Source organism: Leucoraja erinacea, chromosome 7 (assembly GCF_028641065.1).
Source record: "Leucoraja erinacea ecotype New England chromosome 7, Leri_hhj_1, whole genome shotgun sequence".
NCBI classification, from domain to species: domain Eukaryota; kingdom Metazoa; phylum Chordata; class Chondrichthyes; order Rajiformes; family Rajidae; genus Leucoraja; species Leucoraja erinaceus.
The window spans coordinates 20,839,175-20,960,751 of NC_073383.1; the positions used below are offsets into that span (position 1 = coordinate 20,839,175).

At 42.0% G+C, this 121,577-nt stretch overlaps 1 protein-coding gene across 1 annotated transcript; it reads right to left on the reverse strand.

The window, feature by feature from the left end:
- Positions 1 to 9,439: 9,439 nt before the first annotated feature.
- agps (alkylglycerone phosphate synthase) lies at positions 9,440 to 112,713 on the reverse strand. The gene is made up of 20 exons (XM_055637902.1): positions 112,448 to 112,713; positions 87,509 to 87,598; positions 80,168 to 80,258; positions 79,692 to 79,809; positions 79,537 to 79,611; positions 78,942 to 79,013; positions 63,455 to 63,534; positions 58,443 to 58,523; positions 54,805 to 54,930; positions 53,959 to 54,067; positions 49,416 to 49,543; positions 46,549 to 46,600; positions 43,422 to 43,498; positions 40,185 to 40,297; positions 38,254 to 38,323; positions 34,949 to 35,010; positions 32,684 to 32,773; positions 30,335 to 30,434; positions 26,045 to 26,102; positions 9,440 to 11,527 (listed from the first exon to the last, which is right to left on the reverse strand). The coding sequence occupies exons 1-20, from the start codon at positions 112,657 to 112,659 to the stop codon at positions 11,406 to 11,408; spliced, it is 1,926 nt and encodes a 641-aa protein (XP_055493877.1). The 5' UTR covers positions 112,660 to 112,713; the 3' UTR covers positions 9,440 to 11,405.
- Between the last annotated feature and the right edge of the window lie 8,864 nt (positions 112,714 to 121,577).

The window sequence follows — 121,577 nt, forward strand, 5'->3', positions numbered from 1 at the left end:
GCAGTTTCCCCACTACCGATGTTAGACTAACTGGTCTGTAACTCCCCGTTTTCTCTCTCCCTCCCTTTTTAAAAAGTGGGGTTACATTAGCTACCCTCCAGTCCTCAGGAACTACTCCAGTATCTAAAGAGTTTTGAAAAATTATCACTAATGCATCCACTATTTCTGGAGCTACTTCCTTAAGTACTCTGGGATGCAGCCTATCTGGCCCTGTGGATTTATCGGGCTTTAATCCATTCAATTTACCTAACACCACTTCCCGGCTAACCTGGATTTCACTCAGTTCCTCCATCTCCTTTGACCCACGGTCCCCTGCTATTTCCGGCAGATTATTTATGTCTTCCTTAGTGAAGACGGAACCAAAGTTGTTATTCAATTGGTCCGCCATGTCCTTGTTCCCCATGATCAATTCACCTGTTTCTGACTGCAAGGGACCTACATTTGTTTTAACTAATCTCTTTTTCTTCACATATCTATAAAAACATTTGCAGTCAGTTTTAATGTTCCCTGCCAGTTTTCTTTCATAATCTATTTTCCCTTTCCTAATTAAGCCCTTTGTCCTCCTCTGCTGGACTCTGAATTTCTCCCAGTCCTCTGGTTGGCTGCTTTTTCTGGCTAATTTGTACGCTTCATCTTTTGCTTTGATACTATCCCTGATTTCCCTTGTTATCCATGGATGCACTACCTTCCCTGATTTATTATTTTGCCAAACTGGGATGAACAATTGTTGTAGTTCATCCATGCAGTCTTTAAATGCCTTCCATTGCATATCCACCGTCAACCCTTTAAGAATTAATCGCCAGTCAATCTTGGCCAATTCACGTCTCATACCCTCAAAGTTACCTTTCTTTAAGTTCAGAACCATTGTTTCTGAATTAACCATGTCACTCTCCATCCTAATGAAGAACTCAACCATATTATGGTCACCCTTGCCCAAGGGGCCACGCACAACAAGACTGCTAACTAACCCTTCCTCATTATTCAATACCCAGTCTAGAATAACCTGCTCTCTCGTTGGTTCTTCTACATGTTGGTTTAGAAAACTATCCCGCATACATTCCAAGAAATCCTCTTCCTCAGCACCCCTGCCAATTTGATTCACCCAATCTATATGTAGATTTAAGTCACCCATTATAACTTTGTTGCCCGCATTTCTAATTTCCTGTTTGATGCCATCCCCAACTTCACTACTACTGTTAGGTGGCCTGTACACAAAACCCACTAGCGTTTTCTGCCCCTTAGAGTTTCGCAGCTCTACCCATATCAATTCCACATCCTCCAAGTTAATGTCCTTCCTTTCCATTGCATTAATCTCCTCTCTAACCAGCAACGCTACCCCACCTCCTTTCCATTTCTGTCTATCCCTCCTGAATATTGAAATCCCTGGATGTTCAGCTCCCAGCCTTGGTCACCCTGGAGCCATGTCTCCGTGATCCCAACTATATCATAATCATTAATAGCTATCTGCACGTTCAACTCATCTACCTTATTACGAATGCCCCTTGCATTGAGACACAAAGCCTTCAGGCTTGTTTTTACAACGCTCTTACCCCTTATACAATTATGTTGAAAAGTGGCCCTTTTTGATTTTTGCCCTGGATTTGTCTGCCTGCCACTTTTACTTTTCACCTTGCTACCTATTGCTTCCACCCCCATTTTACACCCCTCTGTCTCTCTGCTCACACATTTAAGAACCCCACCACCTCTTATTCTCTGTTTATTATTGTTTTCTTCTTTCCCCCCTACATGTTGGGTCTGAATGCTTTCCTTCTCTGCCTCCTGCCTCACACACTGTCTACTAGCTTTCTCTATTTGAGTCCCTCCCCCCAACCGTTCTAGTTTAAAGTCTCCGCAGTAGCCTTTGCAAATCTCCACACCAGGATATTGGTCCCCCTTGGGTTCAAGTGCAACCCATCCTTTTTGTACAGGTCCCACCTTCCCCAAAAGAAGTCCCAATGATCCAGAAACTTGAATCCCTGCCCTCTGCACCAGTCCTTCAGCCACGCATTTATCCTCCACCTCGTTCCATTCCTACTCTCACTGTCGCGTGGTACAGGCAGTAATCCCGAGATTGTTACCATTGCAGTCCTTCTTTTTAACTCTACTCCTAACTCCCTAAATTCTCCTTTCAGGACCTCTTCTCTTTTTCTACCTATGTCATTGGTACCTATATGTACCACGACCTTGGGCTCCTCTCCCTCCCATTTCAGGATATCTTGGACACGTTCAGACACATCCCAGATCCTGGCACCAGGGAGGCAAACTACCATCCAGGTTTCCCGACTGTCCACAGAATCGCCTGTCTGACCCCCTAACTATAGAGTTCCCTATTACTAATGCCCTCCTCTTCTTTTCCTTACCCTTCTGAGCATCAGGACCGGTCTCTGTACCGGAGGCCTGGCCACTGTCGCTACCCCCAGGTAGGCTGTCCCCCCCAACAGCACTCAAACAGGAATACTTATTGTCAAGGTGTACAGCCACCAGGTTGTGTTTTTGTGTTTATCTTTGGCATAATCCAGCCTCTGCAGTTCCTTCCTACACAGTAGTTTCCCAAATTGACGAGGAAGCCGAAGAGCCGAAACCCTGACTATTCCTCTTTCCCCATACGCTGCCTGACCTACTGAATTCACCCCGTATGTCCTATTTTGTAATATAATTATTAATACTTGTTTTACAATTCCACTAATACAGGAGGAAGGTCGTATGAAACAATGAGTTTGGGTCCGAAGTGGGAACTTATTTGAAACAAGGTTTTGTGCCTGCGACTGAAAAAAAGGATAGTGCCTAACTTCATGTAGCCCTTGCATCTCCTCTCTCTCTCTCTCTCCATCCCTCCCCCACCCAAGTTATACCAGCTTCAAAGTCGTCTTGTTGAGTCTCATTGTCTGTAACTCGTTCTCACCTAACACACAGCTACCAATGGCCTGTTTCCTTTATCATCGTTACTTTGTTGCATATCTTTCATTCATTTGTTCTATATCTCTCTATATCACCGTCTATATCTCGTTTCCCTTTCCCCTGACTCTCAGTCTGAAGAAGGGTCTCGACCCGAAATGTCACCTATTCCTTTTCTCCAGAGATGCTGCCTGATCCACTGAGTTACTCCAGCTTTTTGCATCTATCTTCCGTTTGAACCAGCACCTGATGTTCCTACGCAAAGGAAAGTCATCTTCGTTTGGGGATGAAAAATGGGAATCAACCAAGGTGTCAGGAAGCAAAGACAATGGATTTCATGACAAAGTACCCCTGGGCATTTCTACAACAAGCAATAACAACTGTGCCCCAATGCAACAATGGTTCAGAACTGATAATTAAACAACCGTTGTTTGAACCCATGACTTGATGAGAAATGAGTGGCAAAAACACCTGAAGGATTGTGAGATAATGATCATGGATGACTTTTAATGGAAAGTCCACACATACAGATAGACAGCCAAGAAGAACTTCATATCTACACTCAGATGGACTGGCAGATGGAGGAGATAGGAGTTGGGGAAAGAGAGGAAAAGCCCAAGAGAAATACAGGGAAAGGGATATTGGCCTGCTTGTTCCGTCATTCGAGTGTTTCTGGATCTCGCGCTTATGCTGAAGTTGTGCTTGAATTACTGATGGCTGAAGAACCTGTGGCTGTAGTAGTTGCTTGTGTACGGGCAGCGTGGTACGGGTTGGCCTTGACATGAGGCGTTGGGCAGGAGACCCTCGCACTGGGTCGCGGGCAATGGTTCTTAAGTTGAGCAAGTCCAGGTAAACATCAGATTTTGCCAAATGAGATCTTTCCATCACCTGTTTGGCACTCCGGACTGCCCGCTCGGCCAGCCCGTTCGATTGAGGGAATTTGGGACTGCTGGTAATGTGACAAAAGTCCCATCGTTGGGCAAAATTCTTGAAACACTGGCGTCCGTTGTCAGACAGGAGTTTCGCGGGCACCCCATGACTTGAAAAGTGTTGCGCTAGTTCTTGAACCACCATTGCTGAAGTGGGGCTGGGAAGCAGATTGATCTCAAACCATCCTGAATATGAGTCGACCAGAACCAGGTATTGTTTACCACGCTATTCGAAAATGTCTGTTGTCAGTGTGGCCCATGGTAAGGCAGAGACTGGGTGAGAGAGAAGCGGCTGCTTTGGTTGATGGGGTGCCAGGCTGTTGCAGATCGCGCAGTCTTCCACCTTCTCCCGTATAAGCTCGGTCATTCTGGGCTGGATAAACATGCTCTTGGCTCGAAGAATGGTTGCCTCGGTGCCGGGATGTCCCCCGTGGACTGAGTCGAAATATTTATCACGTAGAACAGTTGGAATAGACCGTTTGTGTCCCTTGACAATCGCGCCATCCTAGAGCGCCAGCTCATCGCGGACCGGGAAGTACGGGCGAATGGCAACAGGTACCTTGTGCTGTTTATCTGGCCAGCCATGCCGGATGATTGAGGACAGGGACTGTAGGGTGTCATCGGCTGCTGTCTGGGCAGCCAAGTCGTCAGGCACTCTGTGGGAAGGTAAGACACCATCATCACAATGTAGGTGTCATTGCCTGTCGGTTGTTGCTCGCAGGTCTTGCGTGGGGCTCTGGATAGACTGTCGGCTAAGTGCAAGTCTTTGCCTGGTTTGTAAACCAGGTTGATATCGTACCTTTGAAGCTGCATCATCATCCGCTGCAGCCGGGCAGGAGCAGCATGGATTGGCTTGTTCAAAATGCTGATCAGGTACTGGTGGTCTGTTTCAACAGTCACAGTCTTTCCAAAAATAAAGTCTTTGAATTTTGCGCAGGCAAAGACCACTGTCAGTAGTTCCTTCTCAATTGTCCATTGTCACCATCACTGGTGCTCTGAAGCCAGGCAGCACCCAATCCATACTGGGAGGCATCACAGGTTAGCGTTACAGGCAGCTTCACATCAAAGTAAGCCAGTCAGGGGCAGGATAACTGCTGTTTTAGGGTATCGAATGCTTTCTGCTGTTGTGCGTACCAGGATCAGGTCGCATCCTTGTGTGTTAGCTGCCGCAGTGGTGCTGACAGTTCGCTGAAGTTCGGAATGAATTTACCCAGGTAATTCACCATGCCCAGGAATCTTTGTAAACTGGTTACGTCTGTGGAAACCGGCAGTTTGTTGACGGCAATGGTCTTGGAAGGATCTGGTTTGTGTTCCTCACTAGTACAAACATGTCCCACACACTTCACTTCCCTGACACAAAATCCGCATTTTAGGGGGTTGAGCTTGAGGTTAATGTCCTTGGTGCGATTCAGTGCCTTCTTTAAATTGGCATTGTGTTCTGACATGTCATGGCCAGCAACGAGGATGTCATCGACAATAATGGCATAAGGGTATCCTGCGAACAGCTGTTCCATCCCACGCTGGAAAACTTCACTGGCGGAGTTGATGCCAAAGGGCGTTTGCAGAAACTTGTAGCGGCCAAAAGGCGTGCCAATATTAACAAACACAAAAGGCTGCAATGCTTGAATCTTAAGCAAAAAACAAAATGGCGGAAGAACTCAGCAGGCCAGGCAGCATCTGTGAGGGAAAAGGACAGACAACGTTAAGACCATGAGCGGAATGGATAGAGTGAATGCAGTTTTTACCTAGAGTAGAGGTATCAAGAACCCGAAGCCTGCTGAGTTTTGCTATCCCTTTCTTTGTTTTTTTTTTTTGCTTCATGAAGAAACATATGATAATTTACCTGTCCTTATCTGGAATACCATAACACATACTTTATGAATATGTATCTACATCATAAAATACAATGGGATTAAAAAATATATATTTTGACACACAAAGCAGTGGAAAAGTAAGATTAATCCAAAATCCCAAGTCCTGGAATACCATATTCCAAAATCGGACATAGACTTTATCAAGTAATGATTGATCAGTGACCATGAAGCCAGCCCGCGGGTCGGTTAAACATGCTTCCTGTAAAAATGATTCCTCTCTGCATGTATAAGTACTAAAACTGGCTCCCTGCAACCTACTTATGAGTATCGCAATCCGATTGCCATTCATTCTCATGATTCCCTTTGGTGCCTCAGGAAAACAGCCATCATGCTCCCATCAGGCATACGATACAGAAGCTTGAAAATGCGCACCACTAGACTCAGAAACAGAGGGTGGCACAGTGGCGGAGCAGTAGAATTGCTGCTTGACAGTGCCAGAGACCCTGGTTCGATCCTGACTATGACTGCTGTATGTAAGGAGTTTGTACGTTCACCATATGACCGTGTAGGTTTTCTCCGGGTGCTCCGGTTTCCTCCCACTCCAAAGATGTACAGGTTTGTAAGTTAATTGCCTTTGGTAAAAATTGTAAATTGCCCCTCAAGTGTAGGATTGTGCTAGTGTGTAGGACAGTAATAAACCTAAACATTCCAATCCCCTATGCCATCACTGATGTTCTTTTAAATTAAAATGTTTTAAACTGTTGTCAATTTAAGACCTGAATTAATTTATACATGTGAGGTGATGACTGATGTTATGAGGCTTAGCAGAAACTAAAGCCTGACGTTGCCAAAATGCAGATACCTTTGGGAAGTTAAGTACTATCAACTCTTCCACAACCTTGAAAGGCTCAAATCATCATGCCTTGATATAATACAGTATTTAATTCTATCACCAGTGGAATTTTGCAGTGCACCTTTCAGTCGGAGAGAACTAGGAGGAATAATGTCAAAATGTACTCAAAATGTCATGTAAAATGTAATATACCCAAGACAACTCTGAACAACTATTTTGCCTCACTATAATATATATATATATATATATATGTTGATTATTTTATACAATGATTAGGAAAATAAGTTAAGAATTGGAAATTACGATTAAGGAAATCTTGAAACAAAACATAACACAGAGGTGCCCTTAATGGAAAATTTCAAACATTTGAATGACTTTAATGGGTTAAGCAGTGAAAAGGTGTTTCTACTGATTGGCAAATCCGTAACAAATGGATAATAGACATAAAATGCTGGAGTAACTCAGCGGGATAGGCAGCAACTCTGGAGAGAAGTAACAGACTGAAGAAGGATCTTGACCCATTCCTTCTCTCCCGAGATGTTGCCTGCCCCACTAAGTTACTCCAGCTTCTGTGTCTTTCTAGGATGTAAACCAGCATCTGCAGTTCCTTCCTACACAGTAACAAATGCACATAGCTACAAGTTTATAACAGGTAAAGTGGAGGAAAGTGCAAGAGAATTTTTCAGAAGGATTATTAGAACGAGGCAAACTTAACTGCAGACCAAAGGCTATGTCATGATTTTAAAATGAATGAGATTAAGTATTTATAAAGAGACAATAACATATACCATGGACCAAAAAATCATATTGAAATAGCTACATTCAGTTGAATAGCTGCAAGCACTGGTGCAATGCAGCTAATGACTTCCTTGTTTTGATTATAATTTAAAACATGGAATACGTAGTTTACTGCAGTAAATCATGCAAGAAAGATAAATTGCCGATTTTTAGTTCTTTTGCTGTGTAAATAGAGGGGCATTTCACATACAGAGGTTGAAAGTGGTTCAATTTTACTTGCACGTTTAGGGTGGTTGTAAGAAGATTCTTCTTGGCATTTGGTATAAAGATTTCATTGATTTGTTTCCTAATCATTAATCAGTTCCTTTCAACTAGTAACAAGATTTTTTTCAGCAACTCACAGATATCCTTAATCTACTTTTACAGAGTATGTAACAAGAGTAATACCTCCAATTCCTTCTGTATGTTTGCTGCCCCAGAAATACCATGAAGATTAGGGAAACTTCCATGCAAAGAATCATACAGACCACCAAGGTGCGTTTAGCAAACATGCAGCATCCAAAACAAACTATATTCCTCACAGTGAGTAGATCATGCTAGAACTCTTTTAGATAAAAAATACAAATAGAGGCCTTTAGAAGCAAGGCAGCAGCTGATAAAATGTCACAATTGATGGGTTGGGGGGCCGTTGTTGCAGTTGTGTAGGACGCGGGTGAGGCTGTGTTCACCTTTGGCCACCATGTTATAGGAAAGATGGTGACAAGCTTGAAAGGGTGCAGAGAAGATTTACAAGGACACTGCATGAGTCAATGAATATGTTCACACTGCATTAGATGACAAGAGCTAGCTACAGAGTGATAGAAACAAGGATGTAGCCAGAACAAGTTAGAGATGAAATGAAATACAGTGGACTTTTATGCAGAGAGGTTTGAAAACAAGGTCTAGCATTATGAAATAAACTTCCTGAAGCAAAGGGAATGGGTGCAATTTGACGATGTGTATGAGAGTCTCTGCTTCAGAGCTTGGCGTCACTAACTTTATTCCTTGACTGAAAAGTGCAGAGCCCGTCAATATAACACACAAAATAATCGATTGAGGAAAATACACTGGGAATCAATCAGGACATCTGGGACCTGCAACCATAGCAGGAACTGCAGAAATTTAAAGACCAGGAACGGCCAACGGATTGATTTTGTTGATATATATATAATTAAAAGTCTCATCTTGACCACTTCCTGTCTGCGTTGTATATTGATTTTAGAAAAAACGCTTCAATAAATCGCTATATTTTTTGGCCATCTTACTCACAGTCCTTCTCCGCTGAGGCAGCCCCAAAGATTTTTCCGATCCATGAAAAATAAAAAGTTATGTATGTTTAAAAAACCTTGAGATTAGCTGATTGGTCCTCTCGCCTGTCAATCACCATGATGAAGGTAACGCCCCTTCCAGGGGGGCAGGAGTGTAAAGCCCAAATTGTGTGCAATTACATTTGGATTTGGTGGCCTGCACTCTGCTTGAAATTGTATGAAATTGTATTTGGATTTGGTGGCCTGCATCTGCTTGAAATGGTATGAAATTGGACTTGGTGGCCTGCACTCTACTTGAAATGGAATTTCAAGGAATAGCCGTGAGTGACTGCCATTCGGCCCACAATGACCATACTAGCCCTCAGGAAACCAGTCCCTTTGGCCCACAACACCCATACTAGCACTCCAGAAAGTCCCCCTGCCCCCACTGGCCACCAATATTGGAATTGGTGGGGAGATGGAATATTGAGTTGGGGGACCAGCCCTCAGAAGGGTTGTTGACTCCAACCATGTGAACATGGTACCCACTAATTTAGTTTAGTGATACAACATGGAAACAGGCCCTTCGGTCCACCGTGTCCATACTGACCATCAATCCCCTGTTCACACCAGTTCTATGTTATCCCATGTTCACATACACTCTCTTCACACAAGGAGCAATTAAACTACAAAACAGGACATATTTTGGATGTGGGAGGAAACTGGAGCACCCAGAGGAAACCCACGAGATAACAGAAAACATACAAACTCTGCAGAGAAAGCATCAAAGGTCAGGATTGAACCCGGGTATCTGGCGCTGTGAGGTTTTCACCTTTTTTCATATCTATCATGAAATCCAAGTTTAGGCATCCAATATTCAGTAAATTTGACACCTGGTTACAAATGAAATATCGAAGTCCAACAAGCAATTCCATACAAGTTTATTTAAAGTGAATTCCAAATTACATCATGTCAGTGCTTTGCCAACAGAAATGCAGGGGCCAAGAGAGTTAAAGAAATAGCTTGTTGAAAATATATGAAAACTTTGAAAACGAGGTTGACAAAACAGTGTTCAAGTACAGAATGTTTACAAATGATTCAAAAAGCTTCCAACATGCTTGTGTTTTATAAATCACCTCCAGAAAAACACATGGGAAATTGAAGATTCAAAAAGTACTTTTCATATAAAGTTTATTACAAATAAAGAGTGAAATTAACCAAAACACACAGAGCCAATTTTTAGCCAAGTATCCCGTATTTGTAACATCGTCTGCTTTACCTCTCTTGTTACACAATGGTAGCCCGAGTGCTGTGTAGACTACCAATCTCCAGGCTGCTTTATCATAGAGTTGTGGAAAGGCAACAGGAACTCTTCCATTCCCCCCCCCCCCCCCCCCTCTATTTTCCCCATTCCCAACAAATGGAAAATCACCCAAGCTCAGGTTCATCGGTATCAGTAACTCTCAACAGCTCAAACTGGCATCAATCTTGCTTCCTTTTCTCTGCTTTTGAGCGCACTGCTATCACTTTTCAAGTTACAGGTGGGATTGTTTCTTATACATATGAAAATCTGGGCAGGTGACTAGCTCACTGTATTTTATCTAAATAAATTCTATGCCTGAGAAATGTGCACATCTGCTTAGTTCAAGTGAAGGAAAAAAAGAACAATCGACATTACAACAAACATTACTTCTGGCAAAAGGCACACCATATCCACACCAATTTAGGGCACTAAAGAAAGAATCAATCACACATGATTATACATCATTGGTGACAGTCCCTAATTATTCTTGTTCTTTCACAAACAAAATGCCAGAAACTCATGTTAACAGCAACACATTTAGCAAAATGTGGATTGTTTCTGGAATTATAAACATATCTTTCAAATGTAGTACAGAACATTGTACAATGTTGATCAATGTTTTCATACACCAAACTTGATTTTCATCCAAGCAAAAATGCTGATGTCATGAGTAGCAAAATGAGTGAATTACACTACAATAATGTTATATATTAAATGTAACAAGTTCCAGTACACATACGAATAAAAAGTCTTACTGCTGTAATTTTAGATTTTCATTTACAGAAACTCAATGTAACCTGTTTAATGCTCAGCAAAGATAAAATAGCCTCATACAAAGACACTGAAAAAATATGCAATATTGAAAGAATCCAAAAGATAATTAGTAAGGATATAAGTAACATCCACATATCTCTATGCAAACATTAAGGTCCATTTAATTTCCAGTGCACACAAGGAAAACCATTTATTTCTGGAATAGTAAACAATTGCAGTGTTTTATTTAATCAGAAACCCATAATTCACAAAGGTGGTGTGTTACAGTGTGCACTCTGTACAATGATATATTTTCCCTCTCGGGAAAACAAAGGGAAAAAAAATCATATAATTAAAATGAACATTGTATAAAGTTTAACATATAGTAACATTTGCTTATAGAATTGAATTAACATGCAAAAATGTTACCAGTAAGAAGCAGGTATGGCTATGTAATTAGTGCAGAAGTTTTTGAAGGACTTAAATAGGCAGAAATTGCAGAGCTGACCAACCATGCCTTTAAAAACAAGATAATTGTAAGCAACCTCCATGTATTCTTTTTTTTTAATGTGACATTTGTATGTCATCTTTGCTGCTGCACACATTCATCAAAAACATTCTCAGCTTTAGTGGAACAGGGCACTGCACTCGACACAGATCTTTTCTGCTAGTATGTGCTTCAAATCCCAAATTAAAGAAATCAGCCAAATAATTCTATCTTAAATGCTTTCATTACAAATGTTAATTTTTTGATAGTCTGGAGATTTCAGGTTTAAGACAATGGGATTTCTTTCTTTTTCAAGAATCCAAGCTTTATTGCAGAGCACAATTGATTTATAGGAGGTTTCGGTTTCCAAATATGTTGTTGGGATCCACGTACTCCTTAACAGATTTCAGCATCCCCACTCCGACATCAGATATGCTTTCCTTTAACCATCGTTTTCGCAATTTTCCCACTGTGAAGACATAAAATGCTTTAATAGATACTATGTTGAGATAATATATATATTTTTTAAACGTCAAATACCATGTTAAATTATTTAAGAGAGGAAATCCAATGCTTCATGATTTATTGAACTAAAAATTCATAACGCCATTAAGCTCAAAGCTTTCCCAAAGGAGTTCCTCACAGTACAAACCCCGAGTTCACACTTGGATGCAGAAATAGCAACGTTACGAAGCCGAATGAAAAAAATAACCACACATATTACAGCAAGGTCTTCATTATCTTCAGCAATGTCCAATGTTAAGGTGTATCTTTTGGTCACAGGTATTTGAAATCTATCTATATTTTGGTGGACCATCTAATGATCATTGTAACTAGTACAACTAATTGAAAAAATGTTAAATCTTGATTTCCCTTGATCATCATCACCACTACCAGCACCACTCTTCCCCACCAAAGAAATCTGTACAATTGAGGAACGGTTATTTTGGAATAAATACTGAAAGAACCGACACTCACTTTGTTTTAGGTTCATTGACATCTGTAAAATTGCCTTAGTGTGTAGGGAGTGGATGAGAAAGTAAGATAACATAGAACTAGTGTGAATGGTGATCGATGGTCAGTGTGACATGGTGGGCCAAAGGGTCAGTTCCTATACAGCAGCTCTAAAATTAGTCAAACTATTTTATGTATATTAATTCATGCAGCAAAAATCAAAGGTCCAGCTCAGAAAGTCACCTTAAAGCTTCACAACATAAATCTGTCTACAAAGCAGGTCCAAACCGTGCTGAGAAAGGAAGAATCCAAAATAATTTTCAATAGCTTGTACGAATACCAAATATAAAATTTGTATTTACAAACATAAACATCTAGGAAAAAAATCTGATCAGTAGTTGACTGGATGGAACGTCGTTGATATTAGAGGGTGTTAAAAACTAACGTGTGTACTTGAGTGCGCACCTCCAGCATAACTAACCCCACATGGAATTGCACTGACGTTTGATCAGCTAGAAAAAAAACATCCCTGCATACGAAATGAAGCCATGCACATCTCTAAAAGCAGAAGGGACTTGGAGTGCATCATTAGCTTTGTCAAAACATTAATTTGCACATCCATCTTATCATATTTCCTCCGTTTATATTTTTATCACAGCAAATCAAATATTAATTTGACTAGTGAGCCGAGAACCTGTAGATCACATGGTTGCTATTTATGGTCTTGCTTAAAATTTGTTTAATACATCATCTTTGAAAGACAAAGCCATATTCAATTTTCATCACATTTAAAAAATAATAGAAACACGTTTTCAGCCTGCTAAAAAAATTAGTGGTAATAGAAGATATGCTAAGTGGTTGAATAATAGTAAAACTGATGGTTCCACAGTATGTAACAAGAATAAATTTCAACTTAACAGGCCTGGTTCGGCACAAATTTTATGAATACTACTCATTATTGTCGAGTCTACAGGAGCCAAAAGATAAGGTGAATAGTCACAGTGTTTTCCCCAGGGTAGAAGAGTCTACACTGGAGGCCAGATGTTTGTGAGACAGAAAAGATTTAAAAGGGACCCCAAAGGACAAGCTTTTCCACGGGTGATGGCGCAGATATGAAATAAGCTACATGGGGAAGTAGCAGGGGAAAGTACAATTACTCTATACAAATTGGACAGGGACGTATTTAGAAAATATTTGGACAGAGGGGAGCCAAGGATAAGCATGTAGGACTAGTTCAGTGGAGCAACTTGGCTAGCACGGACAAGTTGGGCCAAAGGGCTTGTTTTCATGCTGAATATCTCTACCTCTATGATTCGTCTTGACCGACAAACTACCATAAAAAACGATCAAGTTCAATAAATATCCTTCAGAGATGGAAATCTACCATCCTTGCCTAGCCTGGCCTACATTTGTCACCGATATGGCTGTTTACCTGCTTCTATTATACGACTGTGATTCTGATAGAACACCTACTGTATACAAAACATTCCACAATCTACTCCCAACTGAATTTAATTTTAAATAGTTCAATATGAATGCTGTTTAAATTAAATATTTACAGATCAATTCCAACCAACATTTAGCAATTAAAAATAATAGCCAATCTCAGTAAATGACAACAGATATCACCTCTGCTTTGGCACAATGTAAATTTACAAAAGACTAAGAAATCCAGCACTGCTGAAGATGCTATCAATGCAGTGACATAACATAAATCAAAACTCCACCTGCAAGTTCAAGGGTACATCAACGATCCTATAATGTTATTGAAAGGCAGAGAGTGCCAGCATTAATGAACAAATACACTCGTATCTTTGCAGTTTGGCAAAACAAGCTATGTACAAAATGGCTGCCATGTTTGTTGCCACACAGCAATTTCAGACCAATTCTGTGTATAAATTAATTTCGTCAAATTAATGGAAACAGGCCCTTTGGCCTAATTTGCCCATGCCGACCAAGATGCCCCATCTATACTAGTCCCACTTATCTGTGTTTGACAGATATATCCCTCTAAATCTTTCCTATCTATATACCTGTCCAAATTCCTTTGAGAAGATGATTGCATTACTTCAGCTTTCCTTCCAGCCACAAATCTCTATAACTCATGAGAATTAATGAAGTTCATACTACTTCCATGTTTCAAACCGTAACACATCAAGCCACTTTAGTTCATCAAAACAAAAACACTATTTATCGCAAAGAAACTGCAAGCCGACAAACTCGTCAGCCCCTTCCCAGCTAACTATTAATCACAATTAGGCTTGAAATCACAGAAGAGATGATCCATATTTTTCGATGACATTAAACTCTCTGTGGGAATAAGAGAGCAAGGCCTCAAGGTCAGTACACAAAACCAATCAATAAAATATCCAAACAGTGCATCTTCTAAACAAAAGCTCAGGGGGTCAACCATTGAATAATTAATACTTATCATACTACAGTCTCAGAACAATCCCTCAATTTTAGCAACTATTTTGTTTCATGAATACTCTATGGCATAGTCTAATTATCTATATATTTTTTAATGCAGAAGGAACAAAATGTTGGAAAATGCTGCACCACCATTCATTGTTTGAAAGCAATAATTAATTGTTTCTATACAATATAGGCTGGCAAGAAACTGGCAGCAGGTCAATATCGAAGTCTGAAAGATAAAAGTAGGATAGATGTAGACACACGGCTAATATAAATGCCAGCGGAGCTGGGACACGGGCACATGCCCCGAAGTGTCCAGGTCCTGAACTTGATGACCATTCCCATTGATGGACCTGCTCCTTACCTCGAGGTTAGACCTACAAACTTCAACTTACCACTTGCTCCAGTCCCTTGAGGACAGGCTGAACCTGTACATCCAGATTTGATAAAGCATTGTGTGCCTTCCACCACGGTATTTTAATTAATGTTCCAAAAACTATGTACTGTCAGCTCTGCCATATAATCCACCTCCTTACATATTTCAACCCTCCAGCAGTTAAATTTCATGGTCACCTCTGGACTTAGCCAGTATAACATCACTCTTTGAGGTCTTCCCACAGGGTGTTCTGGTCTCCACACCCAATATACACTTTGTCCTCAATCTCTGTTCTTGCTGGCCTACATAGCAGCCACACTACCTCAGTTCATTACTGATAATGAGCTCAGACTGCCCTGTTCATACACTCTACCTCAGAATTATATTCCTTTCAAACGGCTTGTTTCCCCAGGTTTGGCAATGTTGTTAAACTGCGTTATGTCTGGAAGTCCTTTTGGTAATTTAGGTCGTAATTTCTGCAGCACCACACACAATTTCCCTAATCACTCTCCAACTTTCAATTGCTTTTCATGACTGGATCCAAGAATGTTAATATTGTGAAGAAGGGTTCTGACCTGAAACTTCCCTCCACAGTCGCTGCTTGGCCCACTGAGTTCCTCCAGCCGTTTGTTTTTTGTCTAATACAATCACCAAACTGATTTAACTTGCTGATCATATTTAATAATTAAAGTACATTCCTTTCAATTCAACAGAATAAATAAACTTATCCTTAAATGTGCAAGTACTCAAATGTCTTAAGCTGCCAAGTCTTGCTGCTGAACATCATCACTCTAATAAGCAATCAACATTTTAGACATGGTATCAACATATCACTGATTGGTGCCGATTCCTGCAGGCTGTATACCCTAGGAACTAATTAGCTTCCCGTCTTGCACGGTTGGATTCAGTAGCCATCTGCCAATATCCCTAGACTGTTGTCATTTTTGAGAGTATTCAGCTATCGCGTTTAAACTCAAAAGACTTCCCAGTTCCAGAAAAACATTGATGGCCCTAATTAAATGTAAATTACCATTCATTAGCCCAACTTTGCAGTCAACCCATATCATTTAGTCTGCCCCATGACTCAAATACCATCTCCCCAAATTCAGTACCATCTGTAAGATAACAATTTCTTGCATCTGTTTCCAATCATCTGCAAGTAGCAAAACAGAGTTTCATCCCAAATATCAATGTTGAATTTTTCAGTCAACTGATTAAAATACATGAAAACAACATTCTTAAGGCACAACGGGAGAGGGAGAGGGGGGGGAAGAGAGAGGGGGAAGGGGGGGGGGAGAGAGAGGGGGAAGAGGGGGGGAGAGAGAGGGGGGAGAGGGGGGGGGGGGGGGGAGAGAGGGGGAGGAGGGGGGGAGCGGGGGAGAGGGGTGGGGGGTGGGGGGAGAGGGGGAAAGAAGAGGTGGAGAGGGTGGAGAGGGCAACAGAGAGGGGAGGGGGCGAGAGAGGAGGAGGGGGGAGCGAGAGAGGAGGGGGTGAGGGGAAGAGGGCGAAGGGAAGAGAGAGAGGGGGAAGAGAGAGAGGAGGGGGGAGAGAGGGAGGGGCGGGGGGCTTCTGGGGTTGTGGACAGGGCGCTAGGGACGAATGCACTCGGGGTCTCAGGTGAGCTACGTCATAATTCGGGTGATGTTCGGTTCAATCCAGTGGGCGGGGGGGAGGGGGAGAGAGAGGAAGGGGAGAGAGCAGGGAAGGGGGGGAGAGTGGCCCTCTCCATCCCCCCCCCCCCCTTCTCCTCCCCCCTCTCCGACAGGAGAACTGATGTATGCTTGCTGCATCACTACCATAAAGTGGGAGTTGGAGCAGCCGGTGCCCGACGCAGTGACAGCGGGCGGCGCGGACACTGACAGCAGCCGAGGCCGTGCTTCCAGCTGTGAGGCAGCAGCGGCGGCTGCCGCTTGCTCAGGAACCGGCCTGGCCCAGACCAAGACCACGGCCTCGCTCTAGTTTAATACCTGTAAAGTCATGTTTAATACCCGGGTTGTGGGGTGGGTTGTGGGCGGAGCTGGGCGCAACGGCCGCCATGTTGTTGAAGCACTGGACAACTTGATCACGTGCTTCAACACAGATGCGGGGGGGGGGGGGGGGGGGGGGCACGAGCAAAGGCATTGTGATATCAGCAGCAGTTTGATTTGAATAAATTGTCAGATTTGGTGATGAATTTTAATAAAATGGGGAAATAATTAACCAAATTTTCAAATGAGGAGTTTTTTTTCAATTCACGAGGAAAATCTACCGGAATATGTAAAAATTTCTCCATTACCGCGTCGGGTTCCGGAGGAGATATGACTGACAGGAAATGAATGCAAACAAACAAACAAACAAAGAGTTTTAATAGTTATAAGATAAGATATGATATGAAAAGAGCAAAAATATAAATTAAACCAAAAACCTAAAATACGACATGAAATAAAACTGGCACAGAAAGATAGAAGAGGACCAGAGACCCAAATTAGCATTATTTATATGGACATAATGACGATAAGGAACAATTAGAATTAATTTGCGTCAAATTTAATTTTGGTGGCAAAATGCCATCAACAAATGCTGTCTCCTTCCTCACCCACTGCGGAACCAGGAACCCGCCCGGAGATGGAAGCAACTGAGTCCGGCACCTTCTCTTCCATGAAGACCAGGAATCGGAGAGGAGAATGGAGGGTGACGGCGGCAAACACTGGACAAAAGACCCAGTAAGAAGAACCTCTGCGCCCCCAAGGACAGCTGAGGGAGACGCCTACCCACCACCAAGTCCGGATTTAGATGAAGAGAGGCCCTAAGCTATTTCACTTGTGATGGCCCCTGACAGTCCTGATTTGTGAAGCGTTTTAAGGCAGCAACTCTACCACGGCGCCACTGGAATCTCCACGTCCCATCCACTATCTCATCCCGTCCAGATCTTATCCTTGTGAATGCTGGTAATAGCATCTGTTAGTTTTTCTTCCACTATCGTATACCTCTCTGCGCCGCTCAAGTCATAGAGTCATGCAGCATGGAAATTGGCCCCTCAGTCCAACTCACCCATGCGACCAACATGTCCATGCCTAATCCCTGGGATATGAAGCAGAGGAGATTATACACCTATGATGGGGGAGTCCAGGGATTGGGGACTTGGTGGTGGGGAGATGGGATGGAAAATTCCAGATTTGGGACTGGGAGCAATTGCGAGGATCGGGGGCAGAAAGATATTCCCTGTTGATAGTCAACCATGAGTCAGCAGAGTGTAATTCAACGGGAAAACAGACTCAAAGTGCTAGAGTAACTCAGCGAGTCAGGCAGCATCTCTAGAGAAGCTGCTTACTTCCCATATGCCTCCATTCCATTAGTGCTAAGAACTATATTTAACTCTCTTGAACACATCCAGTGAATTGGCCTCCTCGGTGAGGCGGCGAGGTTCGACGGGTCCGGTGAGGCAGCGAGGTGAGTAGGCCCCCCCTAGATCTCGAGGCCCTAAGCTTAAACGTAAATCTGGCCCTGCCCACCCCACCACCCTCCTGCCAGGGAACAACGGCTGAAGGCGACTGAGCAAAGAGAGGGATGACAGTTCCCAGGACAACTGGAATGGAGGCAAAGGTTGCAATGGGCCTTTGTGGTCAGCTGCAACTGGAACTGTAAAATGATGCCAAAATGGTAACTCTTGCATATAGACTCAGGATGCTGTTCTGTACATTCTGTACAACTGGGGGATTGTGTTTATATATGGTGATAGTCTTGCTGATCTGAATGCAAAAAAAGGCATTTCACTCTACCTTGGTACACAAAATAAAGAAACCATTGAACCATTAGAAGAGGCATACTTTTGCTCGGAGGCCACGAGTCTTTGTAGCTTTCTTCTTAAAATGGGTGGTGGAAGCCTTGTCTGTGCATTTCGTGTAAGGTGGAGGTAAATACTAGATAACTAAGAGGTGAACGATTACTGAACGGGCAGCATGGTGGCAGATTGCTGCCTTGCATCACTTGCAATGCCGGAGACCCGGGTTCAATCCTGACTACGGGTGCTGTCCATACAGAGTTTGTATGCTCTCCCGGGACCATGTGGGTTTTCTCAGAGTTCCTTGGTTTCCTCCCATATTCCAAAGGCGTACAGGTTTGTAGGTTAATTGGCTTTGTATAAATGTCAATTGTCCCTAGTGTGTATAGGGTAGTGTTAATGTGTGGGGATTGCTGGTTGGTGTGGACACAGTGGGCCCAAGGGCCCGTTTCCATGCTGTATCTCTAAACTAACTACTGAGGATGGTACGAGTGCACAGCAGAGGTTACAATCGGGTCAGCTGCCATATTCTTGAATGGCGGAGCAGGCTCGACGGCCTGTTTCTCACAATGGACGAGAAATCCCTTCAGGAGAGATCCAAGCATTTTAAAAACAGTAGTTTCATAATATTGAAGATGTCTTAACCTTCCAAAGTTGGTGATTTAATAACGCCACCTTAAAATTGTAAAATCTACCCACGTTACACAGAAATGTGAGGGGCAGCAAACCAGGGAATTACACACTGGTTAGCCTAACATACAATGTCAGGAAATCTTTATGGAGTCTATAATTAAGGACGTTGTGACTGTGAAGTGAGTCACTGGAGACCTGAAGTCGGTGGATATAAAAGTCTTTATTCATCACAACAAGCAGGCATTTTCTTGGAAGCTCTCAGTAGAATCTCTCCAAACTGAAAATACATTGTTTTTATACACAAGCTTCCAGCAGATGATTCAATACAATCTCACCAGCTGCATTTACATCATTTACTTCAATATTTAATCTGACAAATGGCTCCAATGAATTACATATCCACAATGGCAGTGCATTGTAATGGACAAGATTGCTCTGAATGTTCAAACACTTACTGGAGCAATAATGCATATGGATGGGCTGAAAGCTTCTGATCAGAGAACTCAAGGTACCCAAAATTAGTTTAAGAAGGAACTGCACAGGGCTCGAAATTAGCGGTTGCCCGGGTGCCATTGACCACCCAAAGTGCCACCAGGCAACCTAAACACCGAGCCATTTTGCCCGGCTTGGCATTCAAATACTGGTTTATACCGATAGACACAAAAAAAACTGGAGCAACTCCGCAGGTCAGGCAGCATCTCTGGAGTATAGGAACGTGACGTTTCGTATAGGCGGTGGCTGTGCGGGGCAAAGATACTAGGTTCGTGGTGACGAAGGGTCGGAGAGAATGACGGGCCCCAAACAGCAGCAACAGCAGCTCCACCGCCTCCTCCCGCACCCCGCTCGGCGGAAGGACGCCTCCCTCTCCATCCCTCCTCCCGGCCTCGGCATGCGAGACGGGTTGTTTTGAAAGCGCCGTTGTAGTGATTTCCCCATTCATCTTTCACTGATCCCCTCATGCATCCTGTACTGATCCCCTCATGCATATCATACCGATTCCCCCATTCATCCTATACTGATCCCCTCGTTCATCCTGCACAGACCCTCCGATCCACAGTCCTGACCCTCACCCCACCCCATTCATCCTGTACTGATCCCCCCCCCCCATTCAAGAAGAATGGGGGGGAACAGTCTGAAGAAGGGTCTCGACCCGAAACGTTGCCTATTTCCTTCGCTCCATAGATGCTGCCTCACCTGCTGTGTTTCTCTAGCATCTTTCTCTACCCCATTCATCCTGTACTGACCATCCATTCATCCTGTACTGATCCCCCCCTCCCCATCCATCCCGTACTGAACACCACTGACATCCCCCATGCTCTCCCCTCACAATTTTACATACTCCAACCAACGCATACTAATTCACCTGCCTCAATCCATCCATTCCTCACCGATTGCCTTCTCAACCCACTCCCCCCAGCCCCCCTGCCTGACCCTATTGTGCTTCATGGTCTTCAGAGAAAACATTGACTATGTAAGATAACGGAATGCAATCAAATGTGTTTTAATTCCCAATGTTATTATTTGTTTATGTCACCTTTAAACATATTACCAAAAGAGCATTTGCTGCAGTTATGTACTTTGGCCATCTCTTGTCAGTTAGTGTAATGTTTAACCTGTCAGATGGGTATAGTCTGTTTTAACAGCTATTATCATAAAATACCTTTAGAAATTTCCTTGCAACCTGTATATTTTGTTGTGGATAAATTATGTGGGAAGCGAGAGTGTTTCTGTACCAATAGCAATAACGACCCATGCCAAGGCCATGACATGATAATTTTCGGTCTTTCACAGAGAACATGCTTGCATCAATCTGTAGTGTGCATGGTTAAGCATAGATGTTACCATGGTCCAGGATTTATTGACACAGGTTGATCATATACTGAATAATCCAACCACATTTTTGTTTGGAAGTGGAAAGAACTAATAGAAATTGCATTAATTGCAATGTGTTAAAAGAGTTGAGATATTGTATTATAATTTTGCTGTATGTCATTGTGGTATATATATCATGTCTTGATTGGTGAATATGTTTAGTTTGTGAGTTATTTGAAGCAGAAATAATATGTGAATGTAGACAACAGTGCTGGAGAAACTCAGCAGGTGTAGCAGCATCTATGGAGCGAAGGAAATAGGCAATGTTTCGGGCCAAAACCCTTCTTCAGACTGATGGGTTTCCGCCTGAAACGTTGCCCATTTCCTTCGCTCCATAGATGCTGCTGCACTGCACATCTCGTATGTGTATGTGACAAATAAACTTGACTTGACTCGCTGAGTTTCTCCAGCACTTTTGTCTACCTTCGATTTTCCAGCATCTGCAGTTCCTTCTTGAACATAATATGTGAATGCTTCATTGAGCATAATTCCGACTAGTAACTACGCACTTCGTCCGAGCACATTATCGCACACGTCATACAAGCCATCTTAAAATGACCACCTAAACTGTCATTTGGCAACCTAAAAAGCTGTCAAGGTTGCCCGGCTGGCAACAGAGAAAAAAGGTTAAGTGAGAGCCCTGCTGCAGATGCTGGAAAATCAAGGGTAGACAAAAATGCTGGAGAAACTCAGCGAGTGAGGCAGCATCTATGGAGCGAAGGAAATAGTCAATGTTTCGGGGCAAAACCCTTCTCAGACTGATGTGAGGGTGGGGGGGGGGGGGGGGGGGGGGAGAAGAGAAGCGGGAAGAGGAAAGGAAGAGGAGGGGTCAGTGGGCTGAGGGAGAGCTGAGAAGGGGAGGAGAAAGTAAGGACTACCTGAAAGTCAATGTTCATAACACTGGGGTGCAAACTGCCCAAACGAAATATGAGGTGCTGCTCCTCCAATTTACAGTGGTCCTCACTCTGGCCATGGAGGAGGCCGATGACAGAAAGGTCGGATTCGGAATAGGGAGTTGAAATGCTGAGCCACCGGGAGATCAGGTTGGTTATTGCGAACCGAGCGGAGGTGTTGGGCGATGTTATCGCCAAGCCTACGCTTGGTCTCACTGATGTAGAGCAGCTGACACCTAGAGCAGCGGATGCAATAGATGAGTTTGGAGGAGGTGCAGGTGAACCTCTGCGGCACTTGAAAGACTGCTTGGGTCCGTGAATGGAGTCTGATGTATGCCAATGACCAGGAGGGGCGCCGCATGATGGCAGCCTCTGCCTACAGTCTGTTTGTTTTTCTATCTTTTTTTTTTTTTTTTTTTAGTTTGTTAAAAGTATGTTCTGTAGGATGTTTTTTTAATATTTCTATATGGGGGAGGGGGGTAGGGTAAGGGGAGAATCCGTTTCCCAGTCACTTTCTGGCGAGGACGCGACTATTCTCCGAGTCGCGTCCTCGCCCCCCTCTCGCGGCCTACCAACTGGATTGGCGAGACCTTTCTGCCGGACACCGGACCAGAGCTACAGCGGGGGCGCAGCACTGGATTCATCACGGAGCAGGATCATGAATCACCGTTTGAAGCTCCGGAGCATTGGGCCTGCTGCTTCAACATCACGGAGCCATGGTTTACGGAGCTTCCAGCGCGGGCGGTGCTGACCAACATCACAGAGTCCTGGGATCCTCTGCCGGGGGTCGCCAGCGTTGAATCTCCGCCCAGCTCGGCCCGTGGACTTCGGGAGCTGTGGACTTCCATGTAAGAAGTGGCCGATTCGGAGGACCAAGCCGCTGAGGATGATCTCCCGTTCCGACGTTGGAGTTCCATCAGCCCGGCCAGCGAGCCTGAACATCGGGCCACCCGTAGCGGCGACTACGGAGGGCTCGGGTGGCCCCGACCACGGGTGAACAGACAAGAGGACAACAGAGGAGGAGGACTGAACTTTGGTGCCTTCCCTCACAGTGGGAAACTTTGATACCGCTGTGTGGGGATGTGTGTTAAAGACTATCGCGTTCTGTGTTCTTTATTTTATTCGTATGGCTGTTTGGTGACCACAAATTTTACTGTACCAATTGGTACATGTGACAATAAATGTCTCTTGGCTTGTCTCTTGTCAATTAGCCTATCCCCTTTCCCCTGACTCTCAGTCTGAAGAGTCTTGACCTGACATGTCACTTATTCCATTTCTTCAGAAATAATGCCTGACCTGCTGGGTAACTCCAGCTTTTGTGCCTATCTCATTGTCGTATGTTTAGCTGACAGACAGGAGAATGTCTCATGGTCATGTCAGTTTACAAACCTGCCTCGTGCTTTAGGCTGGTAGCCTGTGCTCTGCAGACAGTACTGTGTTTACATCGTTGTCCTTTTAATTTCAAACTGATTACTGCTTGCAATTTAAATGAGAATGGGTTTTCCTGTGTAGTTCTCATTTGAATTACAGGTGCACAACCTTTTATCCGAAGTTCCAAATAACGAAAAGCTCTGAATAGCGGACATTTTTTCGGTCCTTGAAGACGTTCACCGAGGGCGGCCCGCAGAGGTGACAGCGGTCCTCGAAGAAAGGGGAACTAAATCCCCATTCATAAAAGAGAAGGTGAGGGTATATTGCGCGGGAGGGTTAATAATTGACAATCTGCTGCTGCCTGTCCGCTGAGTTAAAAAAGTTCCCACGGTAGACTCACGATACACAGTGTATCGTGAGTCTTTCGGGGGAACTTTTTAACTCAGCGGGCAGGCAGCAGCAAATTGTCGCTCCCTTCAGTTTCACCCCACCTACACCCCTCTGCTTCCCTGCCATATGTGTGACCCCTTCCCTCCCCTCTCCAGCTCCCCGCCCATTGCACCGGCGCGGGGGCTTTGCACTGTCTTCACGTCGGAGCCAGTGCCAGTCACCGGAGACGTCAGGACCAACGGGACACCGGCCCCCAGGCCCACTGCAAGCATGGAGAACCCAGAGACCCACAGCCAGCAGCAGCCCAGCCCCGCTGCAACTACAGAGGAACACGCTCCCCGTAGGGACAGAAGCTGATGGTGTGCAAAGTACGTCTTGGTCTTGGGGTTGCGGATGAGGGGGCGCAGCTCGGGCTGTGACGTCTCCGGCCACCCCCCTGTGCAGGAGCTGAGACTGGGAACTGTGGGGTTGTTTGCAGTTGCAGAGGGAGGGGGCAAGGGCGGTACATTTCCCAGTCTCAGCTCCATTCCAGGGGTGTGACCGGAGACGTCAGGACCAACGGGACACTGACTGCAAGCACAGAGATCCCAGAGACTCACAGCCAGCAGCAACTCTAGCCCAGCCCCGCTCCAACTCCCGAGGAACCCGGGTTGCGGATGAGGGGGCGCAGCTCGGGCTGTGGGCGAACTGCCACTTGTCGCTGTAGCGGCCCATCGGGGAGCGGGTTCCTGTTGGTCCTGACGTCTCCAGCCACCCCCCTGGACAGGAGCTGACAGACGTCAGGACCACCAGAAGCCGCTCCCCGATGGGCCGCTACGGCGACAAGTGGCAGTTCGCCCACAGCCCGAGCTGCGCCCCCTCATCGGGTCACCGACCCCCAGGCCCACTGCAAGCACGGAGATCCCAGAGAATCACAGCCAGCAACAACTCTAGCCCAGCCCCGCTCCAACTCCAGAGGAACCCGGGTTGCGGATGAGGGGGCGCAGCTCGGGCTGTGGGCGAACTGCCACTTGTCGCCGTAGCGGCCCATCAGGCAGCGGATTCCTCTGGAGTTGGAGGGACAGGGAGACACAGCGGCTTTTGAGAATGGTGGGCAATCACTTCCAAAGTTCTGCCCACAGTCAGTACACCTCTCCTACACTTGTCTCCCACACTAAGATCATCTCGCAGAGAATGATCCCAGCCTAACCCTCCCTATTCTCTCCCATTCTGCAAGAAAAAAACTACATTGAAGACTCAAACTCGCGATTGAGTAACTGCCGGGATCGAGGCGCAAACTCGCGACCTTGCGGATATGAGCCGAACACTCTACCACTACGCTAAAAGTCTTCCATTCCGAAAGCCGAAAAATTCTGAATTACGAAAAGTGTCTGGTCCCAAGGCTTTCGGATAAAAGGTTGTGCACCTGTAATATCTGCAATATCCACATTATTTCATAACACCTGAATGATGTTCAGAAAATAATAGGATTTTATTTTACACCGTTTACAGAGTATTTGTGAAGGATAGCATGCCTAATCAGCCCGACTGATTTTTCTTTCTTGACCAGGGATGGATATTATTTATATACAGACAAAAAAGCATTTGATAAAATCCATCATTAATATCCATATCTCACCTTTTCATGTTCCTGCCATGCGAATTATTTGTTTGAGCAACACATTATTAAAGAAGCATTAATGTCTAAATATAGTTAGATCTACAAAAGCCTTGCTGAAACTTAAATACACTACATGCACTGTCAAACCATTCTGGCACTTCAAAGATCTACAAACTTGTTAGACAATAACTTTATTCATCTGCACAAACTCCCACGTCACATCTATTCAAGGAAAATCTTCCACCTATGCACTCAATCAAGTTTTATTCATCCTCTTAGGTTAGATTACAATATGCTTTGGATTCTGATTCCACTGCTCTACAAAGCATATTCTTCAGTATCTCAGATTCTAATAAATCCAAAAACCTACACATTCAGCCCAAAATTCTTGGATTGCTCCTGAGGTTGGGCTCACCATTCCAAGGATCAAAAACTGTGAAAGGGACGGATTTTGAAAAGCTTGTAATTGCTATAAATATCTGAGGGGGCGTTACACTATGTAATGCATCCAAGTATGAGCTCTGGATCTGATCACCTAAAGTAACTACAATTACCTTCAGTTTTGTGCAGAGGGTATCTCTGATTAATCTGCTGTGTGAAAAAGTAAATTCTAAGCGTTCACACATAGAACTGGAAGTTACAATAAAACCCCATTAAATGCAATTATAGCACACGTCTGAAAGGATTGATAAAACAGAAAATGGGCGAGATTAAACACTCACCTCCATGATGGTGAGAAAGACTTCCTCCATTCTCAAGTATTTCCTCTCTGGCTGAAGCCTGATTTAATATAAATAATTGCAGCCTTTAGTTAAACACATTCAACAACATAATCCACACTATTTCTTCCTCAATTATTCTACTACAGATGTTTCATTTTCAGCACACTTTGATTATGGCAAATAAAGTAGACCTGCTAATTTTCATTTGACAACAGAGTGAGCATTGCAAAATATTTTAATATCCAAAATAAATGTTGAACAGCATGTATCATTGGATTAGACAATATTTAAAACTTTCCAAGGATTGAAGTAGTAATTTGATAAGGAAAATATGTTAGAATTGATATGGAAAGGGTTCACTGAATTGCTCATGAAAAAAAAAAAAATCCAGCTGATCCTGCAATTACTCAATTTTAGGGCATAGCGATTTATACAGTGCCCTCCATAATGTTTGAAACAAAGACCCATCATTTATTTATTTGCCTCTGTACTTAAATGCACGTTGTCAGATTTCAATAAAGGCAATTTTTATACATTTTGGTTTCACCATGTAGAAATTACAGAAATGTTTATACATAGTCCCCCTCCCCATTTCAGGCACCATAATGTTTGGGACACAGCAGTGTCATGTGAATGAAAGTAGTCATGTTTAGTATTTTGTTGCATATCCTTTACATGCAATGACTGCTTGAAGTCTGCGATTCATGGACATCACCAGTTGCTGGGTGTTATCTCTGGTGATGCTCTGCCAGACCTATATTGCAGCCATCTTTAGCTTAAGATTCAAGAGAGTTTATTGTCATGTGTCCCTGATAGGACAATGAAATTCTTGCTTTGCTTCAGCACAACAGAACATAGTAGGCATGACTACAGAACAGATCAGTGTGTCCATATACCATTATGTAAATATATACACACATGAATAAATAAACTGATAAAGTGCAAATAACAGATAATGGGCTATTAATGTTCAGAGTTTTGTCCGAGCCAAGTTTAATAGCCTGATGGCTGTGGGGAAGTAGCTATTCCTGAACCTGGTCGTTGCAGTCTTCAGGCTCCTGTACCTTCTACCTGAAGGCAGCGGGGAGATGAGTGTGTGGCCAGGATGGTGTGGGTCCTTGATGATACTGCCAGCTTTTTGAGGCAGCGACTGCGATAAATCCCCTCGATGGAAGGGAGGTCAGAGCCGATGATGGACTGGGCAGTGTTTACTACTTTTTGTAGTCTTTTCCTCTCCAGGGTGCTCAAGTTGCCGAACCAAGCCACGATGCAACCGGTCAGCATGCTCTCTACTGTGCACCTTAGAAGTTAGAGAGAGTCCTCCTTGACAATCCGACTCTCCGTAATCTTCTCAGGAAGTAGAGGCGCTGATGTGCTTTCTTAATAATTGCATCAGAGTTCTCGGACCAGGAAAGATCTTCAGAGATGTGCACACCCAGGAATTTGAAGCTCTTGACCCTTTCCACCATTGACCCGTTGATATAAACGGGACTGTGGGTCCCCATCCTACTCCTTCCAAAGTCCACAATCAGTTCCTTGGTTTTGCTGGTGTTGAGGACCAGGTTATTGTGCTGGCACCATATGGACAATCATTAGATCCCTCTTCTATACTCCGACTCATCCCCATCAGTGATACATCCCACTACAGTGGTGTAATCAGCGAACTTAATGGAGTTCACACTATGACCAGCTACACAGTCATGAGTATAGAGCGAGTACAGCAAGGGGCTGAGCATGCAGCCTTGAAGTGCTCCCGTGCTGATTGTTATCGAGGCTGATGCATTTACACCAATACGAACAGACTGTGGTCTGTGAATGAGGAAATCGAGGATCCAATTGCAGAGGGATGCGCAGAGACCCAGTTCTGTGAGTTTGGTAACCAGCTTGGAGGGGATGATTGTATTAAATGCCGAGCTGTAATCAATGAATAACAGCCTGACATATGAGTTTTTGTTGCCCAAGTGGTCCAGAGCGGAGTGGAGGGCCAGCGAGATCGCATCCACTGTTGATCTGTATTGGCGGTAAGCGAACTGCAGTGGGTCCAGGCTTTTGTCGAGGTAGGTGTTGATTTGCGCCATGATTAACCTCTCAAAGCACTTCATCACAACAGGCGTTAGTGCCACTGGTCGATATTCATTGAGGCACGTCACCTTACTCTTCTTGGGCACTGGTATAATTGATGCCCTTTTAAAGCAGGCGGGAACCTCAGACCTCAGAAGTGAGAGGTTGAAAATGTCCGTAAAAGCTCCAGCCAGTTGGTCCGCACAGGTTTTTATAACATGACCGGGTATACCATCGGGTCCAGGCGCTTTGAGGGTTCACCCCTCTGAAGGATTTCCTGACGTCGGCCTCTGTGACTGAGACTGAAATACCATCACAGCGAATGGGGGCTCGGGAAGGCACATCAGTGTTCTCCCTATCAAAGCGTGCGTAAAACGCATTGAGCTCGTCAGGGAGTGATGTTTCGCCGACATTCGAGCTGCCTCCTGATTTTGCCTTTTAGGAGGTGATTGCATTCAGGCCCCACCACAGATGTCAAACATCTCTCATCCTCCAGTTTGGAGCAGAAGTCCCTTTTGGCCTTTTTGATGGCCTTACCAAGGTCGTATCTGGACTTCTTGTAGACCACTGTATCATCAGACATGAATGCCCGGTGTCTGGTCTTCAGAAGAATGCTTGTTTTGGGGGCTAGTCCCTTTCAGTTTTCTCTTCAGCATATAAAAGGAATGCTCAATTGGGTTCAGATAGGGTGATTGACTTGGCCACTCAAGAATTGACCATTTTTCAGCTTTGAAAAACTCCTTTGTTGCTTTAACAGTATGTTTGAGATCATTGACTTGCTGTAGAATGAACCACCAGTCAATGTTTTGAGGCATTTGTTTGAACTTGAGCAGATAGGATGTGTTTCTACACTTCAGAATTCATTATACTACTACGATCAAAAGTTGTATCATCAATGACGATAAGTGAGCCAGTACCTTCAGCAGCCATACATGCCAGGCCATAACACCCCCACCACCGTGTTTCACAGATTAGGTGGTATGCTTTGGATCTGGGGGCAAAATCTGCTTTGGCAAACACATTAGTCCCAAAATTGTTGATAACTCCGACGAGTTATCTTTGTTAATATGAAATCACGCAAGGGAGACTGAAGCTGCAGCAATTCCCCATGTTTAATGGTGGCAAATGCACCAGACTAACTAGATTAGCCTTGCCACAGGGAGCACTTTTCATTGACTTTTCGGTTTTGGGAAGCAGCTGAGAGTGGCAAAATCATACTTTATTTACACTAATGCAAGAAATTCCAAAAATACTAAGTGTGTGCAATATCTGTAGCTCCAAGAATATATTTAACAATTTGAATTGTTCAAGTTTTTTTAAATATTATCAACGCTGTTTTTGACATCTGTGACAGACAACGAAGCTGGGGCATATTTGCCAATTGATTCTTAAGTCAAGCATTTCTAAATGCAAATGAGGTGTAATGATGCACAAAAACCACCCTGATTTCCTTCATCGAGGTAAAGTTGGTGGTTGGCAACTCTTAACCGGATGCAGAATGTCGACCTGAAACATCAACAATTCCTTCCCCTCCCAACAGAGGCTGCTCAACAAGCTGAATTCCTCCAGCAAAGACAAAATGCTGGAGCAACTCAGCACACCAGGCAATATTGTGGGTCTGGTTCCTCTTTTTAGAGAGCGGAGGAGATATTCTTCAAAGTAGGCATACCTTGAGGAGATTTCACAGTGGAGCAGTCAAAATACAGAAAAAAACTGCAGATGCTGGTTTACACAAAAGGACACAGTGCTAGAGTAACACAGCTGGTCAGTCAGCATGCCTGGAGAATATGGATTGAATTGGGTCCCTTCGCTTTTCCTCTAGCAGTTTTTTAAAATAAATCTTACCCTCATTCTCTATTGCAAAGGGCCGTCACCAAGCCAAAAATGAACAGTGGTTCCTATGGAACAGCCAGTCAAGTCAGCACAATTCGGCCCATCTGATTAACAACAAAAATCAACTTTGCCGCTTGCTAAACCCAACATTGCCTCTCAGAGTCATGCAGGATAAAGATTTGTTTCAGCAAGAAGTTCAGGAAGAGATTGACGACTTAGATTGATTACATAAAATAAAGGTTGGTCACTATGACAGTTTTTGCACCACAAAGAAATTATTATTCAATTATCATGTGAATAGTGTGGAACATTGTAAAATTACTTAGACTGGAACCCAGATTGAGAAAGAACAGCTAGGGTGGGGATGGAGATGGAAAAGTACTTGGACAACATTACCTCAATTTGTTCAAACACAGATAAGGGGTCGCTTATGCCTCTGTAGTTAAAAGCAAAGTAGAAATAGACGCAAGCTCCAGCATCATAAGTTTGGGTGACTCTGCAAAATAAAACAAAATTAATATTAAGTTGGATAATTACACAAATAATTTGCTTGCCAATCTTTTATTTTACACCGTCCTTGCAATTAATATTTTTAGTGGCCATCAATTAAAATCCTGCATTTAGCCAACGGCACTGAAAATTTATTTTTCCATTTAATGAAAGGTGTGTAGCAATACAGTGAATGGATCTCTGTGGTGAGCAATGAAATGGAGGCTAAAGCACAAATAGCTGGAATGACTCAGAGGGTCAGGCAGCATCTCTGGAGGGCCTGGATAAGGCAATTTTTGGGTCTAGACCTTTCTTGAATGAGAAGTGTCTCGAATCAAAGCACTACCTATCCATTCCCTCCACAAATGCTGCGTGACCCACAAATCCAGCATTTTGTGTTTTGCTTAAGATTCCAGTATCTGCAACTCCTAGTGTCTACAATGAAATGGAAGGGCCATCTATTAAAATGTATAAACATTGGCCTTTTATACATATATTAGGAGTAAAAGGATGCCAGATAAAGAGAAGGTCCACTTAAGGACAAAGATGGGAATTTACACACAGAATCAGAGGAGTTGGGTGAGATTCTTAGAGTTCTTCACTTCAATATTCACCAAGAAGGACAAGGATGGTGAGATTGGGGAAGGGAATGCTGATACTGAGGAGGAGGTGTATGTTATGGAAAACATTCAGGTGGGCAAGTATCCAGGGGCTGATGGAATCTATCTCATGATAGTGAGAGAAGCAAACAAGATTGCTGAGCCTTGACAGAGGTATTTGTAACTTCTTTACCCAGGAGTAGGTTCCAGAAGGCTGGACAATAGCTAATGTTGTTCATTTGTTTGAGAAAGAAATGGGAACCAATAAATAATAAGCCAGTGAGCCATAAATCGTTGGTTGGGAAATTATTGATGATTCTTAGGGCAGGATTTACTTGTATTTGCAAAAGCATGGACTTATTAGGGATAGTGAACATGGATTTGTGCAGGGGATGTTGCATCTCACAAATTTGATGGAGTTGGTTATTGATAAAGTGACGAAGATGAGCATAAGTCAAAGGATGTTGACCACATGGACTTCAATAAACCATTCATCAATGTGCAAAATTGGCTTGGTCGTGGAAGATTAAGGGCAGAGGTAGAAGTGTTTTTCGGACTGGAAATGTGTGATCAGTGGAGTTCTACAAGTCTCAGCGCCAGGGTCTACATTGTATTTTCATCCAAGTTGTCCAAGAAAATGTTTGGAGATGACATGAAAATTCGTGGAGTTGTGGATAGCGAAGGAGCTTGTTCAACGGTACAACAAGAAATGGATCAATAACAAATTTGGGTGTAGCAATTGATAGAAGTACATAAAATTATGAGAGGCATAGATACGTTTTTTGTCCCAGTCAAAATGTCAAAGGTTTAAAATAGGGTGGAAATTTAAGGGAGCTTTGCAGAACAAGTTTTTTTGTTTTACAGTGGGAGGCACTTGGAATACACTGAGTATAATAGCAATAACAGATATAATCGCAATATCTAAGAGTTATTTAGATGTACACATGAACAGTTAGAAAAGAGTGGATACGGACCACGCGCAAGCATATGGGATTAATTTAGACTAGACATTGGTACACACACATGGTGGGTAAAAGGGCTTGTTCCTATGCTGTACCATTCTGCATTTTGTGTGTGATCCACACACAACGGCCAAATCAGGCTAAAACTGCAAGGGAGACAACCATAAACTTCCTCTCCTAACATGGATCCGAGGGGACTAGACAACATATGCAAGTAGATTCAGTTTATACTTTTTCCTTTCTCTTTGCAAACTCAAGACAAGAATCCTTTGGAGTGTGCCTTTTGTAATTGTGAATTAAACATAGTTTGAAATTTTAAGCCATAAAAAAAAAAAAGCTTATTCTAAAAACAAACTAATGCAAGGTGGAGACATAAGTATTTTTCTGTACAAATGTCCATTTAGAGGCAAGCCTCAAAAATAATTATTGTGATCAACAATTGTATGGACTTTATCTAATGGTCACCCATAACAATTTGGAAAATATTCCAAAATGATGCATTTCAATGTGTTTTGTTCAGCAAAGTCAAATGGGAAGTTGCAAGACCAGATGACTTTCCCCAAAATGATAGAATAACTGATGATGCATTCACTCACTGGGAGGGGGGAGGGAGAGAAACAATAGCAGTCCTGGATCCCAAGAAATGATGAATCAGAAGAACAGAACATTCTAGGAATCAGACTAAATGAACTTGCCTGCAAGTAGCAAGAGGGAGAAACTGAACACCCTTTTCTTTGCAATCTTTTACGAGTTTCTCCTTGACATTCCGGCAGAGGTCAAGCACCCTAAAATACACATTCAGAATAAAGTCTAGAAGTTAGTTACATGTTATATTATTGTGTGGTCAACACATGTTGGTAAAATGTCACTTAAAAAACATCTTTATGTACTAATTTTGTTTTACATTTATAAAAGTAAAGATATTGGTACATGATTTTTAAAATAAAAATTCAAATATTGTTCCACATTCATTTCTTTTGTAGTCATAATTTAGCATATGCCTCATCTGTTATCTACTATTTGACCCAATGTCTATCCTGCTGACAGGTAATTAAGATATTACGAAGATATACTAGTTCATACACCAAGGTTGGTATGGCAATGGTGTGGAAAGAAAAACTGTTAACTCGCAGAAAACAATACATTTTCAGGTAGGCAAGCTGTAACCACTGGGGTGCCTTAGCGATCAAAGCTGGTGTCGCAGCTATTCACAATCTATATTAATGACTTGGATGGTGAGACCAATTGTTCAGACAAATTTGCTGACAAAGAAAAGTGGGGAAGTAAGTTGTGAGGAGGAAGAAAAAAATTGCAAAGGAATAAAAGCATGTTAAGAGAGTTGGCAAGAGAACTCTGGCAGATGGTGTGTTATATGGGGAAATGTATCAACTTTGGTAGAAAGAAATGATAACATTGCTTAAATGGAGAGAGACAACAGAATAAAACATAGAAATATTTGGATATCCTCAAATACAAGACAAACTAGCTTGCAGGTAGAGCAACTAACAAGTATGCAAATGCAACATTGACCGTCATTGCAAAAGGATGTAGTTGGGAAGAATTGTTAGAATTTTACATTGTGCTGGCAATCCATTCCTAGAGTAGAGCATAACATTTTGGTTTCCTTAATTAAAATACTTGGATTGGAGGCAGTTGAGAGAAGGTAATTCCCAAGATAAATAAATGTCTAGGAAAGGTTGGGCTAAATTAAGAGGATGTTTTTTCTCACAAAGGAATCTAAAATTAAAGGGCATAGTTCCAGAATAATATTTCACCCATTTAGGGCAGTAGGGGAGTAATTTCTGACAGTCATTTATCTTTGAAATAGACAACTCTGTAACAAGTGTAGCACAATGACCAGCTTCTATTCTCCATGAGCCCACTGATGAAGATCAGCACACCACAATCTTTTGTCACCATCCTATCTACCAGCTTTATGTTCTAATTGGGAAGTCTATCAGGGGTTACAGTGAATGGACCGGGAAATGGAGTCAAAACCAAGATTAGACCATATCAGTAAAGCCATTAATTGAATGAATGATGAAGACATGGCATGCCATTGGCCCACTTCTGCTCTTTATAATAATCAAGATTAAGTGAAATGTTCTGGTATGTTAGGATGTAATTAAGTTTCAATTTTCAAGTGAGCAACTGACCCCGATTGAAATTTTGTAACATTTCTATAAAATCAGGTCTGAAAAAAAAAAAAAAATCTCCACTGCACAATAAAACTGCATCCTGGCAGCACCAGGTAAAACTGGAAAGTCGAAAGTGGGAGGGGTGATAAAACTGATACATAAAAGTTAGCTTCATTAACTCAGGATGTCATCGATCAACTGAACTTTGACAACATGCCTTCATTTTCCAGACATGTAAAATGTATTGAAAGGGTACATGGAAAAAACAGTACTATATTTGTATCATTCTGAAAAATCTCTTTTAAATTTTGATTGTTCTATTAAAAAAACGAGTTGAAGGGCCTATCTCCTCACTTATCTCCAAACTAAAAATAAAACTAATCAAACCTCATTTCTTCCCACTCAGTATGTTGGACCAAAAGATGGTCAAGTCGTGGTAAGGAAGAACCTACATGCAAAGGTTGTATGATGGGGATGGACACCAAGTACCTTAATTCCTCCCAACCTTATAATAAAATAATGCAACAAATACGTAGATTTATTTTCAATTTGAGCTACACATTGTTCTTCTCTACATAAATAGAATGCAAACTACCAAACTTTAAATGACTCTTAATTGATGCTTTATCAACTCTTGTCAGCCCCCCCTCTCCGCAAAACAGTAAGCATTAAAGAAAGATCCAGTGATACTGCAAATTTTAAAACCTGCTTTGTTCTTTAAATAAAATTGTGCAAATATTATAATGAATATTCCCTATATCTTCAAGCAATAGATATTACAGAAGAATAATTTTCTTTAAAAACGGTTGGAAAATAAATTACCGGTCCCAAGGTACAGAGGTTTCAAATGATTCTCCTATGATGTAATAGTCCATGCCCAAATCCTAAAGAAAGCACAAAACTATGTTAGTCATAAGAATAATTTTACTGTTTCAAAGCAATAACTTTAAAAATAGCGATCAATATTTCTAATCAGAATCAAAAATGTGAACATGTAATTATGGTTTTTAATTTCCCAGGTTTACCATTATTCCAGTGATGAGATAAGATTGATAGTATTCTAAGACTGTCATGGCAGAGCATGTTATAGCTCAGAGGTGGATAATGAATGTTGATAGAAACCAATGTGATCCATGGGGACAACATCTATAGTCACAGTCTGATGTTTAAGTAACCTCGACTTAGAACTGGAGTCAGATCACCATGATGCTCAAGAAGGGAAATAGTTAACTGTTTATAGTACAGGTGCACAACCTTTTATCCGAAATTCCGGAAACCGAAAAGCTCCGAAAACCGGACATTTTTTCCAGGATGTCGTCTGCACACCAAAGCTCGCGTTTGGCGCCAAACTTGACCCGAAACGACCCACGGTCAACCCAGGTCTGTACTACTGTAGCGGCTGCCTCCTCCCCGGAGACCGGGGAGACACTTAAACATCTGTAAATCATTGCTTAAATGTTAGTCAGTTAGTTTGGAGGGCTTTTATGTGAAGGGCAGGGGGGTGAAGGGGGAAACTTTAATTCTTAGTCCCCTAAAAAAAAAAAATGAAATGATTCAATTTATTGTCATTGTCAGTGTACAGTACAGAGACAACGAAATGCATTTTTAGCATCTCCCTTGAAAGGGAGACACAGGGCGTCGCGGTGTGCCCGCGCCTGCCGCCGTAATTACATTCCATTACAGGCAAAGGTGGGTGAAGTGTCTTGCCCAAGGACACAACGACAGTATGCACTCCAAGCGGGATTTGAACCGGCTACCTTCCGGTCGCCAGCGGAACTCTTAGCCCATTGTGCTATCTGTCTACCTGGTCGGAGAGGCGGGGAGCGGGCAATGCATTACCGGGTCGCCGTGCAGTAAGCTCCGGAGCGCTGTGGCTGCCGACTCCCAACATCTCGGAGCTGGGGCTGCGGGCGTCCGGCCGCGCTGGATTTGGAGCGCCGCGCAGCCAGGGGTAGAGTTAGCCGGGGTCGGAGCTCCAACCGCGCGCCGCCCGCCCGCAGCCCCAGCTCCGCGATGTTGGAAGTCGGCGGCCACAGCGCTCCAGAGCTTACTGCACGGCGACCCGGTAAGGCATTGCCCGCTCCCCGCCTCTCCGATCAGGTAGGGGACTAAGAATTAAAGTTTCCCCCTTCACCCCCCCCCCCCCACCACATAAAATCCCTCCAAACTAACTGACTAACATTTAAGCAATGATTTACAATGATTCCCCGGTCTCCGGGGAGGAGGCAGCCGCTCCAGACTTTTCAAGCCGCCCGCGCTACCTACCTAATCTACGCTAAAATTCTTCCATTCTGAAATCCGAAAAATTCCAAAATCAGAGAAGTGTCTGGTCCCAAGGCTTTCGGATAAAAGGTTGTGTACCTGTACCAGGAAAATGTTATACAATCCCTTTGATTAAATGGTGCAGAATGTCATTCAAGAAATATTGAACTAGCATAGATAGGTACTTGATGGTTGGCATATCAGCAGGTACAGGTACAAGCGTGTGAATGACTACAGAGACGGCAAATTAATCACCGCACTGTAGTATAGGAGGTCATTCAAGTTGGGAGAATGAGAAACAATGTAGTAATAATAGGGAACCATGTTGTCTGCAGCCATGTGCGAGTTTTTAATTTTCTGTTGTTTGCCCAGTGTCATGGTTAAGGAAATGGAGGATGCAGAAATCAATGTAGGTTATGTCAGTATTCTAGGGTATGTTGATAACAAAGAGAAACAAAGAACTGCAGCTGTTGGTTTACAAAAAACAGTGCTGGAGTAAACAGCATCTCTGGGGGACATGGTTCGTCAGATCAGTGGTCATTTGTACAGTAGAACTAAGAAATCCCTTAAAAATAATGCCCTACTCATCCCAATCAAAAACACGACTTTAAATTACAGGAAGAATTTGGTGGAATCTTTTGTTTTTATGTTTATAGCATTCTTCAACTAATGAATACATCATAAATTCTTTGATATAGTTAGCAAAGTAAAACATGCAGACAATTCACCATAACTTCACATCATCCCTTTACATTTTCAAACATTCCCTTCTTCAGAATCTGAAGGGTTTCAACCTAAAACAAAACCGATCTATGTTCTCCAGAGATGCTGCCTGTCAGAGTTACTCCAGGACTTGGAGATTGTCATGTTGAGTCTGTTAAAGCAAACCAAGAAACATAAGTCGCCAGGTGCTGATTTGATCTATCTCAGGCTAATGAGAGGCAAGAAGGGAGCTTGTTGAAGCCTCGGAGTTCTTTGTATCATTTCTTGCCACAGGCAAGGGCCCAGAGAAGTGAAAAGCCAAATGTGAAGTGTTGCATTTTGGGAGGTCAAAAAGTAGTGAGGGGGGAAAGTATACAGTAACTGACAGGACCTTTGGAAGGACTGCTATACAGAGGGTTCTTGGGGTGCATCCAGAATCATTTGACAGCACTTTAGTTTGATCTAATAAAGTTGTCCAAAACAAACCCTAGACCTGAGAATTGAAAATAAAATCAGTGCTCAACAAAAGAGATCAGGGCATTGATCATAAATGGGAAAATAGATAAATGAAAAACAAAATTCTAAGAGTTTGTACAGAAGTATAAAACATCCAAAGTTGATTTGGATCCCTTAAAGATTATACCAGAACAAATTATATTGGGGGATAAGGAAATAGAGTTAAACAAATGTTTTATATCTCGTTGGAAGATGGCAAATTTCCTGATAATGCTGGAAAATTACAGGTTTGCAGTAAATGACAAACTCACAGAAATTGGCAATACAAAGCTAGCATTGGGAAAAAAATAATTCAAGTTGAGAAACCACCAAGAATGGAGGACCTGTATATAGGGGGCTTTGAACGAGGTAGTTATGGAGGTTGTCATTTTCCAAAATTCAGATTAGAGAATGGTTCCAGAGATTGTTCTGAAATACCCCAGTATTTCCGACAGGAGGGGAAAAAATCATTTCTGACCAAATAATTGTTTTGCCAGTGATATCCTCACAAAGGAGTTAAACCCTGGAGTTCCAACTCCTCTGTGAGAATATCACTGAAGAAACATGTATTTTTAACCACCCGTGTGGACTCCAGGACATGCTGTCAGTTTTGCAGTTTCTACAAAATGAAAATCGCCACACTCCAAACTACAGCTACATCAACGTACCCGAATGTAAGCAATAACAAATGTTAGCATGTAGCCCCGTTGTCCATTATCTTCTCCAGCCGCCAGTCCTCTGAAATTCAAAAATAATTCATCTAAATTCAAACAAGGCAACGGTCTATAGAAATCATTGTTATTCACTGATAAATTTGTCAGCACTTTTCTTTGCAGCATATTCACAATTCTTTGTTATTTGAACAAAAGATAATTTAAACAGAATAATAACTGTTCCTCTCCATAAAATTATACGTAATGTAGAACAAAGCAAGGATTTGTTTTTCTCTTGTATTTAACACCCTACACACTATTTTTGGGATAAATTTAGCTCCACTCATCTGTCTGGTCCAGAAGCAGAGGAATAATCTTGCTGACTGACAGCAGCTATCCAGCAAGGCACTGCAAGGACAGTGTTGAATAGCCTCAGGTGACATTCTGCTGAGGTGCAATTGTCAGAACAGCCAAACAGTCTTTGACAGGAGGTAAAGCCAGGAGTGGAGTCTCTTGTGTGGGGTATGTGTGTGGGGGGTGTGGGTAACTTTAAAATCTTTCCCCTGCACGGAAGACCCGACCTTTTCTTGTCGGGTCTCCGTTGTCGTTGGGGCTGCAACATGGAGCGGCCTCCAACAGGAACGACCTGGGGCTCCAGTTGTGGAGCTGTGGTCCTACTCACCGTCGCGGAGCTGGCCGAGTCCGGAGCGGGTGAAACTGTGGTGGACCACTGCTGCGACCCGACCCCCGGAGATTCGGAGGCTACAACACCGGAAGCCCGCGGGTCCCTGGTGGGAGACCGCTTTTCGGGGCTTCCGCAGCAGCGACTTCTCCCGCCTGAGTTGCGGGGTTGAAGAGCACCTGGAGCGGGTACTTACCATCGCCCCGCGCGGCTTGGAATGGCCGCGGGACTTTGCGAGTGCCCGCTGGGGCTCTAACACCAAGACCCGGTGCGCGACCTTGCATCACCCGGCGTGGCTTTAATGGCCGCAGGACAATCACCATCGCCCGCCGGGGGCTTTGACTTTGGCTCTGACATCGGGGTGGGGAGTGCAGTGGAGATATACGTTTTTTTTTTGCCTTCCATCACAGCGATGTGATGGATGTATGTGTAAATTGTATTGTGTCTCGGGTCTTTTTCGTTTTGTAATGTATGGCTGCAGAAACGACATTTCGTTTGGACCTCAACGGGGTCCAAATGACAAATAAATTGTATTGTATTGTATTCTTCTGTCAGAGCTGCCATGGGTTTGTAAAATTGTGCTTTTTTTTTTTTACATCTCTCGTGACATTTGAAAACTTTAAATTGCTGTAAATCATTAAAGAAATTAAAAACTGTGAAAGATACTTGGAAGCATCTACCAGGTATTCAGAACATTGAGACGGGAGATGGAGCAGAATCAGATTAACCGACTTTTGAAGTTCAACATGTGGACTTTCAGCAGTCTGGGCATTGCTTACCTCAAATTATTGAATGCAGTAGAGTTCACAGTTCCAGCAAAAAGGTTTGAACCTATTAACTTAAGTATTCCGTGGAAATCATTTTAAACCACCTAGAATAAACTAACTGATTGGCAAACTGTCTTACCTATAGCATAGCAAATAATAAATTATTCAGGATTTAAAAAAGGAAATTGTACAATTTCCCAAAGTGGTTTAAAGGTACTTATTAATAGCCATGAACCCATTACTCTCCCTACAGTCCAACATGGTATGTTAAAAAAATGGTGTTACAGAACCCTTAAGTCCAATTACATTACATAAATCAATTCAGATGCATAGAGTCGTTTTCTTTTAAGATAGTGCTTGACTTTTCAACACATTTATGGGTCCTTACTATTTGGATGAAATTTATTAGCATCAGCCTGAAATCTAACTTCATTGTAAACGGAACAAATAAAATCAAGTTTGAAACAGCTCAGGCCAAGGTTTTTTTGGAGTCTTACCCAAATTTAGCAGCAATATCGTAAACATGTTTTTCTTGTTGAAGAACCTTTTCTCTGGTCCCTTCAAAAAGTAGGGTGGTCACACATAACTCATTGGGATCAAATCCCTTGAACTGTCGAGATGAAAAAAAGTAATCAATATCTTTAGCTAGAATTTGACAATGCGAGATTAATTATGAATCAAACAGATAAATATTTAAATGAATTTTAGAATAACACCAGGCAAATTAATTGCAAATTAATGCAAAAAATGTTTGAGAACATATCTGCAATGCACAAAGTACAGACAACAGAGACCAATAGAGGGTCAAAAGAGGACATGAAATGGAGCTACCTGGCAAAATAAAAGATAATCCTTAAAGAGATTCTACAGGTATATTCACACGGAAAGGGTAGCTAGGGAAAGAACAGGTCCCCTTAAATTCATTCATTCATTCATTCATCCACTCAGTCATGAAGTTGAGGGCCTAAACTATATGTATCCATAACACAAGGTAAATTAAACATTTTCACTAATGCCAGCTTGTTGTAGTCTAATAAGTCTTTATCATCTAATCTCGGAGTTGCCTGCGATAACCTACCGGGAAAAAGTGCTCCGATCGCGGAGCCTATGTACTAACATAGTGAAGCCGCGGTCTCAATTAAGAAGCGGCCGATTCGCGAACGCGGAGCCACGGATCATCTCCGCGCGGGCGGGGGGGGGGGAGGCTGTACATAGTGGCTGTCCATAGTGCCAACGGGTCCTTTTCAGAATGGCAGGCAGTGGCTAGTGGGGTACCGCAAAGCTCAGTTCTGGGACCCCAGCTATTTACGATATATATTAATGATTTGGACGAGGGAATTGAATGCAACATCTCCAAGTTTGCGGATGACACAAAGCTGGGGGGCAGTGTTAGCTGTGAGGAGGATGCTAGGAGGCTGCAAGGTGACTTGGATAGGTTGGGTGAGTGGGCAAATGCATGGCAGATGCAGTATAATGTGGATAAATGTGAGGTTATCCACTTTGGTGGCAAAAACAGGAAAGTAGATTATTATCTGAATGGTGGCCGATTAGGAAAGGGGGAGATGCAGTCATGGTACACCAGTCATTAAAAGTAGGCATGCAGGTGCAGCAGGCAGTGAAGAAGGCGAATGGTATGTTAGCATTCATAGCAAAAGGATTTGAGTATATGAGCAGGGAGGTTCTACTGCAGTTGTACAGGGTCTTGGTGAGACCACACCTAGAGTATTGCGTACAGTTTTGGTCTCCTAATCTGAGGAAAGACATTCTTGCCATAGAGGGAGTACAGAGAAGGTTCACCAGACTGATTCCTGGGATGTCAGGACTTTCATATGAAGAAAGACTGGATAGACTCGGTTTGTACTCGCTAGAATTTAGAAGATTAAGGGGGGGATCTTATAGAAACTTACAAAATTCTTAAGGGGTTGGACAGGCTAGATGCAGGAAGATTGTTCCCGATGTTGGGGAAGTCCAGAACAAGGGGTCATAGTTTAAGGATAAGGGGGAAATCTTTTAGGACCAAGATGAGGAAAACTTTTTTCGCACAGAGAGTGGTGAATCTCTGGAATTCTCTGCGGCAGAAGGTAGTTGAGGCCAGTTCATTGGCTATATTTAAGAGGGAGTTAGATGTGGCCCTTGTGGCTAAAGGGATCAGGGGGTATGGAGAGAAGGCAGGAACAGGATACTGAGTTGGATGATCAGCCAGAATTTTACAGAATAATGATGATGACGACTAGTTTCACCAATATCACTAATGGAAAACTCTGGTCAATCACACAGGTCGGTCACCAACTGTTTTCCACGAGGGAATGCAGTTCATGATCGACTGGAGTCCTGCTAGTTAATCCGATTGATGATATCAACCATTTTTCTCATATGAAGTTTGCACACGCTCTAGAAGCAACCAAATTTGATTTCGTGAGGAAATAGGGTCAGTCACACACCTGAGAAACAGGCACTTTGGTCCACCACAGCCACACTGACCATCACATGCTCATTCACACTAATCTAATCCCATTGTTCTTGCTGCATCTCTACCCCCCCTCTTTTATTCTCCAGCCACCCACCCTAACAAAAAAACTATTTTACAGTAGTCAATTTATCTACGTCAGCTGATCTTTGACCCATAGGAGGCAACCTGATCCTGAAGAAACACATTTGGTCACAGGAGAATGTGCAAACTCTACACAGGCAGTATAGAGATCAGAGTCAAATAGGGATTTGTGCTAATGTAAAACATCAGCATTATCCACTGCATCTCTCAATTTATATCACTGGAAATAAAATTCTAATGCTCAGCAGTACTAAAGAAGAGCGATGATTATTCAACTGGTAACCAGTACAACTTTGGGTAGCATTTGTAAAACCAATAATGTGCATTATAAAATCAATAATTTTTTAAGTTTCAGAAGATGAGAAAACAATTCTCCTTCGCAAGGTAATGGAATATTATTTTCACTGTAGAGTAACAACCAATAGCTTTATTCCTGCAAAGTAAGCATGCAGGTACAGCTGGCAGTGAAAAAAACTAATGGCATGTTGGCCTTCATAACAAGAAGAGTTGAGTGTAGGAGCAAAGAGGTCCTTCTGTAGTTATACAGGGCCCTAGTGAGACCACACCTGGAGTATTGTGTGCAGTTTTGGTCTCCAAATTTGAGGAAGGCCATTCTTGCTATTGAGGGAGTGCAGCGTAGGTTCACGAGGTTAATTCCCGGGATGGCGGGACTGTCATATGTTGAAAGAATGGAGCGACTGGGCTTGTATACACTGGAATTTAGAAGGATGAGAGGGGATCTTATTGAAACATAAGATTATTCAGGGATTGGACACACTAGAGGCAGGAAACGTGTTCATGATGTTGGAAGTGTGCAGAACCAGGGGCCACAGTTTAAGAATAAGGGGTAGGCCATTTAGAATGGAGATGAGGAAAAACTTGTTCATCCAGAGAGTTGTGAATCTGTTGAATTTTCTGCCTTAGAAAGCAGTGAAGGCCAATTCTCTGGATGCTTTCAAGAGAGTTAGCATATATTCAAAATGTTCAAACTTTCGCTTCAAAAGACGTACAAACTTGCTACCAATTACTATCCACTCACAAACAACAATCGCAACAATTGACAGAAGCATTTCAATTACTTAGTTACATACTTATGCTGAAATTTTAGCCTGCGTTACCAAGATACTCCTACCTTACATTATCATTCAACCCTTTATCGTTAAGAAAAATAAGTTAAATATACCTTTGTAATGTAGAATTTTTTCAGTCCATCCAAAAATGAAGTAAAAATGGAGGCCACTTGTGGTTTCAGTGCATGCCCTAGTTTGAAACAAAAATTGTAAAAACTCTTTTTTGATTTTTTTTTTTTAGTATTTTTTTGAATATTACATAAACCAAAGGAGGTTGATAATTTGATGGAATTAGTGTTTATACAAATTGTGACAATCACACCCGCCAGCATTAAATATAGTAAATGACACAAAATAAGAGCAAATGGAACAGTTACTAAAACTATCATTAAAGCAAGTATTACAAGCAACCTGCCTCGCAACTTTAAAGAACTATTCACAGAGATGCAGCTGGTCTCACAGTGCCAAAGATCTAGGTTCGATCCTAACCTCTGGTGCCATCTGTGTAGAGTTTGCATGATCTCCCTGCTTCCTCTGGGTGCTTCAGTCTGGGTTATAATTATAGATTCATTGGCATCTGAGAACTGCTCCTAGTGTGTGTGAGGGGTTGGATGCAAACATGGGATAATATAGAACTCTCGTGAACGAGTGATCCATGGTTGGCGTGGACCTTGTGGGTCAAAGGGCCAGTTTCCAATCTGCACCTTTCCATCAATTCAATTGATCAAATATTTCCAGATCCCTGTGCATTTTTAAGAATTATGATTGCTAATTTATATTTCCTCCTCCCATTCTTCCTCTCAAAATATAATTCTTTACATTTCTCATAAATAAATGTATTCACTACCTATCCATACAATCCACTACCCTGTAAATATAACCTCGACATTCTTAGAATTCTCACAGCTCTCTTCATCACCATGCTTGGTGTCACCTAAAAAAATTGGAAATGGTGGCCTGAATATTCAAGTTAATAAATTCCAAGAAAGCATTGGGTCTAGTCAACCCCAGGATATCCCACTACCTTCTTTCCATCAGAATGAAAAATCACCTTACACTGCCTCAGTTTCATGTTATTTAGTCTCTTTCCTGGCAATGTATACTGTTAGTTCATTTTATTCCAAGATCTTTAATCTTAATGACATCCATTATATTGCATCTCTGACATCTTTTGGAAGTCCATTTATATATCAACCCTGTTTCCCTCACTAATCCTTCCAAAATTAAAATAAATCAGATCAAAATGTGCCATACGAGAGACTTTTATCCAATGGATTTGTCCATTATCTATGTTCTAAACAAAGATTTGATTCTGTATTTCTAATGTGTCAAGATTGACGTACATAAAATAATTCTATCAATTATTTGTGATTGATCAGGGATGAGTTAACTGAACAAAAGACTACAGAATTCTTAGCACAAATTGTGCTTGGTAGATTTAAACTTCTGCAATCCTTTGGTGTAAGTTTAAAAGTATCATACTAGTCCATATGTGGCCAGAGATACTGGAGTTTTTGGAATTTTCACTGTCAGTCTCAGTTGAGGCTTCAAAAATTAAACTGAAACTAAGAATGTTAATCCTTTTAATTTCAAACCTTCTAAGGAGTTCACTATTGCATGCAAACCTACTAGAAAATACATTAATTTATTTTCAATAAATAAAAACAATTTTACACAGGTTACAAGAATACATAGACCAACAAGAATTTGAATCAGTTATATTAATTGTAACAATGCTATCTCTAATTTTAATTGTCTCATTCTGTTCCTAAAGGTTCGGATATACAACTTTCAAATTCTGACAATCATTTTCACTGCCCTGGGTAGAAACTGAATAAAGACATATCAGAAACATTGGACAAATTTGGTGCTCGTCAATTTAGTCAGTTTCCATTCTATATTGCCCATCTGTTATAGAAAAACAGGTCTCATTTAAAACCTCAAGTATCTCCTTCGTTGGGTGGGAAAATAAAACATAACATAACATTCCAGAAGTTACATTGGAGCAAAACATCCTGACTACGGGTGACTACGATCCTGATTGCCGGTGCTGTCTGTATGGAATTTGTACGTTCTCCATGTGACCACGTAGGATTTCTCCAGGTGCTCCTGTTTCCTCCCACTCCAAAGATGTACAGGTTTGTAGGTTAATTGGCTTCGGTAAAAATTGTAAATTGTCTCTAGTTTGTAGGATAGTGCTAGTGAACAGGTCGGCGTGGACTCGGCGGGAGCTGTATCACTAAACTAAAATCGAAGGCCATTTACATCTCAGTATTTCTCTCTTCTCCCCTTCCCCCGTCAGGCAGAAGATTGACCACACAGCCACCAGATTCAGGTAGTTTCTTCCCTACTCTTGCAGACTAATGAGCTAAGGATGTGGTCTTGATCACCCAACCTCACTCATTGGAGTCTTTGCATTTTTTTTTATCTGCATTTTCTTTGTATCTTCAATGCTCACTGGCCAGTAGTCCCAGGTTTGTACTTGTAGCCCTTAAATAAAGGTACAGCAATTTCTTCCCTTGCATGCCAACGCATTCTTGGATCTACCTAGACTTTACTGTGCCTCAAGATCGTCAGCACCTCCTTTTTTCATAATTATGCACATTAAAGAAAAATTACTGCAATGCACAAACTTTGCAAAAATCAAACATCTCACACTTTGAACTGAACCAGACAGAACCCTTGATTTTTAATACGATGAATTTGCTAAACTTTTTTGACGGCTGCTTTAAATTACAACATACATTTAAACAAACCCGAATTTCAGGAAAATATCCCAAGGATTATTTTGTATTTACATGAATGGAATTCAAGTAGCCCCCATGTGGATTCAAATGTAAATCGATATTACAGAAGTTGTGATAATCATTTGCCATTCAGCCCTCCAGACAAACCTCAATGCAAGATTGAAGCATCGTTCCGTACAAAGTCTTACATTTTGGGACAAAAAGCTCAAACGTTGGGAACAGATGAAAAGCTCCCTCTTGCAATTTTGTTAATATTGAAAGTTAGCAGACTCTTTATTAAATGACAATGTTGCCTCCAGGTTTGTGTTTAAAATGAGGCCACTGATATCACACTTGCATTGATAGATCTGAAAATATCATTAACTTGGTAGTCTATGGTTGATACTGTCTAAATGTCATTTAGCATAGCACTAGAACATCCACAAATAAACAATTAAAAATTAAGCACTTACTAATCCATTACTTAAAAAAACTATAATTGATATTTCCTTACCAAACTGGAACTGTGTATTGTCCATTAGACGAATTGACGCAGGAGCACATCGCTGCAAGAGAAAAACAAATGAATTTTATGATGCTGAAAACTAGAATTTGGATTTGCAAGAGAGAGGATATTTCAGCTGCCAAATTTGCAACAATTTGATGATAAATTTAATGTCACCCAAGTTTATGAAAGCTCAACTCAAAAGGTAGGATTTGGATTAATATAGCACCTGGCACCTCTATTACAGAACCTCTCCCAACACTCCTATGGATCCCCCTAGGTATTCAGTTTTCTCCCCACAGCCTGGGGACGTTTGGATTGCTGGCCCACAATGATTGCCCTCTGTGTGGATGAGAGCTGGAGTTTGGACGGAGAGTTGATGGGAATTTGAGGACCAAAAATAACAGGTCAATGTGCAATGGTTTATGATGGCCAGAGCAGATTCTGTCGGCTGATTATAAATAAGGATATGATATCGGGTCCATAGACCGAATAATTATGGATCACGACATCAGCTAAAAAAGGTTAATATTTGACCAAAATTGTCCAACATTAATATTTCATTTTCTCTTTAGCCCACGTCATTATTTGTTTCTAATGTGTATATACTTGTGCACTGGTCAGAAAAAAAGCGCGAGCTTCCAGAAATAAGCCGACAACACAATAAGCATTTCTTGCCCAGGGTAGGGTAATCGAGAACAAGAGGACATACGTTTGGGCATAGAACAGCATCTCCTCCATCGCAGTCTCTTTATGTTCTTTATTATTTAACTGCTTATCTAATTAATTAGAGCTCTACAGCAAGCAAACGGGCCGTTTGGCCCAACTCGTCAAAGCCGATTAAGTTGCCTATTTGAGCTAGTCCTAGTTACATGCACCTTGCCCATATCCTCCAAACCTTTCCCATGTATCTGCCCAAGTGTCTTTTAAATGCTGTTCCTTTTCTGCTTCTACCACCTTCTCTGGCAGCTTCTTCCATGTACACACTACCTTCTGTGTAACAAAAGCGGCCCTTAATTCCTTTTAAATCTGTTCCCTCTCACCTTAAACCAATGCTCTCTAGTTTTAGACTCTCTGACCCTGGGGAAAGATCATGGCTATTTCTAATCTATGGCCCTTATGATGTGGATACACCTTGATAATCCCTCAGCCTACTAGATTCCAGGGAATAAGACCCAGTTTATCAAGCCTTTCCTTACAACTCAAACCCTCCAGACCCAGTAACATCATCAAAACCTTCTTTTAACCAGCATAATAACATCATTTCTATAGCTGAACCACCAGATCTAAACACAGTAATCCAAAAGTTGGCTTACCTACGTCTTGTGCAGCCTTGACATGATATTCCAACTCCTACACTCAATACCCTGACCGATGAAGGCAAGCTCACCAAACGTCTTCACCATCCTGTCCAACTGTGTCACAACCTTCAAGGAACTATGTACCGGCATCCCTAGGTTTCTCTGCTGTACAACATTCTTCAGGACCCTACTATATGTAGATTATGTAATATTTTAGACAATAGGTGCAGGAGTAGGCCATATGGCCATTCAAACCAGCACCGCCATTCAATGTGATCATGGCTGATCATCCCCAATCAGTATCCCGTTCCTGCGATCTCCCCGTATCCCCCGACTTCTTCAAGAGCCCTTTCTAGCTCTCTCTTGAAAGTATCCAGAGAACCGGCCTCCACCGCCCTCCGAGGCAGAGAATTCCACAAACTCACAACTGTGTGAAAAAGTGTGTCCTCATCTCCATTCCAAATGGCTTATTCTTAAACTGTGGCCCCAGGTTCTGGACTCCCCCAACATCGGGAACATGTTTCCTGCCTCTAATGTGTCCAAACCCTTAATAATCTTATATGTTTCAATAAGATTCCCTCTCATCCTTCTAAATTCCAGAGTATACAAGCCCAGCCACCCCATTCTCTCAGCATATGACAGTCCCCCCATCCCAGGAATGAACCTTGTGACACCCGTTTTCACCCGTTAGATAATTAGGAGAACTAAATCACACCACTCGTCACCCCCACCAACTGCCCATAGCTCTTTTCACAAACTCTCCTGCTGACCCACATTAACTTTACACCTAGATTTAAATTAGTCATCTCATAACATTACTTTACTTGGGTCTAATTTAATAATGCCTTACAACTGAAGCACTCGCTTGAACCCATTCTTGTGGTTCTGATCTGAGTCAATTGAAAGTTTCAAAGAGGCTTTTGTTGACAGAGGATAGGTAAGTCATAGAGTCAGTCCTGATATATGGAATACTAATATATTTGTTGCAATCCAATTCAATATAGAACCAGGCTCAATTTGCTGAATGGCATTCTCAATTCCCCTTTCTAATACAAAATTATTTGTGGCTTTTTTTGCAGAAATGGCTATATAAAAGCCAGCTTTTATTCGAGCAAAACTATGTTATAAAAAATGTTCTTTAAACATTACGCCAAAAAAATTGATTAAAAAATCTCAAACAATCTCAAGGCAGATTTAGCTGCCATCCCATTTGGGAATTTTAATGTGGCCATCATTGCCAGATTCACAAGGAGACCATTCATCAGTGCATCCATTTGTACGGCTGTTATGATTGATAAATCATAACAAATTGTCACACAGTAAACTAAGAATGGATTCAACACATTGTCAACGTACAAGTGCTGTTACTGTAGAATGTCTGCTAAAGCTCTTAAGTTACTAATAATTACTGATATTTTAATGTGTTTACATGTCACGATATCCACTCGCAAACAAAATTTAAAATATTATTTCTGCATTCATTAGCATCAATTGTACTGTTCTACGTATAAACAGATATTTTATTGAGGGAATGTTTAAACGCTTAATAAGCATAAGTGAAGAGACTAGAATTACCTGCCGTGCTACCTCTCGCAAACAGGCCACACCACTTTCAAAGTCTGGAAACACAATGGAGCCGTATTTCTGATATTCAGGCAAAGATCTTATTTTTATTGTGACCTCTGTAACTACACCAAGCGTTCCTGAAAAGAGAGAAAATAATCTGATTTAGGTAACATGGTACAGAAACATAGAAACATAGAAATTAGGTGCAGGAGTAGGCCATTCGGCCCTTCGAGCCTGCACCGCCATTCAATATGATCATGGCTGATCATCCAACTCAGTATCCCGTACCTGCCTTCTCTCCATACCCCCTGATCCCCTTAGCCACAAGGGCCACATCTAACTCCCTCTTAAATATAGCCAATGAACTGGCCTCAACTACCCTCTGTGGCAGAGAGTTCCAGAGATTCACCACTCTCTGTGTGAAAAAAAGTTCTTCTCATCTCGGTTTTAAAGGATTTCCCCCTTATCCTTAAAATAAGGCCTAAAATCTGTGATCAGCAGCAGTGATGGCACTTCCCAATTATCTTAGCTTCCAAAAATTCTCCCTACTAATAATCTGTGAAGGCAAATTCCCTTTCAAAGTCCGATTGCTATCACTGCATGGGGGTTCTGGTGCACATCAACTACATAGCTTTAATTATGATGATTGAAACGTCACCAAAAATGGATGTAAAATGTTCATAATATTTTATGGTAGTATCTGAAATCCACACAGTTCAAGTTTCAGAGAAAGGACTGAGCACAACGGTCATGATTATTACAACAAAATCAGGACACTATGCACAGTACATTAATCAACTTCCAGATAGTATAAGAACACAGATGTACAAGTGATATATACGTTATATGCAGATATACAAGACTACCAACCGCTCGAATAAGAGGTCACCGAGCCAAAACTATCTACATAAATGCTGTCGGACTTGCCGAATATTCCTTGCACTATTTTTCATCTTTGCAATATAAATTTTGCTATTTTAACTACCAACACCAATGTGTAACTAAATAAAACCACTGCACATTGTGCAAAAAGCATCACCTCAATTGCCATTTACAAACAAAAACAGTGCCCTCCACAATGTTTGGGACAAAGACCTATCACTTATTTATTTGCCTCTGTACTCCACAATTTGAGATTTGTAATAGTAAAAAAAAATAATTAAAAAATAAATAAATAATTTAAAAAAAATTAAAGTTGCATGTGGTTAAAGTGCACATTGTCAGATTTTAATAAAGGCCATTTTTACACAATCACAGTAATACTTTATATTTCATTTGCCAAGTCAATCATACATATAAACAGCAACGGAACACACAAAATACATTTTGACATAAACACCCACCATAGTGACTCCTCCACATTCCTCACTGTGATGGAAGGCAAAAAAAAGTTCAAATCTCTTCCCTTCTGTAGGAGCCATCAAGCTTAAGTTAGTATTATAGCCATGTCTAACATTTTTAATATTTTAGTTTTAGCTATCTGCCTGTACTTTTGTAGGTGGGATTTGATACGTAGTAGGGGTATGTTCTTTTGTTAGAGGAGCCTTGCGCAGTCCCGCAGATTAGATGTTTTAGTTTTGTGTCAGCATGAGGGGAAATAGTTTTCTACTATGATCAGGACACACATATGTTACGAGACGATATACCTTTATAAGAAGCTTTTTGTGATTTATATGATATGAATGGAACAGCGATTAAGAACAGAAAGTTATGAGTCACCATTGTTTTGTATTATTTGTATTATTTCAATACACGACTAATTAATCAAGAAACGTCTGGAAGATTCAACTTTGCTGTCTTTTGTGTGTGTCGTGAGTGCATTAGGCTACACCTTCAAATCATCTCCGACAATTAATGGCTAGCGAAATTGGATTTTGAGAACGTTTAAAAAAAAAACTGCCATTACACCTTCTTTGCTCTCCCGTGGGCGGAGGCCTCGAGCCTTCCGTTGACAGGACGATCTTGACTCCCATAGCCAGCTGTCGGGCCCTCCGTATCGGGGGGGATGTAAGCTCCCCTGCGCCGCCATTCAGACCCTGCGTCGGGGCTGGTTGCGCCTCAGCGTCGTTGGAGCTCCAGACTAGCCTCGGAGACTGCAAGCCCTTGATGATACGTCAGCAGGCCATGGTTGGAGCGATCCCAGGCAAGGGATCGGCTCAGATGTTAAGTTCACGCCCCACGGTGGGCACAGAGTCAGTCCGAGGAGGCCTCTAGGTCCATCGATGGTAGGCCGCAGATGTGACCCGGAAAACAATCTCATCTCCGGCAAGGTAAGAAACTGAAAAAAAGTTTCCTCCTCGCCCCTCCCCGCATAAAACAAACCTGAGAACATTCACACAGACTTAATACAAACTGTGTGGTTTGGGATCATTGTCTTGCTGTAGAAAAAAACGCCGGCCAATGAGTTTTGAGGCATATGTTTGAACTTGAGCAGATAGGATGTGTCTATACAATTTAGAATTCATTATGCTACTGCCATCAGCAGTTGTATCATCAATGAAGACAAATTTAAAGACGAAAAATACAGACTGTTGGCGGGGCTGCCAATCGTGCAGCGCCCCTGGTGGTTATACATTTTGGTTTCACCATGTAGAAATTATAGCAGTATTTATACACAGTTCCCCCCATTTCAGGGCACCATAATGTTTGGGACACAGCAATGTCATGTAAATGAAAGTAGTCATGTTTTGTATTTTGTTGCATATCCTTTGCATGCAATGACTGCTTGAAGTCTGCAATTCATGGACATCGCCAGTTGCTGGGTGTCTTCTCTGGTGGTGCTCTGCCAGGCCTGTATTGCAGCCATCTTTAGCTTATGCCTGTTTTGGGGGCTTGTTCCCTTCAGATTTCTCTTCAGCATATAAAAGGCATGCGCAATTGGGTTCAGATCGGGTGATTGACTTGGCCACTCAAGTATTGACCATTTTTAAGCTTTGTAAAACTGCTTTGTTGCTTTAGCAACAATGTTTGGGATCATTGTCTTGCTGTAGAAAAAACCGCCGGCCAATGAGTTTTGAGGCATATGTTTGAACTTGAGCAGATAGGATATGTCTATACAATTCAGAATTCATTATGCTACTGCCATCAGCAGTTGTATCATCAATGAAGATAAGTGAGCCAGTACCTTCAGCAGCCATACATGCCCAGGCCATAACACCCCCACCACCATGTTTCACAGATGAGATGGTATGCTTTGGATCTTGGGCAGTTCCTTCTTTCCTCCATACTTTGCTCTTGCCATCACCCTGATATAAGTTAATCTTCGTCTCATCTACCCACAAGACCTTTTTCCAGAACTGTGGTTCCTCTCTTAAGTACTTCTGGGCAAACTGTAACCTGGCCATCCTATTTTTGGGGCTAACCAGTGGTTTGCATCTTGCAGTTTAGCCTCTGTATTTCTGTTCATTAAGTCTTCTGCGGACAGTGGTCATTGACAAATACACACCCAACTCCTGAAGAGTGCTTCTAATCTGTCGGACAGGTGTTTGGGGATTTTTCTTTATTATAGAGAGAATTCTTCTATGTATAAACACTGCTGTGATTACTACAAGGTGAAACCAAAATGCATAAAAATATTCTTTAATATAATCTCACAATGTGCACTTTAACCATATGTGACTTTATACAATTCTCAAATTGTGGAGTAAGACAAAAAAATAAATGATGGGTCTTTCTCCCAAACATTATGGAGGGCACTATCTTTAATGAACTAAGGCTGAGCTAGTGTTGATGTTCCATACAAACCCCCTGCTTCCTTATAGCATTTCTGCTTCTTGTCTGCTAATTCCTATAGGCCCTATCCCGCTTACGTGTCCTTGGAACGCAAATTACGCGACCTTGTCGTGGCGTTGAGACGCAGGGCATTGTGTGGGCACGTGGGGACGGTCCCACTGAGAAGCGCAGAGGGGTATGGAGTTGTACGCAGTATCGCGCGGCGCTCCGAAATTTTGTAACGAACAAAATCTTCACACGCCACCGGCCTGTCGGGTCACTGACGGCCAAAGTGGGACCCTGGCGCGACGCAACGTCTCACCTCCAACAGCAGCAGAAGCAGGCAAACGATCGTCGAACTCAGCCTGGGGCTCACGGCAGTTGTGGTCCGGATCCGCACCCACTCCTACTCCCAGAGCGAGGCCAAGAAAATTGTAGACACAAAATGCTGGAGTAACTCAGCGGGACCGACAGCATCTCTGGAGAGAAGGTATGGACGACATTTCGGGTCAAGACCCTTCTTTCAGACTGAAGAAGGTTCTCGACCGGAAACATCACCCATTGCTTCTCTCCAGAGATGCTGCCGGTCCTGCTGAGTTACTCCTGCATTTTGTGTCCATCTTCAAATGACGTCACTAGCTCCAGACAGCTGTGCGGACGCATGAAGTCGCGCCGGACCGTCGCACCACAACGCGACCACGAGGTCACGTAATTAGCGTGCCAAGGACACGTAAGTGGGACAGGGCCTTAACTCTCTCATGATTATATAGTTCGTTCTCATTGCATTACAACAGCAAACCTTGTCAAGACCTAAAAAATGAAATTAGTATTGAAGTATTACCTTCAGATCCCATTATGAAGTGGTAGATATCAGGGCCAGTTGACATTCTTGGGCCTTGACAGCTTTTCTCTACTACACCTCGTGGTGTGACCATTTTTATATGCACAACCTGTTAACATAGCATGTGTCAAATTATTTTCTTTGTTAAAACAATCCAAAATTAGCTATTGACTAGTTACGCAAAGAATGATTTTCAATTTATTGACACTATATTTTTTTTAAAGTTAGAAACATAGAAATTAGGTGCAGGAGTAAATTCAGCCCTTCGAGCCTGCACCGCCATTCAATATGACGCTGATCATCCAACTCAGTATCCCGATTTCTCAATTTATTAGCCACAACACTAATATTTTTATAGCCAAAACTGGCCTCAACTACCCTCTGTCAGGCAGAGAGTTCCAGGCCATTCACCACTCTGTCTGTGTGACAAAAAGTTCGTCTCATAGTGTTTGGCCTAGGATCGTAAGCTGTCAGGAACAACGGGAACAATCTTCCTGTTTGTGTTAGTGTTGGCCTAATCGTAGGTATTTCATGGTTCTTCAACCGACTTGAAATCCCAGCAGAATTATGGGAGTTTTAGATTTGTTTCAGCCAGTAGAGGCATGAATGACCTTTGCCATCAACTAACTTGAACATGTACCCCCATTCCATTCTCAAAATCTACTAATATTTTATCTAACCAACAATGAAGTATTACTACAGAATGTGTGTTATTTCAAACCAGCCACCCACAATAATCAATGGTAAAACAAATGCAGATTTCACATAACACATCAAAAGAAAATTAAAACTTTAAAGTTCCAATTAATAATACTAAACACAACAATGTATTTACAGAACACTCACCAAATCTTCAATGTTACCATAGATGTTCTTTTTCATCCCTGAAGCCCTTGTAGCTACCCAGCCTCCAAGGCTGCTAAACTCCATTGAATCTGGTTCATGTCCAGTACAGTAACCGTATTCACTAAGCTTCAAAAATAAAATGGGGAAAATAGTTACTCCAAAGACCTTGTTCTACACAACAACAAAAAGATGAAATGAACATTTAAATTCATTGATTGGTTGATGTGTTATACTACAAACTCCATAGTGAACACTATTCCTCTTAATTTTGTTTCATTATATAAAGGAATGAAAAGACCAGCAATAGAATAGTTGCTTAAAAATGGTCAACTTAAATGATTGTATATACATTTTCCCATTTGTTTTTTCAACTGAAATTCAGTTTTCAAACCAAAAAAAGTGTTTAAAATTGATGGTAGACAAAAATGCTGGAGAAATTCAGCGGGTGAGGCAGCATCTATGGAGCGAAGAAATAGGTGACGTTTCAGGTCGAGACCGTTCTTCAGACCAGATTCTTCAAAATTGATGAGTTTGAACAACGATTAAATGGCTACCCTTTCAAACTCAATAAAAACATGAACATTTCAACTTATTGATGCACTCAAAATAACCACTCAACTTCTGGTAACTCATTAACTAGTTTGAATACTAAAAATTAAAGCTCAAAAACAAAACAATTCCCACTGCACAGTCATCATGGACCAGATCTTGGTACACAAAGCAGCTCTCTACTTAATGCTCAGAGAATGAGGACTCAAGCAAAGGTGGAAGTCCCAAACAGCTGACCACTGCTCTTGGAAAAAACACATTCCTCATTGCACAACTGAGTCCAACTGGAGACTTGCAATTAAGCCGATTCATTTCAACTGGAAGGAATGGTTATGTACAATTCCTTCTGTTAAAAAGACGTGATGGTGTTGATTTAAATATAATTAAAGTCTATCTTCACCAACCATAGATTATTGCCATGGTACTTTCCCAAGCAACCAGAGATTAAGCAACACCTGTCCGTATACCGCTTCCCTTCCTGCAATACGGGAACTAAACACCAATTTTAGGCATTGCATGTATTCTCATAATGCAATATTCTTGACATTGGAGAAACAAAATAGAGAGGATGACTGATTTGCAGAACATGTTCTGTTAGCATGAGAGACCCCGAGCTTCCTATAATTTTAATTCTCTATCCCACACCCTCCCCCCCCTGACCCACCTTCACCCTACATTGTTCCAGCAATGCCCAAATATTTGTCATCCATTACAGTCATTGAATTTAATAATCTCAGGCAACCACTCTCCTTTCCTCAGATGATCGTGCATCTTTGCTCAGTTGATTTAATTTGCCTTTCCTATCTCTAACAACCAACTGCGATCTGCAGACATTCTCATTTCTCTCCCCCCCTTCTCTGCAACTTAAAAACATGCTTATTTTCTCACGTATTCAGTTCTGACAACCTGAAACATCAATTGTGCTTCCGTCCCCATGGATGCTGTGGAGTGGTTCCGGCATTTTCTATTTCTGTAGCTGTTTGTTTTCAAGAGTTTGCATCATAATTTGTTTTTATAAATAGTAAAATGTGAATGAAATCATTTTTAAATATCTGTGAACTATGGATATCAAAATATTCAATGTGACAGCTGCTAAATCTGGGAAAAGGACTAAAACAACTTGAGGCCCTGTCCGTTGAAGCTCCAGGTCCCGGGATTTATCCATCGATACAACCAGACAGTTAGAACTGTTTTGAATTGAAGATCAATAACAGAATTGAACCTAAATTGCAGGTCTGAAAAGTCTATTTTCATGCAATTTTGGTTCTACTTTGATTACGATACTCAATTATGATGCTCAACTTTGTCGGATTTGACTCCAGTTAAACCGTCACATGGAAAGCAACTGCTTGAAATAGGATCAAATAAAATGTCAAAGAATGGTTTACTAACATGATAGCAGCATCACCAGATTCAGCTTTAGCAGATTACTGATCAATTTGTGCTTGCTTTTTCAGCAGGTCTATACGATCAATCTTTAGTCATGTTTGTACATGTGTACAAACATTTTTTCCCCCAAAGTCCATGAATTTTTGCAAAAGCCAATGGAATATTTTCCAAGCAAATCTGAGTATATAATAAATAGACACTGAAGTTTTAAATAAATGATGCTTTGCTATTTTACTAGGGCAGCATGGTGGCGCAGCGGTAGAGTTGCTGCCTTACAGCGCTTGGAGACCCAGGTTCGACCCCGACTACGCGTGCTGTCTGAACGGAGTTTGTACGTCCTGCCCGTGACCGCGTGGGGTTTCTCAGAGATCTGAGGTTTCCTCCCACACTCCAAAGATGTACAGGGTATGTAGGTTAATTGGTTTGGTGTATGCGTAAAATTGGCCCTAGTGTGTGTAGCATAGTGTTAGCGTGCGGGGATCACCGCGCTGTATCTCTAAACTAAACTATTATAAATTAAAAGATGGGTAAATACCCTTTACTATGACAAGTTAGGAGTTAATTGAAAGACATCTTCAGTTGCAAGAATTAAGGCAATGGCAAAAAATATCCAAATGATCTTCAGTCCCACATGCTACCACAATCCTTAATTAGGATATTTAAACTAAACTTAAGTAACTTCATACTCTTAACAGGGGGAAATAATCCAAGATTCTAATTTTAAAACAATGTGGTGCATCAAAGAAATAAACAGTCCGACTTTGAAGTTTTGTTCTATTGAAAACAAAATCACGGATTTTATTTCTACAATTATAATTGAGGATATGTTATATTTGCTGTTTTGGTTTATTTCATTTAGTTTTAATTTGTGCTCTGTAAATTGCAAAGCGATTAAAAATACTCCTGCTTTAATTAACTCTGACAATTTTGTAAGTAGAGTTTAAGTTTTAGGATATGCCTGCAGTATTGAGAAATAGGCCTTTGGATTGTAGGGTAGGAAGGAAGCCATGCAGGACGGTTTTCATGCTGACATTGTAAATACATGAAAGACACTCGTTGCATGGCACAGGGTTGATCACTGGTGTAGTGTACCGTGTCCTCCCAGAGTTCACTATGCTCGACCGTTCAACTGTAGCCACAACTTGAACAAGTAGGTCGTTGGATTGAAAATCAATGTGTATTCTACTACAAAGACACTTGGTGGCAGTGTTCATCAGTCTATCAGAAAAGGTCAAAACACAAACAGAGACACAAGAGACTGTAGATGCTAGAATCTGGAGCAAACTAGCTTTCTGCTGGTGGAACTCAGTGGGTTGAGCAGCATCTGTGGGAGGAAAGGAATGGTTGACATTTCAGGTCGAAACTCTCCGCCATTCCAACCCGTTAAGTTCCACCAGCAGATCTTGCATCTGAAAGGTCCCGATTGAAAACATCACCTATCCATGTGCCTGACTCGATGAGTTACTCCAGCACTTTGTCCGTTTCTCCCTTCCAGCAGATTATTTGCTGAACAATAAGCAAATCTTTGTCCACAAGATTAAGCTAAACATCTAAATGGAATTATTTTACTAAAAATTGCTCTCCCACTTGCTGTACAAATAAAAACACAATACCTACCTGGTGTGAGCATGGCTACATTTGGTTAGTGTCATGAGGTCCAAACATACATAGATTTACCTGTATAGTAATAGTATTCTTACCTGTCTTTCAAGATCTTGCCCAGTAATGCCAGCCTCCACATGAGCTGTGAGGTTCTTATCATCAATCCACATTATTCGATTCTGTTATTTGGTGAAAAAAGTTAATTAAATCAATTTCAGCCTTTTGCAACTTATAAACTTTGCATTAATGTGACACACGTTTTTTTTTATTTCAACAATATGCAACAAAAATTCCCACTGACCTGCAGGGCAATGATTGCACAGCATATTGCCATATTCCAAAGTTAAAATTATTCATCAATAAGCCTCGGTCGGCCAGAAGGATTACCAAGATCATTGATCTTTGTGCAGGTGGGGAATAAAACAAGCTTTTTATTTTCCCCGATGGGGATCGACCCAAATCATCCCCATCCATATTCTCCTAAGATGTTGCCTGACCCTCTGAGTTACTCCAGTACTTTGTGTCTTTATTTTCCGCATCAGGCTTCTACTTCCACAAGGGGGCAGCAGTGAGATCAAAGAACAGCTTAATAATTTTGACAGGGAGGAGAGGCACGTAACCGATTGATATCTATGTCTAAAATCAGATATCTACCCGTACTAACATTTCAGAGCACAACACTTCCTTTCTGGCCAGGATTAAGGTGCTTTCAGATTTTTCCAGTGAAGGTACAACTGCAGACCTCAAAAAGTACCTTTAGTTCAAACATGATTACAAAAATTGTTGCGAGGAAAGGTAATAACAAGTGGATTCATGCCAAACAGCACTTAATATCTGAGCAGCAAAAATAGATTATCATTGGTAGATGTTCATTGTAACTCCAACAAGTACCACCAAAGTGATGTAATTAAATAAGTTTATTCAAGAAGTGGTATGACATTGTGCAGTATCTGCAGTGCCCTCCATAATGTTTGGGACAAAGTTCCATCATTCATTTATTTATTTGCCTCTGTACTACAAAATTTGAGATTTGTAATAGATTTAAAAAAATTTGTAATAATTTTTTTTTTTAAAATCGCGTGGTGAAAGTGCACATTGTCAGATTTTAATAAAGGCCATTTTTACACATTTTGAGTTCACCATATAGGAATTAAAGCAGTGTTTATCTGAAGAAGGGTTTCTGCCCGAAACGTTGCCGATTTCCTTCACTCTATAGATGCTGCCGCACCCGCTGAGTTTCTCCAGCAATTTTGTCTACGTTTGATTTTCCAGCATTTGCAGTTCCTTCTTGAACATTTATACATAGTCCCCCATTTCAGGGCACCATAATGTTTGGGACACAGCAATATCACATAAATGAAAGTAGCCATGTTCAGTATTTTATTGCATATCTTTTGCATGCAATGACTGCTTCAAGTCTGCGATTCATGGACATCACCAGTTGCTTGGTGTCTTCTCTGGTGGTGCTCTGCCAGGCCTGTATTGCAGCCATCTTTAGCTTATGTTCGTCTTGGGGGCTAATCCCCTTCAGTTTTTTCTTCGGCATATAAAAAGCATGCTCAATTGGGTTCTGATTGGGTGATTAAGAATTTACCATTTGTTAGCTTTGAAAAAACTCCTTTGTTGCTTTAGCAGTATGTTTGGGATCATTGTCTTGCTGTAGAATGAACAGCGGGCCAATGAGTTTTGAGGCATATGTTTGAACTTGAGCAGATAGGATGTGTCTATACACTTCAGAATTCATTATGCTGCTACCATCAGCAGTTGTATCATCAATGAAGATAAGTGAGCCAGTACCTTCAGCAGCCATACATGCCCAGGCCAAAACACCCCCACCACCGTGTTTCACAGATGAGGTGGTATGCTTTGGATCTTGGGCAGTTCCTTCTCTCCTCCATACTTTGCTCTTGCCATCACTCTGATACAAGTTAATCTTCGTCTCATCTGTCCACAAGACCATTTTCTAGAACTGGTTGCTCTTTTAAATACTTCTTGGCAAACTGTAACCTGGCCATCATATTTTTGCAGGTAACCAGTGGTTTGCATCTTGCAGTGTAGCCTCTGTATTTCTGTTCACAAAGTCTTCTGGTGACAGTGGTTATTGACAAATCCATACCCCACTCCTGAAGAGTGTTTCTTGTCTGTTGGACAGGTGTTTGGGGATTTTTCTTAATTATAGAGAGAATTCTTCTGTCATCAGCTGAGCAGGTCTTCCTTGGCCTGCCAGTCCCTTTGCGATTAGTAAGCTCACCAGTGCTCTCTTTCTCCTTAATGATGTTCCAAAGAGTTGACTTTAGTAAGCCTAGGTTTGGTTGATGTCTCCAACATTTTTATTCTTGTTTCTCAGTCTCATAATGGCTTCTTTGACTTTCATTGGCACAACTTTGGTCCTCATGTTGATAAACAGCAATAAAAGTTTCCAACGGTGATGGAAAGACTGGAGGAAAGACTAGGTGCTGAGAGCTCTCTTATACCTGCATTGAGGAGGTATTTAAACACACCTGAGCAATTACAAACACCTGTGAAGCTATTTGTCCCAAATATTATGGTGCCCTGAAACGGGGGGGGGGGGGGGGGGGGGGGGGGGGGGGGGGGGAACAACAATGTATAAACACTGCTGTAATTTCTACATGGTGAAACCAAAATGTATAAAAATGGCCTTTATTAAAATCTGGCAACGTGGACTTTAACCACATGTGATTTCTTCTATTACAAATCTCAAATTGTGGAGTACAGAGGCAATTAAATAAATGATGGGTCTTGGCCCCAAACATTATGGAGGGCACTGCATAAATCTACAATTTATTGCATTCTGGCCTTCTGGAAAAATGGCCACTCTTTTGTAGGATAATCACTCCATAACCATCAAAAATGACAAACTTGAATTATTGATTATTGTGTAATCAATAACTATTATTGTGTATTAATCAAAAGTATAAATTAACTATCTAAATTCCCCAATCGCGCACGTGGCTCCTGTATTTGTTGATGTTATGGGACAGAGCACACAAGGGAAAGAGGAGGTAGATGAAAAAGGATGAAATAATGAAGGATCATTCCACTACCTGTATTATATTTTGAAATATATAAAATTGAGACTGAAAGGGAACATTGCTCTGCTTAAACTTTTGCAATACTGAAAAGATTATTGGAAATTATGGAAAAACAGAAAAAGATATGATTACATAAACAAGATTAGGTTAAAAACATATCCTTCTGATAAGTACCTAGAGGTTTTATGAATGCTAAAACTTACACTGAACAGTCACAAGGAGTGGACGAGAGACTGCTGGACCTTAAAGTGCATGCCATTCTGTAAAGCATTCAATAATTGTGGCTGAGATACTCAGCAAATATAGAATTTCCCAAAATTGTTGAACAATTTGCACTATTGCATTCAGCTTTGCAAAAGTGAATGGAAGGGCTCTGGGGAGTGTTGAAGAGCAAAGTGATCTAAGCGCGCAGATACACAGTTCCTTGAAAATGGCATCACAGGTAAATAGGGTAGCTAAGGCGGCTTTCATCAGTCAAAGTTGGCCTTCATCAGTCAAGACAACTGATGTATAGGATTTACAGCTATACATTGGTGTGGCTATGTTTATACTCTGTTCAGTTTTGCTCACCCTGTTATAGGAAAGATGGTGTTAAGCTGGAACTCGTGCAGAGAAGATGTACAAAGATGTTGCTTGGACTCGAGGGCCTGATCTATAAGGAGAGGTTGAATGGGCTGGGACTTTATTTCTTGGAGCGCAACAGGAGGGATGATCCTACAGGGGTGCATAAGATCATGAGAGGAATAGAGGGTAAATCAGTATTTTACCTAGAGTATGGGAATCAAGAACCAGAGGACATAGTTTAAGGTGAGGGGGAAAAGTGGAGAGGGGGGCATATGGAATGAGCTGACAGAAGAGGTAGTTGAGGCAGGTACTATCACATTTAAAAAACATTTGGACTAGTACATGGATTGGATAGGGTTAGAAGAATATGGGCCAAACGCAGGCAGGTGGGACTAGTGTAGATGGGGCATGTTAGTTGGGCATGTTGGGCCGAAAGATCCATGCTGTGTGATTCTATGACTCTAAAATATCAATGGAAACTGCCTTGTCATTGAACGGACAAAAAGTCAGGAAATAAGCAAATATTAATCTACTCTAACTTTATATTGGAAAACAATTGAAGAACTTGTGGAGATTTTTTTTGGATTTTAATTTTAAATCTCACACGTTAGCTATTGTATGTGCACTTGCAGATATATTTTAAGTTGCTTAGTTAACTTTGGAACCTGTTCACCAAACCATATCACACTTCCTTGATTCTCCCCCCCCCCCCCCCCCCCCACCCCAGGACAAATTATTGGCTAGAATGCAAACGTGACAAGCACAGGGATGAATTTTGTACACGTCTCAAAGAATGTCAGAAAAACATGTTCAACCATCATAACCTATATAATCTCTCAATCTAGTCAAGGAGGTTTTATCATCATAGATGATGAAGAACAATAATCATTTGGGCTCTGCTTTTGAATTCTATACATAGTTGGTATTAATTTGGTACAAGAATAATGGTTGAGTAAACAGATAGTACGTCTTGTTTCATCGAATAAACTTCAGTGCTTACATTTTTTTCAGCATATAAATCAAATCTGTTCAAATACAATATGCTTGAATTTATGCGATGTATCCTATAAGCAAGGGACCGCACACAAATCAATTATTTGAACTATATGCACGTATAAGGACAATAAACATATTACAATCAATTTTGTGCTAACAAAAACTGATGATTTTATGAGTTGTATATTTTAAGAATAGTGTCATCCTTAAAGCAACTAAAACAACAAAACCAATAAATGAATCCCAGAAATACACTGAAGAAGCAACAACCTACAAAAGCTATTATGGAGGTCAAGGTTATTAATCCATCTGTAATACCTGCAATCACCAAATTGAACACAAGGTAGGATCTCAGCTGTATGTGGAAGGTACAAACATCCTAATGGATGCTTTATTTAAAATAAGCATGATGGAGTGTTGGAGTTGGAATTGTTTAAATTAAATTTCTTCACTTTTATTACCATCAGGAGTCTTTGCCCGAAAACTTTATTACATACCATCTGTGAAGTATCCAATGAAACTATAGTTCGTTTTTCATCTGTGGGACACACCAGAGCATCGGAAACGCTTGTCCCTCCTGCAAGTAAAGGAAATTAAATGACTTATTTTATAGTGGTTTTACTTTTTCTTTGCTTTACAAACACTTAACATTGATGGTCTCCAGACAACTGAGCGCAGATGTGCTCAGCAGGACACAGACTTCCATTTACACATTGATAATATTAGGGAAGTGTTGACAGAACTACAAGTTTGAATTACTCCTGATATACGCAGAGTATTGGTGCAATTCAACATTTAATAAAATACACTACTGAAAAAACAGATGTCCTGCAATGTATGCAGATAACACTATATTCAAGTGGCATCAAACCATCTGTAACACTTAATTCCCAGGCTAATATTTCAACTAAATATATTCAAACTACTTGACCACACAGAACTAGTTTCTCCATGACAATCCAGACCACATCACAGCAATAAGTATTATGAAAGCAAGAGGGTGCATCAGACACTTATCTGCTTTCCCAGAGGCAAAATTGGCCTGAAGTGACAGAAGGCATCAAGCAAAATGGAATTCAACTCATTTTAAAGAGGAATTATTTTCGATCTTCTCCATAGAAATGTACAAGCTACTGATCAACATACAAAACATCCATTTACCACTCTGAAAAGCTGGTTATTGCTATGCCCTATTAAAACGTATAATTCTGGCTCTATCCTTAAATAGCAGGTTTCTTTCCACAGCTTTGGGAATGCTTAAGCCACCTGGAACTTAACTTTGCATTGTATACATAAACAGTGTGCAGATTCCAAGGCAGGTGAAGTGAAAGTGTATGATATGTTCATTTGCATTTCAAGCATAATAATATCCTCAGCAGCACACATTTAAGTCAGCTCCAGTAGCACAAAAACATAGTTTGAAGATAGGTCCCAATTAAAAATGTCACCTAACCATGTTCTCCAGAGATACTGCCTGACCCGCTGAGTTACACCAGCACTTGGTGTCATTTTGTTTTACAAGACAGTATAGTGCATGCTCAAATTTTTTGTTCACATTTTAATTACACCTGCTTTATTGTGTTTTGGCTTGGGGGGGGGGAAAAGTTAAAAATTGCTGAAATATCTATAAATTATCTTAAGAACATCTTATTTCTTTGTATGCATTTAATTTTGGGCTTTTGTCCAGTAATTAACTAGAGTCCTTACAGCAAGCAATTTATGTTTTTGGTCAGTGTGTTATTTACTTCCAGATGAAGAATATAACAATATGATAAATCTCTACATGACAAAAACATCAGAAAAATGGTACTGGAGTACAAAGTTTGATGTTGGTTGTTCCAAAACTCCATCTTTGCTGTGGAATTAAGTATTTAGCCACCTCTACTGTCAAGCTACCCAAGCAAATGATCATCTTCTGTAAATTTATACTTTTAAAAAAGTTTAATTAAACAGGAACAATACCAATCAGAAAAAGGTTGTATGTGCCTCAGAAAAATTCTTATAAGATGTTAGCATTGGAGTTTTCATATCAAATAAGTTGAAAATGGAGAAAAATTAAAGCAAATCTTCACTGGAACCAATTTTCAAAACCAGTTGGTGATTCATGGGCATGAAACATACTTGTACACGGTTAGGCCAACAATAACCATTTGCAAACTACAAAAATCAACAATGTACACAGACAAACTTTGAACAGTTAATTAAAAACAGATTGCAGAGAGCACACAGGAAGCAGACTGGTTAGTTCAGTATCCAGCAGAGAGACAAGAAACAGACAAGTGTCAGGTCTGAATACATTTGAAGTTAGCATTTTTTTTTGTGCCTTTAATAAAAAGAGTAAATCATGGATGTAAGTTTGCTCCTTTCAGCTCCAAGAGGTTCAATTTCCTCATTAGGAGACAACTCTAAGCATTTTTGCTTAAAAACCATTTTACAGCTCGATGACGTGGCAGCCTATAATCTATATTAGCTCTTGGCAATTCAATCGAGCCAATAACACAGTAAAACTCAATATTGTCCCATCTTGTCTCTGCAATAGTGCAATCCATGTTTGTGTCTGGAATTTAAAAAAATGGTTAGTTTAATCTTGTCTAACACCATTCTAGTTGGTCTAGTTGGATAATTGTACATAGATCAGAGACTGAACACAAGAGTTTTTCTGCGTGCCAGCTTTCATCAGCGGTGGTACCCTGGTCTTGGAGTCAAAGATTGTTGGGTCGAAAATAAATGCTGCAGTGCACAAAATAAATCAGACTTTCAATAATCATGACTGCGAAGCTCACTTGTTGTTGCTTTCACATTATCAACAATGCAAAACTCCCATTACTTGGACTTGTTATCGGAGCAGGAATGACAGACATGGTCATAAATTCCACCATATCTGACCATCCAACTTAAGCAATAAGGTGGCCAAAACTTTTGGGAAGTAGCATATTCAAACAATTAAGTAGATCTTTTAAATTAAAATCTAGATTCACTAATTTATAAATACGTACAAAACATTTACTGTTACAATCTAAAGTTGAGAAATTCATATTATCATTAATTTATTAATCTAACATAGTCTAATAGAAAACATTTGCAGTCATCTCATGCAGTTTGCAACACAATACAAACCAACAGATCTTTGGTATACTGCAACTGAAATATTATCAAATTTATTGAGCATCAAATTGAAATAAATTTTCCCAGACAGCACAGCAAGTAGCACAGGACACATCTTTACCAAACTTTTGCAACATTTTAAAGTACAAAAACTGAAAATTATAAATACAATTGATATAACCAAAATAAAAAGTAAAATTGATTTTACTTCAAAACTTTTATCTGAAATTAAAATCATATTTAGACCAGATTCATAACTGGTTGGCATACAACAAAAGCTTTTTACTGTATGTGACAATAAACTAAATTAATGAATGTTCATTTTTGCACTTATTTTTGTAGCTATGCTAGTCTGTAAAAGCCTCTTCAAATGCATCTCATTCCTACTATAATCCTCAATGCTTTCTTTTAAGTTTACATTAATTTAGAAATAGGTAAGCAATGTACACCAATAACACTAAATAAATAGACAAATCTGATTTTTATTAATGCCAAATTTAAAGCAACCAGAAACCAAATAACTGAATGCATAATATTGAATGGGAATGCAAGGACTGGTGATGTAAAATAACTGCAGATGGTGGGGATCTGAGAAATGCTGAACAAATTTTCCCATCTGAGGAACTTTGGCTCAGGCTATTGAAGTGGAGTCAGCACTTTAGGCATGATAACCATCAGGAAAGGAGAGCATGATCTAAATTGTTTAAATCTGGAGACATTTATATTTTGGTTAGAAGAGAAAAAAAAGCTAGATAAACGCAGCAAGACAAACAGCATTGTGGAATAAGAAACCATCAAGGTTTGGGGTTTTTCTCTTTCAACAAAGGCTGCTCAACACTGAGTTTATCCCACATATTTTGTTTTCTTTTCATTTTTGCAGAGTTTTTTAAAATCATATATTTAGATTAGCCTGGATATAGAAAGTGGCCTGGAAAAGATAGATATGACTGCAGGTCAGGCAGGTACTTTGGTGGATCAGTAAAACAAGGGGATGGATGCTTTAGTTCAGAGATACAGCGTGGAAATAGGCCCTTTGGCCCACCAAATCCGCGCCGACCAGCGATCCCCACATTAACACTATCCTACATACACACACACACACACTAGGGACAATGTTTACAATTACCAAGCATATTAACCAACATACCTGTACGTCTTTGGAGTGTGGGAGGAAACCGAAGATCTCGGGAAAAACCCATGCATGTCATGGGGAGAACGTACAAACTCCATACAGATAGCACCCGTAGTCGGGATCAAACCCGGATCTCTGGCGCTGCAAGGCAACAACTCTACCACTTGGGCACCGTGCCGCCCAACTTGTTAATCTTAACACTGGTAGACAATATAAAATTTATGATTCATATCTGAGCCTGCATGGATTAGTGTCCATCCACCTTATTATACTGATCTCAACAATGGATGGACACTAATCCATGCAGGCTCAGATATGAATCATAAACTTTATATTGCCTACCAGTGTTACGATTAAAGATATAATTTCTGCAATGGAATAAAATGAGAGTAGCAAAATCCAATTGACATGGTGCACTTAGAATCAACAACATATGAAGAAGCAAAAAAAAAAAATTAAAAGAAAATTGAGGTTCTGTTAAGAAGGATCAGAGTTTAACTTGATAAACAGAACCACCAAAAATAACAACCTCAAATAATTACCCAAGCCACACACAGTGACAGGGTCAAACGGATCTGAGACTCTGTGCATGCCTGAAAGAGCAGCATGAGGAAAGCTACTGCAATTCAGTAAGTTTAGTCGCAAATGTTGGGCAACTGTTCTACAGAGATAGTAACATTTGAAATGGCCAAGAACAATGGCCTGATAAATCAAATTGCTGTGGCTGTGAGCAAGGATTCAAATTAAATAGTGGGAGTTTCTGAAGAGATCATGAGTTAAGTTTGATGCTTACGAAACAGTACAGAAGAGGAAATTTAAAAGATAGATCAATCAATCAATCAGTTTTATTCATCACATACACAATAAAGTGCAGTGAAATGAACATTCCGGCAGCGGTACAATCAAAAAAGAACATGCAATACACAATAAAATTCAACACAAACATCCACCGCAGCATTCTTCACTCTGGTGGAAGACACAAAGTACAGTCAGTCCTCCTCCATTGTTCCCCTGTGGTCGAGGCCATAAACCTCCGCAGTCGCCGCTGCGGGCGGCCGGATGTACAAGTCCACGCCGCGCCCGTGGCTAGAAGCTCCGTAGACCATGGCCGGCGATCAGAGCTCTTCTCTGGCGGGCTAACAAGGGCTCCCAGGCTCCGGACGCTGCGCAACGGCTAGAAGCTCCGCAGACCACGGCTTAAGGGTGTTATAAGCCGCAGGCCAACGATCGGAGCACTCTCCTCTGGTGACCCCGACAAAGGTTCACCCGCTTCGCGATAAGTCCACGCTGAAGGAGGCAACCAAAAGCAGTTCACCCTTTACACCTCCCCCCCACACACAAGACACACCAAGAGACATTAAAACACACATTTGGACACAAAAAAAAGCAACAAAAAGAGTAGAAATGACAAACACGCTGCTGGCAGGGCAGCAGACTCGCAGTGCCCCCCACCAACCTTGATTGACAAGATGTGGTAATTTAGGCAATAACGGAGGCAGCAAGGGAATCATTTCAAAGATGTCCTTAAAAATGCAACATTCTGATCAGGAATTTCTTGACCTAGGACGGCTCAAACTTACAACTCACCCACCAGTCTTGTGGAGAAGGAAGTATACCGATCTCATATTAGCCTCAGCATACACCTCAGAATTGTATTGAAAGTGTTTCTCACCACAAAGAATGCCTTGCAGATAAGCAGAAAATAATTGCAAAAAATGGTCAATAGTGGGAAATTGACAGAATACCCAAGGGTAAATGAAACTATGGTAACTAAATGAACAATTCTCCTCAGACTGATGAATCAGGAGGCAGAAGTAGAGGCAAATAGGTTAAAACACAGGGTAGAGACATGGATGTCTGGCAACAAAACCTAGAATCAGTATTTCAAGGTACAATGTTTCAGGCAGGGAGAATGGAAAGAGAAGGATTTGTGGGAGCGGGGGGGGGGGGGGGGGGGGTTCTCTGCAAAAGAATGACATCAGAAAATAAGTGAGAACAAATCTGAGCCATTAGCAGAAGTAAAAATCAGTTTGTGCAGTAATGGGAAAATATGGGGCAGAAAAGATCGATGGGTGCAGTCTATATGCCATATAATGAATCAACACAGTTAGATGATATATTAGTTTAAAATAATGGGGCTTGTGATAAAGATAATGCAATAATTGTTTGCCTGGGCACATCCACAAATGAAGGAAATCTTCAGTAAAGATTAATTAGTAATCACATAGTAAAGGATCCTCTTGAGAGCAGTGATCAGAACACAAAATAATTTTACGTTAGTTTGACGGTGACAAACCTCAAGTCTAAAACAAGTCTTCAACTAAAAGGCAATTATATACGTATGAAGGGCAAATTGGCTAAAGTTGTTTTGGAACTTAAATTAATTAGATGGTAAATTAGTAAATGCATGCATTTCATGTATTCTCAGGGAGTGCGTTCAATGAGAATTAAGTCCATGGGAAGATAATTCATATGAGTAACCAAATAGTTAAGGATATAATACAAAACCAAAATACTGCAAATGCTGGAAATCCAAATTAGACAGAACATAAAAAAAATACACTGGGAATTTACAGGAGGCCAAACAGTTTCGTAGGGAACAAACAGAATTAACATTTCAGACCAATGATTTTCGTCATGTTCTGAGTAGATCAAAGGATCAGGAGATTTTTTTCCCCCTTAATATTTTGGTTAAAAATAAAAAAGAGTAAAATGAAAAAAATGTCCATTTATACGGTTGATCAAATAACTTTGTCGCATGATGGATAATAGCAACCAGCTTTAATCGTACTGTTTACCACATTCTTGGCATATTAATAATTACCACACCCGTGCTTTTTAAACAATGTTAGCTGCACATGTTGCAAACGTTTAATAAGTAAATGTATAATACTAATTGTCAACTGATTACAAAGTTCTTGCCGTCCTCCGCATCATACTACACGCCGTATTGGGTCCAAGTTGATCTAAAATTAAAATAAGTGGGAAATAAAATTGAGAACACCTACAAAGAAATGTAGGGTCAAGGCAAAATGAGGCCAGGTGGAGTATGATGTGTGGAAAAGTGAAGTTATCCACTTTGAAGGAAAAATACTTACATTTTCTATGATTTAGACATCTCACAACATTCATAACAAAGAAAACTAGTAGGTCCATCGCGTCTGTGGCAGCCTAAACCTATTTTCTAGCATAAGGTCTGTCACTCTGCAGGTCACTACTCACATGATACTTAGACAATTTGAAATGTGGAGCTTCTGCCTCCACCACTCTATCAAGCAGCTGAGTCACAAACCTTACCACCTTGTCTGAGAATAATAACCTTTACTTATTTCCCCACTATTCTTCTCTTAACTCAATTTTGACAAATCAATGGATAACAATACCTTTTATTTACTCTGCATAGACCTCACTGCAATCATGCCATACAATTAGAGTCAAAGTCATACAGCACGGAAACACACCCTTCAGTCCAACTTAGCCACTCTGACCAAGATGCCTCATCTACTAGTCCCACCAGCCTGCCTTTGGCCCAGATCTTTCCTACCCAGGTACCTCTGGGGCTCAGCAACTATTGTGGGGTGTTGTGCAAGTAACATGGTTGCATGAAGATGGCAACCTTCATGGTTGAAGGTTGTATGTGAAGATGGTGTTAGGCACACTTGCCTTCATCAGTCAGGATATTGAGTGCACAAGTTTGAATGTCATGTTGTAGATGTACTAGATGTTGGTAAGGTCGCATTGAGCATGTGTACAGTTCTGGTTGCCCTGCTATTAGAAATAGTCAAGTATTTAATTGCCATATGTACAGACAACAGAATAATTAAATTCTTTCTTGATGCTGTTTAACAGGCTCTTTAATGCAATAACACGCACATAAATATATAATAGTCAATAATACAAATTTATAACCACAGTACTATGCTCCTGTATCTTCATCCTAATGGTGGCAACAAAATAAGAGCATGGCTAGGGTGGTGTGGATATTTGATGATACTGGCTGCCTTTGACGCAGCGCCTCCCATAGATCCCTTCCATGGTGGGGAGATCAGTACCTGTGGTGGACCGGGCAACATCAAACACTCTTGTATTCTCCTTCATTTTTGTGCATTCAAATTGTCGATCCAATCTATGATGCAGCCAGTTAGTATGCTTTCTACAGTACATCCATAGAAGTTTGATGAAAGATTTGGCGACATTCCAAATCTCCTCAATCTCATGACGAAATGAAACATGAGCTTTCTTTGCCGAGGAAGATCTTCAGACAGTCTTAATCTCCAGAAACTTGATTTTTATTAAATCGTTCCATCACTATCCCGCCAATGACCGTTTTATGGATTGCCGGCTTTCCCCTCCTGAAATCAGCTCCTTGGTTACTAACATTGAGAACAAGATGGTCATTCGGACCCCATTAAATCTGATTATTAATCTCCCTCCTGTACTCTGACTCATCGTTACTCGTTAATCACCCAATAACTGCTGCTGTCGGCAAATTTAAAGATGGCATTGGAACTGTATCTGGCTATACTTTCATATAGAGATTATAGAGCAGGAGAATGAGCACACAGCCTTGGTTATCAAGGAAGTGTTGGTGCCGTTATGTACTCATGGTGATCTGCTGATGAGGAAGTCGAGCATCTAATTACATCGGGACGAGCAGAGACCCAGATCAGAGTTTGATGGTAAGTTTGGAGAGAATTATGGTATTTCCAGCTAAGCCGTAGTTGATGAATAACAGCCTGTCACAGGTGTCCTTATTGTCCAAATGGTCAGGCAGAGTTAAGAGGCAGTAAGATCACATCCCTTTTCATCTGTTGTCCACACGGGTATTAAGAACGTAGCTAGGTGCACCGAGATTTTACACGCACGAATAATCTTCTAATATCAGCCACAGTGATCGAGATGCACATGTCATCGGGGGTAAAATGGGGACCAAGAAGGTACGTGGAAGTTCTCTTTAAGTGCAGAAAGCACTGAGCTCGTCCAGGAATGATGCCTCGCTGTCACTTGAGCTACTACTTGGTTTTGCATGTAGTAACAACTGCAGAGGTCTCTCAATGAGATTAGGTTTAATAAATGCATATGTTTTAGGTTTCCTTGTCACAGAGGGTTGCTAGATGTATTCCTGAGATGAGAGGGCTGTCCTACGAGGACGAATTAGGAAGAAAGTGCCAGCACAATCTGGCGTTTCTCTAAACGTGATCTAATTGAAACATAAAAGATTAAAGGAGCTTTGTGAGATTAAAGCCGGAAAGATAACTTCCAAGATAGATTATGTCCAGAAACAGACTCAAAATAAGGGTCAGACATACAAAATAGAAATGAGGAAATTCTACATCCAAAGGGGGTGCTAATCTTTTAAAAATACATAAGATGTTGAGCAGTTAAATAGTCAAGACTGATAATATGGTTTTTATACACTATACACAAATAATGGTCAAAAATCAAACCAGCCAATGAGCAAGGCTGTCTCAAGGGGCAATATGGCTTGCTCCTGCTTCTGTTTATGTTCACACACAAAACTCCAAAAGTTACTGTCGGTTTCGAGCTGTGGTTACAGGGAGCACTTATTTGCATGATAATTATAAATGTTAATCCTTTGTAATTAGTGCTTGATCTTGAATTCTTCAATCGTAAGCAACACTATATGAAGAAAACTTGTGTTCTACATGATGCCATCACTAAACAACCATACAGAAAATTGCACTACAGATTCAAAATGCACATACAGACCACCAACCAGCTCCAGCTAGTCAGTGATGATAAAGTGATGAAGAGCAAAAATGTGGACAAAAACAGGTCTGCTGCTGAGTCTGAAAGATTTTGCGGCAGGATACATGTTGCCCAGCAGAAATTTTCTTAACTGTCTCCACTAGTCAACCCAACAGCTAGCAGCTGTGGCAAAAGAAAACAAACAAGACATTGTGATTGATGGGAGCACTTTCAGTGCTAAATCAATTTTCTGGCAGGTTGAAATGTGGGCTCACTTCTGTGAATATATGAATATAGCTCCTGCATGAAAAATATACTGTCTCCTCAGTAGCAGAGTCTTGATCACTTTAGTTAACCAGTGGAAAGGGTTTCAGAATTAATGGATTCACCTTGCTGAATCATGTGTTGCATCTTGCACAGCAAATGTTTATTTTAAACAAACAAAATCAAATGTAATTCACCAAAAAATTGAAACACCAGATCAAACCCACAAAAATGGTCAAGACCTAATTATAATTTATATTCTGTATGAAGAATGGGAAAGTGGATTTGGATTTATACATTCAGAAAATACACATGAAAAAATCTTTGGACTTTGATTAACCAGGACCCGAGAAGTTCAATAAACTTCCAGATAAATTTTGTTTACCAGCTAAGACTATAACCACGAACTAACATGAACTGTTGGGAATATTTGGGATGAAACAGCATTGACAATGGTAATAGAGCAAAAAAAATGCAGGGATTTTGATCCAATTGCAAAATAATTCCATAATGTGTTTGGATCATTTGGAACAAAACTCAAGTGATGCTATTTCTAAGATATTGTTATCAATAATGATCATATAGCCTTCTGTAGCTTAAGCTTCAATACTGACCATATGTAAAATACCTTTGCAAAAATGTCATGATGCATCTGTCTGATGGATAGAAAAGGCCATTCCTTTAAAATTTAAGAAATTAGTCATAATCAAGGGGTGGTGGCATGGGGGTACAGCATTAGAGTTGCTGCCTTCCAGCACCAGAGTCCTGGGTTTGATCCTGACTACAGGTGCTGTCTGGACAGTTTGTACGTTCTCCTCGTGACAGTGTGGGTTTTACTCCTGGTGCTCTAGTTCCCTCCTACACTGCAAAGACTTACAGGTTTGTAGGTTAATTGGTTTCGGTAAAGACTGTGCAAGCATCACTGGTTGGCATGGACTCGGTGGGCCAAAGAGCCTGCTTCTGCGCTGTATCTTTAAACTAAACACCACTGCCTCCAAATTCTCTTCTAGATCATATAACATCTCGATTCAGATGTCTTCTGCCACCCCGTCTCCTCATGATCAAAACACATCTGTTGCTAACTCAATGCTGTGATCAGCAGCAATACAAGCGATAGGAATCAAACGTGGCTTTGCTACTGTTTCTTAAATGTACAGGAAAGTGTCAACATAAAATACAGTGCCGTCCATAATGTTTGGGACAAAGACCCATCATTTATATATTTGCCTCTGTACTCCACAATTTGAGATTTGTAACGGGAAAAAAAAAAAATCACATGCAGTTAAAGTGTCAGATTTTATTAAAGGGTATTTTTATACATTTTGGTTTCACCATGTAGAAATCACAGCTGTGTTTATACATAGTACTCCCAATTCAGGGCACCATAATGTTTGGGACACATGGCTTCACAGGCGTGTTTAATTGCCTCCTTAATGCAGACATAAGAGCTCTCAGCACCTAGTCTTTCCTCCAGTCTTTCCATCACCTTCGGAAACTTTTATAGCTGCTTATCAACATGAGGACCAAAATTGTGCCAATGAAAATCAAAGAAGCCATTCTGAGACAGAGAAACAAGAATAAAACTGTTAGACCTCAGCCAAACCTTAGGCTTACCAAAATCAACTGTTAGGAACATCATAAGAAGAAAGAGAACACTGCTGAGCTTACTAATTGCAAAGGGACTGGCAGTCCAAGGGAGACCTCCACAGCAGATGACAGAATAATTATCTCTATACTAAAGAAAAATCCTCAAACACCTGTCCGACAGATCAGAAACACTCTTCAAGAGTCAGGTGTGGATTTGTTAATGACCACTGTCCGCTGAAGAAGCCATGAACAGAAAAACAGAGGCTACACTGCAAGATGCAAATCACTGGTTACCCGCAAAAATAGGATGGCCAGGTTACATTTTTCCAAGAAGTACAGGTGCACAACCTTTTATCCGAAAGCCTTGGGACCAGACACTTTTCGTAATTCAGAATTTTTCGGCTTTCGGAATGGAAGATTTTTAGCGTAGATTTTAACGGCTGGCTCAGTGGTAGAGTGCTCGGCTCATATCCGCAAGGTCGCGAGTTTGCGCCTAGATCCCGGCAGTTACTCGATCGCGAGTTTGAGTCTTCAATGTAGTTTTTTCTTGCAGAATAGGAGAGAATAGGGAGGGTTAGGCTGGGATCATTCTCTGCGAGATGATCTTAGTGCGGGAGACAAGTGTAGGAGAGGTGTACTGACTGTGTGGGCAGAACTTTGGAAGTGATTGACCACCATTCTCAAAAGCCGCTGTGTCTCCCTGTCCCTCCAACTCCAGAGGAATCCGCTCCCCGATGGGCCGCTACGGCGACAAGTGGCAGTTCGCCCACAGCCCGAGCTGCGCCACCCCAAGAACAAGACGTACCTTGCACACCATCAGCTTCTGCGTGTTCCTCTGGAGTTGGAGCGGGGCTGGGCTGGAGTTGCTGATCTGGGATCTCCGTACTTGCAGTGGGCCTGGGGGTCGGTGTCCCGATGAGGGGGCGCAGTTCGGGCTGTGGGCGAACTGCCAAGTCGCCGTAGTGGCCCATCGGGGAGCGGCTTCTGGTGGTCCTGACGTCTCTCAGCTCCTGTCCAGGGGGGTGGCCGGAGACGTCAGGACCAACAGGAACCCGCTCCCCGATGCGCCGCTACAGCGACAAGTGGCAGTTCGCCCACAGCCCGAGCTGCGCCCCCTCAACCACAACCCGGGTTCCTCTGGAGTTGGAGCGGGGCTAGGCTAGAGTTGCTGCTGGCTGTGAGTGTCTGGGATCTCCGTGCTTGCAGTCGGTGTCCCGTTGGTCCTGACGTCTCCAGTCACCCCCCTGGACTGGAGCTGAGACTGGGAACTGTACCGCCCTTGCCCCCTCCCTCTGCAACTGCAAACAACCCCACAGTTCCCAGTCTCAGCTCCTGTACAGGGGGGTGGCCGGATACGTCACAGCCCGAGCTGCGCTGCCTCATCCGCAACCCCAAGGCCAAGACGTACCTTGCACACCATCAGCTTTGTGTTCCTCTGGAGTTGGAACGGGGCTGAGCTGCCGCTGGCTGTGGGTCTCTGGGATCTCCGTGCTTGCAGTGGGCCTGGGGGTCGGTGTCCCGTTGGTCCTGACGTCTCCGGTGACTGGCACTGACCTGCTGGCATCGCCAACGTGAAGACAGTGCAAAGCCCCCGCGCCGGTGCAATGGGCGGGGAGCTGGAGAGGGGAGGGAAGGGGTCACACACATGGCCGGGAAGCAGAGGGGTGTAGGTGGGGTGAAACTGAAGGGAGCGACAATCTGCTGCTGCCTGCCCGCTGAGTTTAAAAAGTTCCCACGCAAGACTCACGATACACTGTGTATCGTGAGTCTACCGTGGGAACTTTTTAACTCAGCGGGCAGGCAGCAGCAGATTGTCAATTATTAACCCTCCCGCGCAATATACCCTCACCTTCTCTTTTATGAATGGGGATTTAGTTCCCCTTTCTTCGAGGACCGACCGGAGGTTCCGCTGTCACCTCTGTCGGGCCGCCCTCGGTGAACGTCTTCAAGGACCTTTCTTCAAGGACCGAAAAAATGTCCGCTATTCGGAGCTTTTCGTTATTTGGAACTTCGGATAAAAGGTTGTGCACCTGTACTATAAAGAGCAACCAGAGTTCTGGAAAAAGGTTTTGCGGACAGATGAGACGAAGATTAACTTATCAGAGTTATGGCAAGAGCAAAGTATGGAGGAAAGAAGGAACTTCCCAAGATCCAAAGCATACCACCTCATCTGTGAAACACGGTGGTGGGGGTGTTACGGCCTGGGCATGTATGGCTGCTGAAGGTACTGGCTCACTTATCGTCATTGATGATACAACTGCTAATGGTAGTAGCATAATTAATTCAGAAGTGTATAGACACATCCTATCTGCTCAACTTCAAATAAATGGCTCAAAACCCATTGGCCGGCGGTTCATTCTACAGCAAGGCAATGATCCCAAACATACTGCTAAAGCAACAAAGGAGTTTTTCAAAGCTAAAAAATTATCAATTCTTGAGTGGCCAAGTCAATCATCCGATCTGAACCCACTGAGCATGCCTTTTATATGCTGAAGAGAAAGCTGAAGGGGACTAGCCCCCAAAACAAGCATAAGCCAAAGATGGCTGCAATACAGGCCTAGCAGAGCATCACCAGAGAAGACACCCAGCAACTGGTGAATTCCCTGAATCGCAGACTTCAAGCAGTCATTGCATGCAAAGGATATGCAACAAAATACTAAACATGACTACTTTCATTTACATGACATTGCTAAGTCCCAAACATTATGGTGCCCTGAAATGGGAGACTATGTATAAACACCATGTAATTACCATGTAACAAAATGTACCCTTTAATAAAATCTGACACTTTAACCAAATGTGATTTTTTTCTATTACAAATCTCAAATTGTGGAGTACAGAGGCAAATAAATAAATGATGGGTCTTGGTCTCAAACATTATGGAGGCACTGTATTTCTGCTTTCCCTTGTCCAAATTTCTCCATATCTTCCACGTGGGTTTTCTCCGGGTGTACTGGCTTTCGTCCACATTCTAAAGACATGCAGGTTTGTAGGTTAATTGGATTCTGTAAAATTGTGCCTAGTGTGTACAATAGAACTAGAGTGCAAGTAATCTCAAGTCAGCGCGGACTCAGTGGGGTGAAGGGCCTGCTTCCTCACTGTATCGCTGAACTAAACCACCTGTTGGGTCTCCTTTCACTCCTAGTTTTGCTTTTCTATCTGATTTACATCTTCCTGTAGACCTCCCGTGTTTCAACCATCTCCTTTTTGCTCCCCATATGAACAGAGATTGTCTTGATGTGCCCCCACAATACAGAACTGTAATAGATTCAGGGTCAATAGCATAACACTGACATCCTTTAACATTCAATTAAAAAAAACTGGCTTATTGCACAAGGTTGCATAAAAAAAACATGCCTAATAAACATTTTGCAGATAAATTTATGATTTTAGGAATTTATGATTCAAGTATTTGTTTTCCTCAATGTCCAGTATCAAAAGTACTTATCCAAGTCATGATTTACATCCTTTCAATTTGCCTCAAATCAAATTATATCGCACAATTGCGATGTAATTTGATTTTCAATTTAGAAAAGCAACACTAAACCACTGTACCATTAAAGAGATGCAATGTGAATGTAAACAATGGAATAAAAAAGGTTTAGAACATTTAAAAGTTCATTTCCACACAAACTTCAAACAGCTTAAGTAATGAACACAAGATATTTTCTGAAGCACAAGAAAATACAGCAAATCTCATGAAGGGCAAGGTGGAAATAAACTAGCAATCATGAAGTAATTAAAGTTCAAGATTATCTTGTGTATATATTCCTATGTAATTAGACAAGTAGGAAATTCCATCTCGGCTACAAAACAGTTAAATTGTGCAAATTACAAGAATTTTGCAGATAACGTGGAATTTACTCGGGCAAAATGAGTAATCAAGCAAAATAAGTATACATTTGCTTTACATATACAATTATTTTATTATACAAGGAGTGTTGTGTTAACGTGTTAACTAACAGCCCAAGATGATATTTAGACCATATTTTGTATTATAAATCATTAAGTTTTAAATAATAAATATGTTTTTTTTTACTAAACCTATATAAAAAGGTGAATATTTTGCAAAGTTGATCTGCATCAAGAACCTTATACAGATCAATTAGGTTGAACTGATTATAATTTAATTCTAAAATGGAATACTCATTTCCAACCTAAACTTCAAGTAGTTCAAATAAACTCACCACCAAATGGAATGATGCAAACATTGTGCTTGGATGCCAGCTGTACTATCTTGACCACATCAGAATGACAGCCTGGAAAACAAAGTTTTTCTTAAATGTCAATCTTGCACCCCTATCCCCAACTGCTCTTTGTGCATCTGTAAAGTTGGTTCTTGAACTAAAACAGCAGCTAAAGGAAATAGCTAATTTTAGAAAAGCACTATAATCCTCCACTTCCAAAATGAAGAAAATCACTAAACTCAAACACACCATTCGCACAACACTGAGAAAACTATTAAACCCATAGACATGTAGAGATCTTTGTGAATTTAAAATTAATTGGCCCATTTGGTGCCAGTGGAAGTGGAGAAAGAAAAGATTGCACTCATACATTTCTGGCTCTGAAACCACATGCACGGCAGAACCTTAGTGCTAAAGGCTGCCTGAAAATGTTGCCAGCACTACGAAACAAAGGAGCATATTGGCAACAGATAAAGGTGAGTTGAATGGGGATGCTTGGCATATTTTCAATTATTTACATTTTATAAATGTTTTACATTCACTCTTCATTTTTCTAGGCATATGGTGCTTTAATAAACAAATCCATCACACTTACTTGGCCAGATTACAACATCTGGAACTCGTTCAACTTTGCCTTCACGGAGAGCAAAAATCTCATGTAAACAGTGTCCTGTGTTTAAAATAAAGTATATTAGTTGATTACAAAATAGTATATCATCTACATTGGAAAAAAAGTTATATATTTCTTACCATGAGATCTTATTAATCTATCCTCTGGATCTTGCGAGAATGGAATATTAAGGTCTTTTAAGTCCTTAAGACATTCCTCATTTAGAATGGATAATGGAAGATCTAAATTTGGTGTAGTCTTCAAAGTTAAAAAATAAAAATGTTATTAAATTCATCTGCAAAAAAGCATACTCAACATCTCCGGTAAAACAAGTATATTTCGGAACAAGATTGTAATTTTAAAAAGCTAATATTCGCCATCATAATAGTTTTTAATGTTACCATTTCAACTATTTAAGAAGTACTGCCATAAATAGGATTGTTAAAAATCAAGTATTTAGGTTGTTAAACAAGTACCAACATTTACTTCTGGAAAACATCTAGAACACCAGCTGAATGATTCCTATGTTATAAAGTTCAATAAATCATGAAAAAAATGTTCCACGAAGTGTACTGAACAATAATATTGGATAAATGTCAACCTATAACATTCTTACCCTTGGCGTTGTTTTATGCTCCAAACTTGCTCCAAAGGACTTTTCCATCCATTCCTTCAAAGCTGGAAGGATCATGCCACTAAGTCGATACCTGAGCATTAAATTTTCACTTAGTTACCATAAATGTTATTGTTCATGATATATTCAAACTTATGTTCAGTCAATAAATCCAGACTTTACAGATTAAACACACAATTGAACTGGAGCGGCACAGTTAGGGTATGGTAGAGTTACTGCCTTACATCCCGAGTACGGGCTTGATCCTGACTATGGGTGCTGTCTGTAAGGAGTTTGTACATTCTCACTGTGACTGCATGGATTTTTCCCGGGTGCTCCGGTTTCCTCCCACACTCCAAAGATGTACATGTTTGAAGGCTAACTGGCTTTGGTAAAATTGTAAATGGTCCCTAGTGTGTTGGATCGTGGTAACATACGTGGTGGTCACTGGTCGGCACAGACTCAGTGGGCCGAAGGGCCTGTTTCCGCGCTGCATTTCTAAAGTCTAATTCATTGTCACCCTGAAAATCAGATTATTCTACACAAAGACTTGCTTGTTATTCATGACCACATCTAATGGCATACGTTTTGAAGTGTTGTTACTGTTGTAATGCGAGAAATATGGTAATCAATTTGTACACTGCAAATTGCAGTATAAAAGGTTGTGAGAATGGTCACATGCGCTTTGGTAACATTTTAATAAACAGATATTAGCCAGGCCCCTGGAAATATTTCATTGGGAAAGAAAAATCAACACCTGCAGATGCTATAAATCTAAAATAAAGCAGGTCAGTCTAGATCTGTGAGAAGCTATGCGATGCAAATGCTTCAGGTTAAATGCTGTCAGAACTGGAAAAATTCCTTTGCTACAAAATAGTGCACTGGGATTTTTAATGTCCAATTGAGCCCTCAGTTTAACATCTTTTCTAAAGGTTAGCACAGTCAACATTGTAGCAGTCCCTCCAATGCAATAGGAATGTAAACTTACATTTCTAAACTCAAACCTATGGGAAAAAGTTGAAAGCATAACCCAACTTGGAGATCAGAAGGCCGCCAACTGAGCTTGAACCAGCATATTTACATACTCAACGGGTAGATTATGTTTTTATTACATTTTTGATAGAATAATGATAATTAGGTGAATTTGGTGGTGGATATTAGACCTTATTTAAAACTCAAAATTTCAGTAATTTTAATAACCATTTGCTCAAATAATTATATCAAGCATTTTATTTGTGCAGTTTTGTACACAGCAGGTTATGTCTTAGAAATGATCTACTTTATTTAGTTTATCAAAATTATTAGCAAATCATTTACTCGTCAAGTCAAGTCTATTCGTCACATACACATATGAGATGTGCAGTGAAATGAAAAGTGACAATGCTCGCGGATTTTGTGCAAAAAGACAAACAAATAAACAACCAAACAAACTACAAACGGAATGGAACAGAATCACATATTATTTTACATATTAAATATTGTGGGCGGAAGGAAAAAGGGAAAAAAACAGCACTTTTTAGAAAAGCACAGTAGAGTGGTACAGTAAAAGTTAGTCCCTGATGAGATAGGAGTTTACAGTCCTAATGGCCTCTGGGAAGAAACTTCTTCTCAACCTCTCCGTTCTCACCGCATGGCAACGGAGGCGTTTGCCTGACCGTAGCAGCTGGAACAGTCCGTTGCAGGGGTGGAAGGGGTCTCCCATGATTTTATTAGCTCTGGAGTTGCACCTCCTGATGTATAGTTCCTGCAGGGGGGCGAGTGAAGTTCCCATAGTGCGTTTGGCCGAACTCACTACTCTCTGCAGAGCCTTCTTGTCCTGGGCAGAGCAATTCCCAAACCAGATGGTAATATTTCCGGACAAGATGCTTTCCACAGCCGCTGAGTAGAAGCACTGGAGGATCCTCGGAGACACTCTGAATTTCCTCAATTGCTTGAGGTGGTAAAGGCGCTGCCTTGCCTTACTCACAAGTGCTGTGGCGTGTGATGTCCATGTCATATCCTCAGAGATGTGGACTCCCAGATATTTAAAACAGCTCACCCTATCCACAGTATCTCACCACATTCTATAAGTAAGCTCAGACACCAAAGCTTGGGTGTCACTATGAACATGGTGTGGCGGGAGGAGTGGGGGAAGGATTTAAATTTAAATAAGTGCATTTAGTGAAATGGGTCGTAGGCTTAAAATCAAGAAAAGTTAAATTAAATCTCAATAAGTATGACATCCACTTCTTGTGATCCGTAATGAACTCATAGCCTATCTTTGAATCTGGCATAATTGGACAATGTGACATTGTGGTAGGAAAGTGGCTTTTATTAATCTAGTTATGTGGAAGGTGTGGAGTAATAATGCAAAGAATACACACTCAAATCATTGTTCTCCTCGAACTGCCCAGCAGAACATTTACTTGTTAGGGTCGTCAATAAATATTGACCTGGCCAATGATATGCTCATCTCGAGAAGACATTTTAACAAAGATTGTAAAGTTGCATGTTGACTTAAAATGGTAACAACTTGCTGCTATTTAATAGGTAATTCTGGCAACTTTTTCTCAATGATTCATTTAACTTATGCAGCAAGTAAAATCCTATTTGATTCGTGACCAAAAATCAGTCCGAAGGGTCTCAACCCGAAACCTCACCAACCAATCTTCTCCAGAGATGCTACCTGACCCATCAAATTAAATATCATTGGCCATGGCAGCTGTTCATTTAAATTGAGCTGAATCATATCCTGCCTTGGTGTCAGTTGTCCCATGTTACATATTCATTAACATATACTCTATTTTATATTTTCGATTAATATCCAGTTGCCCTTTTACCGCAACAATCCAACTGTTGAAACCTCTTCATTTGTTTGAAACTGTCCCACCTCTCCAGACAACCAAAGAAACAGCAAGGACCAACATCTGGAAAGATGAATGGAACCAGCTCAACACACGAGCCCACGACTGGATGGAGAGAGGAATCACTCCGACTGAATGCCTCGCCAGCGGGCACGACCTCCCATGGCCAACCTGGAAGACCCTCAACAGACTACGAGTGGAGCAGGGGAGGTGCAAAGCACTTATGAAAGCATGGAACTACCAGGCAGAAGACACATGCAGCTGTGGAGCAGTACAGACAATGTCCCACCTACTGGAGTGTGACGACGCCCCCCAGTGCAGCCCCCAGGACCTGGCTGAACCGACCCGACCAGCTGTGACCTGCGCCAGATACTGGCAGAACGACATCTGAGATTGCAACGGACTCGAAGAAGAAGACCTCTTCATCGGTCTTCATCAGTTTATAATTGTCATAAATAATGACAAGCTATTGTTTTCGCACTATCCAGTCAAATCAAATTGGTCTATATACACAAATTTTAATATAGTTTTGTATATTGTTACGTGTGCCGAGTTACAGTGAAAGGTTTTGTTGCGTTCTAACCACCCTTCTTCATAAGATTGGGTGGTGCATGAAAGGGTATCCAAATATTGGGATTTGGAGACACAGGAAACTAAAGATGCTAGAATCCAGAGTAAAAAATACAAAATGCTGCAGAAACTAGGCAGGTCAAGCACCATCTGTTGAGTGAAGTGAGCAGACGAGGTTTCCAGTCAGCACCCATTTTCAGATTGGAATTTGGGCTTTTGGGCAGTTTATAGTGGAAGCTAAACAGCTAAAACAACTTTTTGAACTGGAGAAATTTCCGATTCATTCACAGCATCAGAGAAAAGTCAAAATAGCACAACATTATGGAGTTGGAGATGGTGACAAAATTAACTGGGAAATAAGTGATTTTGAATCCACATGTTTAAATGCCATCCATCATAGCACGTATACCGTGGTAAAGAAATACAGCAGACATTCACACTGATTAAATAAAAATAAGTTGCAAATATGTCAGCCATATTCGGACTGTATAACTGCACCCAAGTTGAAATGTTGTTATTTGGCTCAATTATAAAGGACACACAATCGCTATAATACTAACAGTCTTCCTATTGTTTGTGCCGACGATGTGCCAATCTGCTTTTCCTATCTTCTTCCAAACGCTAGGCCACAGCCTTCAAACTTTCACATATCCTACTCACATTTTTCCCATTGGGGCGATAAACATCTTCCCGTCGCATTCTCCCCTATAATTCCGAAGTTATTAATCCTTTAAATTTTAAAAACAGCCCCAAAAATTCACCCATTTTTCGGTTAAAAAAACCGCGAGTGACGTCACAACGCACTCACAATACAGGACAGGACACTCTGGGAGGGAGGGGCACTCCAGCACTCGCGGTGAATGAGGAGTGGCGGTGGCTGCCAGAGTCCAACACCCGGTGGGGAGGATGGTGCCTCGGGTCCTGGCTGGAGCTGAGCCTGATGCTGGAGCGAGGGCCGAGCCCGGGGCAAGCCGGGGCCGTGGCCGGGGCCGAGAAAGAAGCCGCTGCTGGAACCAAGGACGAGCCTGGAGATGAAGATGGGGCCTACATTGGAGCACAGGCGGCGGCCAAGCTGACGGCTGGGATCTGCAGCCAGGGCCGGGGCGAGTACGAGAACAAGGCCGAGTTCCAGGCCCTGCCACTGCTCTACGACCTGGTCCTGGGGCAGGGAATGGGAGTGAGGGGAGGAAGATGAGGGCAATGATGAGGAAGGAAATGGGGTGGGGAGTGGGGAGGAGAGGGGAAAGATCCTGGGGAGGTGAGGAGGGAGAGTGGGGGGGGATTGAGGGAGGGTGGGGTTATTGAGGGAGAGTGGGGGGGATTGAGGGAGAGTGGGGGGCTAGGGAGGATAGTTGCCACGTCTGCACTCACTCTCTCGCCTCTACCCCTCCCTATCTACCCTGTCCCCCCACTCCCCCCCCCTCCTCCTCTCTGCCCCCCCTCTCCTCTCTGCCCCACCCCTCCTCCTCTCCTCCCTCTTGCCCCCCCCCTCCTCTCTTCCCTCCACTCTTGAGGGAGAGTGAGGGGTCTCTGTCCCCCCCACTCCCCCCCCCCCCCCCCCGCTCTGCCCCCCCCTCCTCTCTGCTCCCCCCCCCCTCTGCCCTCCCTCTGCTCCCCCCCTCCCCTCTCTGCCTTTACGCCCCCCCCTCCTCCTCCTCTGCTTCCCCCCTCCTCCTCTCTGCCTCCCCCCCCACCCCCCCCTCCTCTCCTCCCCCCCCCCCTCCTCCTCTCTGCGTCCCCCACCCCCTCCTCCTCTCTCTCCCCTCCCCCCCATCCTCCTCTCTGCCTCCCCCCCCCCCCCTCCTCTCTGCGTCCCCCCCCCCCCTCCTCCTCTCTCTCCCCCCCCCCCCCCTCCTCCTCCTCTGCCTCCCCCCCCCTCCTCCTCTCTGCCCCCTCCTCTCTATTTTAGGCAATGATGAAGGCAATGGACTAATGTCTTCAATTTCTAACAGCGTAATCAGACTTTTTCATGGCTTGCAAATTGTTCGCTCTACAAAATATCCAAAAGCTATGGTTCATGAATGCTGACTATTTACCAGTAGAAAAATATTAAAAAAAGCAAAGAATTAAAATTTCTCCCCAAGTCTCTAGTCTCTGGAATTTCAAGAGCGCTTTCTATCAAAATAATTAAGATATCCTCAGAGCTGCTAGCTTAAGAGTTTTATTTAAACTATTCATCCAAAATTTAAAGCTTAAATGCCAGGATTTTAAGCAAATTATATCTAATCACTGTCAGATATTTGCTTTGCTCGTATAACTCAAGAAAAACAGATTTATTTCAATTTAGTTGTGGAGAATATTTTGTCTTTGGAATGTCTCAAGTGCTCTCAAACTTCATTGTTTATTTGGTAAACAGATGCATACACTTAGCTCTGGAAAAACTCTGGCCTACAATTAAAGATGTGCAAATGTATCCAAAGTCTTTTACTTTTCTTACTGTCATTTATTACCAAGTTGAAACTGAGCAGTTCCGAGCTAACAGGCTATAGTCTACAACAGAAGTTAAAGGAAATAATTCTGCTCCATTCTTATAAAAACAATGTAAAGATCAGGGTTTAGATAGAAAAAAATGGATTACTCTCTTGTGCGTATCTGGAGTTTCATTTGTGTATGCTGCATGACATATTTCTAAATACTAATTAATCATCAAAACTACAGCTAAATTATGCTGCAGCAGGCATTGCCACAGCTCAAAGGCTGGTGACCATCATTCCATTTTGTTTTCTTTTTGAAAACACATTTGTTCTACTAAATTCAATGTCTTTGGGCCAACTTATAAATGCATTACTGGACGACTTAAATATCTGCTCCCCATTGAGAAATATAAATTATCAAACATAATTTGCTACCGGAACGCAGCAGCCTGAAATCAGAGGTAAACATCTGCAAAATTTCCAACTTTAAGTAATGCATATATGTGAAAAACTGTTTCACAACAACACAAATAATTCTAATAACGTGGTTTTCTATTCATAATACCCTAAAGGTATGCAAGTTTGAAGATCACCATTTCAAGTGTTGAAGTGACAATTTCAAGTGTCAAGTCAGGATAAAAGTCTGATTATCAATGGATTGACTTCCAGATTTCATCCAGGCTATTTGTGAGAAGGAGAGAAATTAAAAGCTACGTTAATACCACTCAATGCAGTGCATTGATCATGTAATTGTAATTAAAAAATATTCGGTGGGTACGTTTGAGTGTGAATGGTGAATACTGTGAATGGGCGATTCATTGTTGGTGTGGACTCAGTGGGCCGAAGGGCCTGTTTCCATGCTGTATCTCAAGACAAAACACGAGGTATTAAACTTTTGTTATCGGAACTTTCAAATAATTAGTCTTTGTTACAAGCAACACTACTGTACCATGAATGGTGCACCGGCTGCATATATTGAGAAATGCATTTATTCCAAGAAATATTTATGAAATAAATAACTGGATAATGTCAAGAACAACATGAGGCTTTATAAAAAAATAATCCCAAAGGATTTATTTTAAACTGGCTTAATGAAAATGTAACTTAAAGGAATTTTACAAAATATTTCAATACTGGAACACAAGGATATGTCAAGGTCAAAACATGGAGTATTATAGTATACAGTAAACTGTTTAAGAAAAAACAATAATATGACTGACAATATCCATATGTCTGAAACAATGTTCAGAGACATTAGATGAACTCGCCTTCAAAATTAACACTCTGAACATTGCAGATAAGTTTACACATTCCCAGACTAACAACTTCATTAAGCAGCAACATGAACATACTAGTCTAGATGCAATCTATGTGAATCTATAATGAAACCATGCTCACCTTCATGAGTTTGATGCATCATGGGATTAAAAAAAACAGCTTTTCAAAACATTTCTTCCAATTCCAAAGAAACAGTAACTGAAAGAATTACTTATGAAAATTGTTAAGTAAAGTCTTACCGTTTGCCTGTAAATTCACCTTGCCCCTTTTTATTAAATGTAAATTTGGAGTCTCTGTAGCCCCATCCATTCCATTTCAGGATCTCCTGCCTTAAAATAAAGGAATTATTTCAATGTGATATAAAAATGAATGTTCAAGATTAAAACACTTTTTTTAAATTTTTATTAATAGTCAAACAATTTAGAATCTATGTCATACAGTTATTCAGTACAAAAACTGGCTCAACCCAACAGCCCCATTGTGACCATCAGACCCATTTTAGACTTTAAAGATACAGTGCAGAAATAGACCCTTGGGCCAACCGAGTCCGCGTCGACCAATGTTCATCCCGTACACTAACTCTAACCTACACGCAAGGGAGAATTTACAATTTTACCGAAGCCAATTAACCTACAAACCTGTACGTCTTTGGTGTGGGAGTAAAACAAAGCACCTAGAAAAAACCAACACGGTCACAGGGGGAACTCTGTACAGACAGCAGCCATGGTCAGGATCGAACCCGGGTCTCTGGCATGTGAGACAGCAACTCTACCGCTGTGTCACTGTGCTGTCCCCGATTTAATTCTCCCCACATTCCTGTTAACTCCCCAAAGATTCTACTTTTCACTTATGACTGGGAGCAATTAACCGACAGCGTTTATCCCCATGATAACCATCAAGCAGTGTATGGACTGCAGGGGGCAGCAAACATGCAAAATGCACACAGTAAAATTCCATTAAACTTCAATACCCCCTGCTTTGGTGGCATTGGATAAACTGATTTTCAGGTCTATCCCATATTATTTCATGAATACTGCACAGTCAGTTCACTTTAAAGGTGTGCACAGCAGCATACCAGTGAACCTGGCTCACTCGTTTGTTGCCCCAGCGAGTGAAGAGAAAGGCAACAAATATTACCCCATGAAAGCGAGGATGAACTATTGTGATTTCTGAAATGTCAGATCGCATATTATCGGAGTTTTACTGTGGCACCTAAAATTAGTTCAATTCCAGATAAGCACATCTCGGTTCAGAAGATCAAACTGCATACAGCATTACAGTTACGATGCTCACATTTCCATGGTAAATCTGCACAAAAAGATTGTGTCAGCTATGGATCAATTTGTAGCCCTTGCTCTAAATCAGAGGATATAACTTCAAGTCACATGCCAGAAATTTGAGCACAAGCATCTGGGCTGACAAATGACACCTCCACTGTAATACTGCGGAAGAACAACATTGACTAAAATATCTTGACCAATATTTATTGTAAATATCACCAAGAACAGATTAGTTGGTCATGTCATGTACAAAGATTGCCATTTTGCTTATATCACAACTACATTATTATATTACATTACAACTATATCACAACTACATTACTAAAAAAAACCATAACATGCTGAAATCTCTGTATCAAATTAACTTTTATTTCTGCAGGCTGTATCTGGTCTGTTTAGCATTTCCAATATTTTCTATTTCAATTTCAGAATTGCAGTATATGCAGCTTTGTGATTTGCATTGTACTTCACTGGCTGCCAAGTACTTTGGGATGTCTGCATTTCATGAAAGATACCATAAAAATACCATATTTAAAAAAGTGGAAAACAAACAGGATGAGGAAAGCCAGGTTAAAATTTTGATTTCATTAATTACACATTAGTAAACTACAATACAAAACTATTACAATAGAATGAGCATTTTATTTCAAAAATAACATTTAAAAACTATTAATTACATCTAAAAGCATTCCATACTCTGCAAAATGGCACTAATATGCCAAACATGACAAATCAAAGTGTCAAATTTATACACCTTGACAAATGGATACTAAAATACGACATGCAGACTCAGCAAGACCGAGTCAAAAATGGCTCAAAATAAGTCACACAACAAATCAATCCCTACTAAAAGAACTTTACTGAAGTTTGAAATTAACTTTAAGGGTTCTCAAATTTGTCAAATTACATAGTAAATTTACATCAATTTCATTAAGGAGAAACTAGCGGATGCTGTTGTCTCTCGCTGGGTAGAGAAAGCAATAGAATTCAATAAGGGAGAAAAACTGCTCCAGAAGACAGTTACACCTCTTAGATTAAACACATGGCTGGGGGGGGGGGGGGGGGGGGGGGGGGGGGGGGGGGAAAGAAAGAAAGGAAAAGGTAGAGGGGTTATGATCTAGCTGTAAATTAAATGGGTATGGGGATCCAAAAAGCAATGCTACCACAGCCTCAATCGCTGAAATTGACCAATAGATTTGCATTTCTTGGAGCAAGTGAAGGAACTGCAAGGAGGAAGAGTGATAGTCTTGCAATAGCACAGAAAATTTGCCAAATATGGGTGAGGGCACACCCCCTTCCCTTCCCGAAGGGATCCGGTAGGCCCTGGCAGACCGAGCACGAGTATTCAAGCGTAGTCTCTGCGACCATTTTGCCGAACAAGTGTAGACTCGGCAACCATTTTGCCAAACTTTTCCCCCACACCCCCCGCCCCTCCTCCTTCCCTGTGCCCCACCTAGACTCACCTTTCTCCCCACCCTCCTCCACTTACATTCCTTTCTCTCGCTTCACAATTCACAACTTTTCAATCCTTTTATCGCATGCCTTTTTCCATCTGTCCTTTGTCCCACCATCTGCTTATCAAAACAACCCCCCCCCCCCCCCCCCCCCCATCTGTGTTCAGACCTGCCCCATCTCTTCTAGTTTTCTCCCCACGCCCTCTCCGCTACGGACGGCCAGATGTACAGGCCCTCTCGCTGGTATGATCGAAATTCCGACGTCGGTACGCTTGGATGTTACAGGCTGCGGCCACTTTCCAAATCGACCACTTTCCTAACGGAGAATAAACTTTTAATAAACGAACAAAAAAATATCTACATACTTAAAATTTAAAAATTCATATAACATCCCTAAATGATGGGTGAAAATGACTAAATAATGTGGGTGAATGAGGGACTGTACCTGCACGCCAGGAAACACAGACATGACTGATGGAGACCGTGCATGCATCTGTACTCTAGTGAGTCACTTGATGATAGACAAATCCGTCACGTACACCTCCTGTCCACTGACCACTAAAGGTAGTTTCACACTGGCGCCGACATTGCTAAATATTACGTCACTAAATATGTTAAATAGACGGCGCTAAATGTGCCGTATGTGTATAATAAAATTACAAATATGAAATTGAACACAAAAGAAACTCAAAAATGCATTTACATACGATTAGCCTATTTATCACTATTTCTCTCGGAACCCCAAGCAACCTCTCGCGGAACCCTAATGTTCCGGGGAACCATGGTTGAGAAACGCTGCTCGAGAGTAATTGGTAATTTATGGAATAGACTGCCATCTAGTGGGAACTAGTCAGCAGAAAATTTCTTGAGGTTACATTGACACTACAAGCTCAGAGTAATGGTGAAGCTGTAGAATAAAATCTCATTCTTCAATGTTAAATTAATCTGATCTGAAAGCCACATGATTAGTAATGATAGTAAACTGGAAAGCACACAAAAGTTTCTCACTGTACCTCAGTGAGAATAAACTAAACTGACAGAAAGTTGGTGCTAATGTGAAATGTTGGAGCTTTCGAGATTACATGTGCCTCATTCATATTATAGGTGCTCTAATTTTTTGATCCAAACTAAAGGTACATTCGTGTTGGAAACAAAATTTCTTGCCTCTAAATGGAATAGCACTGAGCATATTTGTTCCTCACTCCATTGATTATAGGTTGAATGGAGAATCAATACTTCAATTTTTTATTCTGAAAGTTTCTTTCAACATAATGATGGAAGAATTGGAAAAAAAAATAGAATGTATACATTAAGTGACCAGCTCATACACCTGGATTAACTGTGTAGAAGGAACTGCATATTCTGGTTTATATTAATGAACATTAATTAAACCAGACATAAAATGATGGAGCAACTCAGCAGGTCAGGCAACATCTCTGGAGAAAGGTGACATTTTGGGTCAGAACATCTGAAGTCAGATCTGAAGAGTTATTTTCGGAAACATCACCTACTCCTTTTCTCCAGAGATGCTGCCTGGTCCGCTGAGGTATTTCAGCATTGTGTATAACCCAAATTCAACTATTGTTAGAAAATAATGCCCACTCTTTTGGATCATTATTTATTTCAATACATCTTAAAAATAGCCACATAATCACATTCTTGACAATTCTTGACAACTGAATATTCAATTACCAATGAATATTTAGTTTTCCAATTTCCAATGCATTATATTCCATTCCCACTGACTGGGTCACATAGGTTCACTTATTCCATCCCCCCCCCCCACCCCCCCTCCTTTCATCTGGTTTCACCTACCCCGCTCCTCAAAAGGTAATATTTCATCCCACCTACCCCTCACTTCCCCCGCAGACTTGATACAGGATCTTGACATCACTCACACACCTATCCACCTGGGCTTCCTCTTTGGCCTGCACTCCCTAGCGCCACTTCCATCTGCCCTTTAATTTTTGTTTTATTTGGTTGTATTTTTTCTTATCCAATTCTTCATCTCACCAAAGGTCCCATCTATCACCAATTAGCACATATCATTATACAGACCATCTCCTCGCCACTCTGTCCCGATGCAGACATGACCCAAAGAGTCAAAAGTCTCAAAGATGCTGCATAACCCACTGAGTTCCTCCAACCGCTTATTTTTTTTGTGCAAAATTCTTGAATGTGGCTACCTTTAGGAACAGTGTGCCAGTTACAATACTGAGACCAGTCGGATAAAGTATCTGAGTTTAGTCCGAATAGTGTAACAAATGTAGGTGTTGGGAGTACATTTTAACAAAAGACAATCTTAAAAGGATCTAGGTCAGCTATATGCATGACACATACCACTTCAAAACCACGTCTCCTCCATTGCCAGAGTGAGCAACACCGTAAATTGGAGGAACAGCACCTCATATTCCGCCTGGGCAGCTTGCATCCTGATGGCATGAATGTTAAATTCTCACAATTTTGCTAGCCCTTGCTGTCTCCTCCCCTTCCTTAACCCTCGAGCCGTCTCCTCCCATCCCCCCGCCCACGGGCTCCCCTCCTCCCCCTTTTTCCTCCTCCTCCTCCCCTCCCACCCCCCATCAGTCTGAAGAAGGGTTTCGGCCCGAAACGTCGCCTATTTTCTTCGCTCCATAGATGCTGCTGCACCCGCTGAGTTTCTCCAGCAATTTTGTGTACCCACTTCAAAACGTGTACAGTTTCCCCAAATGTTAGAATCTGTTCGGTAATGTTATTATTTGAACACGCAGCAGCAAGAAACAACACTTTCTGCATGCAGTACTTTCAATTATGCCAACTGGGCAAACAATACAAAAGTAGATGGGAGAAAATGAGTGATATCATAACTCATTAACTTACTATGCCCAGTTTCTATGTGGAACGAAGGGGAAAGAGAGAATGTGGAAATGTACTTTCTAATTATTGTTGATTACCTAATTTTGCTTTTAAATTTAATAGCCAAGGAACAAACCGCTAAATACATTTGCAACGTAACATGTTGTGCAGCAAGATAGAAAATGGTCTCAAGAGGATTACTAAAATAAAATGCAATGCTGTTGGTAAGTTATTTATTTAAATCATTTAAATAATAAAATGAGACTTAATTCTCTAAATCTACACCAAAAGAACACTGTCAATCCAACTTGAAAATTATTTTCCCTCTGCCCGATATCAGGCTGTGTGTGATCTTCAGCTTAATTCACACAACCATGTCAAATTATAGTACTGTGACATGAGATACATGGTTACTAAAGTATTTATTTAGCAATTGAAACGACAATTTATATTTGTCTGAAGAAGGGTCTCGACCCAGAACGTCGCCCATTCCTTATCTCCAGAGATGCTGCCTGTCCTGCTGAGTTACTCCAGCTTTATGTCCATCTTCAGTTTAAACCAGCATCTGCAGTTAGCTGACCTCCCGGTGGCTCAGCACTTCAACTCCCCCTCCCACTCCGTCTCCGACCTCTCTGTCCTGGGTCTCCTCCATGGCCACAGCGAGCAGCACCGGAAATTGGAGGAACAGCACCTCATATTCCGTTTGGGGAGTCTGCATCCCGGGGGCATGAACATCGACTTCTCCCAATTCTGTTAGTCCTTGCTGTCTCCTCCCCTTCCTCAGCTCCCCTGCTGTCTCCTCCCACCCTCCAGCCTTCCGGCTACTCCTCCTTTTCCCTTTCTTGTCCCCACCCACCCCCACCCCTGATCAGTCTGAAGAAGGGTTTCGGCCCGAAACGTTGCCTATTTCCTTCGCTCCATAGATGCTGCTGCACCCGCTGAGTTTCTCCAGCTTTTCTGTGTAATCTGCAGTTCCTTCTTGCACAACATTTATCTTTAACCTGGGGGTGGCAGCATTGTACTGTTCAATCTTCCTCAGTAAATTTTATCAAAACACTTTTTGGTGTAAACGCAGCAATGTTGAATAAAACCATTTGCATGGTCTTAAAAATGTTGGAAACTGATAATTAAATATATAAAACCTATTTTACAAAGCATTTCCAATTTTAAATTGTTTGAATTTTCAAATATTTGTCCATTAAAATATCAGCTTGTACTTAAGAAAATGTGGTTGAGAATATTTGAAAATAGTGGTTTCATTAATAGCTCAATGTATACTGGTACCTTGCCTTAGCACTCAGGATGCAATCCCAGGAATGGGTGTGCTCATGAAATCATTGCTAAGAAAGCTTATTGTAGGCTCAGTTATTTATGGTAACAAGCTCAATGGCCAGTAACCACCATCAATCTTGCCACTCACTCCAGCTGTCACCAGCAGCCATTGCTCACTGTCATAGTTTACTCTCCATCGCCCAACACTCCCTTTCTTATGACACTTTCCCATACAAATGCAGAAGCTAAAAACTTTTACCCAGCCCCTTTATGCCATCCAGGAATCCAAATAGTACTTCTACGTAGAGCAGCAATTGACTTCCAGTTCTTCCAATTTAGCGTCTGCATTCAGTGCCCACAATGTGCTTTCTCCCACACTGGAGAAACCAAACACAAACTATTGACCACCTTGCAGAATACTTTCATTCAGACTGCAAGGATCACTAAGCTTCCAATCTCCTGTAACTGAAATTCTCCACCTTACCCCTATTCTGACATCCCACATTGTTCCAAAGCCCAATTTCAGCTTGGAGAATATCTTTCATCCAAGTATTTGGTACTCAATTAATTCAATCATTTCAGATAACCAGCATTACCTGTTTGTACAAGAACAGGCTATTAACTCACTTCTTCCCTTTCTTTACATGCCACCTGATACTCTGAATTATTTCAGATCAGTTCAAATTTCCATCTGCTATCTTCTGCATTGCATATTTACAAAATGATGTTACAGCTTGTTTTCTTTACAACTTGCCTCACCCATTTCCTTTATTTATACTCTTCCAGAGGGATCAGATCTGATTAACTAGGCACAGAAAGCAATTATGTATCTGCAAAACTGTCGTTACCACCCCACGGCAAACATGCATTATTTTTCTTTATCCCTTTGCAACTTTTTCCACTTGTTCAGCTCAGATATGGGGCTATTGGACTGAAAAGTTAATTATTTCCATCTCCACAGATATTGCAAATCCTATTGAGTACCTACTATTCTATTTCACCGAATAATGAACAGTTATCCAAATTCACGATTAAGTTTTTGTCTGAAGTGCATTCCATCTAATTTCATTGAGAGGTCAATCTGAATACAACAAAATTCTGGCATGTAAGCAGCAGTACTGATTGGGAGAGTCAATGCTGAACAGGGTCATATATAGAGATAAAAAATGTACACAGCACACCATGTGTTTCCCTTCCCAAATCCCATTACAGCAATGCTCATTTTTATACTCCAGAGGCAATCTTACAACATAAAAACAGACCCTTTGGCCCAACCTGTCCATGCTCATCCCCCAAGATGTCCAACCACACACAGCTAATTTTCCTGTATTTAACCCATATCCCTCTATTCTATTCCTTTGTACCTGCCCAAATGCTTTTTGAAAGAAAAGTACTGTTATTGCACTGGCCTCTGACACCTCTTCTGGCTGCTAGTTCACTCTATGTGGTTAAACATCTCCCTCAGATCTCCTTTAAGTATTTCCCCTCTCATCTTAAACCTATGCCCATTATTTTAGATTTCCTTATTCCTGGGAAAAGAGTATCAACCTTCTCTATGCCTCTCACTGTCTTATAAACTTCTAAGGTTAGCCATCAGCTTCCTGCTTTTTGATAAGAACAATCACAGTCTATCCGATCGCTATGTAACTAAAGCCCTCCATTAAATCTTGATACTACTTTTGCCTTCTATTGCTTGCTGTATCTGCATTTTAACATGCTTCATAGAGAAACCTTGATCCTCTAAACATTGACCAGTTACTCAACAATTTTTAAATATTTTCCTACCAAACATATAACCTCATATTTACAATACAAACATTATACGCCATCTGCCACTTTAATGCTCACCCATTTAATCAAAAACAAGGGGGGGAAAACAACTGACTGGAAATCTTAAAATTACATGAAAATATACTAGAAATACTCTGCAGTTTAGTATACCCGTGTTTCATCAGAGCAGAAATAAGCATATTTTAAATTATAGAGGGTTGGAGGAATGTGAGAACCTGAAATAGGATGCAAATAGTATTGACACCAGTGGAGAGGACGAAGGCTTGTGAAATATAGGAATTGTGTCCACTGGTAATGTAAATCAAGAAGAAATGGGAAAAGAGAATGGGGAGGTAAATAGTTCAGTAATTGTAACAGGGACGTGCGGTCGGGGAGACAGAGCCTCTCGTGTCATACTCCCAATGAAAATAGCTGTTAAGAAAAGTAAAGAAAAATAATAATAAAATAAATAAATATTTTTCCACTGATTTATTATAAATGTCATTTCTATACAAATCAATTTTATAGTCAAAATCACCAAATTTGCACAGCACAGGGAGAGATGAGAGATGAGGCAGCGACGAGCTGAGCCTCCCCTCCGATTGCGCAACCCCTTAGAAACTGCATGTAGTGCGGGGAATAAGCGTGTGCCTGTTACTATCTCTATGCATGTCACTAATGTAATGTGTGTAAACCCCTTCATTACATGCCTCACCTTCCATAGTCCAGGTAACTTATTTCACGCATATATTAAATTTGTGCTCGCTGGTCTCATCATAAAACTGCAATGAAAAAGCTCCAGGGGAGGCAGTGATCACGTCTGCCTCACAAGGGGGCATGCCTTGAGCCCAGTGGAGGAAGAGCGAGCGTCAATCACGTAGGCTCAGCCCACGTAATTGACGCTGCCTCGCTCTCCCTCCACTTTAGCTAGCTTCAACAGTCAGGTAACGCGGCGGCCCGGGGCTGCTCGTAGTGTTGTTACCGGTTAGATCCCACGAATTGTCAGAGCGGAGACATCACTAGGCCGCCGTGAAGAAGAGTGCAATGGTGCAGTCGGAGGTTCGGCGGCAGTCAGAATGGGACAGCTGCGGGTTATAACGTGCCATCGTTCCTCTCCTTTCTCTCTCTCCCCCTTCTCTCCTCCCCCCCCCCCTTTTCTCTCCCCATTCTCTCTCTCTCCCTGCCCTCTCTCCCAGCCATGGCACCACCCCTCTCTCTCCTCGGGGAGACGTGGTGCTCAATACAGGGAGGGCCAGGCCACTGTGACTAGCCAGTGTCTCCCCAGCCATTGACCTCACCGCACGTCACTGAATTGTAATGATACAGAAAAAGTTAATTTTGCAGATCAATGATCTTTCATCAGAACTGGTCAGTCTGACACGGAAAGGAAGGCTGATCGTCTGAAATTTATTCAACTTTGAATCTTTAGGGCTGCAAATTACCTGGTCCAGTGACAAGATGCTTCTCTTCATACTTATCTCAAGCTTCAGTGCAAGAAGCCAAAGACTGGTCAAGCAAGATTGAGATGAAGAATTAAAGTATCCAATTAGAAGCTCAGTCACCCTTGATTACTGAAGAGAGGCGTTCTACAAAGCCACGACCCAACCTGGGTTTCCCCACTAACAGATGTGGCCACATTGAGAGCAAGTAATGCAAAGGATAATCATCATATCATATCACTTATAAAACACTAATCTTGTGTGTCTGTGTGTTTTTTCATATGAAAAGACACACAGACACCTCCTCAAAAACCCGACGTGGCAATGGAGCCATTTTTACATATTCTGGTAGAGATTTACCTCATGGTTTCAAAAATCCCCTAATCTGAAAATTTGATTCATTGTTTCCCAAGTTTTTAACTTACATGGCTGCCTTCCCCCCCCCCCCCCCCCCCCCCCCCCCCCTCTGGACACCCTGTACAGAGGGGGGAGGGAGGGCCGGGAGGGATTGGGAGGTGGGGGATCTCCCTATCCATCCTCTCCTGGGCCCAGACAAGATGGCCACCCGCGGGTCCAGGCAGCGAGCAGCCGCATCAGGGTCGCCCGCCCGCGCCTCCTCTGGGCTCAAGCCCGCGCGTCCCAAGAGAGGGAACAGTGTCCATGGGGACCCCAGAGGCCCTCTGCAAACGCTGGTCGTCGCAGGAGGTAGAGTGCTCCGTTGATAAAGTTGGCTTACTTCACGATGATCGCCTGCCTAGAAAACTGTCAACATAGGCAGTCCCTGATTGTGTCAATACTCGCACTCGGCCGCCCCTCCCCCTCCCTGTCCCCCACTCCCCCCTCCTCCCACTCCACATCCACCTCCCTTTCCCTCTCCCCCCCTCCCCCCGCCTCCCCCTCCCCCCCTGTGCATCCATTCCCCCCCCCCCCCCCTGCCCCTCCCCCCCCCCCCCTCTCCTCCCTCCCCCCCCCCCCCCCCCCCCTCCCCCCCCCCCCCCCCGTGTGCGGGGTGGTGTGTGTGTGTGTGTGTGTGTGTGTGTGTGTGTGTGTGTGTGTGTGTGTGTGTGTGTGTGTGTGTGTGTGTGTGTGTGTGTGTGTGCCGCCCCCCCGCCCCCCCCCCCCCCCCCCCCCCCCCGGCAACCTAATGGGTCCCCCTTGGTCTAGTTAACAATTCACGGAGACTAAAGTTTTCATACAGAGCATTACCTATTCTCATCACATTGTCAGATAAAGAAAAACAATGAAAGGATATTAACAGATCTTCTATTGATCTCTAGAAGAACTAAGCTCCAGCACCTTCATTTAATCACAGGATCATAGTCAGTGTGGAAACAGGCCCTTCTGCCCAACTTGCCCACTCCGGTCAACATGCCTCATCCACATTCATCCCACCTGCCTGCATATGGCCCATATCCTTCAAAACCTATCCTACCCATTTACCTATCCAAATAGCGGAAGTGGCGGCGCTGCCCAAGCAGCAGCAACTCATCTGCAGTCCATCTGTCTTTCTTCTTTTTGTTCAACGGGGATGGAACCTTTTCCTTCTCGTTTCTCCGTCTGCGCTGAGGTCTAATATCATGGAGCTTGCGGCCTCAAACTGGAATCGACCTTGAGGGCTGTGGTTGCAGAGCCTGTGAACTCACAATCGCGGAGCTGGCTGACTTCGGAGACTGTGGTGGTGCTGTGGCTGCAGTCCGACTTCGGAGCTTCGGCCGCAAGCCCTGTGAACGGCAACATTGGGAGCTCGCAGGTCCCTGGTTGGTGACCGATTTTCGGGAGCTCTCGCAACAGCAGCTTCGTCTGGCCCGAATCGCGGAGTTTGAATCTGCCCATTAGCGGAGCTTAAAATCTGCCGCGGGATTTACCATCACCCGGCGGGGGCTTCAACATCGAGAGCCTCGATCGCCTCAAAGCAAGAGTTTGACTGCCTGACCGAGGGAGAATGAGCAGGGAGGAAATAAGACTTTTTGCCTTCCATCACAGTGAGGAGGTGCCTGGAGATTCACTGTAATGGATGTTTGTTTTAAATTTTGTTCATGGTGTGTTTTGTCGCCTTTTACTGTCATGACTACATGGTACGAAGTTTTGTTCAAACTTGTTTGAATGACAAAAAAGGAAATTCAAATTCAAATGTTTTTTTAGACATTCTCTCAGTACCTCACGGGCAACTGGTTTATAGCCAAAAATGTGTGATTCAGCAAATCCACCTTTCCACAAGAGATATATAAAAATGAATCCATGCACTGTGCAACAATCTAGTTATTTCATTATTTACTTTGTTATTTTGGGCACTTCCAATATTTGTTGAGTTTCTCAATAAAATGCTTGATGTTTTTTCCAATAATTGGCTTTTTGTGTGGTACTATTCCAGGTAATGCAAGGCAGATATGAAACATGCTAAGTTTCACTTGCATCACTTGTAAAATGTTGGCTGAAAAGTGTTGTTCACAAAGAAAAGTGATTCTAGTGTCAGAGGAAATCAGCTGTAGGAAACTAGAAATAGATTCTTCTGAATCTTCTGAATTTTGTAGTCGGCAGGGCAGTACTCTGCAAATCGGCAATTTGGACAATCTTACATTGTTATCAAGCCAATTAACCTACAAACCTATAAGTCTTTGGAGTGTGGGAGGAATCCGAAGATCTCGGAGAAAACCCACGCAGATCACGGGGAGAACGTACAAACTCCATACAGACAGCACCCGTAGTCGGGATCGAAACGGGTCTCTGGCGCTGCATTTTGCTGTAAGGCAGCAACTCTACCACTGTGCCACCGATTCTGATGATCTTTGTTGCAAGTAACCCATGAGAAAGTAGCATTGTAGCTCTTATTATTTTTAAAGCTGACTTTACAGTCCTCGCCCTGAATTACAACATAATAAAAATAAAAACAGATAACGCGGTGCTGTATACAAACAAAACACCCAAATCAATAAGTGGTTAAAAAATGGAGCCACACTTTGAATAGTATTTTACAAGGCTTTTCTAACCAAGAGAAAACAAATTTAAGTTCAGCTCAGCAGTTTACATTATAAATTTAAGAGAACAAACATGTAATTACTTTGCTTTTTTCATTAGCTCAACAAAATAATTGTAGGTTAAGAACTCTAACCAGGTAATATAAAAAAAACAAAACGATTTCCAATCAGCTTCGTAAAACACCTATTTTTGAGTTATCACAGGCAGGATCCTGTAGCTCAATTTGTGGAGTGCTTTAAGGCATTAAATTGTAAACGGCTTACCACATTGAGCTTGTCACCAATATGCAACTCCAGCTTTAAACACAGGAAAGTCAGATTTATTCACAAATCGAACATGCAACATTAGAACTACGAATCAAACATGGTTAAAGTGAAAATGCAAAAAGAAGGAAAAGCACAAGAACCATTGTATAAATTCAAAGTGACAATCAATTGGTATCACTACCAGATATTTCCAGCAAAATCTCTGGTTGTTGGTGGAAATTCAATCATATTTTCATATCATTGATCAAGTGAAATTTAAAATGCCTACACGAGCCATGATGTGATTTGCTTAGAAAAATTAAGAAGCCTTTAACGTTGACAAAGAACATTTGCTGCAATCTGCCCATTAAGACACAGATGATAAGGACCATTGAGGTACATAGTTTTAATCTTGACCTCAATGACAATTTATGGTTGTGTCCCAAATACTGGATTTCAGAAAAACAATTGTAGAATGTGGAATGCAAAATCTGGCAGCTAATTAGGGCAAAAGAAAGGAAGATACACACAATCTCAATCAGGGGCCAGGAAAGTTGAAGGGATAATCGAGTCCAGGGATGACAAATGTTCAGACAAGCTTATCTGCAACAAATGGCATTTGGGTAGACAGACACGTCGTAGAGATGATCAGAGAAAGTCATACAGCACGGAAATAGGCCCTTCAGCGCAACTTGCTCACATCAACCAACATGCCCCATCCACACTAATTCCACGTCTGCATTTGGCCCATATCCCTCTATACCTATCCTATTCATGTACCTGTCTAAATGTTTCTTAAATGTTGCAATAGTACCTGCCTCAACTACCTCCTCCAGCAGCTCATGTCATTGGTGTGTTTTTAACCCTTTGTGTGTGTTAAAAAAAGTAATCCCTCGGGTACCTATTAAATCTTTTCCCCCCTCACCTTAAACCTATGTCCTTTGGTTCTTGGTTTCCCAACTCTGGGCAAAACACTGTTTTTACCCCATCTATTCCTTTTATAATTGTATAAACCTCCAAGATCAACCCTCATCCTACTGCACACCAAGGTATAAATTCCTAGCCTGGTCAACATTTCCCTATAGCACAGGCCCTAGAGTCCAAGCAACAACCATGTAAATTTTCACTGCACCCATTCCAGCTTGACAGCATCTTTCCTATAACATGGTGACCAAAACTAAACACAATACTTTAAATGTGGCCTTAAATGTGTCTTGTACAACTGCTAACAAGACCTCCCAACTTCTATACTCAATACTTTGATGAGGGCCAAAGGGCCGAAAGCCTTTTTGGCCACCCTATCTGCCTGGGATGCCTCATTCAAGGAACTCTGTACCTGCACTCCTAGATCCCTCTGCTCCACAACGCTCCCCAGAACCCTACCATTCAGTGTAGTTCTGCCCATGTTAAACTTGCCAAAATGCAACACCTTGCATTTCTCTGTATTAAATTCCAATATGGGTTGAAAACTTAGGGTGAATATGTCAGCATATTGATGAGTTATAGCTATGCTATAATCATACAAAACCTAGTTTAACTACAAGTGCAGTTGTGTGTTAAATGCCAGACATCAAAGCTAAGGAAGAGTGTATTGGTCTTGGTTAATTCAACAAAGATTTGCCAGAATGATAACTGGACTGCAAGGTTAGGTTTACAAGGAAAATTTAAACAAACAAGATTGTATTCACTGGAATGCAGCAGATGAAATGGAAATTTAAACCAAGCAGTCCTTTCTGGAATGACAGAGGTTCACGTGCACCTCCTCTAACCTCATCTACTGCTTCCGATGTAGCATCCTGTATATTGGCAAGAACAAGCAAAAACTCTGCGACCATTTCACTGAACACTTGCTCTTGGCCCATGTTGAGTAAATCACAGTCACAGATCTGGTATAACAATATTTATTGAGTAAAGTATACAACACACTACAGCATGTTACTCCTACCATGCAGCAGCACTGACTGACAGCACATGTCAGGTTGCGATAATATGAATGGTGTGGTAGTAGGCAGAGCTTTTTTGTTTTTAATTTATTTATTAGAAGTACAATATGGCACCTTTTTTCAGGTGCAAATAAATATTGGCATGTTACATTTTATGTACAGCTTCCTTTTTTTAAATGAAAGAGAGAAAGAGAGGCTAAATAGAGAATAGAAAAAACATGTGATGTATAGTGTGTGAAAAAGAAAAAGGAAGAAAGAGAGAAAGTGAGGAAAAGAAGTAGAGGGAAAAAAAGAGAAAAAGAGAAAGAGTAGAAAATAGGAGATAGGAGATGAGTATTTATATTTTTGACCATCTTTCACCCAGTCTTAAAACAGTTGGTTTTTACGATTTTGTTGCGCCATATGCTTCCAAGAAGTCAATAAATGGAGACCAACTCGTTAAGAATTGGTCTGGTTTATCTGTTAGGAGGAATCACATTTCTTCAAGATGTGCTGTGTCCAACATATTTATAATCCACATTTTAAGAGTTGGTATGGGTGTATTTTTTCAAAATTTAAGTATACGTTTTTTTTGCTATTATTAACCCATAATTAACAAACGAATTTTGAAATGTGTTCAATTTACTCCCGTCTCCCGTTACTCCAAGTATAATCATTTCAGTGTTAGGCTCCATTTTTATCTTGAATAATTTTGTAAATATATCAAAAATATCACACCAGAATTTATGAAGTTTTATGCAGTAAACAAAGTAGGCAGAGCTTATAATAATAAACCATTACATTGGTTAGTAAGTAAAGTAACCAACCTACATCTTTCCTTGTAAGAATAAAAAGTGAAACACATCTACAATAAAGTGATATGTATAAGCACGTTACTAGGTGCTGACTGATTAATAATGGAACCAAAACGCTAATAGCGCAGGGAAGTTCAGATGGTTTAAACAAAGTCCCCGTATCTAAGGGGCGGCCTACAAACCCATCCCCTGCAATTATGGTACAAATCCGCTTTTCCTCCCTTCACCGCCGGCGAGAAGCGCCAGGGTTCCATGCGGCGGGGCAGGCGAGCGGGGCACCGAGCGTGGTGGTGAGGGAGCTGGAGACACAACCAGGCTGGGTCTACAGCTGCAGGTCGTGAGAGAAGAAAAAGTCTGTCAGTAGATGGGTAGAGCGGACGCGTCGCATCAGGATACGAAACAGCAGGAGGTGGTTCCTTCACAGCAAGGAGATGTTGACGGTTGCGGCTGTAGATCCCACCATCTGCACTCACCAGGTATGAGCACGGCTCTTTTGCGGAAATGTTGTAGTTGTAGTTGTTCAGTTGTAGTTGTTTCTGGACGGCAAGTGGTGGACGCAGTGTGGTTGCAGTAGTTGTTGGGGCACTGGCAGTGCAGTATGCGTCTGTCGGGACATCAGGCGTCGGGCGATGTTTCTCAGGTTGAGCAGGTTAGCTGATTTAATTACATTGTCAGGATTGTTGTAAATTGAGTGGAGGGTCGTGTGTTCAGAGTGTTCTGCTCAAGATTCCAAAATATGCAGTTCCTTGTATCTACGAGATTCACGTGTTGCAACTTCTGAAATTCAGATGGTTGCATAAGTTTCGTTCCATCATCACAGCAATCAATTGCTTTCAATTCATTGAACTGCTCATTGCTACATTGATCCTCTAGAATTCCTAGAGAACACATACCAAATGTCATGTCTTCAATTATTTTCTGAAACAATCAACTTGCAACAAATTCTCAGTCACGATAGGGGATTTAAATGACAAAAAGGCATTATGGAGCCAGATGAATAAGTGTGATAAGGATATTACCAAATGACCACCCTCTTTCACCTGGTTCTATTCATAGGCAGTAGGAAGGGAGAACTGATCAATATTTAAACAGATGCTACCACAAATTTATGGGGAAATTATCAATAGAAATGAGTTATAATAATAATAAATTTTATTTATGGGCGCCTTTCAAGAGTCTCAAGGACACCTTACAAAAATTTAGCAAGTAGAGGAAAAACATGCAAGCGGAATGAAATAAATAGTAGAGACATGACTAGTGCACAAATTAAAGACAGAATTCAATTCAAAACACAATACGAGGCAATTCAAGCACAGATGAAAAGGGAGGGGGACGTGGGGCTAAGGATAGGCAGATGTGAAGAGATGGGTCTCGAGGCGGGACTGGAAGATGGTGAGGGACACGGAATTGCAGATCAGTTGGGGGAGGGAGTTCCAGAGCCTGGGAGCTGCCCTGGAGAAGGCTCTGTCCCCAAAACTGCAGAGGTTGGACTTGTGGATGGAGAGGAGACCGGCTGATGTGCATCTGAGGGACCGTGAGGGTTGATAGGGGAGAGGAGGTCAGTGAGATATGGGGGGGGGGGCAGATGGTGGAGGGCTTTGTAGGTGAGGACCAGGATTTTGTAGGTGATCCGGTGGGAGATGGGAAGCCAGTGAAGTTGTTTGAGGACTGGAGTGATGTGATGCCAGGATTTGGTGTGGGTGATGAGTCGGGCGGCTGCGTTCTGGACCAGTTGGAGTCGGTTGATGTAGGTGGAGCTGATGCCAAGGAGAAGCGAGTTGCAGTAGTCCAGTCGGGAGGAGATGAAGCCATGGATGAGTCTTTCAGCAGCGGGAGGTGTGAGAGAGGGTCTGATTTTGGCGATGTTGCGGAGGTGAAAGAAGGAGGTTTTAATGACATGGCGGATGTGAGGCTCAAGGGAGAGGGTGGAATCAAAGATCACGCCAAGGTTGCGGGCCTGGGGAGATGGGGAGAGAGTGGTGCCGTCGATGGTGAGAGTGGGGGTATTGATTTTGCTGAGTGTGGATTTGGAGCCTATGAGGAGGAATTCTGTTTTATCGCTGTTGAGTTTGAGGAAGTTATGTTGCATCCAGGTTTTTATAGCTGACAAACAGGAGTTGATATGGGAGAGGGTTGTGGGGGGATTTGGTGCTGAGGTAGATCTGGGTGTCATCGGTGTAACAGTGGAAGTCCAGGTTGAAGTGGCGGCGTATCTGACCAAGGGGGAGGATGTAGATGATGAAGAGGAGGTGGCCGAGTACGGAGCCTTGGGGAACGCCTTGAGTGACTGTGGCTGTAGCAGAGGTGTGGTTATTGGAGAGAGATGAAGTGGGATCTGTTGGAAAGGCAGGAACGGAGCCAGCTGAGTGCAGAACCTTCAATGCCGAGGTCTTTGAGTCTGGTGAGCAGGATGTTATGGTTCACAGTATCGAAGGCTGCGCTCAGGTCGAGGAGGATGAGGATGTTGAGGGAACCAGTGTCAGCAGAGGTGAGGAGGTCGTTGAGGACTTTGAGGAGAGCAGTTTGAGTGCTATGGAGGGGGCGAAAGCCAGATTGGAGGGGTTCAAATAGGTTATACGCAAGGAGGTGGGAATGAAGTTGTGACGCAAAGGGTTATCAAGTTGTTATAAAGACAAAATAACTTGCAATGGGATATAAAAGTGGGAAAGTTGATAGATGGACTACATGGTCAGAAAATGATAGATTATCCCCTTTGGAAGGGAATAAAAAACAAATTTAAATAGAATAAAAGTATTGCATACAAAGATCTGGGGGTCCTAGTACCTAAAATGAAAATCAGTAGCATGTAGGTACAGCAGGTAATTAAGAAGGCAAATGGAAAGTTGGCTTTTATTGCGAGTTGAATGTGCTACAAAGATAAGGCAATTCTGATGCAAATTGAAGGGAGCTGGAGCACCAAGTACAGATATGGTCACCATATTGAAGGAATCATATGTTTGTACCTAAAATAGTCCAGACACAGTTCAATAGGTTAATTCCTGGGACAAGACTGATACATGAAGAAAGAGGAATTAGGTTAAGCCTGTACTCAGTGGACTACACTTGCACCTCAGTAGAAGATAAATCCCCAGGAACAAGCAGGTGTGTGGAATCAGCACATTAAAGCAATATATACCAAAATGTTGCTATGCTGGGAACCCAGCACAACCCCCTACCTTACCTATGCTGCCAAGAGCTGTGCCAGGAACATAGTTGGGCTCATCCCTCCATTGGTAATCTTGCAGCAATGAAATGGTTCAATTATCCCATCGCTGCAGATGCTGGTTCACAAAAGAGGACACAAAGTGCTGGAGTAACTCATTCGATCAGGTAACATCTCTGGAGAATGCAAATAGGTAATATTTCAGGTCGGGACTCTTCTTCAGGCTGATTGTGGTGGCAGGGGGAGGAAAACACTGGAAGTGAGGAGAGGCAGCCCAATTGAACACACCATATTGAATTAAAAGATTATCAACTTTGTTAAAATTGCCGTCTCCTGTCACTTTCACAACTGACTCTTCTGCCTCAATCTCAGGGGATATATTAGTAACCGACATTCATTATAGTTATGGAGATCTCTAGTTATGGAGATCTCTTCAGTGTCCACCCATCCACCCCGCTTCCTGCAAGTTCTCATTACCTTTCTAAGATTGTCATATCTACTTTAATAATGACACATGGAGATGACATTTCTGTGAATTGTGTGTTTTAAATCATGAAATTAAATTCACCACTGGGTTCAAAACTGTGTCTATTCCCCTTCCCACTCTTCTGCATTCACCTCCTCTTCCCCCCACCAACCTGTCCCCACCTTCTGCCACAGCAGCCTCCAAAATCATTGGATCACCATCTGTAATTTCTATCAATGTCTTTCCTTCTGCTTTCAGGATTCTTAACCTACCCTGGTTAATTCTTCCATCTCCACCAATAACCACTCTCCTTTGAGTTGCATTGTACCATTCAACCACAAAAATTGCCATGTCATTTTCTTCACTTCCCAAACGCCAGCAACGCAACCACACTAACCAGGTGAAACAATCTACCTGCACTTTGTCCAATGCCCATCGCTGTGGTGCAAATGGAGCTATTCAAATAACAACCAAACCATGTTGCATGCATGATGTAGAAACTGCAGATACTGGTTTAAACCAAAGATACACGAAGTGCTGGAATAACTTAGTGGGTCAGGCAGCATCGCTGGAGAATCACCAGTCCTTTTCTTTCAGAAATGCTGCTTGACTCGCTCAGTTACTCCAGCACTGTGTGTCTATCATGTTGCATGCATACTTATGACTATCGTAAAATGAATGAGAATAGTACTGAACATGTTCATTCAGCCTAACCTGATGAATGAAATATTCATACACTCGGCCTAATCTACTTGCACCTAGTATGTCCTGTCCAAAGAAAAAGGTACAGATTACAATCCAGCCTAGATTGTCATTGAGGAAGTAGCTGAAAGACATTTCCTCTTCAGCCACATTAACTTCCGTTTAATCAGGTTGGCTTCTTATCACATCCAGTCACCAGTTGTCTTTAAACCAAGGGCAATAGTTTTTATGTGTAAGAAAGAACTGCAGATGCTGGTTTAAATCGAAGGTAGACACAAAATGCTGGAGTAACTCAGGCAGCATCTCTGGAGAGAAGGAATGGGTGACGCTTTGAGTCTTAGAAGGGTCACCCATTCCTTCTCTCCAGAGATGCTGCCTGTCTTGCTGTGTTACTCCAGCATTTTGTGGCAATACTTTTTACTTCTGAAATTCGTCTCATGTCCATGTTTGTACCACCCTGTACCAAATTCTGGTTGGACGTTTATGGACAGAAATTATACACAACAATTTAGTGTGATTTGCGATAATAATTTGTGCAATCATCTTGCTGGTGATTGCAAGTAGCATCTAGGCTGGATTGAATTTGTACCTTTTTCTCTGGACAGAAAATATTGAAGTTCAGCTAGAACAGCATCTCATATTTGCGGAAATATATAATGTGCCAATTAAAGACACAAAATTCTAGAGTAACTCAGCAGGCCAGGCAACATCTCTGGTGAATGAATGGGATGTTTCGGGTCGAGACCAGACAGAATCAACGGAGAGGTAGACTAGAGATATGGAAGGGTGAGGTGTGAAACTGACAATTCAAAGCAGACGCTGGTCAAGGAAATGTTGAATGGTTCATTGGTAGCTGAGGGAAAGATGACAATGAGGCATACAATCAGTAGAATTAATCACTGGGACAATGAAACTAGTTGGAGAACTAGGGTGGGAGAGGGGCGGAGAGAGATGGAAAGCAAGGGATACTTGAAGTTAGAGATATCAATATTCATACCACTGCTTTTTCACCAAGCTGTGCCAATTAACTAGCTAAATGTTTTATACTGCACAACAAACCATATTTAAAAAATAACTTTTCAATTATTAATTCTGATACATAAACATTCATAGACAACATAATACTTCTGCTTCAAATTGGTCCCGATTTTATACAAAATATAAACAATGCTAATTTCGGAAGTAAATAGTGCTCATTTCCGCAGCTTTGTAATGTGTGCTGCTTTTTGCAAACGACCGGAGTATTATTTCATTAACTACCAGTTATTATGTTACAAGCCTTTATTCTTCTCAGTTACAGAGTAGCATTGACACAACATCCACTACGATAGCAGCTACTGGCAAAAGCTGAATTAATTCTATAGCTCGATTTAACTTGTGTTACAACAATGAAAGATAACCTACATGCATAAATAACAAGCCCTGCCAACAAATCTAAATTTTAGAAATTAATTTGTCAATTATCTACTTCAAGTTAACTGAAAACCTATAGATGGAAACAATGCCACATGTTCTATTTTGGGGAAATAAAGTGCTTCATCATTTAACATGTTACTTAACTGCCTACTTCTATTTTGTACTCCAGTGGATAACTAGGGTCAGTTGCTTTAGAAGAGTGGTGGGGTGGGGGGGTGATCTTATATATGAAATATATGAGGGGGATATGATCAATGCACTTTTAGCCGGAGTAGGAGAATCAAGAAAACCTCAATGAGAGGAGAAAAACTTAATAGGAACCTGGAAGGTAACTTTTTCCACGCAGAGAGTGGTGGATATATGGAACGAGCTGCCAGAGGCTAGTTGAGGATGGTACAATAACAACATTTTGAAGACATTTGGACTGATATATGGATAGGATAGGTATAGGAAGGAACTGCAGGTGTTGCTTTAAGCCGAAGATAGACGCAAAAAGCTGGAGTAACTTAGCAGGTCAGACAGCATCTCTGGAGAAAAGGAATAGGTGATGTTTCAGGTCCAGACCCTTCTTCAGACATGAGGTTTGAGGTTAATGAGCCAAACATGGGAAGATGGGACAAGTGTAAATAGGGCATCTTTGTTGACATGGCCAAGTTGGGCCAAAGGACCTGTTTCCGTGCAGTGTGTCTACGTAGTAGGCACAAGCAGCAATTTAAATTCACTGGAAACAAACTGCTGATGCTGGAATTCTCACCAAAGGACAAGGTGCTGGAGAAACTCAGCAACACATGAAGAGAGAATTGAACAAATGACATTTCGGGTCAAGATCCCTCGTCAGACTGGAGAGACGCCTGAGGAAGAGTCCCAATCCAAAATGTTGGCTGTTCATTTCCCTCCACTGATGCCACCTGACCCACTGAGTTTCTCCAGCAATGTTTTGTTTTGCTTTTAAGCTCCCATCGAGCACAGCTCGAATCTATTAAATTAAATTAAGTAATTTTCAGGATTAACAAACTTCCATAAACAAAATTGTAAATTTGATGAAAAAAAAATTCAAGAGATAATAAAGCTCCAAGATGCAGAGAGATCTTGGTGACCTAGTGTATAATTCAAAGACGGGGAATATGTAGGCACAGCAAGTATTTAGAAAAGCCCACAGAATGTTACATTTATTGCAAGGAGAACTGCATACAAAAATGGTGAGGTTATACTGCAGTTATGCAGCACGTTGGCAAGATGATATCCATACTTTTGAATAGAGGACTGCTCTTTAATCAAGGATAGTAACACATTGAAAACAGTTCAGACCAGACAATAACAGGAATGGGCAATTTGTCATAATTTAAAAGACACATTCTTAGTCATGTGTGTGACCAAAAAGTTGAAAAATTGTGGAATACATCTCTTCTAATTCTGAAAGCAATACAGGCATATTGTTTTGTACTGTATATATGGTTCATATTTTTTTCAATTTATCAAGTGAAATGTTTATATGTTATGCTGACAAAGTTTTTTTAGTGTCAGGTCAGATATACAGAAGCATTATGCAAACTCTGAATTTTAAAAAGCTAGAATGTTCATATCTTTAGCAGACATGCATTATAGTTCTGTAGTTAGAAAAATAGCAATGAATAAGATTAATCTCTTACAAGAATTTTTTAATGTATTACTTTATGTGATAACATCTGGTCACATGTGTGATGTGTTGGTTCGTTTTCCAAAGAATGGGCCAAAAGAGTAATTGATGATCAACCGAAACATACAAATCCTGAAAGGATTGATGAAGAGAATATAGTTCCTTGTGGGAGAATCTGGAACGAAGGGGCTCTTTCAAAATACAGGAACGTTCATTTCAAATCACAGTGAAATAGTCTCTCTCAGAGGACCAAGTCTTTAGAATTTCATAGTTCAAAAGAAAGAGATTCTTTGATTTTATTTTTTAAGGCAAAGGCAGATAGTTCCTTGATAAACAATAAGGATGAATGGCTGCCACAGTAAATGGGAATACAGCGTTTAGATTTCCATAAGACAAGCCGCAGCTTTATTCAGTTTAATATGTTCAAATTTCTTCCTATACTTTAGGCTAGGACTCATTTGTTCTATTAAAATCCCCGCAATAGTGAAATTGGAGATTAATTATGCATAGCGTGGCACAGTGGCAGAGCTGTAGAGTTGCCCCATTGCAGCACCAGTGACCCGGGTTCAATCCTGACTACGGTTGCTGTCTGTATGGAGTTTGTACATTCTCCGTGACTGCATGGGTTTCCTCCCAAACGCAAAGATCGACAGGTTTGTAGATTAATTGGTGTCTGTAAAAGTGTAAATCACCCTTAGTAAGTAGGATAGTCTGTGTACGGGATGATCAATGATGAGTTGCGAAAGGCCTGTTTCTGCGCTGTAGCTCTAAAATCTAAAGTAAACTTGAGGCACAGAATCACAGGCACTGTTCCACCAATAAAGTTTTGATTGGTGGAACAGCATCGAGAGGCCACATGGTATAAAACTGTATTTGTCTAATGTAACCAATTCAATTGCAAGTTATTAGTGACCAGGCACTAAAATCACTGTCCCAACCCGAAACGTCCACCTGTCCTTTTTCTTCAGAGATGCTGCCTGACCTGCCGAGTTACTTCAGCACTTTGTATCCATCTATTATAAAGCAGCATATTCAGTGCCTTCCTCTTACTAAAATCGCCTTGTTAATTTGCCAAAATGAGTTCTTTCATATGGCACTAATATTCAATAGATTCTTCAAATTAACACATTTACTAGTTAGTTCAAGAAATAGCTCTTTGTCAAATCTTTGACATTTAATTATACATTTCAGAAAATTCCAGTGACATCTTCCAGTTGGGGAGAGTGGCTAACTGGAATAGCAAACTGCACTAAGCCAACATGAAGAACCCTACTGTTTCAAAGGAAACAAAGTGCCCAAAGAGAATGTGCCACTAGATGTCACGGCGTGATGTCGAAAAAAAAGTTACGTAGGCTTGGGAAACATCAGACCACCGATCACCCCACCCTATCACTACGAGACAACACTCTGCCATGAAAGTGTCAAATTCTCCTTTATGCAATGCAAAATAGAGTCTTAAACACTTCGGCACGTTGATGTTAAAGCGTCTACGGAAGGTTAAGCTTTGCAACAAATTAATCGAGTAATTGGGCAATGCTCCGATCGGTCCAGGTATTCCTACTACCTCAAGTACTTACAAAGCCTCTGCCGACAACAGCAGTAGCAGGCGCGCACACCAGGCTGCATATTTATTATTTAGATGTGTCACTGAAACCGAGCCACTCTTGCAGGGCCCGAGTGCAAACTCTGAACGCATCCCAGCATCGTCCCTTCAACACTGGGCCGGACACCGACCGGGCACCTCGGCTACCCGCCGCGCCCATTCAAACGGCAGACTCGACACCCACCTCCGCCTGGGGATGCTGCCCGTCGCCTTGGGTGCGCCGTCGGCAGCCGCTGGTTGCAGGGCCGGGCACTGGCTGAGTGCGGGCTGGGCTGTGGTAGTGCATGTTGTTGTAGCGGGCTCAGTGCCAGTGCCGGGCCCGGGCCTCCGCAGGTGCCCCGCCATCACCCGCAGCCGTTGGCGAGCGCGCGGTTGCTCGCGCTCCTCCGACGCCATCCTTCCGTGTTGTGGCTGCGAGCGAGGCGGGGTCAAGGGTGAGCAGTCGGCGCTCCCGGCAGCCTTCACGGCCGCAGCGAGGGAGGGTGCGGGGCCGTGCCCTGGGAGCGGAGGCGAGAGGGAGGAGCCTCACGCACAGCCGTCAATCAGCGCCGTGGCGGGGAGGGGGAGCGGCTGCGTGGGGCGGGGCCTCCCGTCCAACTGTCAATCAGCGCCGTGGCGGGGGAGGGGCCAGTCCTGGGGGCGGGGCCATTCCGCCCGCGCTGTCAATCAGCGGAGCACCAGCCGACAATCATTGCCTCAGCTGACAAAACACTGACACAAAATGCTGAAGTAACGCAGCGGGACAGGCATCATCTCTGGAGAGAAGGAAATGGTAGGAAGGATCTGCAGATGCTGGCTTACACCCAAGATACACACAAAATGCTGAAGTAACGCAGCGGGACAGGCATCATCTCTGGAGAGAAGGAATAGGTAATGTTTAGGGTCCAGACCCTTCTTCAGACTGAGAGTCAGGGGAGAGAGAGACATAAAGATATGTAGAAGTAAAATGAAAAGGAAAGATCAAAGCAGACGATGTTCAAGGAAAATGTAGGATGCCCCATCGTTGGCTGAGGGGACCGTGACAAGGAGGCACACAATCAGTAAAATTAATCGGTACGTCAGAAAACTAGGGTGTGGGAGGGATGTAAAGAGATGGAAAACAAGGGTTACTTGAAGTTAGAGAAATCAATATTCAACTTTAATAACTCAATCACCGCCACATCCGTCAATCACTTTCACAACTGTTAATCACTTTGACAGCTGTCGATCACAGCCACCGTCATAGATCACTACCATGCCTTGTATTCGCTGCAATTCGTTCCCCGTCCTCAAGCATTTCGCTTAAAACCCCGGTCAAGTAGATGTTTCCTTCCCATTGCTACGTCAGCCAGTGGTGGTCCACACATGGGAACTTCTCAGTCAACAGAAACATAAGATTTAGCTTGAGAAATACTAGCAGGAGTGCAGGGACGAGCGGTCAGGGGAGGCAGAGCCTCACCTGTCATACTCTCAATGAAAATAGCTGTTAAGAAAAGTAAAGAAAAATAATAATAAAATAAAATAAGTATAACGGTTTTTCCACTGATCTGTGTTAGAAATGTAATTTCTATATGAATCTAATTATTTTTTATAGTCAAAATGTATTTATTTATTGCCAGTGCTAGTGTCGCGTTATTGGCTTAAAACACTATTATTCTGAAATGGAGAGCAATGAAATACACCGTTTTGTTTTCTCGTTTATAACATTTTTTACAGAGTACTATGTTTAGATATTCTGTTGTGCAGCTGCAAGTAAGGATTGTTGGGACATGAGAGAATAAAACACTCTTGACTCTTGACTTACTCCGCTAATGTGTGGGATAGAACTAGTGAACGGTTGATCGGTGGTCGGCATGGACTCGGTGGGCCGAAGGGCCTGTTTCCACGCTGTATCTTTAAATTAAACTAAAAACACTAAAACCAGAAGGAGTCTAAAGAAGGGTGTCTACCCGAAACGTCACACAATTTCTTCTATCTAGAGTTGCTGGCTGATCCATGGAGTTCCCTCTCACAATTAAAGCATGGAATAGTCTTCATCCTACCATAGTTACCCAGACACAACTAAATTTAAGGTACCTTTTTTTTCTCCAAGAACCCTTTTTTGCTTACGTCCAAGTCAAGAGTCAAGAGAGTTTTACTGTCATGTGTCCCAGATAGGACAATGACATTCTTGCTTGCTGCAGCACAACAGAATATGTAAACATATTGCATAACAGGATATAAAAGTTCAGTGTGTTTATATACCATAGACCATATATATATACACAATAAATAAACAGATAAAATGCAATAGGCTGTTATTGTTCAGCCCTCCACCACCTCCAGTTTAAATTCAATTTAGAATATTTATGGAGGACCAGGAAACCAGAAGCAAGAGTTACTCCACGGAGTTACTCCAGATCCAGGATCAGGGAGTGATTCTGCGTTGGTTTTCAGCGGTCGCGGCGAGGCGGCGACCGGACAGCAATGGTGGCCAGATCTCCCACAATTCAAAGCGAGGGAGAAAGTGCCCAGCGCCGACCAGTTGCTGTGGCAGTGCGCATGCGCATGGCTGCCGATGATGTGCTGCCCGTGGTTGTGCGCATGTGCAGGAGGAGGATGTGCCGGCGGATGAGGAGCGAGCGGAGAGCAGATACGGATGGCGGACGGAGACGGAGATTGACAGAGAGAGGGAGATAGAGAGGGGGGGCCCGCCCAGAGTTGAACGGCAGGAGTCCTGCCTTGGCCGGAGGCCGTCTAGATTTCGAGACCCTAGGCTTCAGCCCTCCAGCCTATGAAGCCTAGTGGTAAATCCGGCTCTGTGAGGCCCCCCTAGATCTCGAGACCCTAATCTTAAGCTTGTCAAGCTCAAACGTAAATCCGGCCCTGGCCCATTGGCCCCACTTCCATTCTTTTTTCCCCTCACGTCCCCATCAAATCTTCCTAAACCCCCCCCCCCCCCCTACCTCCAGCCATCAACTATTCTCCCACCATCCACTTAGAGACTCAACATGTGTTAGTTCAATGGAAGTGGATAATCCCACATTTCCTTTTACATTATACTCAACGTCATGTCGTCAACCATATCCTCTTGAAGCTTCATTGCATTATGAGGCTGCGTTCCCACTCGGCTTCAAGTCATCGTCAAATATAAATATTACCTTTGATCCATTCAGCCAAACAATTTATATAGATTGTGCATGGTTGGGGCTGAAGGTCCCATTTTTTACAAATCACTGTTAAACAGTTCTTAATACCATCGCAATTTCACGTACTCAAACCTTTTTTTTACTAATTTCCTGTTTGGGACCTTATTGAAAGCATTCTGTATATATTAATACAGCCAGTCCATTGTTTCCCTCCCGTCTAGGATTATTATGCACAAGCACTTAAAACGGGGAGCCGAAGGGCTTGTTTCCATGTTGTGGGACTCTATAGTTAGGCTTAATCACCTCTTATTTGATATTGTCATTTTATGAGTGTCTATGGTTGACAAAACATCCTGTCCATAGAGGCACTGCCCCTCACATTTGCCAGAATAGATTGCAACATCAGCTACACTTTATTAGCTTTTGTGACAAACAGCAAGCACAAATTACTTAAATTGAAAAGAAATTGCCTCCTGTTCCCTTGGAAGTCTCTTGATCTCTGGGAAACATTTGCTGCATGTTTCATTTAAAGCTCAAACAATTTCCAAAGACTTCAGTCATGATTCAAGAGAGTCAAAATTTTAGTTTCACATTAAGAGCAATTTTACAGAGCACACTAAATTATAAAGCCACACATCTTTTGGGATGCGGACATCTTCAACCTCTTATTACTGAGGTCTAACGTTCCTACCTGCCTTAAAAGGACATCAATGATATCAGTGCCCAAGAAGAGTAAGGTGATGTGCCTCAATTACTACCAACTGATAATGTCCATGGTGATGAAGTGCTTTGAGGGGTTGGTTATGGTGCATAAATTCCGAGTTACATAGACTTGGCGACATCGTTTTTGTCTTTGCAGTATTATTGTTTGTTTTTGCGTATTTTTACTATATATGTAATATATATTGAACTTTATTCGTTGTTTATTAGTGTTGACAGAGTAGTATGTTTACTTATCGGTTGTGCCGCTGCAAGTAAGAATTTCATTGTTCCGTTTTGGGACATATGACAATAAAACACTCTTGACTCTTAATTGAGGGCTCCAATGAAATAATGCTTCTGGTGAACCACCATTTTTAATATATCAGCAACGTTGGCTTCTGACCAAATCAGGCCACCCTCTGGAGCTCTAAGAGCCAACTATGCCCCCAAGCAGTTTCCTATGCCATTGGAGTGACCATCAGCAGCTGGACATTAGGGACTGGTCAAGACACAGCATCATCTCGTCCAATCCATACCTGTAGCGTGTACAACAGACATAACGTTTAGATTAAAAAAGAATGCGCTGGAGTAACCCAGCGGGTCAAGCAGCCTTTCTGGAGGAAAAGAACAGGTGATGTTTCAGGTGGATCCTTCTTCAGACGTCAGTCAGACACTTTATTTATTTTTTTATTAACCAACATCTGTAGTTCCTTGATTCTATTTAGGTTTAGATGATGGGCAATCATTCTGTTCTTCCTATGTAGCAAATGCACTCGCTTATGAAACCTCACAGCCAGAAGTTCTAGGCTAAAATAACATATGTATTGTATTGTATTGTATTGTATTCAAATTTATTGTCATTGTCCCAATTTGGGACAACGAAATGAATTTCCCTTACAGGCAGTATCATAAAAAAATCACAAAGAAATAATAAAAATAAATAATAAATAAATAAAAAAACATATTAAAAATAAAATTGAAATTGAATTAAAATGTAAAAAAAGCACAAATACAGAAGTCCACGACACAACATAACATAAATGGCACCCAGGTGAGGATGGCACCATAGTCCAGCCAGCCTCCCCTCCGTGTTCATCCGTGGACGGGGCCTTCCGAGCACCCGCAGTCGCCGATATGTGAAGGTGGCAGATCAAATAAACATGAGACGAACAATAGGGGCTATCCAGTAGCTGACTGTAAGGTCGGCCCCATTTCCTCCCATTAATAAATAATGAATGATCACCCATGCATGCACCGTAAGAAAATTTCTTGACAATAAGTTGTATTCATTTTGGACTTGTCCCTCACCACGTTTATTGTTTAAAGCAGGATTCAAGTTTGATCACATGCTTTGAAACAGTCAAAATGTGGGAATTCACTGCATTCATTTTGAAGAGGAGTAGACGTGGGCAATAAATGGCAAATAATGGATTGATATTCATGAGAGAAAGCTGATCTGCAAATGCTTCAGTAGTGACAGAGCACATCAAACTAAACTGAATTTATTTGCAATGGGTCTGGGGCCAATCAATATTTTCAATTACTGGCAACTACTGGCGGCAATGGGGAAAGCACGGTTATTTTATTGTTTTGCTGTAATGGTTTTAATTATTTCTAAGTTTTCGGAAAATCAGATTTCCTCCTCTTCTCTCCTGAACTCATTGACTGCTGCTATCATATAATAAATCCACAGAGCTATAGAGGTTGTTACTCTTTGCTGGAGCGATGTTTAGCTCATCCAAACCTGAATTTCTTTTTTGAACTACTGAAGTTCTTCTAGTGAAGATACTCTCATTGTCTGAAGAAGGGTCCCAACCTGAAACATCACCTATCCTTTTTCTCCAGAAATGCTGCCGGACCTGCCTGAGTTACTCCAACATTTTGTGTCTATTGTGTATAAATCAGCTTCTGCAGTTCATTTTTATTACTCTCATTGTGCTGTGGCATAGGAGGTTGCAGAATTTAGAACCAGTAATGATGAAGAAATGGCAGCCATTTTCAAATTGGGATCATGTGTGACTTGGAATGGAAACTACAGTGGATGGCATTGCCTCACCTTCCATCTTTGACCTTCTTGTGTACAAGCAAACGACTGGAGAGCATTTTCTGGATGGCTGGACTACAACAAAAACACATTCTGGTGAAGGACCGGTCGTTGGGTTGCCAATCCAGCTTGGACTTTGTCTCGAATGTTCAAGAGCCTCTCGGATCTGCTCTCAGCCAGGCTAGTGCAGGATGTTTCACCATGCTCTTCATATGCGCATTTTCAAAAACATTTGCAGCATCAGCAGGTGAGTCACTTACTGGAGGATACAATGCCTCTGACTTTTGCTTGTGGCCACAGCATAAATGTGGCCGTTCCAAAAGCCAAGTGCTGTGGGCCCATTTTGTGGAAGGAGCACACCACTCACAAACTAACTACTTGTGCATCCCATCTGATAACTCCTGCTCTATCTGGAGGAATATCCATAATGGCAGATTTCCTTCCATGAAACAGCATTGGTGAGCCAACTGGGTTTTTACTACAATGTCAGAGTTAAACAGCATTGAAATAGGCCCTTTGGCCCAAATTGTCCACGCTGATCAAAGTGCACACATGGATTTGTCCCATTTTACAGCATTTGGCTCATATCCCTCCAAATATTTCCCATTCATGTGCTTGTCAAACATATTTTAAATATTGTAATTATAATTACCTTTACTACCTAGTTGGACAGTGCATTCCATATACCCACCACTGTTGATGTGAAAAATGTCCCTAGGTTCCCTTTAAATGTTCCCCCTCTTACCTTAAACCTATTGCCTCTAGTTTTAGACATCCCTACCCTGGAAAATGGCTGTAACTGTCTTCCCAGTCAGTGCCCCTCGTGACTTTATAAATCTCTGTAAGGTCACCTCTCACGTACTTCACTCCAGGTAAAACAGTCCTAACCTATCTAGTCTCTCATAACTGAAGCCCTACTATCCCAGCAACATCCTTGTGAATCTTTCCTGCACCTTCTTTAGCTTTATCACATCCTTCCTACAGTAATGCGACCAGAACTGAACACAATACTCAACCAACCAATCCCCGTCTACTGATACTCTCCTCCGCCTAGCGGAGCTGGTCCTTACCCTTAACAACTTTTCATTTGACTCCTCCCATTTCCTCCAAATCCAAGGCGTAGCTATGGGCACGCGCATGGACCCAAGTTATGCCTGCCTCTTTGTCGGGTATGTCGAACAATCCTTGTTCGAGGCGTACCATGGCCCTATCCCCGAACTGTACCTCCGCTGCATCTATGACTGCATTGGTGCTACCTCCTGCACCCATACAGAACTGACTTCATCCATTTCACCACTAACTTCCATCCGGCACTCAAATACACCTGGACCATTTCCGACATCTCCCTTCCGTTTCTGGACTTCACTATCTCCATCGCAGGTGGCAGACTACTGACCAACATCTACTATAAACCCACTGACTCCCATGGCTATCTGGACTACACCTCTTCCTACCCTGCTTCCTGTAGAACTCCATCCCCTACTCCCAATTCCTCCATCTACGCCGCATCTGCACCCAGGATGAGGTGTACCAAACCAGGGCTTAGGAGATGTCCTCATTCTTTAGGGAAAGAGGGTTCCCCTCTTCTACTATAGATGTGGCTCTGACCAGGGTTTCTTCTATAAACCCATAACTCTGCTCTCACTCCCCTCTAACAAGGGCAGAGTCCCCCTTGTCCTCACATTCCACCCTACCAGCCGTCAAAAACAACAAATAATCCTCCGACATTTTTTCGCTACCTCCAACGGGATCTCACCACTGGCCACATCTTCCCATCTCCTCCCCTTTCGGTTTTCCGCAGAGACCGTTCCCTCCATAACTCCCTGGTCAATTCGTCCCTTCTCACCCAAACCACCCCCTCTCCTGGTACTTTCCCTTTTTCGCTACCTCCGACTCCACGACTGGATCTTTCCAGGTGCGGCAGAGGTTGCCACATCTTCCCATCTCTCATCCCCTTTCGCTGCTCTTTTCGGTGAGACCAAGCCGCTCCCTCCGTAACACCTCCCTCGGTTCACAATCAATTCGTCCCTTCTCACCCAAACCATTCCGAATCCCCGTTCTGTTCTGGGCCTCCTCCATGGGTACTTTCCCTTTGCAACCGCAGCGAAATGCAATTTCACACTTTTCACTGTCTCCACCTCTTCCTTTCCTCCCCCCCCCCCCCCCCCCCCTCGACTCCATCCAAAGGGGACTCCGAAAAGCAGTCCTTTCCAGGTGCGGCAGAGGTTCTCCCGTCTACCTCCTCCAACTCTCATCTATTGCATCCGCTGCTCTAGGTTGTCAAGTGTGCCAATCCCAGCAATGCTCTACATCATAGAAACATAGTGAAAGACCAAGCGCAGGCTTGGCGATCGCTTCGAACACTAAACAGACACCTCCACAAACAGTAGACACAAGAATAACCAACCTACCCTCCCCCTTATCTCCCCTTGGCTCAAGAGCACTTCATCTCCTGGGGGAGGCAAAAACTCCCCCCATTCCGAAAAAAAATCCGACCTTTCTGTTCTGACCCCAATCCCTCGACATGGCCAGAGTCACTCAGGATCTTACTATAAATTGGAGGTAGCAGCACCTCATATTTTAGCTTGGGTAGTTTCTTTCCACTGCTCCCAGCAGTGTAAATGAACACCCTCTGGGTTGAACTCCTCTCTCAATTTCATGCAGTCCCCTTGCTAGTTTTCTCCATCCCTTCCCCCTCCCCTCGCGCCCAGATCGCCTTCATTCTTCCAGTTCCAGCCCACTGTCTCATATGTCAATCCCCTCTTCCTGTTCTTCTGCCTCCCGTACATCCTTTCTTAAGTATGGACCCCCTGTACACCCAAACCTAACACTGTGTCTGCAAAAGGGGTCTAAATCCCCCTAGCAAACGCCGCCTCCATTGGCCTTCCCTTCGCTGCATACCTTAGTGATGCTGTACCTCACCCTTTGCGTTGATTACAACCCGCTCCTCCCTTTTGTCTTACCTATTTTTTTTTCCCAAACTCCATTTATTAGTAGTGCATTTCTCTCACCCATATAGCTTTCATACATTTGCAGACATGACTACTTTTCCTCCCATTTTTGTATCGTCCGCAAATTTTGTACTCACTTGTTCCCTCCTCCAAATCCGTGTCCCAGCACCGACCCTTGTGAACCCCGCTAGTTACCGGTTGCCATCCCGAGTATGAACCATTTATCCCCACTCTCTGCTTCCTATTTGTTAGCCAATCCTCTACCCATGCTAATATATTACCCCCAATCCCATAATTTTTTATTTTTAGCAATAGTCTCTTATGTGGCACCTTGTCAAAAGCCTTTTGGAAGTCCAAGTATACCACATCCACCGGGTCCCCTTTACTTGTCTACTTGTGTTGCCACTTTCAGGAAACCGTGCACTTGTACCTGGAGGTCCTACTCCACCTCCACAGCCACTTCCCATGTAAATCTTACCCTTGTTTAACTTTGAGACAGCTAACGTTTGG

Bases quoted from the DNA above. Each gene is read 5' to 3' on its own strand.
- agps (XM_055637902.1), bottom strand. From the start codon at position 112,659: ATGGCGTCGGAGGAGCGCGAGCAACCGCGCGCTCGCCAACGGCTGCGG. The intron at 58,524-63,454 runs GTATGTAATAAA...ACCAAATAACAG, and splicing joins CATTGGATACTTCACAGATG to AATCGAATAATGTGGATTGA. The intron at 32,774-34,948 runs GTAATTTATTTT...TGTGTATTTTAG, and splicing joins ACCTCTGTACCTTGGGACCG to GGTGCTTGACCTCTGCCGGA.